At 39.4% G+C, this 144,179-nt stretch overlaps 3 protein-coding genes across 5 annotated transcripts in view; all 3 read left to right on the forward strand.

Annotated features, from left to right (window-relative positions):
• ccnf (cyclin F) overlaps window positions 1-29,111 on the forward strand; it is a 56,581-nt gene extending 27,470 nt beyond the window's left edge. The window contains exons 1-17 of one of the 2 annotated variants that reach the window (XM_067422792.1): window positions 144-319; window positions 1,472-1,626; window positions 1,708-1,814; window positions 5,074-5,141; window positions 5,257-5,453; window positions 6,454-6,507; window positions 11,552-11,656; window positions 11,745-11,822; window positions 13,643-13,791; window positions 14,700-14,864; window positions 16,011-16,134; window positions 17,435-17,615; window positions 18,335-18,422; window positions 25,420-25,519; window positions 25,608-25,741; window positions 26,494-26,666; window positions 27,580-29,111. In XM_067422792.1, coding sequence (XP_067278893.1) covers window positions 307-319; window positions 1,472-1,626; window positions 1,708-1,814; window positions 5,074-5,141; window positions 5,257-5,453; window positions 6,454-6,507; window positions 11,552-11,656; window positions 11,745-11,822; window positions 13,643-13,791; window positions 14,700-14,864; window positions 16,011-16,134; window positions 17,435-17,615; window positions 18,335-18,422; window positions 25,420-25,519; window positions 25,608-25,741; window positions 26,494-26,666; window positions 27,580-27,992 — 2,304 coding nt within the window. In that variant the 5' untranslated portion in view covers window positions 144-306 and the 3' untranslated portion in view covers window positions 27,993-29,111. Of the gene's footprint in view, window positions 1-143; window positions 320-1,471; window positions 1,627-1,707; window positions 1,815-5,073; window positions 5,142-5,256; window positions 5,454-6,453; window positions 6,508-11,551; window positions 11,657-11,744; window positions 11,823-13,642; window positions 13,792-14,699; window positions 14,865-16,010; window positions 16,135-17,434; window positions 17,616-18,334; window positions 18,423-25,419; window positions 25,520-25,607; window positions 25,742-26,493; window positions 26,667-27,579 lie in introns of those variants that run through there. The other variant, XM_067422799.1, reaches the window with a different exon arrangement.
• A 1,339-nt stretch (window positions 29,112-30,450) lies between these two features.
• Window positions 30,451-88,978, forward strand: abca3b (ATP-binding cassette, sub-family A (ABC1), member 3b). Its single transcript, XM_067422859.1, has 31 exons — window positions 30,451-30,659; window positions 32,239-32,315; window positions 40,875-41,130; window positions 48,045-48,172; window positions 51,385-51,550; window positions 54,811-55,070; window positions 55,158-55,274; window positions 56,908-57,028; window positions 61,657-61,830; window positions 61,922-62,103; window positions 68,335-68,481; window positions 68,625-68,754; window positions 69,866-70,020; window positions 71,249-71,404; window positions 71,614-71,824; window positions 73,755-73,905; window positions 75,351-75,449; window positions 77,785-77,983; window positions 79,245-79,554; window positions 79,633-79,906; window positions 80,558-80,762; window positions 81,410-81,629; window positions 81,712-81,870; window positions 83,309-83,469; window positions 83,557-83,691; window positions 84,095-84,289; window positions 84,435-84,622; window positions 86,197-86,367; window positions 86,465-86,661; window positions 86,739-86,812; window positions 86,954-88,978. The coding sequence occupies exons 2-31, from the start codon at window positions 32,262-32,264 to the stop codon at window positions 87,083-87,085; spliced, it is 5,127 nt and encodes a 1,708-aa protein (XP_067278960.1). The 5' UTR covers window positions 30,451-30,659; window positions 32,239-32,261; the 3' UTR covers window positions 87,086-88,978.
• Window positions 88,979-95,369: 6,391 nt separating this feature from the next.
• slc25a10a (solute carrier family 25 member 10a) lies at window positions 95,370-105,151 on the forward strand. Of its 2 annotated transcripts, none has more exons than XR_010898881.1 (11): window positions 95,370-95,811; window positions 96,434-96,553; window positions 96,648-96,762; window positions 100,045-100,093; window positions 100,269-100,310; window positions 100,387-100,430; window positions 100,752-100,822; window positions 100,906-100,998; window positions 101,283-101,360; window positions 103,579-104,297; window positions 104,387-104,477. XR_010898881.1 is itself a non-coding variant. In XM_067422869.1 (11 exons), exons 1-11 carry the CDS (start codon window positions 95,722-95,724, stop codon window positions 104,492-104,494), a joined length of 867 nt encoding a protein of 288 aa, XP_067278970.1. In that variant the 5' UTR covers window positions 95,370-95,721; the 3' UTR covers window positions 104,495-105,151. The 2 variants fall into 2 exon arrangements, 1 of the variants encoding a protein (XP_067278970.1); XM_067422869.1 differs by having other exon boundaries at window positions 104,241-104,297; window positions 104,387-105,151.
• Window positions 105,152-144,179: the final 39,028 nt, after the last annotated feature.

Genomic DNA, 144,179 nt, shown 5'->3' on the forward strand with positions numbered 1-144,179 from the left:
CAGCTGCCATGGTGGGCGTATCCGTCTTCTGGCCAGTGAGCTCCCAGAGTTGATGTTTAAACTGTCCGCGCAGGCGTGGCTAAGCGCTCGGGGGAGGGGCTTAATGGAAGTTGCATGGTTGGGGCTGAGGAGAGTTGTGTTTTAAAACAGTCCTACAACACTAACGTTATTAGCTAACAGGAATTCAGAAGGTTAATCAGTAAAACTGATTATATTAATATTAAGCTCTAATACGCACAGATTTAAGTATTCGGTTCACTGTTAAGCATTATCGCTGTAAACTGACTTCGCTAATCCTTCCTTGAAATGAAAGCGGGCGGTAAGTAACTAACTTAACTTACTTTAATCTCATCGAATGATTAATTTTCACATGTAAATGCGTATGTTTAAATTTCATCAATATTTATACACCTTTATCTTTCGATTATATCATAAACAGAGCTGAAGGTTTTTTTTTAATGCTCAAAAACGAGACGAAACGTTACTGATCCGTTAAGCTGCATATATGTTAACTTTCATTATTTAAATATAAATATTCTTCACATATCCATAACCGTGGTAATAAGTTTTCCTTAATACACATCAAGGTAGTATTTCCTAAACAGAGGTTAGTTATACTCTGTCCCATAACTGGTTTGTGAATAAGGAGGGAAAACTGGCTACTGGTTGTGATCATGTCAAAAATGCCGCTGCAAAGAAACAAAACTAATCGTTATTATATTAAAAGCTGTGATGTATACTTATGTTAATATATTTGTAAGCATTTAAAGGAGTTTAAACTCAAAACAGATGTAAATAATCTCTCCTGGTGACCTAATTTATATTCCGCAATGCATCATCTTAGTACACTAACATAAAAACACCAAGGTAACAGTTAATGCCATGTTTTAATGGGCTTGTACTATTGCAACGAAGTATTATTTGAAGTGTAATAAGTAAATACCATGGTATATTAATATCAAATTACCACAGTTTTACAGTTTTTATAGTAACTTACCACTCAAGTTGCTCAACCAATAAAGCGTATTGTTTTTTTTTATATATTTTAATGGTCAATTTCGACATCTATCTGACAGAGTGACCAATTTAATGCAGATATGCTTTACTAATACAGTTTAGTGCTATAAAATAACAATACTTTATGATGAATATGGATACTTGTATTGCACATCATTTACTGTAACTTAACTCAAACATTTAAGAACAGAATATTATTTGACAAAAATTTTGAAAGATTTTGGAACTAAATGTTGGTGTAGTAAATAATTATTTTAATGGTCAGACCCAGTTATTGATAATTTCAAAATGGCTAGTTATTGACTGTAGGCCAAAATAACAGTGATGAATTTCAATTTCACAAATGTTTCTTTTAAAAAGTTCTTCGCCACACACATATTGCTTTCAGTTATTTTCAAAATGCAGTGAATAAACTAATTCAGTGTTGATTAATTGTGAATTTCTTCATTTCTAGTGCTCCACTGTCGATGTGCCAAATGTTTCTCTCTGCCTGTCCGGAAGCGGGTCCGAAAGCGTGCATCTGCCGTCACGCTGCTGTCTCTTCCTGAAGAGCTGCTCCTGTATGTCCTCCAATGCCTGTCCGCTGAGGATCTCCTTGCCATCAGAGCGGTTCGTCAAGACTTACACCTTACTTATCTCTCCGTTAACAAAAAGTGGTTTTGTGATGTTGAATGTCATGTGATCCTGCAGGTTCATTCTCATCTTCGTGACATTATTGATAGTAACTCAAGTGTCTGGGCACGAGTGAGCTTCAAAGAGCGCTGGCCCGCCCCCGATACCGTGTGGCTCTTTGAGAGGTATGAAACTGAACTTTTTCACCATATTTTCAGTTGTTTGTGACTACAGATACGGATTTTAAAGGGTTTGAAGTTCTGTCATGATTTACTCACCCTCATGTTGTTCCAAACCAATAAGAATTTCTTTCATCTTCATAGCATAAATGAAGATATTTTGGTAACTTTATTTGGGGTTCAATTCTCGCTCTTAGCTAGTTTATAGCTTATTAGCGTGCACATTATTTGGGTATTGGCTTATAAAGCACTTATTAAAGGTGCGGTATTTTTGCAGTAAAATATCCAAAAACCACTAGGCTAGAGTTATATATTTTGTTTAGTATGTTATTTCCTTAACTAAGACGAGTTGACACGTACCTCTCTTACGGGTGTCAAATGACATTAGGGTAAGTAATTAATGAGAGAATTAGCATTTTTGGGTGAATTAACCCTTTAAATGGGTACTTTACTGCTTTTTTCATATTAAACTGTTATTCCCTTAACTAAGACGAGTTGAAACATACCTCTCTCGTCTCAGTGCGTGCACTTAATCTCTCTGACGCGCGGTGATGATCTGATAGCATTTAGCTTAGCACACTAAGCCCAGTTCATTCACATTCACAGAGATTAAGTCAAAGCGACCAAACACCTCCACGTTTCCCCTATTTAAATACAGTTACACGAATAGTTGAACGACCAAGTATGGTGACACAAAATTAGGGCTGCAGCTATCGATTCTTTTTGTAATCGATTAATCTACCACTTAATCGATCGATTAATCGGATAATAGTTACTTTTTCTTTATTAAAGAGCAATAAGAGACAATAAGACGGGTATCTTAAAATTAACATCTAATTTGTCTTCTTTTTAGAAAAATTAAGTTTTATTGCTGAAATTGCATACATTAATAACTGTGAAACTAAACAATTTTAATGCATACAATTGCCATATTATATTAAATAAAAATCTATTTCAAATTACTTTAAAAAGGTAAACATAGTTCAATCTAAAACTAAACCTACAACCAATAAATCTAAATAGTAGTAATATAAATAACAATAATGCCAATATAAATAATATAAATATTCTATAAATTCTATATAATATAAATATTCTAATATTCTATAAATAATATAAATAACTAAACATTGTATTTATGTTGTGCAACTTAACTTTCATGTATCAGCTTCAGCTCAGGCATGACATAAGCATTTACTGTCTTATTTACTCCTTTACTGGAGCAAAACATATTGGACAGGTTAACTTGGAATAAGAGATGTGCGGATCAGCTCTATCGTCACCGAATCAGCTGTTAGAAGCAAACCATCCACCCGCACCCGATCGTCACATATTAGCTACACTGAAGTAGGTTGCTAAACAAAACAAAAAAAATTATTTTGGCAAAATTACATTTACATAAACCAGGGTCGACAACCTATACATCACATGGAGGAATAACCGCTAGAACGTGATCAAACGCGAGATATGTTTAATTCAGATAAAGTACATCACACATGCTGATCTTTTGAGCTAATCATTCATCATTGTAACACAGCTTGCTTTAAGTTAGTAGCTATAAATATGATTAAAGTGTGATATTTAAATTACACAAATCAATGAAAGCACGCAGCTCTGAGCTCTGAAAGCACGAGCGCTGCTAATCACACACACACGCACACGCGCGCGTTACAGCTTGTTCTGATGTTTGTTGCGCCTAGTATTGAGAACATCTAATGGTGCATTTCGAAGATATTATCAAGTAGGATATATAAAGTCTCATTAAAGATTTCACACACATCACAATGACGGTGATCCATGTGCAAAGCTGCAAACTCCATCGAGTTCATGTGTTTGGAGTTGCTCGTATCTCCTCAGCTGACGCGTGAACTGCCGCAAATGAAACTTAAATGTTCAGCGTCGCATCCTGAAGCTCAACACACAGTTTTCTTCATTTAAAAACAGCGATATTAAATGATATTACCAGTGCTGATGCCCGCCCGCTCTCTCTCTCTCTCTCTCTCTATCTCTCGCATTGCGGTCTTTGATCTCGACATGAGCTGAAAACGAAAGTTAAATAACGACGCATTCATTGTGTTTTAGCGTGATATGAGAGTTCCGCGTCTTTATTAAAATCAACATATTAACGATTTCTCTCATCCACCTGCAATGTTTGGGATGTTTACGCACCTGAACCGCGGATATAACCGCAATCCGCTCATACTCCGAGTCCTTACACAAAAAATGTCTTTCTCCAATATCTGTGTGTAGTTAAATGGACTAAGCGAAGCGTCGAGGCAGATGATTTTGCCTCGAGGATTTTTTTGATTCGATTAACTCGAGTTACTCGATGAATCGTTGCAGCCCTACACAAAATAAAACGTGGCACTTTTCTAAGCGGATTAAAAAGGAGAACTATAATGTATGGCGGAGAAGCACTTCTGAGAGTACTTCGACTCGGCGCAGTAAAAAGTCCCGGCTGAAACATCCTCCCTCACGTCTCCCCCCTATTAACAGAAATGAGAGAGGGAGGGGGAGACGTGAGGAAGGATGTTTCAGCCCAGATTTTTACGCTTAGAAAAGCGTCACGTTTTATTTTATGTAATCATACTTGATCGTTCAGCTATTGGTGTAACTGTATTTAAATAGGCAAAACGTGGAGGTGTTTGGTCGCTTCTGACTTGATCTCCTGTTTGGTACCATAGTGAATAAACTGGGCTTAGTGGGCTAAGCTAAATGCTATCAGATCGTCACAGCGCGTCAGAGAGATTAAGTGCACGCACTGAGACGAGAGAGGTATGTATCAACTCATCTTAGTTAAGGAAATAACAGTTAAATATGAAAATTCTTCTTTGTGTGAGAAACAGAACAGTTTTTATATATTTTTTTTTTTACACAATATGGCGTAGAGATGTTCACGAGAGATTGTGTACACTGTACATTGACCTCACTTACCGGAAGACATGGTGTCTTAGATGTTAAAAAATATATACATTTGGGTGAACTATCCCTTTAAGGACATGTTATAGATGGATGAATTCACTCTAGAAATGATTGAATATGAATAATTTTCATGCCTAAAAAATAAATAAAAAAATCCATGACATTTCTAGGTTTTCCATAGCTCGGTTTTAATGGTAATTGTGCTTTTCAAATCACGCTATTTCCTGTTTGATGTCCATAACTCCACACTATTCATTTTCAAAATGGATTAGTGCAAGTTTTTCTTCTTGTTCTTTTAATTCATTTTCTCATTAAATTCCTTCTCATCCTCTACAATATCTAGGGCTGCGGAGAAAGGAAACTTTGAAGCTGCTGTGAAACTAGGAATTGCGTATTTGTACAATGAAGGACGTAAGTTTCTACACTCATTCACTCTTTTTGATTGATTGATTACTTTAGTTTGATTGATTGATTGATTGGTCTGACTGACTGATCAAAGCGTTAATGTTGTGTGAATGTTCATCAGCCTCGCTCAGCGAGGAAGGACGTGCCGACCTGTGCGGCCGCATGGCATCTCACTACTTCAGCCTGGCCGAGAGCCTCAGGTCTCCGCTGGCCGAGCCGTTCATCTGGCTGTTCATCCGCCCGCCGTGGTCCATGTCTGGTGGCTGCTGTAAGGCTGTGGTGTACGACCGACTCCAAGCGGAGTGTGAGACAAACCTGGTAAGTTATTCCTAGATATCCCATAATTTATTTCCTCTGCATTTCAACTCCTGGCCCAATACACAGTTTCTTTTTCATACGTTACAGTTCTTAATGCCAGTGTTAAGCGTTTCTTCTAATCAGGATCATAATCATATGTATCATATGTTGAAGAGAGAAAATAGATTTAAAGAGACCACATTCTGATTGGGAACTGAAAAAAGGTTACTGAATATTTTTATTATTTATGAATACATGTTTCTTGTAAACATGTATTTTTTATCAATATGTATTATAATAAATAAAAAATAATAATATATATATATATATATATATATATATATATATAATGCATATCATATTTATGTGATAATGCATATTATTATAATATATTTATATATAATTTTTTATAAGATAATTGCATAACACACACACTTTTATATATATATAAAATGAAATTATAAAATATTTCCAAAATAAAACTGTTCTTTTGAACTTTTTGTAAATATGAAGCATCAGATCATATTAGAATGATTTCTGAAGGATCATGTGACATATTATAAGACAAACATTTAAATATGTATATTTTTTAATTGGTACTACAATTTTCACAGTGTAATTTTGATCAAATAAATGCAGTTAGCATGAGGGACTTTCAAAAATATTTAAAAATTACACATTTAATGGTAGTATGTGTGTGTATGTATGTATGTGTATATATATATATATATATATATATATATATATATATAAATAAATAAAATGCACAATAGGTGATCAATATATATTTTTTTCTTCCATATATTTATTATTGTTTAATTTATTTAGTTGAAAAATTTAGTCTCAAAATATTGTACCTGTTGGGTTTTCTTTTCTCCACCCCCCCCCCCCCCCCCCCAATGTTGACTGGAAAATTGACCGTATTCTATGTAATTATATATATTTGTTAATTATAACGCAGATGCCATCTCGTTCTAAATGCATCCTTATGCATCCTCTTTCTTTCTTCTTGTCTTTATAGGGACGGAGAGGGACGTTACTTTACTGCTTGGCTAGAGTCCTTCAGCTGTTTGATGTGAGTTGGTTTTGTTGCTTTATGAAAGAATGGCCTTATAATCTGAGATTGATTGTGTGTGGAAACTGGAAAGATGTACAAGTCTAACAGGCTGCAAAGATGGAGTCTCATTTGTTGCATCACTGAATTGTTTATACTCAAAGACTAGTGTAAAATGGTTTACTCAGTCATTTCCAATATCCACAAGATGTTCATAGTTAGTCAAACCTAAATTTATTCAGACACGTCAACATTTTCTCACATGATTAGTTTGTTTTCCTTATATTTTAGAAAAGGGTAATAAAATATGACAAGAACTCAAGAGTTAAACTGTCATGTCAGATAACTTTGATAGAAAGGTATGTAATGGTAAAGACTAGAAGGGATATGGCGATGGACACGGGGCATTCACACGGCAATATTGCGTAATTTAAAGGATTATTTCAGCGATTTAGCATATGGCTTTGTATCAGTAGAAACCCTGGAGTATATTCGATTGATCCCGAATCCCATATAACTCTGAGATGAGAGATGTATGGATTTTATTTCCAGTGATGGGAATAATGTCATTATAGATAAACGGCGTTACTAACGGCGTTAATTTTTTCAGTAACGAGTAATCAAACGAATTACTGTTTCCCCCGTTACAATGCCGTTACCGTTTCTGAGAATAAAATGCTGCGTTACTATAATTGAGCTCACTGAAGTGGTTTACATCCGATCAGACGCGCTCTGTCAGTGGACCTGCAGCTGTGTGTGTGTATGAGACATAGCCTACATGCACGCGTGTATGCGACCAGCGATCAGGAGTCATAGCAACATCATGTCCAATGACTTCAATGGTAGCTTTCGCAAACTGGAAGTATAAGCACTTCTTTTCCCTCTTTGAGGTGAAAGGTAAGAATGTTTATGTAACATGCAACTTATGCCCAGGAAGAAAGAGTCTCTCCACGTCGGTGAACGCAAAGGATAAAGTGAGCTCCGCTACCAGATTAGACAGAGTCACGACATTAAATCATCCAAAACTAGGTTTTTCTCGTGAGAAAGTGAGTGAGCCCGCCATACAAACAAGACTTGAGAGCATTTCTTGTTAAGCTGTTTACTTTCGTGAGGAAGAAAATACTTCAAGCAGGCTACAGTATGTTTACCAGTTGTGTGACAGTTTTAGAATTTGAATGTGCACTACAAAGAGTCTATGTAAATGAGGCTAATATATTTATTAGGGGTTCAAGCCTGAAAGGCTGAAACCCTATTGTTATTGTTAATTTTCCCATGATGCATCATTCTCCATCTAAAACTGATCTGGCAGACCAAAAAGTAAGTCGTAGAGACTTGAAACTTTCAGGGCTGGTGGTACTCACACTGACTACCTACGTCACCGAGGCACGCCCCGATCGGCCTGACGGGGGCGCTACAGCGAGCAAAAGTACGAAACGGCTCATAACTCCTTAACCGTTAGGCGTGGGCTCAAGTGTCTTATACCGTTGGAATTCTTGGCTCGGGACGGACAAAACGGATGCATCTGATTGACTCGCCCTTTGGGCGCCAATTTCGAGAAATTTTGGGTTTTTTGAAAAACCTACTTTTGTAAACTTCTCCCACATCTTTTCCCTGATTGGAACCAAACCACTGTAGAAATGTTCTTTGGAGCGAGACTATTAATAATTATGAAAAAAATTCAATTTTACAATTCATGGTCGCTAAGGGGAACCAAAATGTTCAACTGATCGGGGGCCACTTTTACGAAAATGGCTATAACTTGTGGATGGAAAGAGATATTTTCGCAAAACTTGGGTTTGTCTATGAGCTCAAACTTCGGTCACTTGAAAAAAAATGCGATTATTGTCCACTTGGTGGCGCTATAACATGAAAAAAAACACAAAAACGGCTATAACCACACGACCGCTAGTCCGATTGACTTGAAAATTGGTATGCGGTTTCTTGGCCCAAGGTACCATTTATGAACTTGTCTCTGGTTTTTTGCCCGATCAGAACCAAACCAGTCTAGGACAATTCTCTGGACTCTCTAGATCAATAACTATCAAAAAAAGTTGAACTTTTGCATTTGGATGGCTATAACAGGGCCATTTAAAAAAGAGGCGTGGCAAAATACAGTCAAAAGCCTATAAATCCTAAAACTCAAAACTTCATGAAAATTGTTGGGTACATGTGGCATAACATGCTGATGAAGCATGCAATGTTTTAAAGAGATCGGACTATATGTGGCGCTATAACTGGTAAAAAGCTTTAAAAACCATGCATTTCCTATGGTAAATTGCCTATATTGGCTGTAAATGGACTTTTCCATCTATTATTTCAGTGTTTAAAATATTGCTAAATAAACTTAATGTCTTTAATGCCTCTGTGCTTAAAAGGCCTTAAAAGCTTGAACCCCACTAAATGCTGCTTGCAGCTTTAATTATTATTATTATCATTATTATTTTCTATTTTGGTATACTTTTCTTAAGGAGCATCATTCATTTTTAGATTTATTTGATGGCCAGTTCGGGTCTGTGCAATAAATATTACAGTTCTAAACAATCTATTTTGTTTTATTGTTCCACTATATTACTGATATTTACAATAATGTATTGAATTTGATTGTACAATGTTTTATAATAATAATTTATTCTATTTAGTGTCCATTTCATTAATTTAACATTTAATATTGGAGGCATCCAAGTTGTTTTACATATTTGAACAATTAAAAAAAGTTATGAACGTTTGTCTGTTCTACTAATTTCAATTGACTTGTGAAAACTGGTTAAAAAAAAAATCTAAATTATATGACTCGCGCATGGGCAGTGGGATCTCACTCACAGCGCTCAGCTCGGGCAGCTGCAGACATTTATATAAACGGAGCTGTGCGGAGCAAAGTGAGTGTTTCAACTTTTTAAATCTATTCCTATGAAAGTTAAGCTTTCAAAGGCATGAACTGAAAGCCTGTGCCAGGCTGAACACGCGTTGTGAATGCCACACCCGTGCTTGCCTCAGCTTTTTGTGATCAATGTAATCTGACTCCTGATGCGTTTGTGCTGTGACTCGTTCGGCTCATTCGGTTCTGATTATAGTTTCACCAACAGTAATTCTGGATTGCCTCCACCAAACAGTAAATATGAGCTAAGTAAATCAGATCACTGAGCACCAATGAGCGCGGTTGAACCGTGTTACTTCTGGCTGTAAATCTTTTAATGTCTGTGGTATCTGCCACTGCAACACATTTCAACACAACCAGAGTTCAGCGCTGCGCCTTCCCGTCTTCCTAGCAACGTTCTGGTAAGATCACTGCAGGTTAGGTATTGTTGGTTTATAATTTTTTTTGTTTTGTTTGTAAATATGTATGTATGAATGTTATCTGTTAAACCCACGTGAGATTTCTTTTTCCTGGTAAAATAAAGGTTATAATAATAATGTAATAGAGGGTTTTTCCTGCCTGAATTACTAAACGGCTGCCTCTGTCTGTCGACAAAACTCAGACAGGCTCAGATTCTGCCTGTCGTGATAATCAGAAATATAAGAGTGATTGCTGAAGGATCACGTTATGATATATATTACGATTTGCTGGTACGAAGTCATCTAAAGCCATTCCATAGCTAAATGTGCAGGACAAGGATATTGTATTATTATTTCCATCGTTAAATTAAAGTTGACGGAAACTCGTCTTCCCTTCGCTGCAGCTGTCAATCATCATTCAAACTGCACATTGTGTTCGGTTTCGACAGTCAGCAGGTGAAACTCACCTAGATCATATATTCCCATTATAATACTTGATCTGTAAATAAAGTGCTGTGGATTTGAGTTTATAGCTGTTTCTGAACAATGTTGTACTCACTATCGGGTGACAACAAGGACTCATTACCATCACGCACAATAACTGGAATTTGAAACTGTGAAGAAACAAATGATCAGTAAACTGTTGGACAGATATACATTAATGTAGACTAGGCTTTGAGAGCTCAACATCTCTCTCTTTTTTGACTATACATGTGTTTGCAATTTGCATTACTGTTGGGGTAGGTTTAGACGTTAATAAAACATAATCTGATAAGTAGCACAATTAATTTATTGTTGTTTTATTGTGAGATTTTTGCCTCACTTCCGGCCGTTGTCCTTTCTGTAATGGATTACAATCAGCTGTTCAGTATAAGTAGACAATTAGGCTGCTTCCGAAACCTGGAAAATGCTGCCTTTGGAGGACACATTTGAAGGCAGGAAGGCATGAAGCTGCGTCCGACTCTAATGTTTGCTTCCCTTCCTGTCTCCTGAGAGACCTTCATCTGATCGATTTTTGAAGGCAGCGTACATGTGTCCTTCACTGCCTTTGATATCCCACAATCTTGTGCTTTCCATTCAGTGACAGGCATCCAGAAGTTGCGTTTGCGGGTCAGTTTGTGTGTAAATGTACGATTTTTGCCAACATATTACACTTCTGATGTCATTTCTACTGAGAAATCACTACTGTAGTAATTAAATATGTGTTTAGTTCTCACCAAAGCTCTCTCTATTTTGCTGTAGATCATTAAACTGTTACACTGCCTCAGAAGTCTGTGCCGAAATTAGTTTTATGAGATGCCTTCATGCACAAAACGCTGCCTTACAAGTCATTGTCTGATGAGGCAGCGAGGCAACGAGTCAGCAGCCTAGGTTTTCGGACGCAGCCTATGAGAATACAAATGACCTAGCAATGCTTTGTTTTCTTCAGTCTGTGGTTGAATTAGAAATTAAAGAAAAAAACACTTCAGCCAAACAGGGTCAGGTCAAAGTGTCTGAATAATTCTGAATAATCAATTTTACTGGTATGAAGAGTTCTTGGGTAAACCATGTTACAGTTTACTTTATTTTGCTGTCCTCATTTACATAAATGAACTACAGTGTCTGCACCCACTAGTGAAAAAATATATCTGGTGTTTTCTGTGTAGGGATTCTATCATTTGTGCTTCTCAGAGTCAAAATGTCCTGGAGAAACACTTGTGTTAATGGGTTCAGCTCTGCACTGGAACTCAATTGAGGTTCTTATGGAGCAGCAGGTGTTAACTCAATTTGTGTCTCTATATGCGTTTGTCAGGATGAGGAGAAGCGTGGCCAGGCTACGTCCATGCTGGAGGAGTCGGCGCGTTGCGGGAGTCTGCAGAGCTCGTATCTGCTGTGGGAAATGAACCGTGGCACGTCGGTAAGAGCTTCCTTAGGGCTCATGATAACGGTACTCCGCTATCTGCCGATTGTTTGTTGATCGCGGGGTTTATTTTTTTTGTCTACAGACCGCTGACCCCGGCAGGTATCTGCAGTGCATGCGCACGCTCAAGGACTACGCTGCCAAAGGATGCTGGGAAGCTCAGGTGACTGGAGAAATAACATGTATAGAAAATGAACGAGATTCTATTATGCTTGTTTGCATGTTCACCTTTCTTTAGTGTGTAATGTTTTTGTTTGAGCATGAAAAAGGTCTGAGAAGTTACGAAGCACAAAGTTACTCCAGAGGGTGTTATTATCTATATCAGTGTCTGAAGTCCCTGAAACGCCTCATTTCCTTTTGGAAACGAACACATCTACGCCCCTTTGTTCCTCATTTAAATAATTCCCGCCCAAGGCATACGCAAAAATAAAGGGACGAGGCCTGGTTGAATTAGTTAGAAGTGTTAAAAAAACTGGTTATGGTAAACATGGTTATGAGAAGAGGCGTGAGATTTCCCAAAAATTCTCGAAGCACTTGACCAATCACAATACTCTGATACAGCCGACCAATCAAAGGACATTGAGTTTTTCAGAAGAACAGGGCTCAAAACAAAATCAAGGGTTAAAAAAGGGCATCATAAGGTTTCTTTAAATTTCAAATTGACTTAATTTCTGGTCTTATTGTGCATCATACAAATGTTTTATTTAAATATTTTTATCTTTTAAAAAAGAATCTAATCTAATATGTAGTTTTTATGTTGTGGGTTTATTGTTAATCTTATAAATAAAAATCGATTTTTATTTTCGGAGTGTCTTCACACTAAGTGCAAATAGCGTACCTTGTTGACAAGTGATATTCACACTAGCTCCGCCTAACAATTCCTGGCTGTGCCAAACAAGATTAAAAAAAAACCACCCATAATTCAGCACCCTCAGTGGCGCAATCAGTAAAGCGTATGTCTTATCAAACGTAAGTTTGTCACGATTAATATGGGTTTGAATCCGCCATTTGCAGAGCTTGTTCTTTTCTCATCACAAAGGAAAGGCATTTATTTTCAGTAAAAATTAAGAAAATGTTCTAAATGTGGAAATAAGGTGCCTAACCAAATGTTTAATTATAATAAAAGCATTTATTGGGTAGGGATTGGGATGGGTGTAAGGATGGGTTTTAATGTTTTAGAAGGCCTTTTAGGTGGCATCCATTTAATAATTTATATATAAATAAAAATAATTATTCACACTATCATTGCATCCTGTTAATGTACAACAATACTGATGTGCAAATAGTGTGTATCTGTCAAATAAAGTATAAATTACATGTAATTACTATTTATATTACAAAGAACTGCAACTTTATATGGTGTAAATTGAATATATAACTATTTTCACTTAGAATCTACAGCTATTTGCACTTAGTGTAAATATCATCTATCACTAAATAGGAGTGTAAATAGAATCTAGTTGCAGTTGGTGTAAACATTTTCTTAACCAGCTGTGCTTTTTATTTGTAATTTTAATGTGCGGTATTTTTCATGCAGCTCTCTTTAAGAACCAAAACAATTGGTTGAAATTACTTTATTTCTTTGACGGCGCCGCCTTCAGTTTATTTTGACCTTTCTTATCCGAAAATGGCATGTGGTGGGATGTTTGGTGAAGTCGTTACTAATCCTCCGTCTCCATTATTCTTCCATCCTCACAATGTCACTGCTGTGAGCGTGCTCATAATGGAAGTGCACACCCTGGGAAAACTGCGTCATAATTCCTGTTATCTCCTCTGGCGGTTTTCTCTGCCATTGTTGACATTGATTTGTAATAATCAGCAGCTGTGCCAGATTGAAAGCCACTCTGACGCGTGTAAATGGGCTTGGATGGGGGCTTCAAATGGAGAGTGATGCTCTTTGTTAATTTTGTGATGCAATATCAAACACACACGCACACATTCTGGGTTTCATGTTTGTCTAACTCGTCTGTTCTGCTCTCACAGCTGGCGTTTGCCAAGTCATGTGGCACTGCTAACCCTCTGGGTCTGGAGCCGCGAGTCTGCGCTGAATTTGTGGCCCAGTTCTTCCAGTCTGGACCGTCCCCCCTGCAATACCCGCAACATCTGCAGGGACAGGACATCACCACTAAGAGGTACAACATCAACGGTTTGGACAAACACCCATCTCAAAATAGTCTTATAGGTTACGGAGTCATGGAAAATCTGGAATATCAGCAAATTTTAAAGTTGTTGTTTCTTGGCTTGAAAGTCACCGTCACATACATTTTTTAAAATAAATTGTTTAAAAAGTTTTTTTTTAATTGTAGTATCATTATTATTTACCTTGGGTTGCAAACAGTTTAAGACCCTAAAAATTATATGATGTCAATAAGCATGGCAACATTTTAAGGTCATTCAGGTCTAACTTAATGAACAATACATTTGTTGCAGTATTTATTAATCTTTGTTAATGTTATTTAACTATTGATTTTTTTTTTTTAGTTAAAGTCAATTAAATATAATATTAACATACAAATTAACAAATTTGTTGAAATTAACAGTAATAAATGATTAATAAATATTTTTCATTGTTAGTTCATGTTAACTAGTGTAGTTAACTAAAACCTTTTTTTAAAGTGTGTGTGTGTGTGTAACACTTGTTTGTTATTTGTTTCAGATGTTGCTTTGGTAAATAACTTATAAATTTAACTTGAAAAGTAATGGAAATGATTAAATTATAGCTGTATAAAAATGTGCTTTCTCATTTTTTTGTCAGTTTATTAAAAATAAAATTATTACAAATGTAAAGGTCAATTAAAAATTGTAATACATATTATTATAATATATTAAAATATAAAAATAACACTTAATCAATTGTTTCATGCTTTTATATTTCCAGCAAAATCCTTGTGAAATATATTATAAATATTCAATACTTCTCTCCAAGACCTAGTGAGGGCTAAACAAATTCAGGCTGTCCTCTGAATCAACTGATTTGTTGAACAAGTCCTGTGCTCTTTGTTTTTCGTCTTCACTCTCATCACCCCTATGTTTTTTTCAGGTATATTCTGGTGGACTGGTTAGTGGAAGTGACCACCATGAAAGACTTCTCCAGCCAAGTGCTGCATGTGACCATCGGATGCGTGGACCGCTATCTGAGCCTGCGTTCAGTGGCCAAGGCCCAGCTGCAGCTCCTGGGCATCGCCTGCATGGTGATCTGCACTCGGTGAGCTACCACACACACACACACACACAAGAGCCGCTCTGCTAATCATGTGTTTCTGCTAGACTAGAGCTGCACGATTCATTGGTAAAAGATTGAGATGTTAATTCAACCAACCAACGCAATCTTATTCCGAAAACAATGATTCAGCTATGTCTATTAAACCTCTGACAAGTACTGTCATGGCGACCATTTAATTCTGCTGCCGCTGATCCAGAGAGAGCCATTGTCATGAATACATATGAAATGTATGAAACACCTACTGTGTCTTTTCAACAACAGTATCATTATTTCTTTTCACAGAATTATTCACAGAAATGATACAAGTTTATAGTTCGGAAACTGATGTCTATGGTAGTGATCAAAATAGAGTAAAACACCTTTTTGAAGAAACTTGACACTTCAAATACAGATTGTATCATTACATTTTGCATACTTTGTGCTTGTTGTTTAATAATCATTTGAAACTTAACAAACTGGCAGCTCCAGTAGTAATGAACAGATACATCTGTCATGGAAACTAGCATGTATAAACCCTAATTAAACAATGTAATAATCAATTAAAAATTAATTTATACCTGTGTGATGTTACGCTGTAGCCACATTGGACCAGTGGTCTGGAAAATGGATGGATGGATGATTCCTATGCAGGTGCCACCTTCTGGCGAGGCGTGGGAATTTTTTATTCTCTAGCCGTTGAATGTGCATAAATTGTACACTCATCATTGCGGTGCATTGTGGGATTGAATGAGTACACTAGATAACGTCCACTATGGTTTCAGACAGTTTCAGTGCCCTATTTAAGGGTATAGGGGCGATTCTGGACAGATTCGTTCAAAAACATTGATTCATCGAAAAACATTGATTCGTCCAGGAATGCAACGAGTAACGTCTTTGAGCGTCTTTTGAGTCATTAAATCATTCATTCAGATCGTTTTCTCAAAGCAAAACAAAACTAATTAAAATATATATTTTTAAATGGACTGCAGCAATTATCATTGTCATTACCTCTAGTAAATTACATGTTATTTTGTTTAATTGTCTATTCAGAATTATGGGAGAATCGTCATCTCTATTTGTGATTCTCAGTTTTTCCAGAATCATGCAGCTTTATGCTAGACTGAACTCTTTTTAAATCTTCTGACTCAGATACATCAGTAAAGAGATCCTGACCATCCGTGAGGCGGTGTGGCTCACTGACAACACCTATCAGTATGAAGACCTGGTGCGCATGATGGGGGAGGTCATCTCCGTGCTGGACGGGAAGATACGGGTCAGTTGCTGAAGGACATAAAAGCTCTCGTTTTGCTTACGCCCCAACACACAAAAACCTCATTATAGACCTCCAGCTTAGATTAATGCAACCTAACCTTTGGTGTTCAAGAGTTTGACACCAAAACTGAGTGAGCTACCCACCTAGACGCCATTTTAAGACCTCGTCTGCCAATACAAAAGGCATTGCAATGCTCTTATTACTATTATTATTTGCACATAATGGACTTCGAAGGGCAGTTTCGAAGGGCTTCATAGGCTCTGCACAATCCCAGTCTTATCTAGCAAAAATAATTCTTATGAATTTTAATTATTATTATAGTTTTTTTTTTTAGAATTTTCCTGTTAAGCTAAATTGCTCATCTTGCTGCGGATTATGTACTTGTGGCAGAAGTACCGCCCCCCGCCCGTGTTTACATGCGAAGACTAATACAAACATCCTTTAGCAAAAAAGGTAAAACAACGATGTTGGATGATTTTGAAGTTGGAATGGAGTTTTTTTGGTAAAGTGCGTTTGTATTAGTCTTCACACGTTCACTTGGGCTTTTACTTCTGCCTACGTCTAGCGTGACCTTTCAGTTGTGATAAACACAATCCGTGGCGAGCCGCAGAGCAACGCAAGATGAGCGATTTAGGTTAAAAAGTACATACATTTTAATATTTTTTTTAGATGACTGATGGTTTCGCTAGATAAGACACTATTCCTCAGCTGGGATTGTGCAGAGCCTCTGAAGCCCTTTGAAACTGCACTGATTTGGACATTCAACCTGTTGGTTACCATTATGTGGAGAAAAATCTGTTTTCTTAAAGTTTTTTCTTTTCGACTGAAGAAAGAAAGACACGAACACCTTGGATGAGATTGGGCTGAGTAAATTATCAGGAAATTTTAATTTTGACATGAACTAATCCTTTAATACCCATTACTCTCAAGCCATTATCTACACAATTGTAAATGCACTGTAAATGCATTCATGTCCATTAACAGTATGTAAATGTATCTAAATACCAATTCAGATGCAGCTTCTGAAAAAATGTAATGTTGTTTTGATGTGTTTTACTTTTAACACAATGGCTTGAATTTATCGTTTGGGGGTAATTTACCAATTTGCGATTCATTAGGTTGATTAATTGGCACATGTAATTAGTTAGATTCAAGTTTTTAATCACTTGACACCTGTACTTTAAAAATGACCATATCTTTGTGTGTATTAGTCCGTTCAAGCAGCCGTCAGGCGGCCCTTATTGCCGAGCTCTGGCTCTAATGCTCAGTAATTGATTAACATGTTAATGTTGTCTTTCAGACCACCACGGTGCTTGATTATGGGGAAGTGCTGCTTTCACTGCTCCCTGCGGAGAGGCGCAGTTCTCACCTCTTCAAATACATCTGTGAACTCTCTCTGCTCTGCTCTCCTCTCACCGTACCTGGGCCGGCCCGACTCGCCAGCGCCATCCTGCTGCTCACCAGAGCACTGCACAACTACGGTACAACACCATCCCACCAAATGTCACTAAACATTTTATTTTCCTTAAGGAAATTGTACATGTAATGTACCTGATGAATAACCAATTTAATTGAAAAAAAAGTGCAAGGTTGTGAATCAAAATGGAATCGAATGCTGATTTTTTTTTTTTACAATGCCCAGCGCTGCAGCTTTATAGGAAGCCTGTATATTTTGTATAAATGTACCGATAAGCATCCCAATAAAACAGGTGGCACAATAGAAAACCATATGATGAATCAGGGTTCATCCTAAATGGCTTGTCCAGTTTAGTGAATTTGAAACAAGCGGACCAAGACTGCTTCCGAATGAACTTCTCTCTCCGCTTCTAAATTAACTTTAGTGCAGTTTGAATGAAATCTGAACGCAACCCAAAAACAGGAAGATGAGACCCTAAAATGGACCGAATGCTCAAGCACTCCTGTTTTTTCTCACGATATTGCCCATCACAGTTTGGTATAGGCGTCAAGGGGGGGGGGTTGATGCGGCCCATGAGACCCCTGCTCTAGAGGAACTTTTGAGCTAAAAAAAATTCAGCCATTTTCCATGCCTTCCCCAGATATTTAGCTTTTTCCTCTAGAGTGACTGTTGCACCTTTTCTGTAAAAATGACTAACATTTTTGTCAGTGTAGAACTGGGCTGAACTATTCAAATACAGTTACACAAGCCTTATTCAAGTTTTCTCTGTCTGTTTCTCCACAGTTCCCGTGTGGCCCATCCAGCTGGAGGAAAACACGGGTTTCTCCAAGCAGGATCTGGTCTCCTGTGCTTTATCGCTCTACGTCAAGTGGTGAGTGTCCATGTCAATTATCCACACCCTTGTCTAAGCTAATACATTCCACCGATACCATTTTTTTCAGAACCAATCCGATATTAAAAATTCTGAGTATCGGTCGATACCGATACTAAACCGATCCGATACCAATGCGGGTTTGTTTAAAAATTCTATGTAGAATTTCTAAACCTTAGTGTGTTGAATTGAAAGTGTTGGTTGGGTATTAACGTTTTAAAATTTCCCATTTAAAGAAATCTAGTATTTGACCATGTCTAACATGTATTCAAATGTAAAACATACAAATAAGTACGTAGTTATGATCTGCAATACTTTAAGCAACTTGACTATTATTTATGAAAGTGCCATACAGGCACTTAGTGTAATGACATTACAAATGAAAATGATTATTTTTCCGGAAACAAAATGACTCTAATTTGCCTCTTTGCATTGGATTTTTCTATTTTAACATTAATTACTACACTAATTGTAATATAAATATTAGAAGAGAATTTTTAAAGTGGTCTTTAATGGAATTATTGCACAAATAGTATTTAGTACCAAAATATCTCCTCAAAATATTCAATAAATATAACAACTAAAATATAGTTTATTTAATAAAAAAAATTTAATTGAAAAATGGCGTACGGTCACATTTTACTATGATAGTAAGGTATATCTCAGGTCTAAATACAAGAGCATAACATTACAGTGTTGCATCTCCGTCACTCTCCATTTTAAAATGACACTGTAAATGCTGTGGATGTAATAATCAATGCATAATATATGCAAATACCTGTATAGTGAAGCTGTTGTATATTCCAGTGTTTCCCAACCTTTTTTCAGTCATGGCACCCTTTGAAAATTTGCAAAATGTTGTGGCAACCCCTCGCATAAGTTACGCTAGAGGTGTAACGGTACAGTTTGCTCACGGTTTGGTTTGTATCACGGTTTTAGGTTCACGTTTCAGTACAGTTCGTTATTTGCTATGTTCAGGGGAAAAATGACTACTGTCGAATGAAAATAAGAACAAATAACTTAAATACAAGCAGCAGCACAAATAAATGCTATTGAGCAAAGATAAGAATAAAATAAACAATGCTTTTCAAGTTTTTCAGGTAGGTCTAACATTAGTTTTAGGTAGAGAAATGGAATAAAGTAATCAAATGTAAAATAACTGCATATTTAACTGTTTAAATTAAAAATGAATCCTTATTAAAATTACAAAAGCTATTCAATCAAGGGCAGTGAGTGATGTCCTTATCTTTTGTTTGACATTAAACAGACAGCAGTAAGGCTACTGCCCCTTTAAGACCTAATGCAAGGATAGTCGTCGTATTTTCTGTATAAAGTTCACTTAAAGGCATATACAGAGTAGGCTACAGACTACGTCTGCTTTGATACTCACCAAGATGGACATTTTGACATACTTTTTGTGTGAGTTTGTCCGTTCAAGCACAGGATCAGGGTTTGAAAGATAACTCAATATTTGCGTGCTTTGGGACGAGTGCACAGAGACAGACCTTTATCTCAGCGGCCTGAGTTCACATTCGCGTCTTCTGGCGAATATACCCAGATGATGATGACGGAGAAATGACTGCTCATTTTCAGACATACGGCAGCATTTGCATGCATTGAACAAAGTTTACAAAGAGAGACTGTTTTACCCACGTTTTTCTTTTATTATTGCTGTTATTGTAGTGTATAACTAAGGAGCCAGCACGTCAGATGTGAAATGAACCGTGGTGCAAGTGCGTCCCGATACGTTTTACCCCTGCTCATGGCACCCCGGTGTGGAAACACTGGTCTATTCAAACTAGTGCTGCAACGACGCGTCGACTATGGAAATACGTCGACGTTCGTGAAATGCGTCGGCGCGTCGTGTCACACATTCATCTCGCGTAATGTTGGCTTCTGCTCCTGGGAATAGAGAAAGTTCTCCATTCTATCACAGAAACCTAGACCACGAATATCAAAAGTATGGGAATACTTTAAACAGAGGCCAAACAGTGTTTCCCACACATAGACTCATTTGTGGCGGACCGCCACATAATCAATAACGGCCGCCACATATTGATTCGTCATTCATTCATTGTTACGCTATTTAAAAGACGCACGCATATTCGTTTAGCTGCATTTCCTTAAGTTCTCTCTCCACCCTTTTGCGCGTCTCTTACTCACTCACACACACACGTGCGTTGCATTCGATCGTAAAACAAGTTTTATTGCATTTTGGCGCATTTAGTGTGACCGCTTTTAAAACTAGAGCAGTTGAATAACAGAGTTGCGACATGCCTTCATCCGGCGGCAGCGCGCGGTCACGGCGCTCATTATAATTCTAAAAAAACTAGCGCGGTGTCAATCAATACAGACCAGTGTTTCCCAACAAGGATCCCGAGCAATAGGTGCCGGGACGCACTTACACCGCGGGTCATCTCACATCAGATGACGCATCTATAATATGGGTTGTAACTTGAAAATAATGCTGTATGTATGTTTCTGTCGATGGATACACGTGCTGACTCCTCAGGTATACACTACAACAACAGCGATAATAAAAGAAAGACGTGTAAAACGCATGCAAGTGCTGCCGTACGTCCGAATATGAGCAGTCATTTTCACCGTCATCACCCCCGTGTAACAAGGAGACTCGAATGAGAAGATCTGTCAGTTATTTTACATTTGATTACTTTATTCCATTTTTCTACCTAAAAACTAATGTTAGACCTACCTGAAAAGCATTGTTTATTTTATTCGCATCTTTGCTCAATAGTATTTATTTGTGGTGCTGCTTCTATTTAAGTCATTTGTTCTTATTTTCTTTATTTTCATTTGACAGTAGTCCTTTTTCGCCTGAACATAGCAAATACCTGTAATATTTACAACTGTATAATAATAATAACTGTACTGAAACGTGAACCTAAAACCGTGATACAAAGCGAACTGTGAGCAGTCTGTACTGTTAAACCTCTCGCGTAACTTATGTGAGGGGGTGCCACAGAATTTTGAAAAATTTCAAAGGGTAAAAAAAAAATCGTTAGATTAGTCGACTAATCGAAAAATAATCGTTAGATTAGTCGACAGAAAAAATAATCGTTAGTTGCAGCTCTAATTCAAACGTATTGATTGACAGAGCTCTGGTTTGTTTATAACTATTGAGAGCGCCGTGACCACTCGCACTGCCGCGAGATGAATGCGTGTCGCAACTCTCTTATTCAACTGCTCTTGTTTTAACTGTTATGCCACACTAAATGTGCCAAAATGCAAAAAAAAACTTGTTTGAGACTTATGGTCGAATGCAACGCACCGAGTGCGTGTGTGTGAGTGAGTGAATCCAGCTGAACGAATATGCGTGCGTCTTTTAAATAGCGTAAAAATGAATGAATGACGAAGCAATATGTGGCGGCCAGTGTTGATTCTGTGGTGGTTCAAAACAAGATATTGACCAGGCCTGCAGTATCCCTCTCAGAAACCCTCTTGATCGCCCCCCAGTGACCGGTCCCAGTATAGCCGCCCCTCTGTGTTTTCTAATGGACGCAAACTACGGCTTATGTTTATGTCATTGAAACTACAGTTTATGTCATTGAAGGCAGTTATCATCACGATGATTTCATTTCAAGTGTTAGTTTTTCAAATAAGTTTAGTTTTACTTTAGCCTAGAAATCTAGACGCACCCTAGCGGCAGCAAATTTAATCTGCCCGCGAGTGTCGTCTAGCAACTCTCAATACCCTTCTGAGCTGTATTCTCCTAACTCTTGCCGGACCAATCACATCGTGTATACAGTCGGTGGGCGGGGCCATAATGTCGACGGCCGAGTTGCGTTTGCGTGCTTCTAATAAACACAGAAACTGGCGAGCGGCGTTCTTTCGAATCAGCTTTGACTGCGATTCTGGAAGACTTGGAGTTAAGCTTTTCTCTGAGAAAAGAACAAAGAACGGCACTGAAGTCATTCTTAAAAAGAGAAGATGTGTTCGGAGTTTAGCCGACTGGATACGGCGAATGTTTAATCTATCAACTAGCTCTGCTTCACCTTCGTTGCTCTGGTTGGTGTAGCGCTATCCTATCGCGTGCAGAGGGAGTTTGAAAGACAACCGTTTATCCCGTCCCTCGGATTGAGCTGTCAATGGTGAGTTTCCAGACCAAACGTCTTGATGTGGGTCTGGCTTGTCAGGCTAGTTTTACTTAGTTATCTGATGCTTTAAAAACGGGGGTGTGACGTCATGATTGACTGCTGATATCGACGTCTTCTCTGAGTGAAGTTGTCACTGAGGTACTAACGGACTTTTTTCAGGATTATTGGGAGCAGATTGGAGCTTTAGCTTTAATTTCTACATTTTCATAACTGTTTATTTCACACCAACATAATTAATTGTTCTGCATCTGCGAGAGTTTGGGTGGGCTTTTGATATCGCAGCTGTACTTCCTGCTCTCTACTGCGCAACTCCGGTCCCGAAATCACTACTGCGCAGACCCGGTCCCAAGGTATCAGCGGCGTACAGGCCGCCTAAAAGCTTCAACTATGGCAAGCGGAAACGGATGATGTCGAGTCATCCATATTTTTTTTACGGTCTATGATATCGACTCGTAGTGTATCTATGCAGTATTCTTAAAAGCCGTTTCTTTTAACATTTTAACATTTCAGTTACTGTGTGAAGAACAATATAATCTCTAGTCCAGTGATGTGATCTAACAGACACCCGGTAGAAAGTAACACGATTGACAGCAATAAACACCAGCAAGATAGTCATTTTATGAGAAACTAGAGTGTTATCTACAGATCAAGCATAATAACAGGAACGATAAATTATCTTGCAGTTTCACCGTGTTGACTGTCGTAATTAAACGCAACACAGTTTGAAAGCTGAATGGAAAGTGACTGAGCCGCAGCGGAGGGAAGCATGCATTGACGTGATATTGAATTTAATGACTTAAATATTAATCTGTACTCACATAAACTATGGAATGGCTTCAGAACACTTATACTATAGTGCATGGATTGTTGATGATGCTTCATAATGTTTCTGTGCCTTTTGGGGGGCACTGGGGCTTAACAATAACACAGAATATTATGCGCACACTATCTCATTTGGAACGGCCCTGTCTGACCGATACCTGATCTCGCAAATAATGGCGGAGCGGAGCCGATACAGATCCTGAGTATCGGATCGGTGCATCCCTACTGCATTCCATCGAATTGATTCGGACAAATGAAGTTTAAGGGTTCTTCTAACCCCAAGAGAAGTGGCGACCAGCTTTGATCTGCAGTTGTTTCCTAGTCAATGTTTCCATGGAGCCAGACGGTCGTTGCGTTGGCGAGTAATCTGTGCTTGTCACTTTTGCCCTTAATGAGGAGCACAATCCACTCCTCTGTGTTTAAGCAAGAAGGGCTCTTGATAGTGCCTGGTGTTGGCATGTTGCTAAGCTAAAAATATTATTCTCTACTTGGCAAACAAAGACATTATTGGGTGAAATTGTGTGTTTTGTGTAAACAAAGCTATTTCCTATCAGTACTTTTCTGTTCGTAATTGAATACATTTCTTTTGACATTTCCTATTTCCTCCCGACGTCTTCAATGAATGCTTTCATTGAGCTTGTCACAATGCGTTCTGGTTTAACCTTCTATATGAAGCACACATTAAATGAATCTGAATTTTCCTAAATAAGTCTAATCTTTCCTGCCTACAGGTTGGAATAGACTGTGATGGCTTAAAGTGCTTGCTAGATTTTTTTGAGAAAACTGAAGCTTTGCTGCTCCAGTGTCTCGTAACGTTATTCTTCAGGCGGTGACTTTTTATAGAGCTGTCATTCTCTTCAGATAGCACAGGATGAGATGGTACAGCAGTTTCTCTGAAAAACCTGGGAAAATAACCCGTTTTATATTGTGCTCGATGGGGTCCAGAGGTGGGGGTCATGTAGTTGAGGATGGAGTGATATTAAAGCTCTCTGGTCTCGTGCCGCTGTCTCTCAGTGGAAATGAATCGTGAGTGTGCGGTCGAGCGAGTTCACCTTTATCACTCCAGCACTGACCTGTTTTCAGCTGTCTTAATAAAACACTTCACATTTACTTCTATTTTAGGTTTGTTCGTCTCTCAGGGCCCTACATTTATTTATTTTTGTTTTACAAAAATTGCTTGTTACATGAAATGTAAATGTATATAAAAGTTTTTTTTTATTTATGAATATTTGTAATCATCAATGTATTAACAGCATAAGACATTCATATATTTATTGTATTAACAATACATGTATAAATAATTGTATAATTTAATTATTTTATAACATTTAATTAATTTGATCACTAATCTAGTTATTATATTTGATGATGCCATTATTAATTGCTATTGGTTGTAATATATTAATATGTTATGGTTTGTTTTTATATTAGTCATGAGTATATTCATATTTTTATATTCATTAGTATTTATTATTATTATTATTATTATTATTATTTGCTAATTATGACTTTTTTATATTAGTATTTAATACAACCACATTTCATATTATAACCAGTTATGTTTTTATCTTCATTTACCTAGTTATATTTTGTTGTGTTGTTATCAATTGCTATGAGTTGTAATATATGAATAATTTATACAATATTTAGTATAATATAGTATTTTATATTAATTATCATTATTATTGTTAATAATTATATTATTTAATGCAACAAGATTTAATTACTTTTTACTTAATTACTTAATTACTGTTTGTCTAATTTACGTGTGTGTGTGTATATATACATACGCATATATATATATATATATATATATATATATATATATATATATATATATATATATATATACATACGCATATATATATATATATATATATATATATATATACACACATACACAATGAAATCTAAGTCATATTGTTTACTTTTTAAATGTATTCTATCATGCTTAAAGCCTAATGCATACTGCTTGGATGTGTGAGATTTATATTTGCTGGTTGTCTTTGTGACATTGTGTTGTTGTGAAATCACCCACCAGTCTCTCACTCCATTCACAGTTTCGGTCAAGATGTGCCCAAAGACTACAGACACGTGTCTCTGACAGGGGTCAAGCAGAGGTTTGAGGATGATGCTTACCAGCAGATAAGCAAAGACATGGTGAGTGTCGCCCCCCTCTCCGAGTCTGCTCTCATTCAGCTCGTGATGTGACGTGAAGTATGTCATCTGAAGTATGTTTGTGTCTCAGGTGATGAGCTTTAAGGAGCTGTGTCAGGTGTTGGAGGTCCCAGAGGTGGAGCCGCAGGTGGAGGCGCCCAGTGCTAGCAGCCAGCTAACAGAGATGCACACCTTTCTGTCCTCTCCCACCAGCAACAGCAAGAGGTGTGAACCAAACATTACATCCATATAGTTATCTGCAGTATAGATATATTGCTTTAGATCAGTGTTTTAGCCCTGATAGATATTCTGCCTTGAAGTTTGATGGATTAAAAAAAAACTCCTATATAGGTAGCCTATTTAACTCTATTTCATATCTCATAATGACTATCGGTTTTAACCTTGTGAGTGCAAATATGTGTAGGAATCACAAAATTAGGACATTTACGGATAGGACGGATACTTGTCAAATGTCACCCATTTCTGTTTCTAGGGCTGCCATAAATGTAGATAATCCAATAAACTCTGTATCTATGATAAAGAAATTAGAAAAACAATTCTATACACCACATCTACATAATTCATTATTCTATATTTTATCTAATCTATTATGCTCGAATATAAATGTATAATTTTTTTTAAAATTATAATTACACAAATAAATATACAACTTGTATTATTTCCTTTTTTTATTGTTTATTTAATTGCATTCAATGATCAGTATCATTTTATATTTCTGATATTGAGAGATACGTTTTAAAATATATATTTTTTTCTAACAGTATTTTTACTGTTTGCTGGGTTTGAAAAGCGTTTAATATTCATTTTAATAATATAAAACACACACTGCTTTATGCATCTCTAATCCTGTTATGCTTCTCACTGTTCTGCATCTTTAAGGCAATGTGTTGTTAAATGCGGATGGAGAAAAGATGGTTATTCTTTAAATGCATTATTTTGATGCATCTGTTGAGCAGGAGACGGGAGGACAGCATGCAGGCTCACAGAGGCAGCTTCCTGGCCACGCCCACAGCCGAGCTGTCCAGCCAAGAGGAGATGCTGCTGGGAAACATCCTGGACTGGAGCCTGGACACTTCCTGTTCGGGCTATGAAGGCGACCGGGAGAGTGAGGGAGAGAAGGACGGAGAAAGTAAGTGTGGGGGAGATGGCTCATATATCAACTACATCATATTCTGAATCATCTTACAGGAAAAACCTTAATGCAAAACCAATTGTCAATGATGCGTGAGACATTAGTGTCACGACATCTCGTGTTCATCAACTTGAGATTCAAGGTGCATGAATTCTGAACAATCGCTTCGGTTTTAGCTCTTTTAATGTAAGTATATAATTTATATATTGTCAAAGTTAGGCACAAATTTTAGCCTCAATTTTACTTATTCCCGCAGATTTTGTGCTCACACCCAAAGTGCACAAGCATAAAGCCACCTCTCAGTACTAAATAGTTATTTTTCACTGCTTAAACAGTCAAATACACCCAATATAATATCAAAATGGCAGTCTTTTAAATATGCAAATCTTATCTAATCGTAGCCGTGAGCGTTCACTTTCTAAGTCTTCAGTGCGGCACACCCATCAAAACCCAGCGTTGAGAAAGCTTATTACTTATTCATTATGATGTTTTTGAATGTAAAAACCACACGTCATTAGTTGACCTCAGACAACATTATGCTTTTTTTTTTTTATGCGACTGCAGTTGAGAGTTCTGTTCCTCACGTAAATCAGATGATGTGAAATGACTTGAAGCACACGGGCTGTATGGGTGCCGTTTTGAAGCTTGACTGGATAAATTACTGCACACTTTTGTTGTAAATGGGGAAAAATAGGAGCTCAGACTTTCTGCCTAAAATCTCATTTTGTGCATCATGTAAATATAATAAAATGGGGAAAAAATTGTATAATAAAATGGGAGAAAAAATGAACATACATTTTCATGGCTATTCCTTTTGAATTGCATGCTGTTTGAGTTTTGTATAACCACCTCTTCAGTCCCACTCAATAAAGTGTGAAAAGATGAGTAACTGGATCTCTTTCTGCCACAGTATCGGTGATGGAGGTGCAGATGGAGCTGCCAGTGGAGCGCGGTGACGGGCAGCAGCACTGCTGCGCGCTCTCCAGCGATGACGACAGCCTTCGTGAGGAACCCGACGAGGAGGAGGCGACCTGCGGGAGCAGCAGTCGAAGCAGACCCTGGACACGCCATATATCCTCCTCTTCCTCGTCCACCTTTTGCACAGACCGCTGCAGCTCAGGCTACTCCTCCATCCAAAGCGTTCCCAGTCCGTCTGTCTCTTCATCTCTGGTCTCTCCCCAAACTCTCCCCGGAGTCCGTCTCCTGCTGCTGCCAGCGCAGAGGACCCGCCGGCAGGTGAAGAGGAAAAACACGGCCGCGCACAGCGGTGGAGAGGCGGAGCGCGACGAGGGCGCTGCCACCGTGGCCTTCCTCAGCCAGTGATTGACGGGAAGCAGCTGTAACGCATCACTTTCTGGCCACCCGCCAGGAGCACTTTCGTTCACGGGTGGTCTCTAACTCAGAGGGAGCGAGTTTGCGCCAGCTGGCGAAACGTCCATTTCTGAGATTTTATGTAAGAACAAAGGTCATGTTATTTCTTCCCATAATGCATTTCACTTCAGCTCCTGACGGCAGGAGCGCCTTCGCCCCACTGTTGCTGTTGACAAGCAACGTGATTAATGCCTCAAATGTGTTGAAATCACTGGAACTGTCTGTTTTTTTTTAAGTCTTATGTATGTTGTGTTGCATCTTTGTAAGTATTTAAAACCGGACTGTTTACAGAAAATGACTATTATAGTTTATCAAATGTGCAAATGTGTTTTTTACGAAGTTACATGCAGCCGAGTAGGAGAGCGACTCGATCCATGAAGTTTCATGCCGATTAATGCACTGTCCAAACTAAACTGGTTTGTTTACGCGGATGTTTCTTGCCACGTATCTTGATTATTTGTCTTGAACTCCAGTGTTTTTTTTAATTGTGTGTGTTCGCGCATCGCTTTGTGTTCGCCACATTTTCTGCCAAAGTTCTCACGTTAGCGACTCCCATACTGTTTCTTAAATGCTTTTCCGCTTGCGATACCACTGATGTTGTGACCTGTGAAACCTGTAAACGTACAGTACGTCTGTATAAATTCTCCACGTGTTTTAGCGGCAGATCCAATGCAGCAGCCGATGAATGTGATCGTTTGACATGCTTTTTCGTAATGACCTCGAGAGACACCGAGCACTTTTTATGACCAATGCTGGAAAGCCAACGGATGCTTCGTTACGAGTCTCAGCGTTTTATCTTTAATATGCTTGAACAATCAACCATACGTATATATATTTGTGAGTGTTCATCTGTTAGAGGTTCTGACACTAAAAGCATTAAGTTATTATTTTTGCGCAGGTCTTGTTGGTACTGTACGTCGAACATCATTAAGGATTGCGACTGTAAATAATTATTCATTGTTTATAACTGTAAATAAATAAATGTATGAAGCTGTGAAAGGCCATGTGAACTTGAAAACAGACATGTTTGTTATATTCTGAAAACCACAATAAAACAATGCAGTAGTTTCATTTGCTTGTCTACAGTTTTTTTCCATACAGATGGGAACTTGTGGTTTGCGAGCAGTCATTGCTCTATTTAACACCATTTTGTTTTGCTCTCTAAATATCACGCTTTAGCACAGACTTTAATCATTTTTTTAACGCTGTGGTTTGATACGGGTCAATTACTGGTCAAACAGTTGTTAAATTATTAAAGTTATTTAACAGCCAAAAATAATTTTACATATTTTTTTTAATGTCTCACTTTTCACCACTTGTTAATAATTATCTAAGGGATTCATCACGCTGTTAAAGTAAAGATACAAAACAACAAACTTGAGAAAAATGATAAATGCAAATTACTTTATGAGAAATTAATGCGGTATATATATATTTTTGCAATTGGTGATGAATATATATATATATATATATATATATATATATATACATATACACACACACACACACACACTTCTTTTTGGTTCTCAAATCTTTACATATAAATGGCTGTATATACTCATGCTGTCAAATCGATTAATCGTATTCACAATAAAAGTTTGTGTTTACATAATGTATGTGTGTACTGTGTATAATTATGTATATTTGAATACACACATTCATGTATATATAAATATGTGCATGTATATACTGTATTATATATTTTTAAATAATTTATCAAAATTTTATATATAAAAAAATGTATTTATAAATATGTACATGCATGTGTGTGCATTTATATAAATACATAATTATATGCACTACACACATTATGTAAACAAAAATGTATTGACAGCACTAATATATATATATATATATATATATATATATATATATACACGTGACTATTTTTTCTGTTATGTAATAAATACATGTAAAAAATAATATATAAATATAAGTCAATATATTTAATGTTTGTTTCACCTTTAAATGTTAATACTTACATAAAGAAGGGATTCATTTTTATATGTTCACACTGTTAAAGATACACATCAAACGTGACTTAATTATTACCTGATTTACACATGTTTAAAACTGATAAAATAATGTTGAAAAATGCAAAGTACTTAATGAGATATTAATGAGGCATTTTTTGTAAACTTTATATATATATATATATATATATATATATATATATATATATATATATATATATTTATATATATATATATATATATATATATATATATATATATATATATATATATATATATATATATATATATATATATATATATATATATATATATAAACAATACTGTTGGTTGTCAAATATTCTGTGTATTTACATATATTATGATATAAATGCAATTTACGGACTGTTGTCTGTCACTACGGTCACATGACCACAAGCAGCCGCCCAGCTGGCGGAGGTCACGTGACCGTATTTGTTGTGTCGCTCGGCACGGCCGCGACGTTGCAATGTCATCATCTTCATCATTATTATCGTCCTTATGAGTGATATTTACCGACTGAATTTATCCGTGACTGAGCCGAGCTGACCGCGAGAATTTATTCAATGCTTTCCGACTGAAAGAGACGACATTGGAGCCCTATGCAGGACAGATAGACGAGTGTAAGGTGAGCTGTGTGCGCGCGTGCGTGCCTGTTTTCTATTGTGTTTTGCTGTGAGAATTGGGTTGATAAGCAAGTTCTTGAAGCAATCACAGGATCTTCGCAATGATCAGACAAACGAAACCAATATGTTATGCGCAATGCACGTTTGACATTTTAAAAAGACCGCTGTAATTACCAAGAAAGAATGCAAACAAAACAAAATCAAAAGATGACAATATGTGTATAAACGCACAAGACAAACAGGCACTGAAGCTCTGTCATCTATATGATGTCACTGCCGCGTCAGTAATTTCGCTGTTGTATGTTTAATAACGAAAAGCATTTAATGATGTTACAAAGATGACAGATGCTAAATAGTTACCTGCATATCAATCAGTTACCTGACTGACACATTTAAATGCAAAGAAGTATTTTATTTAAACTCAAATCAGGTGATATTTTAATCTGCATATTGGGATGGGAAATGATATTCCCCTCGGTGTCAATATGGTGGTTAAACTGGCCTTCTTGGCATAGTTTAAAGAGCTGAACATGACATCTTGTTCCTAACTACTCATCCAGGTTACTTTAAGGGGGGTGCTATTTACCGGTACATTCTGACTTATTTGCACCATTAAAGTGTTGGATTCTCATGCTAAACATGGATAATTTAAAAAAAAAAATTTAATTGGGTGTAGAATGGAATACTTTTGTGCCAAATACACTCCTTCAGAATTCAAACAAGTTTCAGAGGGGGTTTTCCCCCAAATATGACCCTGTATGACGTCATAAGTGCAGGATTCCTTATATGGCCACTTTTTCCTGATGAGCGCGTGCACATTAACCAGAACGAAAGCAATAGCGCGACCATCAACTAGCTTCGTTCGGATTACAGGAGCCGTCAGCAGCGCTCGCATTTAGTTTTAAGACCACGGAATCAACAACGTCACTAAAGAAGTGTTTTTGGTTGTGAGGGAAAGATAACCTTGTTCACCTTCCCAAATAACTAGTTTTAAGGAAACAGTGGATGCAGTTTTTTTTTTTTTTTTTTTGTGAAACTGCATCAAATTTCTGTTTTGTTGGCAGTCGGCACTTAAGTGCATATAATGTCAATAACACAGAGTATAGTGTATCAAAAGATATCCAGGGATAATGGCATGTGTGCTTTTGACTCTTTAGCTCCGCCCACTGCAAGCATGCAAAAGCTCGGCTGTTTTGGGAAAGAATCTGTACAGCGTATCTTTTATAAATATGAAAAAACTAAAGACTCTTCAGAGATATGAACGACGCAGTACTACTCTATAGGTGCTCAAGATTTACACGAGATTGGCAGAAACTGTGTTATGTACACTTTCAGTAGTTCTTGTTTGATCACACCACATTGTGCAATCAGAGCTGAAATAGCAGTTCATTGTTTAAGCATATCTGAAACATGAATATTGTAGTCGTTCTGTTATCTCAGAATAGTTGCGTAGTTGCGAAATACTCTTGCTTACAGACTCAGAAGTGATGTGAAATTCATGCAACGGCTCTGATATGGTTTTCCTAGCAATTCTCTAAAAGTCTTGTGCAGTGAACTAATGTTCGCTTTCTCTTCGTCCAGGTTGTGAAGCTCTGAAAATCAAAATGGCTGTACTGCAACAGTTTGGCTTGCTGCTGTGGAAGAACTATATTCAGCAAGTGAGTATTTGTCTTATTATTGCAATGTACGCGCTGATATTTATTATTTTGTTTTATTGCTGGTTATAAGGTTTTATGGCAATGACATACGCTACCTTTCAAAGGTCTGGCATCAGTAGGATATATATATATATATATATATATATATATATATATATATATATATATATATATATATTGAAATGTGTGTGTATATATGTATGTATGTATGTATGTATGTATGTATGTATGTATGTGTGTATATATATATTTACAATGTTTTCAACATTGATAATAATCAGAAATATGTCTTGAGTATCAAATCATCATATCAGAATGATTTCTGAAGGATCATGTGACTGAAGACTGGAGTAATGATGCTGAAAATACAGCTTTGATCACATTTTAAAATGCATTAAAACACTAATTAAAAATTGTAATAACATTTCACAGTATTGCTGTTTTACTGTTATATTTAATCACATAAATGCAGCCTTGGTGAGCATTTTCTCCAAAAACACTAGCACATGGGCACTGGAAAAAATTGTGGGTGGGTCCTCCACTATAATTTTTCTTTACTGGAGTAGATGCTATTTATATTAAGTGTTGTCTTGTTTGTTAAACGTCTGGGGGGTATTCCAGAAAGCAGGTTGCACTATTATAACAAGGTAATGTTTAAGTTGAAATATATTTATTATATTGTCATCTCACGCATTCAATTAATTATCATCAAACAAACAATATAATCCTTATTTTTAACGAAGAGATTGAAGAAATTATTGCACAACCACCAAATAGTGCAAATAGGTGTGCACTAAGTAGGTTATGTAAGTCGCCATTAAACAAAAGGAAGAAGAGGAAGTAGAATGTTGCGCTCTTTCTTAACGTTTGTTTCCACGGCGATTCGTCGCTCTGTTGAGAATGTCTTGTGTGTTAACCGGGAGCATAATCTGAGTTGGCTGAACTTACTCTAGGATGTGTTTTTGGAACCAGCAAATTTCGAGTAAGCAAGGTTTAGGTTAATCAACCAGGAGTTCAAGGTATATTATAGGTAAGTTAACCTTGCTTTCTGGAATACATCCCTGTTTGGGGCAGAAAAAGCTGCACCAGTAAAGGCAGAGCATTTTGAAGCAAATTGGCCCGAGGTTTGAATCCGCCTTTTGCAAACTCGCTCTACTCCCTTTTCCCATTCAACATCAAATCAGAAAGACATTTATTTTCAATAAAAATAAAGAAAATATTCAAAAAATGGAAATAAAGTAGCTAACGCATTTAATAATACAATGTTAATCGGTTAGAGGTAGGTGAACAGACATGTGCTGAATTAGAGCTAGTAAAAGTGATTGGGTCAAAAATCATAGGTCTTAAAAAGTGGGTGTGTCTTGTCCCACCCACGTACAATGGTTTAGACGCTAATGAGTTAGTATATATTATTAAGGGTAATAAGGATCATTTTGGGTTATAAAGCCCACAAATTATTGGATCAGAGGTGTACTGTGTGATATAATGCTGTTCTGGATAGTCGTGATTTGCAAGTTGTTTAGCACCAGGGAACCAATCATAAACACTCTCCAAACCTGCCTCATTAAAAGCATAGTATGTAATTTACACCGCTAAAAGTCACTTATTCAAAACAAAGGCTTACCTTAATTTCTATTCCGGGAGCTCTACAGCTGGTGGAAAAGAATCCAACGCGACTCAGGCAGAAATCATATTCATGGATGTGCTAATATATTACAGATTTATTGTAGTATGAAGCAGGGTCGCTGGAGTTATTGCTAATGAGAGACAAGCGCAACACACTGCTGGAGAGCAGTGGAGCTTTTATTATGCCTCAGCTTCCACTTCTTCCACTCATGTTAAAATTGAGGTTAATGTAATTGCACAATGTAAGTGCACAAGTCATCAAAATATATAACATTAATATATAGCATTTAGATTTCTTAATCCAAAAATCTTACATATTGTGCCTCTAAATATAAGTGTTTATATAGTTTATATTGTGGCATCACTACAAACTTTCACACCATGTTATGATTAACTATTAGCATTTTTTAGAAGAGTTAAAGCAACCAGAGCGTATTGGCAGTTGAACAAGCTGTTAGTTAAATAGGTTGCATGCTCTTTGCCCGTTCTGCTCATCCAATTGATGTTAATTAATCTTGTAAATATGCAAAAAAAGAATTTAAAACTCTGACTGTTCAAATGTGCATTGTGAAATCTCTCAACCACCTAAAATGAATCCGTCAGGGTAAAGGATGACAGTAGCCGAGAAAAATAGCTTAAACGCAAATAAATGTGGTCACATGACAAGATTAGCCTATGCAGTGTCCACATTTGTGGCATTGCTCCCATTAAAGCACCGTTTCTCTGTAGTTCAAATGTGCATTAAATCTATTATGTTCATATTATTAAGTTGTTTATTCAATTATTTTATTACCATTGGTAAGAATAAGATGTTATCTCTCAAACATCATTCATTCTTATTTTTGTTTTAATCTAATTTTAAAAAATCTAAATAAATAAATAAATAAATAAATATATATATATATATATATTTAAAAATATTATTTGTAAAAATAGTAAGCAGTACATTGGTGAATTTCAGTTGCCTCGTCATCACTGCATTTTACAAACATTTGGGATGCGAAAGATCATTTGTCCATATAAGCTGCAAATGCTCTTCATACCCCAGCCATTCATGGACTTGCTGATTAGTATTGACACTATAAATTATTATAAATTCCCTTGTTTGAGGTGTATACCATAAATCTTACATATTATATAATGATAGTAATAAGTACGTAATTTAAGTACTCTGTCATTTATGTATTTGCCAAACACAGTCTTTTTCTTCAAATCTTTAGTTCAGGGTTTGCAGGTTCCACAGCAGCTTTGGTGCCTACGCTCTGTTATGTATTGTCATCACTACCGCATTCTCATTGGTTCGCTGGCATATGGGGGATTACATGAGCAGGGCAAGCTGTGAGCCGATCGCTCGCACATTAGGAAAAATGTACCGTTACTGTCAGATCTCAAACAACGGAAATCACATTGGCCCTTGTTTATCAAAAGTGCGTACACCAAATTTCCAGCGTACACCTTGCGTACACCCAAACCCACGGTGACTTTGAGATTTATCAATATGGACGTTGGCGTACGGCACGCTCAAATCCTACGCCAGCTCAGGAGGTGGTGTACGCACGTTTGAGTTAGTGGGAAAATGCGCAGAAAAACAATAACACCACAAAACGCACTGACAAGATATGCTAGGCCTATATTATAACCCACTGTTAAAAACCACAACAACATAGTAATTATAAACTTCAGTGTTTATTTTTGTGCAACGTAGACTTCAATGTTTAATTTGTGTGACTATAGGCTAAAGCATTTGAGGCATGTATTCCTCCAGTTGCGAGCCTGTGCGGCAGCTGCGCACGGACTGGGACTGAATAATTCAGACTGACAAAATAATGAAAATTACATTCTTTTTCTTTTAAATATTAATAAAATAAATAATAACGACATTCTTCTTCTAAATAACAATAAGCGTCATTAATAATAAAAATCATAATAATATAATAAAAAGAATCTTACAAATTGTCATGCAATCATTAATGTGAATGAATGGTAGGCTACTCCACATTACATCATCATCACTATCGTACACCCCAATAGCCTACATGTGCCATGATACGAAATTAAATGCTAATTGTTTTAAAACATGTGCTGTAAAATAATCCACTGTGAGGTAGGCCTAATTTATCATCCAAACAGCTTTAAACTGCTGGAATGCGCTTCTCAACCTCCACACTATTAACAGTAGGCCTACTCGTAATTTGGGTCCATATTTGTTTGTTTTTTGGGTGCCTTTAATCCCACTCTTTAAACTCCCAAATAAAACAATTTCGCTTTTTTCCACTTCTGGTAATTTTCTCGATGGGCGCGTCTCAATCATCTCACTAGTTCAGTAGTCAGGGCACTGATCAGGGAGTCAGCCCACTGACTTATGTCCTATTCAGTGCCCTGACTAGTGGACTAGTGAGATGATTGAGACGCGCCCGATCTCCACGTCAGAGAAGTTTGGCTTCTTTGCCGTCTTCCTTGTGTCCATGGCGTAAAATGAGGGTATGGGAGAGGCGGAGACTTGAATATATAGGGGTGTGTTATTCTAATGACGATCGTTTTCAGCCGCGGCATTTATCAAGGGCAGGTATTGCGTACACCTGGATTGCAGAGGTGCGCACAGCTTCATAAATCAGGCGGTGAGAGGATTGTAAGCATAATCTTACGCCAACATATACGGCCGTTTCTACCATAGACTGTAAAAAAATATGGATGTAGTGTCCGTGACGTCACCCATAGGATTCCGATAAGCCGTTCTGAAGCTTAAAGTATGGCCGAGCTGGGCGTTGCCATCTTGTGAGCGAGTCATCGCGTGTCACTCCCTCATAACAGAAAATGGGCTAAAAGGCGGGATGTGCGCGGAGCTGAGGTGACGCAATGACTATAGACGGCAGATAAATGGCTATCCACTTGTAACCACGCCCTTAATTATGCAGAACTTTAAGGCTTTATGTAACGTAAACGAATGAGTTATAAAAAAATTCACCCCCCTCACAGTTGTCATGAAGATTAGTCTAATTAGTCTAGTCAAAATTAGTCTTATAAGCCAAAACCACAATTTGTACCAGGCTGTAAACATGTTTTTTTCTGCTTTAAAGTTGAGAATTTTAACATGGGGCTCAATGAGATTCTGCTCCCTTCTGGAGCCTGTCCCTAGTGGCCAGTTGAGCAATTGCAGTTTACATTACTTCCGTATTGGCTTCAAGAGAGATCGCGGGAGGTTGCCGCTTGGTTTCTACGCAAGATTGATAAATGAGGGCCAATGTGTTTGATACAAAACATAGACTGAATCAAGAGGCAAAAAAAAGTCTTAACTTAAGTGATTTTCATACTATGTTATTTTCTCCATAGGGAAATTATTCTTATCCTCAGCCAATGTGCTGTACCGTTTCAAGGTCCATAGCAACCTACCAGAAATGACAAAAATACAGCATATTTTGCAAACGCACCTTCCATGCGTTAGGCCTGACTCAACTCAAACACAACTTAACAGTTTTAATGGGTGCTTGTGAGAATCATTAAAGGGTAAATGTAGGTTACTTTCAATAAATGGTCAAAAATATTAGTTAAATTTTAGCTGTGTTGCTATGTGTCATGAGAGTAAGCATCTGAGCAGCTACCACTCTTACATTATAACCCATCCAACGTGTAGGTCCTTTTTTAACCTGTAGTGCCACCCAGCATACCCGGGTAAAAAAAAGTCACAGCTCGCCACTGATGAAATTATGTATGAAAACAACTCGAGGGCAGATTTTTTTTAGCGATACAACAAAATAGCTTTTTTAGGGGAAATTTTAAGATTTTTAGGGGTGTGTCATTTACACACACCTTTTTATCAGTAAAATGCTAATTGAATGGAAACCAGTTGGAGACAGCTAATTTTTTTAACGCATATTCACTTTGTCGATACCAACAACATGTCAACCCAGGGTAAAAAATGACCCTAGGTTAATTATTTAAAGTGTGAAAATGGTCAGAAGAAATCAGATTCTAGAAACCAGAAATATCAGTCAAGACGTTACAGCGAGACGCTGAAGGAAATCTATTTTTGCTAGTATGCATAACTAGTTAAAAGCACAACAAAGACATGGTGTTCAGATGTTAATGATTTAACTCGGCGGTTCTTTTGCTCTATTGAATAACTCTATTGTTCCTTTCCATATTTGGCATTATAGATTAGATCTGAGAGTTTCTTAACAGTGCTGTTTACCACAGATTCATGGCTTTGATGTTTGTGTGAGTTCGTGTATGTATTTTTCACTCTCCTTTGCTCTGCACACTTGTGGAGGTTTGCTGTCTTGTGTAAGATCATGTGCAAATGAAGTCTATCAGAAATGAACTTTCTCAACAATCAATTGAGCTTGATCAATGTGGTGCATGAGGCGTCCCAATTCCCTCCTGATAGAGCGCTTTTTGCACACGAATGGGCTCCAGCTGTTGCTAGGGTACCCACGCCATCAGAGGCAGTAAACACTGGCCCCTTCATGCCTCATTATGGCAGACAGGGCTGCCTTCCTGACCTAGATCAGAGGTCTAAAGTTCTTTATCGATCTAGATCAATCTCCGGTGCTGTGTGGGCTCCTGCTTACTTTCAACAAACTCTAGATCAACAACAGGAATATGACTAATTCATTGAAAGTTAGCGCAAATGGGAAGCTTGCAGCTGATGTATAATATTTTAGTACAGTATTATTTATAATACTGTAATACTATAGTATATTTAGTAAGTATCATGACTGTAACAAAATAATATTCTTTTTTATTATTATTATTTTATGTTTAAATCAGTCTAAAGTATAGAAAGGTATTCATAATAATCAAACAAACCCATCTTTGTCCTAGTGGTTAAAGCATCTGCCGAGACACAAATTTGGTCTGCGTCATTGGCCCTTCTCGTTTTATCCTCTGTCTATACCGTCAATAAAATGACAACAAGATTTTATTTTGTTTTACAGCCATTCACACATCTGCCCTTATCTACAAAACTATTATTACATTTCTTCCATGATCCATATACATGCATATCTAACTAATTAAAGGTGAAGTGTGTGAATTTTAGCAGCATCTAGTGGTGAGGTTGTGAACTGCAATCGCCCACCGCTCACCTCTCCCTTTCGAAGCACATAGAGAAGCCACAGTGGCCAACAGGACAAAAATGTTGTCATTGGGACTGCAGAGAGTAGTTAGTGCTCTGTAGAGCAGTTTGTCCGTTTAGGGCTACTGTAGAAACATGGCGGTGCAAAATGGTGACTTCACTGTAAGGGAACCTGCGGTGTATGTAGATAGAAATAGCTCATTCTAAGGTAAAAAAAACACAATGGTTCATTATGTGAGGTCTTTATACACCACTGAAAACACAATACTACACCTCTAAGTGACCATACACTGTAAAAAGTGATCAGTTGACCTAACTTTAAAAAAAGTGAGTAAATACACAGTGTTATTGAAAAAATTTAGTTATGTGGGATTGTCAAGTTCACATAACTTAATGGTTTCAGTTACACATGGTTTGTTTACTCATTTTTTTAAAGTTAGGTCAACTGATCACTTTTTACAGTGTGGGCGGAGGTTGAACTAACTCCAAGGAAAGCCTAAAGAGATGTGCTTCCCCTTTAAAAATACATTTCCTTCTAATAGTTTAAATGTCCAACCTACACAGCCCAGCATAAATGCTCCTGATAAATATTTTGTTATTGAAGCGTCTACATTCACAAATGACTGTTAAAGCAAGCATAGGCTACAGGATTTTGCCTGGCAGGAAGAGTGCAAAGAGTACTCTCTCCTCTATAATCACAAAAGGCAGTTATCTTCATCGCAATCTCACAAACTTCTGTTATACTGAATGATGCTCTCTGCACAGTGCATCTCTTATTTACGTAATGTTCACGCTTTGTTTGTTTTTATAAGAGGATTTATTTGAGGCGAGCATGCAGAACTTAGCCTAGAAATCTGGACGCACCCTAGCGGCAGCAAATTTAATCTGCCCGCGAGTGTAGTCTAGCAACTCTCAATACCCTTCTGAGCTGTATTCGCCTAACTCTTGCCGGGCCAATCACATCGTGTATAGAGTCGGTGGGCGGGGCCATAATGACGACGGCCGAGTTGCGTTTGCGTGCTTCTAGTAAACACAGAAACTGGCGAGCGGCGTTCTTTCGAATCAGCTTTGACTACGACTCTGGAAGACTTGGAGTTAAGCTTTTCTCTGAGAAAAGAACAAAGAACGGCACTGAAGTCATTCTTAAAAAGGGAAGATGTGTTCTTAGTTTAGCCGACCGGATACAGCAAATGTTTAATCTATCAACAAGCTCTGCTTCACCTTCGTTGCTCTGGTTGGTGTAGCACTATCCTATCGCGTGCAGGGGGAGTTTGAAAGACAACCGTTTATCCCGCCCCTCGGATTGAGCCCTGTCTATGGTGAGTTTCCAGACCAAACATCTTGATGTGGGTCTGGCTTGTCAGGCTATGCAGAACTCCAATTGGATGAGAATCCACTCATCGCTCAAAACGCTAGAGTTTTTTTGTTTAATGCTAGCGTAAGCCCCTCAGATTGGCCACTGAGTTCAAGAAATCAACGGATACGTTTTTGATTGGCTACATTGCTCAACGCTGCAAAAACATGTTATAAATAGAAACCTTTGATGTTCTTTAGAGTGCGAACACATTTACTTGCCTTGCATCCAAATTTGTTTCCAATATGCTATTATTATGGGGAAAACTGATCCTAGACCTGCAGTTATGGGCAGCTCTTCACTCTAAAAGCAGCCTTACACATGCTTTGTCTATGTAACTGACTAAATATCCAGCCACCCATCTTCTGTTCTCCTCGTTGACTTCCTCTTTCTCCCTATTTACATGTACATTTACATTTATGCATTTGGCAGACGCTTTTATCCAAAACGACTTACACTGCATTCAAGGTACACATTTTACATTTTGTCAATTCTGCATCTTTAGAAGCGGCAGATCCTGGTCATGCTGGTGGAGATCGCACTGCCACTGCTCTTCTCAGCCACCCTGATCATCCTGCGGCAGAATGTGTCAGTCACTAACTACCCCAATGCAACACACTACCACAACTTCCGGTTGAGCGACCTTCCACACACACTGTGCTCCCAGCACCTGCAGCTGGCCTACGTGCCCGCTAACGCCAGCGTGGTGCGGCAAATCACAGAGGACGTCCGCCAGAGCCTGGGAGGCTGCATCAGAACCGGTAAGAACTTTTGGGCTCTCAGTGGTACAAGTGTGGAAGTGTTTTCATTAAAACTCATCAGAGCTGTGGCCAAGAGTTTATGCTCAGATACAAGTTTGTTTCATTTCTTTGGCTTGTATTATTGGCTAATCTCGTTACCAATATATGCATCAAACTTATGCAATAAATTGAAAACCTATATGGAAATTGAATTATTATTTTATTCGATTTTTTTCCGTTTTACAGCCATTCACACATCCACCTGCCCTTATCTACATTTATTACATGTACATGCCATTACAACTATTATTACATTCTACCACGATCCATAAACATGCATATCTAACCAATTAAAGGGTTAGTTCACCCAAAAATGAAATTGATGTCATTAATGACTCCCCCTAATGTCGTTCCACACCTGTAAGAGCTCCGTTCATCTTCAGAACACAGTTTAAGATATTTTATATTTAGTCCGAGAGCGTATCTAAGTGTAGGCACACTATACTGTCCATATCCAGAAAGCTAATAAAAACATCATCAGAGTAGTCCATATGTGACATCAGTTAGTTAGCCAAATCTCTTGAAAGCATCGAAAATGCATTTTGGTCCAAAAATATCTAAAACTTTGACTTTATTAAGCATTGTCTTCTATTCAGTGTTCCTCCAAAAAGATTCAAACGGTTCGTGAATCGATCATTGATTCTGAATGCCAATGTCACGTGATTTCAGCAGTTTGGATCACGCGCCAAACTGCCAAACTGCTGAAATCACGTGACATTGGCGATCCGAATCATTGATCGATAAATAAAGTCATAGTTTTTGTTATTTTTGGACCAAAATGTATTTTCGATGCTTCAAGAGACTCTAATTAACCCACTGATGTCACATATGGACTACTCTGATGATGTTTTTATTCCCTTTCTGGATATGGACAGTATAGTGTGCCTACACTTAGATATGCTCTCGGACTAAATATAAAATATCTTAAACTGTGTTCTGAAGATGACCGGGTCTTACGGGTGTGGAACGACATTAGGGGGAGTCATTAATGACATCAATTTCATTTTTGGGTGAACTAACCCTTTAACTAATTAGGGTGAACTAACGCCAATGTTTTTTAAAAATGTATTTTTTTAATTTTTTTTTTTTTTTATTGTATTAAATTTAATTAAATGTATTAAAGGAAGTGTATGTAAGATTGTGGCCAAAACTGGTACTGCAATGACTGTAGAGCGGTGTATCCCCCTCCCCCTCCCCCTCTCCCTCCCCCTCTCCCTCCCCCTGCCAACCCCTATCTGCCAACCCCTGACTCGAGGTTGGCAGATTGGCTGCAGGATCAGCAGGAACGTTTGTAGATCTGCAGCTGTGGTAACTAGAGCAGATCTGGCAACCCAAAACACTATTGACTTTGTGATTGGTAGATAGGTGGAGGGCGGAGCTTCAGGCCAAAACACAACATGTCAACATCAACATCAGTTGAGGGCTGCAACAACAACTTTTAAATGACAATATCCTGGCCGGTTATAAGTATTTGAAATGAACATCAGGGACATTTTATGATTAATTGAAATACATTTCCTACATACAGTTCCTTTAATACTGCCAAAAAATCCTTGTGAGTTCAAATAATTTTTAATGAATGTTCTCTGTCATGAAAGCTTTAAAAGTAAAAACTAATACAAAATCATGGCAATTCCCTGTTGTTATCGCCTAGAAATTGCATCTCATGAGAGCAATATCTCTAAAATATTTTTATTAATATTGCACATATCCGTAAGTCATGCATGAAAAGTCATGGAAGTTTATTGGACCAAAAGTGCGTGAGGATTCACTGCTCTTTCGTTTCTATAATTTTACAAGTTTACAGTTGAAATGCAAAGCATCTCTCGAGTTTTGTGAATGAATAGCATTGTGACCACACCAAAAGCCTTAATGGCAGGTTTTCCTGGCATAAATAGCTTCTGTCCGACCCTTGAATTCTCTTGGGGCTTGTGTTTATGAGCTGTCATAAAGTCCTGCAGCAGGTGAGTCACACAATATACCATTCTCTGGTTTGTGTCCTGATAACGTGAGTCATGGAGGAGGTCCATAATCCGATGCCTCAAGTTTGACTGTAAAATGAATAGCTTTGATCCTGTTAAAGTGCTGTCTAATATTCACCACTGACTGAACATGCTGGTTTAAAATAGTCTGCAGCAGTGCTCATGTAATGAAAGTCTTTGATTCTGACATTTGACATTTTGTGGGATAGCTGAGAAAAGGAAGTTTCAAGGCAAAACACATAATTTATCTAAAATCGCAGAGCTAAAGTAGAGGTTTATTTGTATATGAACAATGATAAACGAGTGAGTCACAGATTAATGCACCAGAGGCTCTGAATCAGAGATTCATTTGACCCTAACAGTTTGACATTTTGTCAGTTCATGAGCAACATTTGTCACACTGATTTTGTTTGCTGTTGTGTGCAACCGGGGCCTAAAGATGTCAATACTGTAGTACTAACTTGTAAACCGTCCCAAAACGGCCCAATTTTTAATGTTATTCTTTTTATCAGGACAAACTTTTAAGGATTTATTTATGGATCTAGAAAAATCATTTACAATTTACAATGAAACAGTAATGATATCAACATTTTAGATACCAGTATTCACAATTCACAAATAAATTCACAATTCTCTATTCCAATTTCAATACCATTGCTAAAAAGACTATAGCCTAATATAAATTTAAAAAGACAAGTAAACAGTCAGTAATTAAATAAGAACAAATAATCAAATTACAAGCAGAAGCATGTAAATGCACAAATGAAATAAACAGTGTTTTTGAGGTGTCTAACCGTAGTTGTCAGGTACAGACATTTATTAAAGCAAATGTAAAATAACACTATATAAATTAAACAGTGATTTAATCCTTCTTAAAGTTACAAAAGTTATTCAGTCAAGAGCAGTGGGTGTTTTTTTTATTTGTCATTTGTTGTCTGATTAACATTAAAAACACAGGCGGCAGTAGGAATATTAGGCTGCCGTCACTTTAAGAGCGAATGCACGGATCGATATACTGATGCATGCTTTCTCAAACGTTTACTTCACGGTCATTTAAGAAATAACCAACTATGTTGACTAGGATACTTTTTTTTTTTTTTTACATAATTTTGTGTGAATTTGTCCACTAAAGTGCAAGAAGATGTGAAAAAGAGCTCAGTTTAGTATGTCTGAGACATGACTTTATGCGTGCACAAAACTTTCCCCTCAACATGCGAGTAATGTAATGAGCTCCCTTTCACAATGTCTTGACTTATACTGGTAGATTATAGCCTGACAAGCCAGACCCACATCAAGACGTTTGGTCTGGAAACTCACCATAGACAGCTCAATTCGAGGGGCGGGATAAACGGTTGTCTTTCTAACTCCCTCTGCATGCAATAGGATAGCGCTACAACCAACCAGAGCAACGAAGGTGAAGCAGAGCTTGTTGATAGATTAATCTTTCGCCGTATCCGGTCGGCTAAACTACGAACACATCTTCCCTTTTTAAGAATGACTTCAGTGCCGTTCTTTGTTCTTTTCTCAGAGAAAAGCTTAACTCCAAGTCTTCCTTGGAGTTAAGGTCAAAGCTGATTCAAAAGAACGCCGCTCGCCAGTTTCTGTGTTTACTAGAAGCACGCAAACGCAACTCGGCCGTCATTATATTAAGCCCCGCCCACCGACTCTATACACGATGTGATTGGCCTGACCAGAGTTTGGATTTTACAGCTCAGAAGTGTATTGAGAGTTGCAAGACGACACTCGTGGCAAATTAGGCCCCGTCTACAGGAAGCCAGCGCTTTCCCAATCCGATCTTTTTCCCCCTCGTTTCAAGAAATATCTGCGTCCACACAAGATTACCGAAACTGACTAAAAATGATGTAGTATGTATGCCAGGCCAGTGAGTGGCGCTGTAATTCTGCCACAGAAATACACTAAAACGGAGAAGAAGAGTTGTGGCTGGCAGGGGTATAGCAGTGGACGGAGGTGAGGCAAAATCTCACACTAAAATAACAATAAATACATTTGCTACTTAGCAGATGTGTTTTATTAATGCCTACACCTACCCCAACCCAAAACATACCCTTACAATAATGCAGATACGTTAATTAAATGACGCGATATTGATGTGCGCATGCCCAGTGCCCGTAGTTGTACCTCTTTCCCCGTGCTGGACGTAGTGTGATGACATCACCGTTTCAGAAAATATACGGATTCGCCGTACACACGAAGACGGAAGATGATCGTTTTCAGATTTACAGCTTAGATTAGCTGCCGCTAGGGTGCGTCTAGATTTCTAGGCTAGGTAGATTAAGTACCGTATTTGAGATTTCTGTGTGTTTAAAGATATAAATAAATCACAAAAATAATTCTGTGCTATATGGGCAATGCCTATATTGTAACTAAAAGTGAGAAGTACTTCTAAAGCTTTTATTAAATGTTAGTTTCTACATTTGCTATTGCTAACACATTATTAAAATCAAAAGTAGTATCTGTTGAAATTATTTAGTTAACATGAGCCAAGATGAACTAGCTACAGGCAGTTCTATTTTAATAATTAATGTTGACAGATTAAAAATTCAGATGAGTTGCTTATTGTTGGGACCTTGTTGTAAAGTGTAACTATATGGCTGACTGTTGCGTTTAGATTCACATATGTTCACATTTAGCACAGATGCTTGTTGGTTGTATGTCATCTAGATTTTCTTGTTGATCCTCAGAGAGACCTGACTGCTCCTAACCTTACAGGACACAACTGTCACTTGCTCTGAGCCAGTTTAACTGGCTCAACCGGCTCCTCTCTCCTGTTTTTTTTTATGGAGGCAGACCCCGTATTTCACAATAAAAAGTCATGTGAGGACATTTGGTTACACTGTAGACGGACGTTTGACCTAGAAATGAAAACTGCCGTTATTTCTTCGCCCTCATGTCTTTCAAACTCGTATGGTGCTACGTGTTCCTCTGAAGCAATAAAGAAATAATAGTGACACATCTTCATTCAGATCTCTCCAACAGCAATTTAGAGAGATCACATCTGTCAATCTCCAGAAAGGACAATAAAAAGTGCCATTTAATAAAGGAGTGCAGGGATGATGAAGAGTTATTCACCACCGGTTCTCTCTTGGGGTTTTCCTATGGGGTTTTGTAATGTTTTTATTTTATTTATTTTTTCATATAATTTATGAGTAAAATAAGCTCTTTGGTAAACATGACATGATTATTTATGTTTACAATCTTCTACAATGTAAATTACACACACAGCACAGACGTTTTTATCCAGTTACTTATTAAAAACATACATTTTCAAAAATGAACATAACAGCTTCAAAATTCACATTTTAGATATGGGTGAGTGGTGTAATGGATGTTGTATAGCAAAATGTTCAAGTATAGTCAAGTAATGTTTACCACAGACCTTATTTTACTCATAAAAAAAAAAAAAAACCTCATCATAAAACCCCCTGTGAAAATCTCGAGGGAACCAGCAGTGAATTAGGCTTCCGGCCACTTTATATGCAAAGAATAAAATACTAACACAAGTCTTAAAAATAGGTAACACTCACACACACACTTTTGTTTTTGTGACATATGGGGACATTCCATAGGCGTAATAGTTTTTATACTGTACAAACCGTATATTCTATCCCCTTACACTGCCCCTACCCCTAAACCTACCCATCACAGGAAACATTATGCATTTTTACTTTCTAAAAAAATTCATCCTGTTTGATTTAAAAGCATTTTGAAAAGTGGGGACATGGCCATTGTCCTCATAAGTCACCCTCTCCTTGTAATACCTATGGCATACCCATGTCATTATACACATTTGTGTCCTCATATGTCTCACACACACACACACACACACACACACACACACACACACACACACACACACACACACACACACACACACACAATGGGTCTAAAAAAACATGAGAATATAATAATGTAACATGAGTAAATAATGACAGACTTTTTTTTTTTTTTTTTTGGCCAAACATTCCTTTAAAGAGCCTAGCTAACCTGTCGGTTTGTGTGTGTGCACTTAGTTGTGATTAGTTGTATATGTCATATTGTATTGTGTCAATGAATGTCCTCACAAAGATAAATGATGTGAATTTATAAAGAAAGATTTACAAAGAAAGATTGTTTGTGTATGTGTGTGTCTGCTAGTCTGTGTATGTTTGGGTGTGTCTGCGTATACATGTGCGCGTGTGTTGCATGTGTGTTTGAGTGTGTCTGTGTGTGTGCGTATTTGTGCGTCTGTGTGTATTTGAGTGTGAGTGCGAGTGTCTGTGTGTTTTCGTGTGCGTGCTTGTATGTGTCTGCGTGCGTTTTTGTGTGTGTCTGCCAGTGTGTGCATGTGTCTGTGCATGAGTGTGCGTGTGTGTGTGCGTGTGTTTGTGTGTAATTGGATTTAGGTCATAAATCCCAGTCGTGACCTGGCTGAAATCCAAGTTTTGCAGAGTGTCTCATTAGCTTTTTCCTGTTAATGTTATTTTCTCTGGAAAAACATACCTAGTGGTCATTATATCATCAACATATGTCTACAGTAAGCTGACAAATCCTAAAATCAATTATTTTAAAGGTCAAATGGTGAGCCAGTGTCCACACATCTCCTTTAAAGGTCACATGGTTTCGTTTGATTGCCTAAATGGTTAAATTTCACATGGATTAATCTATTTTTATCAGTTTTACCCTCAAAATATCTACGCACTGAATTGATTGCATATGGACAATTTGAATTAGTTTGAAGAATATATTTTCTATGCTAAAGTGGTTGGTTGTCTGGGTGTTGTCAAGGTGATTCGGGCGGTTGCTTGGGTTTCTTCCTGTCTGTTGTGAAAAGAGTCCGTAGTATGAGCTGTACTGACATATGTGGCACTAATGATGTGTGGTCTTGTTTTCCAGTCCGTGGCTTTGAAACAGAGGAGCAGTTTGAGGAGTTTGTGAAAACGGATCCTCAATCAGGCAAGATCTTGGCAGCCATTGTGTTTGAGCATCCTTTCAGCCACGACGATGAGCCTCTTCCTCTACAGGTGAGACTCAGACCTGACAGACATTAGCATTCCTCTAGCCAAGATCACACCTGCATACGGAACGCTTTGAGTCACCGTGTGGATGAATCTCGTGAAAAAATGTATTTCACATCAACATCAACTGGAAAAAAAAAATTACACATTTTATTATTAGTTTAATGCAATTCATTTCATTCTAAATTACATACAGTGGGTACGGAAAGTATTCAGTTTCCCTTCAATTTTTCACTGTTACGCCGGCTTCACACTGCACGCGTAAGCAGGGCGTAGGCAGCGCATATTTTTTTTGGCGCTCATGTTAACAGATGAGTGCCTTCACACCGGCAGCAGCGGCGCGTAGCAGGAGCAGAGCAGAAGCGTCAGTGCCGCGAACGTTTCGGCGCCGGCTCTATTTTTGACGCGCTGCTCACGATGAATTAAAGCCACAGTACATTGTTCTGATCAAAATTAACCTGGTTAACATGAAAAATAACACAGTTAACCATGAAATAATTTAGTGAAGTGTTCCGTGTGTTTCTCAGTCACCATATGACATCCGGCGCTGTGAAAAAAAAAAGTTCTACACAAAAACCGAAGTCACTGCCATAAGTTTTTGCCTGAACTACAAAAATAATTTTAAATAATGTATGCCAGTTAAGCTTAAATTAAATATGATTTAAATTATGTATATATTATAACTATATGCTGGTATAAAAACAGAAACGATAAACAAAAGCAGGTGGTGTCACAGGCAGTGTTCTTCAGAGTGCACCTCGTGGAGGTTGAGAAGCACACAGTTCTCTGATCCACACAATTTGCTTTGTAAAAACTTGCAAGTGAAGGAAAAAGCACGGGAGGAAGTTGGTGAGCGTGAGCGGCTCTTGGTGCTGATGGCAAGTCATTTTAAAGTGTTTTTGACAATCTTTCGTTGTCTCACGAAAGAACAACTAAATATGGATAGGTAACGTACACACATTAATATAGCACACATACATTATAGACATGTAGATAGACTATGATGTGCGTTATTTTGTCATTTTTAAAAAAACGTTTTTAGATAATTTGCTCATTTAGCCTACAATATATCATTAAGTTTCCTCTTAGTTATTGCAGTCATTTATGAATTATCTTTAAGAGGTTTATGATGGATAATGCATGTACATTTGATACCTATCCAATATTTCAAGACAATTTCCTGAAGTTTCTCTTTTTAGCAGTGTGCTTTTCATGGACATATAGTGCGATGGCCTTTCTTCTATCAAAAACTCACACTAAACGAAATAAAAAACATCAGAAACAAGTGAAACGATTTTTAAAAATAAAAGTAGCTTCATGATAAATCTTTGCTTTATTTCCATTTCAAATACATTAAAGAGAAATGCAAACTTATCAGTTATAGAGTACTATGTACACAACTGCGTGTGACAACTGCGCGCGACAAATGCTGCCTGTGTTAAAGCAAAAAGTGCGCGCGCTGCTACTGCTTTACACACGCGCTGCTTCGGTGCTGCCTACGCCCTGCTTACGCGCGCAGTGTGAAGCCGGCGTTATATTGCAGCCATTTGCTGAAATCATTTAAGATCATTTTTGTTTCTCCTGAATGTACACACAGCACCCCATATTGACAAAAAAAACAAACAAACACAGAATTGTTGACCTTTTTTCAGATTTATTAAGAAGAAAAACTGAAATATCACATGGTCCTAAGTATTCAGACCCTAATGAAACAATAAAAATGAACTTAAATGATTAAACTATTAAAATTAAACACAGCATAAAGTGTATTTACATTTCTATGCTTTTCAGTAATGAATTTTGGGGGAAAATAATTATAGTGAAAATAATAAAGTTATAAGGATCAAAAATAATTAGTTTTACATATACAAAACCATTTTCTTTTGATTTTGGTGTGAAATAACTCCCATTCTAAATTTCTTTACAGAGAATAGATTTTTTTTTATTTAGTTTAATATTTTTTATTTAGTAATAATAATAATAATAATAATAATAATAATAATAATTGTATTATTATTAAAATAAATACTATTTTTTTATTTTACAATTAAATGTTACTACATAAAGCTATCTTTAAACAAAAAATAAAAATTAAACAAAATAAAAAATATGTTATTAAACAAAATTTAATAACATATTTTTTATTTTGTTTAATATTTTTTATTTTGTAATAATAATAATAATAATAATAATAATAATAATAATAATAATAATAATAATAATAATAATTGTATTACTAATAAAATACATACTCAATTTTTTATTTTACAATTAAATATTACTAAAGAAATAGTTTTTTTTATTTGATTTAATAATTGTATTTATTATAATTATTATTATTATTAATAATAATAATATACAAATTATACAAATATAATATACAAATTAATATACAGTATAGTCTCAATTCAAAATGTTTTGGTAAACCAACCAACAAACAAACCAACAAACATGTTTTATATATATATATATATATATATATATATATATATATATATATATATATATATATATATATATATATATATATATATATATATATATATATAATATCAATTAATCAATCAATGAAGCATAATAATATTTGAAATCACAATCAGCATGTTTATCAAAAAAAATCACAATTAGCATCAGTGAAGTATATATCCAAAAATAGGATAGTTTTACATATGCAGAGCTATTTTTTTATTTTTATTTGGGTGTGTAATTTGCCACTTTCTTGTGAGTTCTTTTGTGAGAGTTGCATTTGCAGGTCTTTCATGAGGATAACCATTACTTAAAAAAAAGGAAATGTTCTTTTCTAAACAGAACACTTGAGGACAATATAATCTGTTTTCCACAGAAGTCACATCTAGCTGGAGGAATCAGGCCATTCGTGCTCTAGCAACAAAACCCCTCAAACCATGTTGTTTTCATGTCTCTGGCACCTTCTCATGTGCTTATGAACCACTGATTCAGCCATTTTGAGATGCGCTTCTTGAGGTTTTGGTCTCTTCTCATTAGGACATGACGTGAATCATCTCTAAAGAAGAAAGCTCTCGTTCCTCACTCACGAGCAGCGAGTCTTTCGCTGAGGGTTTAATGAGTTTAACGCAGCTCCAGTGGGGAGCACATTTCTGTGTAGAGTGTTCATAAAATGTATGTTGATATAATGCATAGAAAGCGTTATAAATACTTATTATCATATGCTAAATAACCCTTGATCTCGTGTATGGCAGGTCAGCTATCATCTGCGCTTCACGTACAGCCCCAGAAACGCTCCGGCTCGAGAGAAGTCCGAGCTCAACCCCAATAATGATCTGGACTGGCACACGCTCAGCCTGTTCCCGCTGTTTCAGCTGCCGGGGCCCAGAGAACAGCACGAGCCATACGGTGGCACGCCAGGTCAGTCAGCACAAATGTTGATCATCTTGATGTAAGGTGATGTAACAGTGAATCAGCATAAGCAACCTACAGGCTATCGATTTCCTGTTAAACTAAAAATTGCATGCAAAGTGAGTCATATCTGCTAAATGTTTATTTTTTTATGCATTAAAGGTGTCATGAACTGGCTTTTTTTCTTTTTTTATACTGTGGTCTGAGGTCAACTAATGACATCTGTGTGGTTTTTACATTTAAAAACATCATAACTAATAAGTTAAGAGGCTATTTTCTACACTGGTTTTAAAGGACAACTCCGGTGAGAAATAAACCTAGGGGTAATTAACAGATGGTTACCGAGTAGATCGTTCTCTGGGATGCGTTTTCATGAAAATCGAATGTAAAGAGTTTTATCTTTAAAAGGCTCAAAATACAAGGCTCAAAATAGCCTCACACTTACACCCTCATTATGCTACTGTGTTAGTGTGAGGCTATTTTGAGCCTTGTTAGTGGTATTAACTAGCGATTTAATTTTACTACCCTGTGTCTACCCTGTGCCCCATAGACAAGCGCTATAAGCTAATCTGTTTTTAGAGATAAAACTCTTTACATTCGATTTTCAAGAAAACGCATCCCAGAGAACGATCTAGTCTGTAACCATCTTCTCACTGGAGTTGTCCTTTAAGGCTGTCTTCTTCTGAATGCTTGGTTTTGATGGGCATGACCCACTGGAGACTTGGAAGTAAACGCCCACGGCTAGGATTGGAGAAGATTTGCATATTTAATGAGCTTCAGCTCCACTGTCATATCTATGCCCCTGTCAGTTCACATGAGGGAGAGATTATTTTGAAAGCGGCTACTGCAACTTGTCTTTATCAAACAAACACAATGATTTATTTCCCTCGATTGTATTACATGGCCCGCACCCACACGATCGGTCGATATAAGCACGAACGGCATGCACAGGATTAGTGCATGCGCACACACACACACACACGTGCGCGCCCAGATCAAGAAAGAATTTCTGCCGATGGGCGTACGTTTTGGTCTGGTACAGACCCGGGACTAGTACTATTACATATAAAAGACGTTTTACTCACATAAGTGTGTTGCACCATTCCTGTCGGATCCAATATAGGAGGCTTAGCATTGTGTCTGCAAATCCAGCACTTAAGACTTGTTTACAAACGATTCTGCAGTGAAATGAAGCGAACATGGTCTTCGCCACGTGAGCTGGAACTTCATTAAAAATAAATGAATAATCACACATTCCTAATATTATGATCCGAAGGAAGCTTATCCAGCGACTGTGTTCTTCCACAATATCTTGCTATCTTCTTCCACGTTTATTGCTGCTGTCTAGCGAGCCGATCAGCTCCATGAGTCGGTGGGCTACCGAATTGCATGTTCTCTAGAGGTGTGTTTCGTCGCGAGATGACGTAAGGATAAGGCTCATGATCGTTTTCTGGGCCTGGTGTCTTTTAAAACCTTTTTTTTTAGTTTTCAGCTCTGAAACTTACAGGATAATCTTATATTATCATGACCTTTTATATATCAAAAGCTCAAGGGAAAGTTGATTTCTCAATTCATCACCCCTTTAAAATATAGATGTTGAATTGCTAACAGCAACAAAGCGCTCTGTAATCAAGAATGGCCCAATCACTCGGTAACTTAATTTGTGATGGAATTCTTCTTTGAGCAGATTGATCACGGAGCTAACTATTGATTAGGAACTGATTTGGATTAGTTCTCCTTCCCTTTGCCCGGCGGCCTACGGCATTGCTGACAGCTTCAAAACGCCTGTTATTAATCATGAGCTCTGCGTTAGTGTCCTGTGTAATCTTTGATGACTGTCAACCTCTATTTTTGGCACAGTGCTGCAAATTACAGCTTGATCTCTGCTTCCACGACTCTTCAATCTTCAATGTCGTACTTTCATCTGCATTTAATTGCATTGAGTTGCTTTGTACTGGAATTGCAAAAGACCTCGGAGCGAGTGTTTTGATCTTCAAGGTTCATTATGGTTTGAAAAGCCATTAGGAGCAGCGAGGAGTTTTGAATGGATGTCTACACTTATATAATAACCTATAATGCGTATGCTTATAAATACTAATATCCCGAAGCCCCCTATTAAGGTGTTTTAATGTCATGATCCTGTGTTTTTGTGGAATGTACCTCCACCCGTGAAGATTGACGGGTGAAGTGAATACTTCATTATTATGAATATCTTTATTATCTCTTCATCACGGCACTTGTTAGTGGGTGGGATATATTAGGCAACAAGTGAACATTTTGTCCTCCAAGTTAATGTGTTAGAAGCAAGAAAAATGGGTAAGCGCAAGGATTTGAGCGAGTTTGACAAGGGCCAAATTGTGATGGCTAGACGACTGGGTCAGATAATTTCCGAAACTGCAGCATTTGTGAAATGTCCCGGTTTGCTGTGGTCAGTATCTATCAAAAGTTCTCAAAGGAAGGAACAGTGGTGAACTGGCGAAAGGGTCATGTGCGGCCAAGGCTCACTCGGAGTGAAGGCTGGTTCATGTGGTCCGATTAAACAGACAAGCTGCTGTAGCTCAAATTGCTAATGAAGTTAATGCTGGTTCTGATAGAAAGGTGTCAGAATAGACAGTGCGTCGAAGTTTGTTGTGTATGGGGCTGCATAGCTGTAGACCAGTCAGGTGTGTGCGTGTGTGTGTCTGAAAATGTTTAAATTATAATTTTTACAGCCATTTTTGGGTGATTGTTTGTGGCGTCTGGCGTGTGCTGTGAAATTGGATCTAATTTTACTTTTTTTCACACTGAAATAATTTTTATTGACTTTAAAATACAATGTTTTTTATTTAAATTATTTGATTAAATTACATTTTTTACTTTTAATGATAATGGATTGTCCACATTTTTCATTGTAAGTGTCTCACCGTAAACCAAATTTGTATCCTTTTTTTGTTGTTGTAGAGTGTACCCCAAAAATTGCCCTGAACACAAGTTAGGCTATTTTATAGTCTTTTCGAATCGAGTCCTGTTTTCTTGTGCTCGCATAGTGTGTGAACAAGTGTGACAAAATTCACCAAGTTTAATAGCATTCAGATTAATAAAAAATAATAATAATTGAAGACTAGGAATTGATGATTTTTGTGTTAATTCTTCAACAAAACTTTTAGAGAACTCAGAATATCCCTTTAACAGAAAGCTCCTCAGTTCATTTGATTCTGTAAAAACCTTATAAGTTTGATCCAGTGGAACATTTTAAGTACCGTATCCATCTCTTTGACATCTCTTGACAGGATATTACCGCGAGGGCTTCCTGCAGGTGCAGCACGCGGTGGACCGAGCCATCATGAAGGCCTACAACAGCACGATGGCGGCGGTCCTCTTCAAGCAAACGCAAGTGCTGCTTTCCCGTTTCCCTTTCCCAGCGTTCATCTACGACGTCTTCATCCTGGCCATCCAGAACCAGCTGCCCCTTCTGTTAGTGCTCAGCTTCACCTACACATCTCTGAATATCATCCGCGCTGTGGTCCAGGAGAAGGAGAGGAAACTAAAGGTGAAGAATTGTTTTGTGTTGAAAGAAACTGGATTATGTTGATTGTTGCAAGAACTTAACATTTGAACGGTCTTGTGTCTTTTGCAGGAGTACATGCGCATGATGGGTCTCAGTAACTGGTTGCACTGGAGCGCCTGGTTCCTCATGTTTTTTCTCTTCCTTTCCATCTCCGTCTTCTTTGTCACTGTACTCTTCTGCGTCAAGGTAAACAGAGACACACTGGTGATCTAATCTGTTCTTTAAGTAGCTACCTTGTGTTTCTAGAAATACCACTATAATGTTTATTTTTGAAGTCCTTGATGAGTGAACTTTAGGGTTGAGAACTGAGAACCAGTTCTACTTGATACACAAAAACACTGAAACCACGTCCCCCTAGTTATATTTCGTTTTGTTAACGTTTCTTGAACATTTTGCTTTTTTTTTGAATCTGATACAGATTGTATAGGTGCTAACTGAAAAGGTCTATTTTTATTTATATTTAACATGCTTAACGCAGCTTCCATTTCTGTCATCCTTTGGTTAGCGTTACGTTAAATGATGATCACACTCCTATTCATGCAAATGCTTTTAAACCTTTCAAGCACGACAAGACAAAGAATGCGCTGTCTGTGAATGTCCTGTCTGCAGCCACTAATGCTGTCTGTCATTAGTGTTAATCACAGAACAAATTTTAGCTTTAATGAGGAAAAAATCTATATTTCATTTATAATTTATGCATTGCACTGTTTGACAACTTTACAGTTTCTGTATACATCCTACCTGTTAGATGGTTAGATGACACAGGTAGAGATGAGCCCATTTATTATAATGGGTTTATGTGACGATTGTTTTAAATTCACTTTAAAGCCTAATAAATGTTGAAATTGATTAAAAAAATATATTTCATAGACACATCAGCGGCAGTTTTAGTATTAGTGATACAGGACTTCAATTACAACAAATATTTAAAATATACTATTTTTAAAGGTGCACTATGTTATTTGGCAGGAGCGCTTTACTCTTAGCAGTGTGAACAAGTGAAAGCACGGAGTAACGTCATAACATCATTTTCAACACACTTAAATGTATCTAATATGATAAACAGAGTCATAATCATAACCGGAAGAGCCGATCAGTGCAGGCGCCCGGCGAATGTGTCCCGTCCCGTCATAATAAAGGTCCCGGTGTTCGCGAGGCGGGTATTTGTGTAACAATCGCTCCAGCAGCCATGCTCAGGTCTACAACACTCGGTCCTGCTCTGCTTTAGACTACAGTAACGTTAATAACCGCATGCATGAACGTGATTTCTGCCCGAGTCCTATTTTCCACCGGCTGTGAGGTGAAGACCACTTGTCCTAAGATACTGCGCTCACACTTTGCACCATCAAACTACGCATTTGTTTTGAATAGGCGCCCTCCAGTGGACGGAAAATTGCATAGTACATTTGTTACAATGTTTATTAAGCTTTTTTAATGTTAGCTTATAAAACTGTTCTCATAACAACTGTTTATTGTAAGTTCATGTTAGCTGAGGTCCATTACATAATATTAGCAGATACTTTTGAATTTGTTTTAGTAAATGATGAGGTTACCTGATATTAATGAATGCTTTAGAAGTATTTTTCATTGTTAGTTTTTGTTGAGTAATGTAGTTAACTTATCTGTAAAAAAATAACAGAAAAGGAAAAAATGATAGATAAGAAATAGGAATAATTAATAAAATATAAAACACTAACACAACACTTTAACACAAATATAATTATGTACATGTATAATTCAAAAAAAAAAAAAAAAGTTATTAGTTATTACTTTATTTAGTCATTTGCATGTATTATATGAAATTCTTGTTTTCTATCAGGTGAGTCCTAACGGATCAGTGTTGACCTACAGTGACCCCACGCTGGTGTTTTTCTTCCTGCTGGTGTTTGCCGTTTCTACCATTAACTTCAGCTTCATGATCAGTGTGTTCTTCTCCAGGGGTGAGTTCTCCATCTACTCTTATTATCACAAAACGTAGTAGTCATCACACTGTATTGTCTCTAGGACCATGATAGTGTACATTAATAGCGCTCATCTGCACAACCACGCAGTAGTTTTTAATCGAGCAGACTTATTTTGGTGAAATAGGAAAAGGAAAGAGATCAAGAAACGGGGAGCGAAGGAATGAAGACACAAAATAGGACTTGTTCGGTATATTTTTGTCTAACAAGTTACTGATTGTTACTTTTACGCTCTTTGTGCACAAAGCTTTTGAAAATCAGCTCTCCATTGTCCGTTACCTGCTATAATTCTTTCTTTTCTCTGCAAAACAAAGCCGCAAACTGTGTTTAAAAGCAGGTAACCAGCTTGGGGAACCCTTTTTGATGCTTGAAATGCTTTTAGTGAGTAAAGGCAGAACTCGTGGTTGGACTTTATTGCATTTGATTGGTGCTTATATGCACGGCGGCTTTCAAGTGAACTTATAATAAGAGGTGTATACCTGCTATTATCCTAATGAGAAGAAATAATATAAAGTCCAATGGCCGTTGGTTTACAGACCCGCCATTTGAATCAGTTTTTATAGTGGTGTTTTGTTCGCAACTTACTCATTATGGAAACTGCACTGATTTGAGGTATTTTTACTTTCAAAGGCCATTATATGTTGCTTGATGGAGAGATTTTGCAGTAAATGGTATCCGTTAACTCATTTTTCCAGTCTGGCAGTAACACTCCTCCATCTGAAACGCACAATGTGCTCTGTCTCTCTATATCGCTCTCTCTATTTTTTTTGTCATCAGTAGTTTTGTGCACATTCATTTGCTGCACTTTGCTGCATCTTCTAGTCGAATAGTAGTAGTTAATTTAAGCCATTTGATGACTAATTGCATTTTTATATTATTAAAAAAACTTAAATGTATACGGGGTGGGGGGGAACTTAATGCTATTTTGTGCACAAATCAAGCATGCTGCAAAGCACTGGCATGCACATTTACATTTATGCATTTAGTAGGTGCTTTTATCCAAAGCGACTTTCAACTGAGGACTACAAGAACCAATCTGTCATTAAGAGGTGTAGAAAATAGAGGAAGAAGTTTTTAAGTTGCAAGTGATCGCTCCAGTGCCTCCATGTCATAAAAAACACTATAGTTTAACTGCCTAAAGGAGTGAGCATACTTTGGCTGTCACTTCCCTACTTTCACAGAGCATACTTTCACTGTACGCATGATGGAATTTTTTCATCAGGAGGGTTTGCAGACGTCCTCACACTCAGTCCGTGTGCAGACCAAAGTTTTGAGACCCACGCATACAACAGCGCATGCACAAAAAAGACCGAAGAGACAGGCCCTGTCTCAAATGGCACCTTAAACAATCGCGGTCTTCCTACGAGTCGGCGCTGCTGTGATGTAACACCGCTTTGAGTGTCAGAAAGAAAAGTGGGCATTGAGCGTGCATCTAGATTGCAAAGGAAACCTAAAATTTACAAATTGGACGCCCTACGGTCTCGCGACTTAACGGACACGGGTATGCGATAGCCATTGTAAGTTCACAAGACCGAAAGTGAATATAAACAGTGCCATTTGGGACATGGCCACAGAAGAGCCACAACAATTGTACTTTGCCATCCACGCTCATCCGTGGTTGAGTATACTTTGAAAGCTGTGCAAACACGACTGCCCGAGATGTGTCCGAATGTGGATATTGAAGCATACCCAGGCCTTTACACACTCCACACGACAACATTAACATTAGAGGTACATGTTTCGAATGATGAGCCATATAATTGAGGTCAATGGATGATAGGCGTATGTTTGGATTTCCTGCCTGACATACAGAAATTACCACAAGCACCTGGCTTTCATCTTCAAAACCCAAATGAAGATATTTGTGTTGAAGTCCGATGGCTCAGACAGGCCTTCATTGACACCAATGTCATTTCCTCTCTCAAGACCCATAAAAAGGCACTAAAGACGTGTTACAAAGCACATCTCACTACAGTGGCTCTACAATCATTTTATGAAGCGACGAGAATAGTTTTTGTGCGCAAAAAAACAAAATAACTTATATAGTGATGGGCCTATTTCAAAACAAAGCGGATCGCCAAAGTCACGTGATTTCAGGAGTTTGGCGGTTTGACACGCGATCCAAAACATTTCGGTTCAAAGTTTGATAGGGCCCTGTGACTTCCTGTGGAGAGTTTTATTTTCTTTCTGTGACTAACCGAGTAATAAAATCTTGGTTGACTAAGTCTCCTCTTGTCTAATGTTAATCGAATAATAGGGGGCAGCAGTAGTTGAAAGTAGTAGATTTACCTATTCATAAAGTTCATGTTTCATTTGCGTAATGCAAATTTAGCATGTTATGTTAAAAAATTCAGTCTTACCATTTTTGAAATAAATTGAATGTAAGAGATCATTCATCCTCCATTCATTTCACCACAAAAAGGTATTTTGCATAAAAAAATGGAAAACTTATTCAGCTTATGGTTATGTCCAAAGTTGGCTCCAATGAATCGATCGACTTGATCATCTGCATTTTCAGAATCCGAGTCTGGCTTGAACTGAAATCGATGACAGTATTAACTTGTGCGCTTACAATTACTTAACACTCTAGTGCTCCTCTTTTGCTTAAAGCCTTGGGAGCTGAAGCTCATGATTATGATGAGGGGCGTTACTTTTCCGAAATATGCTTGAGGTGTTTGGCCACTCACAGCGCACTGGGTCAGCTGGCCAATCAGAGCACTAAGCTTTTAGGAAAGAGAGGTTTTGTAGAAATCAGTGTATTTCAGAAAAACTGGGCATAGAGGAGCTGCAAATATGTACAGTATGTGAAAAAAGTTAACCTATTCTATCACAGCCAATACTCAAAATAATCAACTTTTAAAATGGCATCATTTTTTGCAAATGCTAAATGTGTTTAATTATCAGGGCAATTATAATAATATTAAAATAATGCAGAAACTCCTAATAATCTGTATATGATGTATTTTTATTTTAAAGGTTAATTAAACTTGAGCATTTTATTGGGATCTTGTTTAATTATAGCACTCTTTATGCAGCCACTATTTGAGAAGTTTTATTGTTTGTGGTTTTATACAGCTGAAACATGTGATGTAGAACAAGATTGGCTGTTTTTTCTTACAGCACAGAAACCACATGTCTCAAATTTAATCTATGCGGTTCAACAACCTCCTTTTTTCAAAAACGCATAGAGACTTGTCCTCCTTCGGGTTTAGAGAGGCTGAAAATGGATCTTAATCAACACTGCCTGTCCGGCCCATTCAAACCCCAAATGATATATTGTTGAGTCTGAAGAGGCTCTCCGCATCTATGCGTCCCTTTGAGATGGGAATGTAAAAATAGCCCAATGTGTAATTTTCTTCCATTTGTTGAACAGCAGTGCTACTCTTCACCTCTCTCTCTATTTCACTCTTTTGTGGCTGGTTGCGGGTTGGAGGGAAGGATGTTCAAGGCTGTGTTTGTGAGTGCAGGGGTTTGAAGTCATTCACATTACATGTCCATCCTTCAGTTGCACATGCTGAAACTCATGTTGGTGGGTATATGTGAGGGAGAATGTGACAAAAAATGTCACTGATTCAGATTCACGCAAATCTTTTTAAAGGGATAGTTCACCCAAAAATGAAAATGATGTCATTAGTGACTCACCCTAATGTCGTTCCACACCCGTAAGACCATCTTCAGAACACAGTTTAAGATATTTTATATTTAGTCTGAGAGCGTATCTAAGTGTATGCACACTATACTGTCCATGTCCAGAAAGGGAATAAAAACATCAAAGTAGTCCATATGTGACATCAGTGGGTTAATTAAAATAGTTTGAAGCGTCGAAAATACATTTTAGTCCAAAAATAACAAAAACTACGACTTTATTCAGCATTGTCTTCTCTTCCGGGTTTGTTTTCAAATCTCAAATAAAGAGTCAAATGGTTATGAATCAGCTTATTGATTCATGATTTGGATTGCATGTCAAACTGCTGAAATCACGTGACATTGGCGATCCGAATCCTGAATCAATACAAAATTATTATTATTTTATTTATTTATTTTATTTTATTTTTTTAAATAAAAGCTGTTCTTTCTAATGTTCTATGCATCAAAGAATCCTGAAAATTATTTTATCACGGTATCCACAAAAAGACAGGAAAGATAAGATAATTGTTTTGGTACATTTTCAATTGACTTTTTAAAATGTTTATAGGCTTATATACATTTCTCTACAGTATGTAAAATAATGAAATGCTATTTCAATTATTTTAAAAAATAAATTAAACTAAAAAAAAAAAAATTACAGTATTTATAAGTAACGATAGTATTTGTTGTGTTGCCTTAATTCAAGGTGATTTTAAAATATTTTATAGTACTTTTATTTAGAGACATTGCAAAAATCTGGAAATACCCCCCCAAAATTTGCATCATGCACTTTACGGTATGAGAATTTGTAAGGGGAAATGTCCTCAATTGTTAGAAAACATTGCAAAACATTTCACAGATCTTAAAAAAAACATCTTTAAGTAAAATATAATTTCTTTCTTTTTGAGTGCATATGACTTGAACATGTTCCAGTGATAATTTTACGCAAAGCCTAATTTCAGTGTTATTCTCTCTGGTAGCGAATGTGGCCGCAGCAGCTGGCGGCTTCCTCTACTTTCTGAGCTACCTGCCGTACGTCTTCCTGTGGCCTCACTATGACCTGCTATCGCACGCCCAGAAAGTCTCCGCCTGCCTCATCTCCAATGTGGCCATGGCAATGGGAGCCCAGCTGATCGGCATGTTTGAGGGCAAAGGTAAGGGGTCGAACTAAACCTGACACTACTGTCGCTTTAATCGTCCTGCCATGCTTCTTAAGCTGACAGGCATGTATTACGTTGTCTTCAGGGACAGGCATCCAGTGGCATAACCTGTTTGATCCGGTAACGGTGGACGATGACTTCTCCCTGGCCCAGGTGCTCGGACTGCTGCTGCTGGACGCTGTGCTGTACGGTCTGGTCGCCTGGTACGTGGAAGCAGTGTTTCCAGGAGAATATGGAGTCCCTCTTCCGTGGTACTTCTTCATTCTGGTATGTATTTCTGCATGCCTCATTCATAAAACATGAGCAGAATGAATTTAAGTTTAAATTGTTCGTAAAGCCATTCTGATGTAAATTGTGGGATTCACGAACATGTTTGTAAATTGAAAATGATAGTTGTTGTGAAAAAAAAATGTGCTCCTGCTCTCTACCACTTGTGGGTAAAATATTTGAACATTCTGTTATAATTTAGACAAACTGATGATATTATACCATAATAATAATGCACGAGTTGATGTTCCCTGTCTTTATTTTTCTGTTCAACTTTGGGTAAAACACAGCGCTCGTCACGGTGAAGGAAGGGTGGGAAAAATGCTACACTGACAAATCATCCTACTTGTACAATGACTGAAAAACAATGTTAATAGTTATAGGGATAGGATAGTTCACCCAAAATTAAATATTTTATATTCCTATAATAATTATATAATATTTAACATTTATATTTAAAAATATAATAATTACTCATCCTCATGTTGTTCATCATCTTGGTTTATCTTCGGAACACAAATGAAGATATTTTTGATATCTGAGAGCTCTCTGATCCCCCATAGACAGCTATTTAATTACATTTTCAAGGCCCAGAAAGGTAGGGAAAACATTGTTAAAAATAGTCCAAATGACTGCAGTGGTTCAACCTTAATTTTATGAAGTGACAAGAACACTTTTTGTGCTCAAAAAACAACAACTTTATTCAACAATTTTGTTTTAGCCTGTGCCAATCGCATTTTACATTGTAAATACAGTGCAGTGTAGGAGACTGACACAGGCTACAATAAAGTTGTTGAATAAAGTCATTATTTTTGTTTTTTGTGCACAAAAAGTATTCTTGACGTTTCATAAAAAATAGGATTTGGACAACATAAGGGTGAGTAATTAATGACAGAATTTTGATTTTTCTGTAAACTATCCCTTTAATATCGCTGGTTACTGCATTTATATGTAGTATATGGACATTCTGTATCATAGCAACCAAAGTATCTCTGGAAAAGTGCTGCTCTTAGTTGGCTTTTAACCACCACCAGCTGGACGTTTTTAGAAGAGCACCAGGTGTTCTACCTGACTAAAATGCTTTGGTGGACACACAATAATTGAATATATTTATTGCTAGGCATATGTCCAATTAGTCTCTTTAGCATGTATGCAATATACTGGAGACAAATGTGAGAAGTTAATCCAGAAGATTCCACAGCGTTCCTGGACATGTCATTTGAGTTGTTGTCACTCATGGGTGGGTATTATGCTAATTATGAATGAGCGTGCACATGCGCCCTGTTTACGAATGTTTGGAATTCATTACTATACACATTAACTATGAATCCATGTCATCCGTGAATCCAGAGAAGAGTTTCCATACAGGTCCATTTTATGCACAAATTACTCTGAATTTGTTCTCATATTTTTTTTAAAATGTTTAATGAATGAGGCCCATTGTCTGTAGCCATATTTTTGGTCACTATAAGACCAGAGGCCACAGTCACAAAAATCCTCTTATGAAAATTCTAAGAAGTTTATAAGAATGTTCAAGTGAAATTCTTGAAATGTTCTTAAAGGGATATTTTACCCAAAAATGAAAATTCTATCATTTACTCACCCTCATGTTGTTTTAAACCCATAAGACTTTGGTTTATTTTAAAAACACAAAGAAAGGGAAAGGTCCATGAGCCGGGACTTGAACCCGGGTCCCCCGAAGCACAAGAGCCCTAAATGTCGGTGCTGCCCACGAGGATATCGGCACCAAGAACATTTTTTTAAAGGCCTGCTGAAGTGCCTTGAAACGCGTCGCATCATTCAATGTGTTGATTTGATTTCCCCTGAGCAGCCAATAGCGTTTCGTTAATACACAGTGTCAGTTTGAGCCTTTTTTTTTGTTGGTAAAGCCAATTTCCTCTAACCTTTTATCAGCATAATCTCCAAGCATCATACATACCTCTCTCGTCTCAGTGCATGCAATTAATCACTCTGACGCGCGGTGACATTTTGAAAGCGCTTAGCACACTAAGCCCAGTTCATTCACTATGAAACGTGGCGCTTTTCTAAGTGGGTTTAAAAGGAGAACTACAGTATAATGTATGGCGGAATAGCACTTCTGAGAATACTTCAACTCGGTGCAGTAAAAAGTTCCGGCTGAAACACCCTCCCTCACATCTCCCTACTGCGCCGAGTCGAAGTACTCTCAGAAGTGCTTTTCCGCCAGACATTATAGTTCTCCTTTTTAATCCGCTTAGAAAAGTGCCACGTTTTATTTTGTGTCACCATACTTGATCGTTCAACTATTCTTGTAACTGTATTTAAATAGGGGAAACGTGGAGGTGTTTGGTCGCTTCTAACTTGATCTCGGTTTGGTACCATAGTGAATGAACTGGGCTTAGTGGGCTAAGCTAAATGCTATCAGATCGTCACCGCACGTCAGAGCGATTAAGTGCACGCACTGAAACAAGAGAGGTATGTATCAACTCGTCTTAGTTAAGGGAATAACAGTTTAATATGAAAAAGCAGTGAAGTAACTCTTTAACGGAAGTGAGAGACTGTAAGTTTTGAATGCTTATATCTCCTAAATGCGAAGTTTGTCATTGTTTTGGAGCACACCAGCTTATTCATAACTTTAAGGCTGACACTGTCATACTAAAAGCTAAAAAACTTCAATTTTGATTTCAGTGGGCCTTTAAGTGTGCAGTCAAAAGTCTAGCTATGCTCAGTGTTTTTGACCATTACAGTTTTCCGTTTGAGTGCATTGGTTATTTCCTCAATCGTCAAACATCCTTGTGCTCATCACATGGTTTAGCAGTCTTACGAAACTTTCGTCAAAACAGCTTATTTCGGCCTTGTGAACCTGTTGCAGAGGTTAGCGGTTCACCCATGGGAAGTCTTTAAACTGAGAGAGAGTGAAACCAGCATGTGCGTAACTGAAGCGCCTTCCTAATGGCCCCTTGAAAGACAGGAAACCTTACTTATGTCATCAAGATGGCCAGGAAGTGCATGCACAACCTTATCTCCTGACATACAGGATTTACTGCTGGGTGTGAAGAGGGAGGGTATGAAGAACAGCGACTCAGTTAGCGCAGAGCTATTGTATATGTAGGGCACCCGCTGCGTCAGGGCTTATGTCTGCAGACTGGTTTATCAACGGGCCGGTAATAAATACCCCAGCGAAAGGGATCTGAAACAATGGCCTCCTGGGTCACACCTTTGACTCAGTGGGGTCTGGATGTCTAGCACGTTATGCTTTAGTGTAATACAGTTGCTGTCGGAAACCAGTGTAACCACTGCATCACACATAGATGACCTGTTTTTTGAGCTATCCTATAAATGTTTTCACAGATGTATGATTTTACAAGTATTTCTTAAACGTTATTAGTTACTTAATGTTTTTAGTTGTTTTCTAACGCAAACGTCTCTATTTCAATTGATCATGCTAGGGAATTGAGTTTTGCCACTTTTGAACTCCCACACAGACGTGAAGAATATCACCTTAAATTTTGCACCTTGTAAAACATATATGCTTATCAACCTGCTGATGATAAACATCTTAAAGGGGTGATAAATTGAGAAATTAGCTTTCCCTTGAGCCTTGGATATATAAAAGGTCATGGTAATATAAGAATATCCTGTAAGTTTCAGAGCTGAAAGCTTCCTTGTTAGTCAAAGAAAAGCTTTTATAGACACCAGGCCCAGAAAACGAGGCTCTTAAATCAATGACGTATTAGGAGGGTGAAACACCGCCTCTGCAGAGAGATGTGTGTGCTGCTTCTGTAGCTCCGCCCACTGATTCGTGGAGCTAAACTGATAAACACGCCAAAGATAGCAAGATAATCGTTTGTAAACAAGACACAGGTCGACCCTGGATTTGCAGACATTTTGAGATTAAAACACAATGCTGTGCCTTCTATAATGGATACGACAGGAATGGTGCAACACACTTATGTGAGTGAAACATGTTTTATTTGATAGTATTGGATTGCTACAGATCGTACTGATTATGTGTAGGTGTTTTTAATAGAACCTACCTTAGCGCGCTGTCACAGGCTGGGGAATCCCTTATTTGTTGGTTCATTGCGATTCGAGATCAGACTCCCAGGGCTCGCAAAGCCCAACATCCCAGGGCTGTGTTTTTCAGACGGGCTACCAAAACGGAAGCCCGTCGGCAGGCCGGTGAATCTCAAATAGTGAAATAACATTAAATTAATTTCTTTATCTCCGTTGTGTTTGAAGAGCTTGTGTGCGTGTGTGTGTGGTCCACGTTTGTATCCACCGATCGGATGGGCCAAGTTATAATAAAGAAAAAAATAAATCACAGGTGGATGAGAGATAGATCACTGTGTTTGTTTGATAAATATCCTGTCAGAGAATTATTCCGGCCACTTTCAAAACAATCCCTCCCTTACGTGAACTGACAGGGGAGCACATGCTCATTAAATATGCAAATCTTATCATGTCCCCCAACAAATAAAGTCATAACATAATGATACTATTGTAAATCATTTGCTCATGATTAATTAAAGCAGACAACTGGAAGTTGAAATGCATGGCTTTGACCCATTGTGGTAATTAACACATGAATTTACATTATTAGTTAATATAATATGTTATTACAGAATTAATACATTATGACGCATTTAAATAATGACAATTTAATGATTACTTAATCTATTAATCATGTAGAATCTTCATTAGTTGCTGATGCAGTAATAGTTAATAAATGGGTTAGTTCGCCATTAGTAATACATGATTATCTGTGCATTAGTTAAGCATGAATTAATGCATATTAGTGCAGTTTAGTTTTTAACCAATATTTATTTTATTCTGCATATATAAAGATGCATATATAAGAAAGTATATTTAAAAATATTAAAATAAATACAATTATGAATCCATTGGCATTTTTGCTAATTTTTCTAGTCATGATGTTTGTATATTTTATTAGGTTTAAATTGTAAAAAAAAAAAAAAAAAAATCTTAATGAATCACAAGCAAATGGAAAAGCCATTGGCCCTATCATACACCCAGTGCTATGTGACGCAAGTGTTATTTGTTTTTTTCGCTAGTTTCAGCCCGATGCAGTTTTCATAGCACCACGTTGTTTAAATATCAAATGCACTGCACCCATCTGATTCCCCCATGAGTGTGCTGGTCTGACACCGAGGTGTGTTGGTGCGTTGCTTTTTTGAGGCAACTGAAAGTGTGACACTGACCAACAAAAACCTGGTCTAAAGTCAAAAGAAAAGGATTCCTCTCTGCAGAAGCATTCAGTTTTTCCGCTCACAAATTCCGCCATGTAAATAGCGAATCCACCATGGTGCAAGCGCAACTGGCTTTTAAAGGGAGATGAGACTCTGATTGGTTTATTGCACATTGTGCACAAAACACATCCATGACTTATTAAGAGATCTAGGTTCAACCCTTTTGGAGCATGCGCCTGGTGTGCTGACCGTTTTTTTTCTGTCGTTAAACTAGCGAAAGTGGATTCGAACTAAGTGCCCTTGTGCCGTGGGTTTCAGACCATGTGTTCAGATCATTAAAATAGGGCCCATGGGATTTCATTATATTGTTTATAGTTTAGAGGTGTTTTGGGAACATTTCAACCATATAAAGACTAGTTTGGTCTGGCTAGGAGAACTAGCCACTAGCTGATTTAAACTTTTTTGGTTAAACTGGTTTAAAAGTGTTTTTCAGCAGGGCAGCTTTACAATTTGCAATAAAATGGGTGAAAAAAGTCACATTTACCATTGTTCAATGAATTTTCATGGTTGGAGCCAGTCCTTTCAGTATGAATCAAGGTAATCAGGTATTTTACTTTGAGAGATTTTGGGCAAGTGAATTTGCCATATCGACCGTCAGAAAGCTTCTTGTTTGAAAATGACTCCTGTGTGAGCTGTGCTTCATACATTGCTACACTATTAATAGACAGTGGACATTTTTGCCCACCAAATTTAGCCAAAACGTGACAAATACGACCGCACCTTTGGACATATGATAATGTTGACATTGGCACTTGTTTATGAGAGAAAGCTTTGTGAATAAACTTTTAGAGGCCTCTTATCAGGGCTCAACAGTGTGAACATTTCACTTGCAATGCATTCGATGTGTGTGACGTATTTAGGAGCATGTGTGTGAATAACAAAAAGTCCCAGCGGGTCCTTAAATAAAAAATAAAACGCTTTCATTAAATTTAAGGAGGAAAAAAATGGTTGTCTAATATTTCACCTCCTGATCTGCCCTCAGCCCTCATACTGGTGCAGCAGCCCTCGTGTGGCTTTTCTGAAGGAGAAGGAGGATGACGAGGAAGCCGAGAAGGCGACGAAGGGAGAATTTATTGAAGAGGAGCCAGCTGGACTGGTCTCGGGGGTCAAGATCAAACATTTAGCTAAGGTATCCGTGTTTTGCATTAATATTATTAAATTCATAGGGGACAGATGGTAGACTTTGTGTGTGTGCAAGGTCAGTGTGACAGAGACATGGATTTCCTCTAGAAACTGTTGGAGAAGATAAACATGTGGATCATTCTGTCACAGGTGTTCAAAGTGGGCAATAAGACCAAGGAGGCGGTGAGGGATTTAACGCTCAACATGTTCGAAAGCCAGATCACTGTCCTGCTCGGTCACAACGGAGCAGGCAAGACAACCACACTATCAATGCTGACAGGTGAGCGCTTTAATGTACTGTAGTGAAGTTTTTAAGCAGTGTGATTACTGTCCCTGTCAGGGAAGGTGATTTCTTTTTAGTACATGAGTTCATTTGAGGGGTTAATTTAAATGAACTGGTTCAATAAATGATTAATTTGAATCATGTCTGTATTGTGTTCTTGGAACATGCTAATTAAAGGAACATCCTTGGAACGCCCAGTTAAATTAATAGTTTTAACTAAATCATTCATACAACGATACTAATTTAAATGATTTTGTCCTGTTAAATTGAAAAATGTTCAAACTACTAACAAAAAGTAGCTAACTAGTTTGACTATTTAACTTTTTTAAATTATGATTAGCTTGTAGCGAGATTGCAAATATCTTTGCAACACTTTAAACAGATTATAAGATCTATTTTTCTAAAAAAATTATTCTAAAAACAATCGCTGCTTTAAAAATATCACAGTGTAACTATTTTTTGCTAGCAGCTTGTATATCTACAAGTTAGTCTAGCTTTTAATTTACCTTTAAACTATGATTAGTTTAAAAATAGCTTCACAACACTATATCTGATTATAAGTTATATTTTTAAAATTATATTGTCCCCTCAAATACCTTCATATTTTGATACTTTGTTTGCAGCTTGTTTAGCTACAAGCTAGTTAAGCTTTTAATTTACATTAAATGTATGCTTAGCTTGTAGATAGCAAGAAAATAATTTCACAACACTGTATATAATCTTATTATAAGTTGTTTATTTTTTATAACATATTGCCTCCTTTAATACCTTCAAAGTTTTTCACAGTAACTTATAGCTACAAGCTGGTGTATATTTTTGTATTTTTTATACCTTAAAATTAGCTGGTAGCTTGACAATCTTTTATATGTATGGCATTTAAGCAAATGTTCTTATTCAGAGCGACTTACAGAAGTCTTTACATCCACATATGCAGCTAATAAAACCCTCTGGTCACACACAGTAATGCTTGCTTAGACAAGCTAAGTGTTATCGCTAATGGCTAGCAGCTTGATTCGGCTTCTACCTGCAATAAACAGTGATAATGGGGGTCAGTCAGGGTTTATCGCTTCTTTACACCATTTGAATTCTGTTTGTTCTTCATTCCCAGGCCTTTTCCCGCCCAGCAGTGGCCGTGCTTACATTAATGGTTATGACATATGTCAGGATATGGCTCTGATCCGCCGCAGCCTGGGTCTTTGTCCGCAGCACGACGTGCTCTTCGACAACCTTACCGTCCGAGAACACCTGCTCTTCTACACACAGGTAGACACAGATCACTCAAGGATGTCTACAAATTACCTAACTCCATGTATATTATACATTTTTATGCCCTTTAAAAAAATAAAAAAATAATTAACTTCCCCTATTGTCAATAATTGTATCACTTAAAACTCATCTTTGACCACAAAAATTACATATAAAGAAAAAAATCACCTGTAATAATAATGCTTTGTAAAAATGTAAAGTAATTCTACTCCCTTGCTTAATTTAGTATACATCGACCATGAATATGCAAATGAGGCTTGCCTCCACTCAATCACATGAGCTCAGAATACCTGATAGACTTGCTCAACTTTACTGTAGTAAAAGCTACTGGAAATACTGGTTTAATTCAGCCATATATGTTTGAACCAGACACCGATTCAGAAGAAGTGGAAGAGTGAATTATACTGGCTCGGTTTCAATGTATCAGCATGGTAATGCTTTTTATGTGTCACTTTTTACAACTACAGACACATAACGTTAATTGATATGATTAGCCTTTCGCTTGACTGCGTTATCAAACAGATAATAATGTGTTGCTAATGTTACACAAACCATGTTTCCATTCGCCATCTTAGTCTGCCTTAAAAAAATTAGTATCCTGCATATCTTTCATTTTAACATCGTAATATGCATCATATACTCAATTCACCCACTGTAGTGCCAAATGTACCTGATTTTTCATATCACCATAAAAATAGAAAAAGGATAACCTGGCTTCTCTTGAGACTCCCTTGCTTCACAGCAATAGTTAATGATATGCTAAAGCCTGTCTGCACATTGACATGATTGGTTACAAGTTAGTTTGTGATGTAATATATACACATAGACCGTATATATATATATTACATTTATTGCAAAATATACATATATACACAAATATTATGGTTTGTTAAGAGCAGTGCTTCATGGTAGTGGGCGTAGTTCTTTTAGTGATTTTTGCTAAATGGATTTCTTTACAGAATCATGGGTAATGTAGTTTTCAACAGGAATTCCACTATTAAACATGATTATTTAAAAAAATATGATGATGGTTGATGGCTTATAACCATTAATTAACCTCATAACTTAGTCTTATAGTAGGTCAGTTTTTAATGGTTTATAAGTTATTGTTAAAAATCAATTTCCCTTCAGAGTAAATGAATGGTATTTTTACCTCTGGAACCGACTGTTCAACATCTATTCAACATTGAGGTGGATCTTTACATAGCTTGTTTCTTCTCTTCAGCTGAAGGGTTACCCTCGTGAAAAGATCCCCGATGAGGTCGACCGCATCCTTCGGATCCTTAATTTGGAGGATAAGTGTAATGCACGATCAAAGACACTCTCTGGTGGGATGAAGAGGAAGCTTTCCATCGGCATTGCTTTAATTGGAGACTCAAAGGTCAGACAATGGAAACTTTGTTAAAGCCACTGGAGCTGTATTCACAGTCAATTTGATGTTTAGCAGATTCTTTTTGTGTTGGATTTATTTATTTGTGTTCATATTTTAAATTAATTTTCATGTTTATCCAGGTTGTTTTAATGCTAGTTAGATGTTTTCCATTAATGTTAGCTACGCAAATGCTAACAAAACCCATTGTTTCCCTGTAGGTGGTGATGCTGGATGAGCCCACCTCAGGGATGGACCCCTCAGCCCGACGGGCCACCTGGGACCTTCTGCAAGGCGAGAAACATGGCCGCACCATCCTGCTAACCACACACTTCATGGACGAAGCTGACCTGCTGGGAGATCGTATCGCCATCATGGCTAGTGGAGAGCTCCAGTGCTGCGGCTCGCCACTCTTCCTCAAGAACAAATATGGTGAGACACTGGCAAGATCATGAGAAGAACAAAAAGAAGAAAAATTATAAACAGACATTTGCAAAGTTCAATATGGTGCCTATAGTAAAGTTGTGTTTTCAATATTGCAGTCACATGAACCAACTTGCTCCAGTAAGGACTTTGCTTCTACCTATAGTCTAAGTCTCAGGACGTTTTCAGACCTGTAGATCGTTTGCTTTGTTCTGAAACAGGGAGTTAATTTGTTACAATGTTGCATTTTCATCTTGGTTTGGTTCACTTTCACAAGGCAACGTTTAGAAGTGTACCAAAATGTGTTAATGCAAGTCACATGTGAGTAAAGCTGTACCCTTATTGGACAGGGTTTCCTGTGCATCATCCATCAAGATATATTGACAAGCTCTCTCTGCAAGCTTATTATGGCTTTATCTGTAGCGTTCATGACACTTAAACACTGTCATTCCCGCTCTGACTGAGAAATGATATACTGGAATTTAAAATTAAATATATATTTAAGTTTAAAACGGGACATTGGGTCGGATTGCTTTTTCACCTCAACCAAACTGCTCCAGAGTTTGTTTCCACCTCGTTCAGGCGATCTCAAAGAGATTGTTTTGATTTGGGTTTGAGCTTGATTGCCGTGTTCATGCACTATATTGCCAGAAGTATTAGGACACCCCTCCAAATCATTGAATTCAGGTGTTCCAATCAGTTCCATGGCCACATGTGTATACAATCAAGAACCAAGGCATGCAGGCACTTCTACAAACATTTGTGAAAGAATGGGTCGCTCTCAGGAGCTCAGTGAATTCAAGCGTGGTACCGTGATATGTGATCACATGTGCAATAAGTCCATTCATGAAATTTCCACACTACTAAATATTCCACTGTCAACTGTTAGTGATATAATAAAAAAAGGTGAAGCAATTGGGAACAACAACAACTCAGCCACAAAGCGGTAGGCCACGTAAAATCACAGAGCGGGGTCAGAACATGCTGAGGTGCAAAGTGAGCAGAAGACCTCCAAACTTCATGTGGCCTTCCGATTAGCTCAAGAACAGTGCGTATAGAGCTTCATGGAATGGGTTTCCATGACCAGGCAGCTGCATCCAAGCCTTATATCACCAGGTGCAATGCAAAGCATTGGATACAGTGGTGTAAAGCACACCGCCACTGGACTCCAGAGCAGTGGAGACATGTACTCTGGAGTGACCAATCATGCATCTCTATCTTGGTTTGGCAGTAACCAGGAGAACAGTACTAGCGTGACTGCATTGGGCCAAGTTTGGTGGGGGGGAGGGTTATGGTGTATTTTGTGTTTTTTCAGGGGTTGGGCTTGGCCCCTTAGTTCCAGTGAAAGGAACTCTTAATGCTTCAGCATACCAGTACATGTTGGACAATTTCATGCTCCCAAATTTGTGGGAACAGTTTGGGGATGGCCCCTTCCTGTTCCAATATGACCATAGCAACATGGCCAGTGCACAAAGCAAGGTACATAAAGACACAGATGAGTGAGTTTGGTGTGGAGGAACTTGACTGGCCTTTGGGATGAATTAGAGCGGAGACTGTGAGCCAGGCCTCACAAATGCGCTTCTGGAAGAGTAGTCAAAAATTCCCATAAACACACTCCTAAACCTTGTGGAAAGCCTTTCCAGTTGCTGTTATAACTGCATAGGGTGGGCCAACTCTAAATTAAACCATACAGTTTAAGAATGGGATGTCCTTAAAGTTCCAAAACTTTTGGCAATATACTGTTTATGCCTAAACTAATGGAAAAAAAGCAACAGGTTCAGAAACAAACACTCCAAATGAGCCAGGTGTGAAACTGCCAAAAAAAATTAATAATAGTATTGTATTGTTTTTTGTTTTGCTTTTTTGACATAAAATATAAAAACTATTGTATAAAAACATTGTATTATATTTCTATAATTTTATCTTGTACCCCTCTCAGGTGCTGGTTACCACATGGTTATCGTAAAAGACGCATTTTGTAACGTGTCTGAGATAACCCGTCTAGTCCACATGTATGTGCCTGATGCCACTCTAGAAAGCAGTGCAGGCGCTGAACTCTCGTACATACTGCCCAAAGAGAGCACCAGCCGGTAAGACAACACTCACAACCAGCACATATTACTGCATGCATAGTGTACTGTGCACTATTTTTAAAGTAGCGTGTGAAAATGAATGCTGTTTGCAATGCATTTCAAACACTAGTTTGCTACATTGTCATTACATCATGACCTCATTATTTTGCATGGGTAATGCAGCAAGTGGCATGCCATTTATTATTTTAGACATCATATTTTTTTTTTTGCTTAGTTTTTGCATTTTCTGATTTGTGTCTCTGTATATGGCATATTTAATGTGGCATGCTCTGGTTGTGTACTACACATTTTGGCCAAAGTATTAGGTCATCAATGCAAATAGAAGTTTACATACCTTGAACTTTCTACTACAAAAATAGCATGCACAGTATGTTAGTATGCTGCTGTTTGAAATTCTGCTGAAACCCTTCTAACATCTGATTTGAAGAGGTTATTTAACAGGAATACAACAATTAAGGTCCTCATCATCATTGCCTTTTAATCAATAACCTTGATTGCACAAACTCAGGTGGTACTTGTAAGAGGCAATGAATGATGAAAAAAGTATTTGGATGTATAGTCTTCAGTTCTGATTCTTGTGAGCTGCCGTAGCAACAGACGGACTAAATTTACCCATTGATTGTTGTTTCGAGACCTTCACTAAAAAAAAAAAAAAATGGGTCTTCTCTGTTCATCAGACACGTGCCCATCTCCTCAGCGACCCTCGAATATAAAAAAACATCCTAAAAACACTTCGTAAAAGAAACTGTTCACCCCCAAAGGAAAATTATATAATTTTCAATTATCTTCAATTATCCTCAATGTTCCTGAATGTAATTTTTTTTTCATGTAACCAGGGTTATTATCATAAAGTAAAACTAAACCATTAAGTGAAATAAAATGATACATTGCATCTGGTTGCCAAGGAAACATTTCTAATTTGCTTTTAGTTTTTTTTTAAATAACTAAAACTTAATAACAACTATAGAGATATTTGAAATAAATAAATAAATAATGACATAAACACAAATATACTAAAACTTTAACGAAAACTAAAATGAGAACTTTTAAAAATAATATCCAATTCAAAATATTACAAAAAACTATAATAGCATCACAATTGTACTAAAATTATGCTATAATAAATACTACTAAAATAAAATAATGCAGAATTTGGATGATGACCAGCAGTTTCCAAAAAGCTCCGAAAAGGATAGTGTGTTAAAACGATAATTGAGCTCGCAAAAATAACTTCATCAATTTCATTATCTGTTTTTGTGGTGCATCCTAAAAGTTTCGAGTGACATAATGCATTACAACTGATAAAAAATTCAATAAAAAAATGAATGGATCTGTATGGATTTCACTGAAGTTTCCGCGCTCCGTAGTTTCAGCACTTGTTGATTTTCCCGTCCATTAAGTTTTGAGTTTGCACTGCGCTCAGATCTGGTGTTTCTCTGCAGGTTTGAGCTGCTGTTTGCTGAGCTGGAGATGAATCGGGACGAGCTAGGCATCGCCAGCTATGGGGCGTCTGTTACCACCATGGAGGAGGTTTTTCTCAGGTATTTGACCACAAGACCCACACACACACACACACACACACAGATAGTACAGATCATGATTTTTGTACGCTTGAATGCTGATTGCTTTATAGCTGACTGAAAAGTCTCCTGTTGATAAAATCTCTGCAGAAAAAGCTCCTATTTTATTCAGGCATGTTTTTTAAATCATTGTTGCATTTATAGTGTGTACAAAATGGTGAACCCCGTCTTTTTCATTTCACATTCTTAATATATAAAATATAATATTCTATAAACCTGTTTTTCCATGCTGAATTATAGGGTACACATATGTATAGTATTTTTCCCCCAGTTGCTGCTTCGCAGTAATTTTAGGGTTATTTTTATTAATAGTTTGAATTATTTTATATATTTTCTGTTGTATATTTAATTTTTAGTTTAATTTCATTGTGATTTTTGTTCTTTTTTAGTTTTTGGTTCATTTTAAAGGGGGGGGTGAAACACTCAGTTTCAGTCAATCTCATGTCAATCTGTAGTACCTATAGAGTAGTATTGCATCCTTCATATCTCCGAAAAGTCTTTAGTTTTATTATATTTATAAAAGAAATATAGGCTGTACCGAGTCTTTCCGGAAAAAAACGAGCGGCTGGAGGCTTATCGTGTGGGCGGAGCTAAAGAATGACGATCGCGAACAAAGCGGTGACGTCCTCAAGCGTGGAGAAACCCATCGCTATCTCAGCTAATAGATATATGATCCAGAATCAAATCTGAGGCTGAAATAAATTGAACAGGATAAACGGCAACAGCAGGACGTCCGTCTCTGTGGTATGGACTGTATTTAGTGGCCTGTCAACATTTGTGTGTGTTTACTCGCAGTTTATGAGGACATGATTCGGTTTATGGACTATTGTATGCGACTAAACCTTAGCAGTAGCGAGCAAAACGGTTTTGCACGTCAGACTAGTGTAACGTTATACATAGCAATGGAGTCTGTTAGCGCATTTGAATGACGAAGCACGTGATCGTGTCGTTTACTGATGTTTACTCACGCGACGATAGCCAACAGCAGAGACATTTGAAGCAGTTTTACTCACCGGCTGCTTCCAAAGCAGGACCGAACCTTTATCGCTGGGACCGCTCCGTCAAAAACACACTTCTTTGGTATGATTTGGTGAAGTCCTGACATCAGTGACCGTGGAAATCCGCGATGTTGTGAAGCTTCCCGTCATTTCTGCGTTCAAATCGGTTCAAATGCAGCGCTGCCTTCCCGAATGCTGTGCTGAAGCGTTGAAGTCGCTTGATGTCACCCATAGGAATGAAGTGGAGCGCGGCTCGAGTGTTAATGGGCGTGCATTTCCTCTCTCTCGCTCTAGTCACGCGCGCGCACCCTACCGGGAGTAGAGCCCGTACGGCCCATACAAGGACCTTCCGCTCTATCGATGTCAAGCGGACCCATACTCGAAAAAAACTCTCCGAAACTTGTGAGACACCGGAAGGAGTATTTTTGACACAGAAATACTCCATCAAACGTCCAACATTAGTTTTTGAAACTTTGTCTATGTTTAGGATGGGAATCCAAGTCTTTAACAGTGTAAAAAGATCAGTATGCATGAAACAGCATTTCACCCCCCCCCCCCCCCAATATTTATATAGCTTTAATTTTTTTTATGCAGTCTGTCATTTATTTCCGCTTATTTATTGACATTATTTGCCAAGTCCATTTCAAATTGTTCATCTAATATTTATATTTTATTTCAGCTGAACAAAAAAGAACATTATTTTTAATTAATGGTAACAACACTGTAGATGTAAATGTGAAACGGATGTGGAAGAAAATTGATTGTTTAAATAACCATTTTGTAAACAGCATGTTCCCTGATTTTAACACTGAGCTTCCACTCTGAATTCATGCCACAGACATCTGAATGCTTTTAACATGAGAGAGGATCTCTGTGAGCATGTTAGCAACTTAAAATAAAATCGCTGAAGTGGATATGTGGACTGATTCATTTCAAAGAATTGATTTGCAGGACTTTTTAACCTCACAGGGAACTGAGAACTGGGGTTTTACAGAACTAAATTGCAGGCCTGCAGAAATCTCTGGTGTCATTTTTTTTTTTACACAAATGCTCCACATTTGTTCATCCTGAAAACATTTTTCATAAAAGCAGAAGCCATTAGCTGTAGGACAGGGTTTGGAGTGACAGGTTGCGGTGACATCAGTGCTTTCTCCTCTTCAGCATCATTTCTCTGAACCCTTCTATGTTTTTTAAAACCATTTTTGTGTAGGCGCATACAATGGCCGGCCTACTGTAATAGCCAATTTCATGCAAATCCTCATGTTTTTTTTTCATCTTTGACGTGCTTAAACTCTCAGGGTCGGGAAGCTCGTGGACTCCAGTCTTGATATTCAGGCCATCCAGCTTCCGGCTCTACAGTACCAGCATGAACGGCGGTCACATGACTGGACCATGGACGACTCCAGCAGCATCAGCGGCATGACTGACGTGACGGATTTCACTGACAGCGGCACTATGATCTCAGAGGACTGCTCGAATATCAAACTGAACACCGGGGTCAGTGTTTTTAGCGCTTCGAAAACTAACTGTGCTTTTATAAATGAGGTGATATTACTTTTTGTAAGCAGACATTAATACTGTTAACTAACACTGAATGAGAAACCCAAGTCAGAATATTATAGACACATGGATTTTGGCCAATACCTTGCAACGACCCTTGAACATCCTAGCCATCACATAGCAACAGCCATGCAATCATCTGTCAGTGACTTTTGTATCACTCACACCATCATAAGTCCAACTCTACACCTAAATAAAGGCATACCTACACCCCATCTAGATCCCGCTGTGCATTTTCCAGCTTTTTTGCTCACAAATATCGAAATACGACTTGATGATAAAGAAAAAAAAGAAGTGTTTCATTTGTCAGCTCAAGTTCAAGGAGGTGCTTCAGAAAATGTAGTTAATCTCAGGCGGTTTTATTTTTGTTTTTATTTTATACAGTTTGGGACGTTTTATTATACTTTTACATTACTATTACATTAGTTTATTACCCTGATTTATTTTTTTAGCATCAACATCAAATAAAATAGTTTAATTATTTCAAACGGTGTAAAAAAAAAAAGCTAGCCTGGGTACTTGGTTGTATATTTAGTCTAAAGATATTTTTCAGTGGTGATTAGCTGTTTTGTGTTTTTTGATAGTCTTAAATTTCCCATAAATGACCCAATACATTTATGTGTAATCATTTATCATGCAATAGCTTTGATATCGTTTGATCCAAACAATGTTACTTCCTCTGGGTGTATGACTTTTGTGGTGTATTTTTTGTTTAAATGTTTAAGCAGAATTTAAATTTTACTTCAGTCACATGATTCCTCCAGAAATCAATCGAATATGATGATTTGATGCTCAAGAAACATTTTTGATTATTATCAATGTTGAATACAGTTGTGCTGCTTCATATTTTCATAAAATTAATACTTTTTTAGGATTCTTTGATGAATAGAAAGTTCAAAAGCAAAAGAACAGAAATCTCTACATATAAAAAGATATGGATGGATGGATGGATGGATGGATGGATGGATGGATGGATGGGTGGGTGGATGGATGGATGGATAGATGGATAGATAGATAGATAGATAGATAGATAGATAGATAGATAGATAGATAGATAGATAGATAGATAGATAGATAGATAGATAGATAGATAGATAGATAGATAGATAGATAGACAGTCTAGTGATTCTCTCTTTTAAGTATTTTTGCCTTTAATGTTTTAAATGTTTTATTGTTTTCTGCATGATTTTATCCTCAGGCCAGACTCTATATGCAGCAGTTTTACGCCATGTTCCTGAAGAGAGCACTCTACAGCTGGCGCAACTGGAAAGTGATTGTGGCTCAGTTTCTGGTGCCGCTCATTTTCACCGTGGTGGCTCTGGTGGTGGCCCGCACCATGCCTGGCAGCCATAACTCACCCCAGCTCCGTCTGGCACTAAAGCAATACGGCCCTACCCATGTACCCGTGGCCTTGGAGGCTAACGCTGGGCCGTTGGCTGCAGCTCTGGCTGAGATCTATGCCACGCAGCTGCCTTCCCAGAAAGCCATTCCTGCCACTAATATTACAGGTAACGCTGGTCCTAATATGCTAGCTAGTGTGATGCTTGGTAGCTGCCTTGACAACATCCTAACGTTTGTCTGTTCAGATTTTTCAGAGTACGTACTATATAATGCCAAGAGGGAGGGCGGAGCTTTCAACGAGCACTGTGTGGTGGGCGTGGCTTTCAGAGGCAGATCCAGGAGGTACGCTGAGGTCACCGGCTACTTCAACAACCAGGGCTATCACACCTCTGCTACAGCGCTCATGCTGGTTGACAACGCTCTCTACAAGCTGCTAGCAGGACCCAATGCCTCCATCCACACTGGAAATTACCCCATGCCCCGCAACATGTCTGAGACAGCACAGAGCCAGCTTTCTGAGTACGTATCAACTTTTGGAATATGCCCTAAATATTTCATACAACTTTCCATCTTCCTAGCATTATTCCCGCTCATTTGCAAGGTCCGCCACACACACACAATTTGATTTGGCACAGGTTGTATGTCGGATGCCCTTTCGAACACAACCTAGCACTGAGAGTGCTGGTACACATTCACACTCACACACACTCCTACGACAATTTGGCATATCCAATCCACCTAACCTGCATGTCTTTGGACTGTGGGGAAACTGGGGCCACAGGGAGAACATGCAAACTCCAGTGCCACCCTCTGGGCCAAGGCATTATGCAAGGCAATTTAAATAATCAACTGGAAATGTACCACATCCTTTTATTTTTAGCAAAAAAAGTGTTGCAAAACAGAGAGTTGCTATTTAAATTAAAACATGGATGAAAATTTTATATAATATTCCATGTTATGTTTTAATAAATTTTAGTATGTGTAGTAGACAAATATGTAGGTGAAACGTGTATAACATGCAAACATTATATTTAAATATTAGTCTTTTTGCAGTTTAATATTCTCAGACACTAGTCCACATCGCAATTTAAACACACCCAGAACCCTAAATTAACTTGGGACATTTAGCTGTTTAGTTGTTTCATCGATCTCCCATTTTTGTCTCTACAGGGGTCAGACAGGTTTCGCCATCGCCATAAACCTCATGTACGGCATGGCGTCATTAGCCAGCACCTTTGCCCTGCTTCTCGTCTCTGAGCGATCGGTGAAGTCTAAGCATTTGCAGCAGGTCAGCGGGGTCTACCTCTCCAACTTCTGGTTCTCCGCCCTGCTGTGGGACCTCATCAACTTCCTGTTGCCCTGCCTGCTCATGCTGGTCAGTATGAATGCACTGTCTATGACAGTAGTTCTTAATATGGGGGCCTCATCACAGTTGCTAGGGGATGTAAGATAGCATACATTTTAGCTGTTGAAGGGCATTTAAAAACACACTTTTATTTTAATTAATTTCCTCATTTTTATTTCAAGACCTGGAAAAGCATTAAAAGCAAAAGTAATGGACATTTTTGATGAAAAATATATAAATTTTATTGGGTAGAAATTTCTAAGAAATTACCATTTGTGAGTAAATATCAAAATTGTTTTATGTCAACTTTAAAAAAAATATTTATAATTATTTTATTTAATAATTGTAAGTAAATATTGTTTTTAATATTTTTTATTATATGTACATGTTAAATTTAATCTATTTAGCCACTCTGAGTCTTTATAGACAAAGACCATCTTGAGTGGGCCTTCATATGTTTTACAAGGGAATCAGAAACGTAGAGAACCACCGGTATTGGATTAGCCTTTGAGGGACAAAATTATAGTCTGTGGAATAATGTTTAATACATGTTAAACTTTGCCGTTAACAAAACTGAGCATTGTCCTGTTCTGGGATTGAATTAGAACAATTTCTCAATTATGTCTATGTTTAACTAAGCTTAACATTCTTGACTTTTTTTTCTTCTTTTTTCTCAGGTGGTCTTCCGAGTGTTTTCAGTAAAAGCGTTCGTGGCTGAAAACCACCTGGTGTATGTTCTACTGTTGCTGCTTCTGTATGGCTGGGCGGTGATTCCCCTCATGTACCTACTCAGCTTCCTGTTCTCCACCGCAGCCACAGCCTACACGCGTCTCACCATCTTCAACATCCTCAGCGGCACCGCCACCTTCCTCGCGGTCACCATCATGACCATACCTGGTGAGAAACGCATGTCCACACTTGTTCGCACAGAATGCTTTTCAGAACTTGTATTCACACACCTCATATTCTTGTGGTCTAGAGCTCAATTTGCTACACCTCTCCTATATACTGGATAAAGTCTTCCTGATATTCCCTAATTACTGCCTGGGCATGTCCTTCAGCGAGTTCTACCAGAACTATGAGATCATCAACTTCTGCACCTCCAACATCATTGCTGAGTACATCTGCAAGTACTACAGTGAGTGATCGATTCTTTTTCTGACGTTGCTCTAGGTTATGGTGATATATGATGAATAGATGGTTTGATATTATTATGGTTGCATATAATATATGGATGGTTAGATATGATGGATTATGCTTACATATAATAAATAGATGATGGTTAGATATGATGGATGGTTGGATATAATTAATGGATGGAAGAACTATTATATATGATGGAGGGTTAGATATGATGGATGGATGTTGGATATGATGGATTTATTGATGGTTAGACATGAAGGATGGATGGTTCGATATGATGGATGGATGAATGTATGGTTAGATATTTTTGATTGATGGATGGACAGGTAAAAATGATTGATGGATGGATATATAGATGGATTATTAGATATGATATATGAATGTTAGATATGATGGATTCATTGATGGTTAGACATGAAGGATGATTGTTGGATATGATGGATATGATGGATGGATGGTTAGATATGTTTGATTGATGGATGGACTGGTAAAACGATGGATGGATGAATGGATGGATGGATAGTTAGATATGATGGATGGATGGATGGATGGATGTTAGATATGATGGATTGATTGATTGGTGGTTAAACATGAAGGAAGGATGGTTGGAAATGATGGATGGATATGATGTATGGTTGGATATGATGGATGGATGGATGGATGGATGGATGGATGGATATGATGAATGGATGAACGGAGATGAGGTATGGTTTGATATGATGGATGGATGAACGGAGATGAGGTATGGTTTGATATGATGGATGGATATGATAGATGGATGGATGTATGGTTAGATATGTTTGATTTGATTTGTTGGAATATTGTCCTTTTTAACACTGTGAAGCAGCTTTGAAACAATCGTCATTGTAAAAGCGCTATATAAATAAAGCTGACTTGACTTGATAATTGTGGGTGAACAGTTAAATATGATAGATGGATGGATGGATGGATAGATGGATGGTTAGATATGATTGATGGATGGTTGTTAGATATGAAGGATGGATGGATTGATAATAGATGAATGGTTATATATGAAAACTTGTAAACATGTGATATTTCCCTGTCATTTAGTTGTGTTGGATTTGATGTGGGCTTATCTTAGGAATTAGAAATGTGCATTCACATGGCTAGTGTAAATATAAAGCTGAGAACACTGCATTTTCTGTTCGGCCTGTTTTCTCTCACATGTTAGCCTGTGTTTATCCATGCTAATTAAATCATCTGCCATATTTGTTGTGAGCTACAAGATCAGAAAATCTTGATTTACTTGAATTAATTGGAAAACCTTTTGACTCTTACCAAAAACAAGATATTAACCAGCACCACCAGAGTTATCATGTCATAGCAGTGCTAGCATGAGCGATTAGCATTATCTGGTGCACTTAATGGGGGACTGTGTCACTCACATAGTCATTTTTGCTGGTCTTCTGCAGACATCACGTATCAGGTGAACTATTTTTCCATGGACGAGCCCGGAGTGGGCCGCTTCCTGGTGGCCATGTCCCTGCAGGGTGTCGTCTTCATCGCCCTGGTCTTTTTCATCGAGCTCCGGTGCATCCGCTCACTACTCAACCTCTTCAGGAGACGCAAGAAGGTGGGAGAGGAGGGAAAGATGGGACGTGCCGCCATATTGTTGGTTTGATTGCTATCAGTCACAATCACACGTGTGTGTTTTTGTCAGGCTCTGCTGTTGGCAGAAGAAGCTCTTCAACCTGAGGACAGAGATGTTGCAGAGGAGAGGAAGAAAATTTTGGAGTGCCAGCCAGTGGTCGAGTCCATGGTGGGCAGCCCGCTCATTCTACAGGAGCTCAGCAAGGTATACTGTCACTTTGTATTATTGGGCTCACAATTTCCACTGGTCTATATTTTCCCGTCATTCTCATAAAGATTCCATCAGTGAGGATGTATTTTTGCAATGCTTTAATCTATCAACGAGTACAAAAACAGTTTTTTTAGTAGCTGCCGCCACCTATTGGCCAGAGTGTATAAAACACAAAAACACTGAAAATCCGTTACTCTCAAAAGCACTTGGGAATAATTTGACCTAAAGTCTCGCATCTTGATTAACTAAGATTAACAATTTTTATGGTGCTTTCTATGGCTTTCCGACAAATGTGTCTTTAGCTGTTGGCGTAGCTTGTAGCTTTATCTATTATTTAGTTTACAGATTTTGTCCCTTTTTCCTCTTTTTCCTATGATCTGTGGTTGTGTTTCACTAGGTATATTCAGGTGGGCAGACGCTTTTAGCAGTGGACCGCTTGTCCCTGGCCGTTGGGAAGGGTGAGTGCTTTGGCTTGCTGGGATTTAATGGAGCAGGGAAGACTACGACATTCAAAATGCTGACGGGAGATGAAAGCATAACTTCAGGTGATGCCTTCATTGACGGCTACAGCATCCTCCGAGATGTGAAAAAGGTTGAGCATTTTGTTATCTTCATATAAAACATACAGTTCCTGAACACTGGAGATTTACATCGATTTACATTGGAATTTTTTTGTTCATTTGTTGGCCTATACGAATGGTATATTCAACACATTGTTAAATATGACTCCGCTTCAGGTGCAACAGAGAATTGGCTACTGTCCCCAGTTTGACGCGGTGCTGGATCACATGACCGGTCGGGAAACTCTAAGCATGTATGCCAGATTGAGGGGCATCCCAGAGAAGTATATCACCGCCTGTGTAGAAAACGTCCTGCGCTCGCTGCTGATCGAACCTCACGCTGACAAACTCGTCCGCAGTTACAGGTATGAGCATGAAACCTGAGAGAAAGAGGATGGATGGTTAGATTGATTGATGGGTAGTTAGATATGATAAATGGGTTACATTAGCTGCATTCACACTCATTGACATTTTGGAGGGAAACGTCTAAATATAAATGGAACCAGTAGAAAAAAAAAGCCTAATATGAAAGATGAATGAGAGAGTGCTTTTTGTCTGCAGCAAAAGGGCAAACGCCGCTCTATCTGGGCTCACAAAACCCTTCAGGTTCAGAGAAAGCATGGTGAATACCACCGTATGTACACTGACATGTATCATAAATTATAGGACAATTGCTGACTGCTAAAATGAGCTTCAGCTTCATCTTGACTCGGCACTGAAGAGCAATGGATAGCGTGTGCTCCACTTACTTCACTCCTATTTGGTGACACTCCTGAAATCTCCCACTCTCCATTGAAATGAATGGGATTGTGACGCTTTTCCACTTGTAGTGTGAATACAGCTGTAAATATTGTAGATGGATCGATGATTGGATTTGATGGTTAGATGCTGGTTAGAAATGATGGATGATAGATATTATGGATGGTTAGATATGATTAATGATGGTTATATATGATGAATGTAAGGTCAGATAAAATGATATTTATCTTTGAGGGATCAATGGTTATATATGATGGATGGATGGATGGTTAGGTGTGATGAATGGTTGTTAGATGTGATTGAATGGATGATGGATGGATTGATGGATGGATGAATGGTTAGATGTGATGAATGGTTGTTAGATGTGATTGAATGGATGATGGTTAGGTGTTGTGTGTTATGGATGTATTGATGGATGAATGGTTAGATGTGATGAATGTATGGTTGGATAAAAGAAAAGATGGTTAGATGGGATGGATGGTTGGATAAGTGTGAGGGATAGATGGTTACGTGATAAATTGATGTTTGATGGGATGGATGGATGGTTAAGTGTGAGGGATAGATGGTTACGTGATAGATTGATGTTTGATGGGATGGATTGATGGTTAGGTGAGATGGATTGATTGTAAGATGGGATGAATGTTTGGTTGGATAGTATGTTTAGATTTGATGGATGGATGATCGGATGTGTTATAAGAGTGGATGAAATGAGGGGGTGGTTTGGTTTGGTGTTTAGATTTGACGAACGAATGGTTAGTTGTGATGAATGGATATGATCTAGATATAATGAACAGATTATAGATAAATGATAAATAGGCAATATATGATAAATGGTAAGATTTAAAATATAGATGCTGGTTAGATATGATTGGTGGTTAGATGGATGTGTGGATATGATGGAAAGATGGGTTTGACGGATGATGGTTAGATGTGATTGGATGATGGTTATATGTAATAGATTGGAGGTTAGATGGATGTGTGGATATGATGGATAGATGTGATTGACGGATGATGGTTAGATGTGATTGGATGATGGTTATATGTAATAGATTGGAGGTTAGATGGATGTGTGGATATGATGGATAGAAGGTGGAAATTGAGTGACTTGAGATTGAAGTGTAGAGAAAAATCAATTGTTTGTGAAATGTATTCTAAATTGTCTATTGGCTCCTCTGCACAGTGGTGGCAATAAGAGGAAATTGAGTGCAGGCATGGCTCTGATCGGTGGGCCCCCCGTGATCTTTCTGGACGAGCCTTCCACTGGCATGGATCCCGTAGCCAGACGACTGCTTTGGGACGCAATTACACGAACCAGAGAGTCTGGGAAAGCCATCATTATAACCTCACACAGGTAAGTCAAACTTCGCCTGACTAATGCAGATATGACCTGGAAATGAAAAGAAGCATGTTGCAGCAGAACAAACCCCCGTCTGATTTTCGCTCTGCAGTATGGAGGAGTGTGAGGCGCTGTGCACTCGACTGGCTGTCATGGTGAACGGCCAGTTCAAGTGTCTGGGCAGCCCACAGCATCTGAAGAGCAAGTTTGGGAGCGGTTACACGCTGCTGGCGAAAGTCCGTGTGGAGACCGAGTTAGAGGAGATGGACCTTCAGCTCTTCAAAGACTTCATTGAAAACACCTTTCCAGGTATTTAAATGACACGCTTTGTGTTTCCACTGCACACTTGGACAGTTTTGTAACCTTTCACCTGATGGCTTTCATAGGAAGTTCACTGAAGGATGAACACCAGGGGATGGTCCACTATCACCTGACTGACAAAACACTTACCTGGGCACAGGTATGTCACAATGCTTAACAAGACACGCCAAAATGTGCAGGTCCCCACAATGGCGTGCTCTGTACAAACTGTCCAGTTTGATCTCAGTTGCATATAATGAACGTCCGATTGACACATTTTTAAAATGTCTTTTTGTCTCAGGTGTTCGGGGTCCTGGAAACAGCCAAAGAGAAGTACAGCATCGAGGACTACTGCGTCAGCCAGATCTCACTGGAACAGGTGTTTCTCGGCTTCGCCCAGTTCCAGCACTGCGCTGAGGCCTGCAGGAAATGACACGCTGACACGCCGAGGGGGGGCGTCGCGGCGCTCCTTGAGTTGATCTTCACCTGCTGAGTAGGAGGTACATCCTGGGCCGACTGACACTCCGTCAGACAATGGACATTGCTCGGGTGTCTCTCTTCACTTACACATTTCTGACATGATCATACGTGCATAACACACACTTCCAGACTCACACGCACGGAGGCAGGACCACTAACGCGAGATCTCGGCCAGTAGAGTAACCGGTGTTTATTTAAAGTCTGTCCGTGCGTTTGCGAGCAGTTTGAGTTTCAATCGGAAGTTCGTCACACTCTGAAACACTCTTTGAATTTGAATCGGATGGGTCTCCGCACCACGCGACTGAAAGGAAGTGGTGTTTGTACATCATCTGTAAGCGTGAAAAACAAGATGTCTCATGTGTGCACTTGTGTACGATTACTGCGTTATTTATAAATGACTTTTTTTGTTCCTTTGTTTCTCTTCACCTGTTTTCTACTGTGGTCTTAAGGCTGAAGGTACGTGCACTTTGCCCTTTTTCTGAATTAAAAAAAAGGGCGGGAATATTGAAAACTGTGGTCCAAAACATATAAGTCAAAACAAACAAACGCTGCTTCTTTGGGTTTGCAATAGTATAGAATCTGACATTTACAGGGCAAGTAAGTGAATATAAAATGTAAAATTTTATAGAATAGCTTTAGGGAATTTATAGAATTTATACAATAGCTTTATTCCCCTTATCAAGGCATTTATAGTCAGTTATTTGTGATACATCCATTCAATTTCCAAAAGGAAATCATTCTAGTAATAGACAGTGTGTTATGTCGAAATATAGAAGTCACTTTTTAAAATATTTTTCGCTGCTAAAAGTAATTCCACATTACTTATTTTTTCAGTCAAAACATGCACGTGTTTTGAAAGAGACCACACATGTTTTAATGCTTTTTCTCGCCACATTTCCAGGTATGATTTTTACCAGATTGGTTTAAATAGTGCAACATGGGCTATGTGTAATTCTGCAGATGAGCACTAGAGGACGTACAGTGCACTTTTTTTTTTATATCTGCATCAAACTGAATGTCTTTAGATACACTAATGTTGGCTTGTATGATGAGTCATAGTGCAAAAACCACAACATTTATGGACCTTTGTTTGTTACTGTGGTTTTGGATTCATCCTGCAGTGTTCTGTTGCACTACTGTTGAAGACCAACTCATTCGCTGTCAGAAAGATCATAAAAGAGGGTTTAATGTAAGATTCGTTTCATGCAATCATGCGTAACGTCATTCTTATGTACATTTTTTTTGCATTGAATGTTTTTATTTATCTAAGAGAAATTTGTTCTTGTATTTCCTGCTGCTAAGTTAATTTCTCCAATGCATTGCACATTATGCTCTTGAAGTACGTCAGTGAGTCTTTGTTCAGCGTGATTCTACATCATTACGATGATTTTAAAGTAAAGCAGACCGAACTGACATCGGTTTAACCTGCGTCGGTCCATGTTTCCGTCCAGATGCATGTTAACCGAATGTACTTCATTCATATCGAAGGAAGAAATCACGGGCTCATTCGTCACCTTAACCTCGTACACACTGACATGCTACTGATAAAATAGGGCTTAAAGGTGACTGGCCACAGATACTTTTCTTTTCTGTTTTTTTTTTCTATGGCTGTCGTGTATGAACTGCTTGTTTGAAACTGAAATATTGCATTTTGAGAAACGAGAAAGCAAACTTGAGAATGTTAATGATGACAATGTTGATTAAAAATGGTAGAAATGTATACCATAATGCAAAAAAGGGAATTTACATAATTGTAATCTTGTGTACTGTAGGCTATAACTAAATTAACCTTGTGAGAAGTATTGTCATTTTTCCTTTTTTATTAAATCTGCCTTATGCAAAGGAATTGTGTTCAACATGTGTTTTCTTTTTATATAGACTGGGTTTGCTAATCAACTAAACTAGGGATGCACGATATTATCGGCACGACATCGGAATCGGCCGATAAACGCTTAAAATATAAAAATCGGCATCGGTCGATATGAAAACATTATGCCGATATGCCTTGCCGATATGATAACGTGTTGATATGCGCCTGCAATAACTCACGTGTGCAAGGAGTGCTACAGATGAGACCATGCCAGCACTGCAGTCATTCTTCAAGTGAAAACAAGAAAATACATTGCATGTACAGTGATTTATATTGACTGTTTTTAAATGCTGCCTTGAATTTCTGAATGCACGTACAGAAGGACGTGACCGTCAGCAGCAGATTTGCCACGTTTTCACAACAAAACGAACCCAAAACAAGCCCAATCGCGTCTCCCCACTCTCTAGCGCGTGCGGCAGCCTCCACAGCAGCAGAAGCTCCTCCAGGTCCTAGTGCCCTCCAACTAGACCGCTATATATTTATACATGTAGTGGGTGCGCTGTTGTTACACTAATACAATGAAAAGTAGAATACACAAATAAATTGAAGTTACTTCTTGTTCAGAATAAACAAATCAGTAATGATGTCATAAATCACAAGCATGACACTTGTAAATTAAATACTTTTATATACAGTGTATTAATCTGTAATAAAATTTTATGAAATGGATGATGAAAAATAATCCAAGGAGCTCTACAATAATTGTAGAATTAAAAGACAGCATCAATGGATGTCATGCCACCCCCACTCATGTGCACAAACGTTAAATCCAAAAATACAATATTAAGGTTACAGCTGCATCTGGGGTGAAAAATGACTGACTTTATTATTGTTATTTTCAGAGCTTTTAATATACTCTTATCATAAAAAGAACTTTATTAAAATGTATTTATCTTCAACAAGAATCCTTTTATTAAGGAGACCTCAGAAATCTGAAACCAGAATGAAAAAAAATTGTTTTTGCTCAAAATGGTGTTGTTTCCAAACAAAGGGAAAAAATAAACATATATCGGCATCGGTATCGGCCAAAATGAGCTGAAAAATATCGGCATATCGGATATCGGCAAAAATCCAATATCGTGCATCCCTAAACTAAACCTGCTATAGTTTGCTTTCCTGCTCTAAATCCAAAATGTGAAAAGGGTTCATTATGTAACAGATTAACCAGCTTTCACCAGTTAAAGGTTTAGTTCACCCAAAAATGAAAATGATGTCATTAATTACTCACCCTCATGCCGTTCGACACCCGTAAGACCTCCGTTCATCTTCAGAACGCAACTGAAGATATTTGTGTTGAAATCCAATGGATCAGAAAGGTCTCCATTGACCACAATGTAATTTCCTCTCTCAAGACCCATAAAGGCACTAAAGACGTCATCAAAAAGCCCATCTCACTACAGTGGCTCTACAATCATTTTATTAAGTGACAAGAATCATTTTTTGTGCTGAAAACCCCCCTGAAATAACAACTTGTATAATAATGGCCGATTTCAAAACACACCTTCTAGAAGTCTGAGAATCAGTGTATCGATTCATGATTCGGATTTGTCAAACTGCTGAAATCACGTGACATTAGTGATCTGAACCACTGATTCGATAAACTGATTCATAACGTTTGAAGTTTTGCAATCGGCCATTACTATGTGAGTTGTTATTTCGTTTTTGTTTTTTTTTCACACAAAAACTATTCTTGTCGCTTCATAAAATGATTGCAGAGCCAGTGTAATGAGATGGACTTTGTAACGACGATAGAGGGCAGCCTTGTTGTTCAAGCACTTGTAAACCAATAAGAGGATTTTTAAATCAAACGAACCAGCAGCCAGTGAAATGATGCTAAAATTGGCATGATATGGTCACTTTTGCGAAGACCTTTAACAGTCTCACTGTTGCATTTTGAACTACCTGGAGACGTGCTAGAGCAGTAGAGTTTATACCATAAAAATGCATGGATCACCTATTCAAAGGCTTTTTTGGTCAGCAGACGAAGATGGAAAGTTAACCAAATTAACTTGCTTGACAAGTTTCAAGTCACTGCCTAGCAGAACAGACAGTGACTGTTTGCACAATTTTGTTTTATTTTTTGCAGATATCCACTTTATAATGTCATCTAGGCATGCCAACAGGAGCTCATTATTATTATTTATAAATAATAAAACATGTTTTTTACAGCAAATTCACAAACATACTATACTATCTAGTGTCGTTACACCTTCAACAATTCAGCAGTATTCAAGGCAGGTATAGAAAAGTATCCATGGATGAGCACTACATAATCTAATACTACTCGGCAGTGGCTCAGTGGTTCATGTAGATTGTCTACAAACCGAAAGGTTGGTGGTTCGATCCCTGGTTCCACCTGACCAAGTGTTGAGGTGTCTTTGAGCAAGACACCTAACCCCAGCTGCTCCCGACGAGCTGGATAGTGAAGTTCAAACTGGATAGCAATAAGGTTGCCACTTCACCTCTGTGTATACACTCAACTAAAGGATTATTAGGAACACCTGTTCAGTTTCTCATTAATGCAATTATCTAATCAACCAATCACATGGCAGTTGCTTCAATGCATTTAGAGGTGTGGTCCTGCTCAAGACAATCTCCTGAACTCCAAACTAGAATATCAGAATGGGAAAGACTAAGTTGATTTAAGCAATTTTGAGCGTGACATGGTTGTTGGTGCCAGACGGGCCAGTCTGAGTATTTCACAATCTGCTCAATTACTGGGATTTTCACGCACAACCATTTCTAGGGTTTACAAAGAATGGTGTGAAAAGAGTGTGAAAACATCCAGTATGTGGCAGTCCTGTGGGCGAAAATGCCTTGTTGATGCTAGAGGTCAGAAGAGAACGGGCCGACTGATTCAAGCTGATAGAAGAGCAACTTTGACTGAAATAACCACTCGTTACCACCGAGGTATACAGCAAAGCCACAACACCCACAACATTGAGGCAGATGGGGTACAACAGAAGAAGACCCCACCGGGTACCACTCACCTCCACTACAAATAGGAAAAAGAGGCTACAATTTGCACGAGCTCACCAAAATTGGACAGTTGAAGACTGGAAAAATGTTGCCTGGTCTGATGAGTCTCGTTGTCTGTTGAGACATTCAGATGGTAGAGTCAGAATTTGGCATAAACAGAATGATAACATGGATCCATCATGCCTTTTTACCACTGTGCAGACTGGTGGTGGTGGTGGTGTAATGGTGTGGGGGACGTTTTTTTGGCACACTTTAGGCCCCTTAGTGCCAATTGGGCATCGTTTAAATGCCACGGCCTACCTGATCATTGTTTCTGACCATGTCCATCCCTTTATGACCACCATGTACCCATTCTCTGATGGCTACTTCCAGCAGGATAATGCACCATGTCACAAAGCTTGAATCATTTCAAATTGGTTTCTTGAACATGACATTGAGTTCACTGTACTAAAATGTCCCCCACAGTCACCAGATCTCAACCCAATAGAGCATCTTTGGGATGTGGTGGAACGGGAGCTTCATGCCCTGGATGAGCATCCCACAAATCTCCATCAACTGCAAGATGCTATCCTATCAATATGGGCCAACATTTCTAAAGAATGCTTTCAGCAACTTGTTGAATTAATGCCATGTAGAATTAAGGCAGTTCTGAAGGTGAAAGAGAGTCAAACACAGTATTAGTATGGTGTTCCTAATAATCCTTTAGGTGAGTGTATGCTCTGTGTTGTGGCTAATTTAGTTTTTTTTTATTTGACAAATATAAAAATATCTATTTTTATTCCTTTTCCCGTTGATCATATTTACAAAAAAGTCTTAATTTATTTACATACGTTTATAAAATACTTTAAATACCACCAACACTGCAAAAATGTATAGAATAAAAACATGAATTAAGTGAGTGAATTTTTTTTAAATACATTATTATGTTACAAAATTACATTTTATAGTCTTCCTGACAAGGATTTTTCATGCTAACATGCAAACAAATTTAATTCCTATTTACTATTTTTGGTTTGTACTGGTGTCCACTACGGCATCTTATGCAATTTAGATGAATGTAACGTTTTATTTTTTTTATTTTAGCAAATGTCATTCGGGGTCAAAAGCGTTAATATGCATTACACCAACATTTCTGTTCTCATGCCCCAATGGTCACACCTGGTTTCGGGGGAGAGGAGCCATGATCATTAGAAATCTTGAAGAGGCACCAACCACAACAGGAGAACAGAATTCTCATAAGTTTTCAGGAAGAATTTCAATGTGTGAGCTCATTATAAACATGCATAATACATTTGATTGTGAATCTGCCACTTTAACAATGCCTTTGCTTTTGGGACTGTTCGCTTAAAAATGTATTTTATCATGGAGTGTATATGGGTTTCCAAATGTAAAATGTAAAATGTAATGTAAAATATTCATGAAAAGTCATTTGTGACACGACTAGTTGCTGTGAACGGACACTGACACACAAACTGACATTAAGTCCTAAAGGATGAATGTGTTTAACTGAGTAAGTAATCATTTTTTGCTTATGTTGTTGCTACCGTGAGTCAGATGGGTTTGTGTCGATCAGGAATCCTCTTTTCCCATGGAGAGAACTGGAAAGAGATGCGGCGCTGCGCTCTCTGCAACCTGCGGGACTTCGGGATGGGAACAGTGCTGAAGAACAGTGCTGGGGAAAGTTACTTTGAAAAGTAATACATTTCAATATTGCATAACTCCTCTAAAAAGTAACTGAGTTACTTAGTTAATTTTTAAGAAAAGTAATGCATTACATTACTTCTGCGTTACTTTTTCTCACCTTTGTTTTTTATAACAAAAAAGTTCTATAAGCCTCAGGCCGAGGTAAAAATGCAAATACACACATGTACAGTAGAGGGTGCAGCTCAAACACTAAGCGCTTTAAATGCCCAGAAAAGCGCTATATAAATGCAACTAATTATTATTATTATTAAACAAACCTTTCAGCTGCCGTTCTGGATAACGGAAGAATAGGACGTAGGAGAAAAAAGCTTAAAATACTTACTTCACCAATAAAACACAAAAACAAAAATCTATAGTCATTTTTGCTTTTGGTTCAACTGAATCATCAAAAGTTAGCAGCAAAACATTGGTTAATAAAGGTAGATTAAATGCATAAAAATATATGTTTTATATAATATTTTATTATTGGAGGTTTGCAGAGTATTCTGTATTTTCTAAACACATAGGTTTATGTGTAGTCTCTTTTCCCTTTTCCGTAGCTGCTGAGTACAATGTTTTCAGATCATATTTACTTTTAAGTTTTGGCTTGATTTTGCCATATGTATATGCTTGTGTCTGTTTTGCACTCTTGGATGTTTTAGAGCTTGACCCCCTCTGTGTGCTTTTGTCTCCATTGTGGCTGATTTGTGGATTGTATTTTTTCATATTTTCCATTCATTTCATAGACCTTATTTTTTTTTTTTTTTACAGGAATAAAAAATGAGGGATAGAATTATAGTGGAATAAAATTGTCCCCCTCAATTGTCCCCCTGCATTTTGTGTTTGCTACATTGCTACTAATGAAAAAAGATCAATAAAAATGTATGCTGTTTTCACACAAAATTTTAGTCAGTCATTTTCATCGGAATGGTACAAAACTTGGTAAAGGTTTTGGCACTTGCTGTCAGGGATATTGGGATCAGTTTCACTTTCATGGACAAATTTAGTTTATTCTTATGCTTTGGTTTTTTTTTTGTTTTTTTTTTTTGTTTTTTTTCCAGTTTCCCGTTTCTTGTTTGTCATCATGGACACTAATATCAGAATACTACGCAAAACTCCAATAATTGTTAAATTACACTTTATTGGCAAATGTCTTGCAGCTCAACCTTAATGATTCTGTTAAACCATAAGCAAAAATGCCTCTAGAATTTTTTCTTTTTTAATAGTTGAAGTTTTAAACTTTTTTCTCCTGCATCATAGTTGAAAGGTTTGTTTGAGATGTGCCCTCTACTGTACAGAGATGAATTTGCATTTCCTTCAGCCTGAGGATTGTGAAAGGAGGACCTTTTCATTAGTGGATCAAGCATATCTGTTTGCTAAACTGGTTAATGTCACTCAACAGAGGTTACTAAACAATTATTTTTTTATCAACAATATATATTTGTCTCTATCTGGCAAAACATTGTTTTAGAGTAAAATTTACAAGTTTTCGTAACATTAATGTATTAGGCTAATTAACTATGAGTGTTAATTAATCTTTGCCAATAATTATTTACCCTTAATAATTATTCGGTTATTTAGGCCTAATTCAAAAATCACCAGAACAAAGACATTTTGAACAATAAAATTGCAAACAGAATAATTTCTGAATACCTTGCCATGCGAGTAATGCCAAGTGCGTGTCCCCTTAAGCTGTGTCACAAATACTCTGACAGATACTCGATCTTGTAATGTCGCCTGTGCGATTCAGCGTGACGCTCTGATATAATGCGCGACGCACTACTGTAATCCACGCGCGTGCCCGCTATATCAGTGAACGCTGTTTTGTCCTCAACAAATAAGCGCCTTACTGCGCATTTGTAATGCTGCTACATATAGCGGGTGAAGTAATGCTTGGCAGCTGACTTTTAACAGTACGGATCATGAGCTGCACTGTAACGTTAGACGATTATCACTGGGACTTTATCACAGATCCGACCGGCTAATGTCGCGTGCGGGTCGCATTATTCCACTTCATTCCTTCACCGTGTCGTCACGGAATAAACCCAGATTCGGTCATGGCAGAGACGCGTATCTCGCGCTGGTACTTCGGAGGGATCGCCTCGTGTGCGGCCGCCTGTTGCACTCACCCACTGGACTTGATCAAGGTATTGCAGTACGAGCGAGGGAGTTTACATGAGCTGTTCTAAAGCCTGTGGAATGCAATCTTTTACGCTACTAGTCTTTGATCTATAACAACTTTTAGTGTGTGTATAGTAGGCTTTAGTAGTATCTCTACCTTTTTGGCTCCAAATTTAATTTTTTTATAATTTCAATAAAATATTTTAGAGCTTGGAATAAAACTGTAGACCTCAAGGAGTATTAGTATACATGTTTTTTTTTTTTTATAAATAATTGACATGATTATCTAGTCTAGAAATAACACTTTTAAAATTAGACTATAGGCACATATCCAGGTTTTTCAAGACAGATGTTGAGGGGTACATTAATAGCCTTTGGTTTTTCTTTATAATTGACATGTTTATTTTAATATATTTTAAGTCATCTAATTTTATTTTTTTAATTGTTTAAATATTTAAAATGTTCCGGGCAACAAAACAGCCTTATGTGACCTTAAAATATTTGTCCTTTATTTTTTATTTACATTTGGATTGAGCATTCAATAAACAGCACAGCTCACATCCCTTATAGTAGTGTCTAGTATAATGCGTTATGATATAGTCTATAGTGCGTTTTGCTTTAGTTCTTAGTTCTCTCCTCCACTTGCAGGTTCATCTGCAAACCCAGCAGGAGGTGAAGATGAGGATGACCGGCATGGCCATGCAAGTGGTGCGCAGTGATGGGCTGTTAGCGCTCTACAATGGGCTCAGTGCCTCCCTCTGCAGGCAGGTTAGTGCTTCTGAAGAGGATTCAGATTTTTCTATGCTTTTGAGCTCAATTTACAGATAATCTTGATAGTGTGGTGCCATGTTCACTGTTCTAGATGACTTACTCAATGACCCGCTTTGCCATTTATGAAACTGTGAGGGACGAGATCTCCAGTCGAAACCAGGGGCCCATGCCCTTCTACCAGAAGATCTTACTGGCTGCTTTTGGAGGTAAAAACATCACAGCAAACTCTTTCTGCTGTATTCCAATAACAGTCTTAATTTGCCTGTGAAGCAATGAACTGAAGATGGATGGGTTCACTTGGATCAGGCTCAATCAGATCATTTGAAGTGTTTACATAAAGGCGGTTCAATTGAGCAAATGTGTTAAAACTTTATATCCATGAAACACAAAATGAGGAAGCAGAATATCTGAATATAATATCCAAAAACCACTAAAACAATGTTATATTTTTATGACTTGTGCGCTTACATTATCCCAAATGTTTCCAAGAATGTTTAAATCCAGAGAAATAAGCCATTTTAACCAGGACACGGACCGTTTCTGTGCGTCACGTGTACTATATTATAACAACTTTCAACACACTCAAATGTATCTAATATAATAAAACAGCTCTGTTACCCCACATACACATGAACGGTAGAAGTGGAAGTGGCCGTCTGTGGTGTAATAAAAGCTCGGTAACACTTTATTTTACAGTGTCCGTGTTACATGTATAGTAGTGTTGTCACGATACCAAAATTATGACTTTGATACGATACCAGACTAAAATATCGATATATTTATACTAAATCGATACCACAGTAAAAAAAAAAAAAAAAAGATAAGATGCTTAATATGACAACAGAACTTGTTATTATTCATTGTGTTATTTTTTACTAAAAATTCATGTGGCCAGCATGTTCCTTAGGGTTGGGCATCGTTTTGATTTGAACAATTATTGATCAATTACTATTAAAATTATCTCACAAATTTTTGCTATCTCAATGTATTTTTTACAATGGGGTAATTGTGTTGCAATAGCTTACACACAGCACAAGAAAGCTTGATTTCGGATGGTAAATTGAATTTAAAAAGACGAGTAAACAGTAATTAAATAAGAACAAATAAACAGATTACGGTACAAACAATAGCACAAATAAATGCAATAGAATAGAAGATACAAATTAAACAGACTGCTTTATTTTTTCAGTTAAGTCTAACATTCAGAAAAGAAACTGAATAAAAAAAATGCATAGTAATTACATTTAAAACAACATTGGATAATGTTCTTTGTAAAAAAAAAATCAATAGCGTACAGATGAAACTATTAAAGTTACACAAGTTGGTCAGTCAAGAGCAGTTGATCGTTTGTCTTTTTGTAGTTTGAATAACAAATGACTGCGGTCCCTTTAAGACTAACAGACGCATGTATCCTGAACACTGTTCCTGTTACTCGTTCTTCCTGAACTGTTTGCGACTGTGTTTACGTTAATACTCTTCCAGATGTGCACTGATAATTCTTTGAGTGTATTTGACCAATAATAAGCTGGAAAAAGAAGCAAATGTTTGCACTTGTATCATGTCAGAGGCGGCTTTATTACGGTAGGCTATGTGTGTGTGCGCTTCAGACGTGAGCACGAAATCTGCGGGGATTAGTAGAATTAATTTATGCGCAATCCCGCGCAAAATTCAGACCGATCACTCACTAACACTAACACACTGTCATGAGGAAAAAGTCCAGCAGAACGCACGTTGGCCGTACTCAGAGGTTAACCGTGCTGAGTGAGAATATGCCGGTGTGTGTCAACTCGCTTTCGGTCGGAGAGGAGAGCGCAGCTGGTATCGATACTGTAAAAACTGAGAATCGTATCGTTTCAGATATTCCAGTATCGAAATAGATATTTTTCACAACACTATATTATAGCAATAACAGTAAATTATTCATAATTAAAGGGGGGGGGGGGGGGGGGGGGGGTGAAACACTCAGTTTCAGTCAATCTCATGTCAATCTGTAGTACCTATAGAGTAGTATTGCATCCTTCATATCTCCGAAAAGTCTTTAGTTTTATTACATTTATAAAAGAAATATAGGCTGTACCGAGTCTTTCCGGAAAAAACGAGCAGCTGGAGGCGTATCGTGTGGGCGGAGCGAAAGAATGACGAATGCGCAAAACGGTGACGTCCTCAAGCGTGGAGAAACTCATGGCTATCTCAGCTAATACAGATAATAATCCAGAATCATTCAGAGGCTGAAATAAATTGAACAGGAGAAACAGCAACAGCAGGACGTCCGTCTCTGTGGTATGGACTGTATTTAGTGGCCTGTCAACATTTGTGTGTCTTTACTCGCAGTTTATGAGGACATGATTCGGTTTATGGACTATTGTATGCGACTAAACCTTAGCAGTCGCAAGCAAAACGGTTTTGCACGTCAGACTAGTGTAACGTTATACATAGAACAGCAATGGAGTAACCGTTAGCGCATTTGAATGATGAAGCACGTGATCGTATCGTTTTCTGATGTTTACTCACGCGACGATAGCCAACAGCACAGACATTTGAAGCAGTTTTACTCACCGGCTGCTTCCAAAGCAGGCCCGAACCTTTATCGCTGGGACCACTCCGTCAAAAACACACTTCTTTGGTATGATTTGGTGAAGTCCTGTGACAGCAGTGACCGTGGAAATCCGCGATGTTGTGAAGCTTCCCGTCATTTCTGCGTTCAAATCGGTTCAAATGCAGCGCTGCCTTCCCGGAATGCTGTGCTGAAGCGTTGAAGTCGCTCGACGTCACCCATAGGAATAAAGTGGAGCGCGGCGCGGATTATAACGACATAAGTGTTCACGGACGACTGGATCTGCAGCTGAGAGAGTGTTTATGGGCGTGCATTTCCTCTCTCTCGCTCTAGTGACGCGTGCGCGCACCCTACCGGAAGAAGAGCCCGTACGGCCCATACAAGGACCTTCCGCTCTATTAACGTCAAGCCGACCCATACTCGAAAAAAACTCTCCGAAACTTGTGAGAAACCGGAAGGAGTATTTTTGACACAGAAATACTCCATCAAACGTCCAACATTAGTTTTTGAAACTTTGTCTATGTTTAGGATGGGAATCCAAGTCTTTAACAGTGTAAAAAGCTCAGTATGCATGAAACAGCATTTCACCCCCCCCCCCCCATCACAACCAAACCCTAATCCTACAATAACCCTATAGTAGTAAATGAATATCACTCAGTACTAATTTGCTCAGTAAATGAAGGTGTAACCAAAAGCTCCACTGCTCTCGAGCCGTGTGTTGCACTTTTCTCTCATTAGCATGCTAATTAATCTATATCACTACAATAAATCTGTAATATATTAGCACATCTATAAATATAATTTCTGTCCAAGTCCTGTTGGATTCTTTTACAGGTGAAGACAACTCCCTCAAAACCATCAAGCTACGTCTTTGTTTTGTATAAGCGACCTCTAGTGGTGAAAAATTACTTAGTGTGCCCTTCCTAATCTATAGGTCTTACTGGAGGGTTTATTGGTACGCCAGCGGACATGGTTAATGTCAGGTGAGTGATGTTGATTTACACAAATGGGGCTTTTAAATCAGAACAGTTGTGTGTGTTTTTGTGGTGGAGTAACTAACTGTAGGTTGTCTATTTTGTTCCTTTTTTTGTAAATAATAATAAAAAAAAAAATGCTGTGAGGTTGAATGATTTTCTTTTACCTTGGGTTTTATAACAGAATGCAGAATGATGTGAAGTTGCCCCCTGAGCTTCGAAGAAAGTGAGTCTCAAAGATTATAAACCATACGCCAAAACAGAATAATGATCTGTCGTGACAACATATGGTGTTTTTGCAGCTATGCACACGCTCTTGACGGATTGTTACGCGTCTGGAATGAAGGTGAGAATCAGCAAATCCTTTCAGAAAAATAAGACTCATTTTGGCTAAGGACTAGAAGAAATCTGACGAATGAACTGTTGGGAAATATAATCACAAAATATAGTATAGAATGAATTGCTGCAATGTTTTGGTGCCGAGGAAGTGTGCATGCCAAAGTCTGCACTTTAAAACCTTCCCACAGCAATTCGGAAATGTGTAATGACAGAATGTGGGACTGTGCTACTTACTCATCCATCAGGAAAGAGAGAACAGACAAGGGTCGGGGTCATTTTAATTATTCATAGAGCTCTGTCTTTAAGATCCTTGCCTCCTTTTTCACAGAGGGAATAAGGAAACTGTTCTCTGGAGCCTCAATGGCAGCTAGTAGAGGGGCCATGGTCACTGTGGGGCAGGTAATGAAAACCAGCCTGTCATTTCAGCCATAAAATGACCAGGGGAGTCTCAATTCTTCACTAGTCTTCTGTGGTTCTTCTAGCTCTCGTGTTATGACCAGGCCAAGCAGCTGGTTTTGGGAACTGGTCTGATGACTGATAACATTTTCACTCACTTTTTTGCCAGCCTCATTGCGGTGAGTTCCCCTCCTTATATACAAAAAATAACCTTTTCGTCTTTAAAGGCTACATTTATCATTTTATTTCATTCTGTGGTCCACTTGTAATGTTGGTCAAGTAGTAATGTGGTAGTTTGATTTCATTTATATAAGCATTTTCAACCCCCTTTCTCACACCCATGGAATTATACAGGCTGCTTTTGCTACTGTGACTTTAAAAAATAAAAAAAGAGTGTTGTTTATTCCACTTAGCAGCTCATCTTAGTTCATGTAGTAACGTTTTAATGTTGTCTTCTTCACAGGGAGGCTGTGCTACTATTCTCTGTCAGCCCATGGATGTGGTGAAAACCAGGCTGATGAATTCAAAAGGGGAATACAGGGTAAGACTCTCTTCCTTCCAATTCCTCCACTGGGTGCGTTTACATGCACGTTCTTAAGGCGATTATGTGTAATAAGCCGCCAATGAACATGATCATGTAAACGCGGTAACCTGTTTTCTTTTATCGGAGTAAGGTCATAAACGGCTTAAGCATAAACGGGTCGGGACAGGTCATTTTTTGCCTCTTACCTGATTTTGCGCAGTATGTAAACGCGTTAATCTGCTTTCTGTCGGCTTATTGAAGTGCGCATGTGTGATAGGTGACAAAAATGCAAACTTAAAGCAGATTTAAATGCATCCAGACAGCGAGCTAGCGTTTTGCATGAAATAAGGACATACATCACAAACGCAGACTCTTTTAAGAGCCAGAAAATTGTAAAGATGTGTTCTCATCTCATGCAGCAAAAGTAGAAGAGGTTCAGTCAAAACGCTTCATCTGTAACTGCATGAGGGATGATATGAGTCGTGAATCTCCCGCTGACACAGTGCACACTTTAACATCACAACTAGGCCTGCATGATATTGGAAAAAAATTACATTGCGATATTTTTTCCCCCAACAATATATATTGCGATATTGAGAGCCATCAATCCAGGCTAAAATCAATAATTACCATTCCGTGATATAAATAATTTCACTAATAAGCAAGCTTCATTACAAGTGACAAAAAGAAATATTGGAAAATATGTGTAAACATGAAACTAAACCTCCACTAGGGGGCAGCAGGTGACCGTCTTAATGAGTGAGTCACTGAGTCGTTCATTCAAACGATTCATTCAAACGCTGAATCGTTCACACTTGTTGCTATGAGAGAGACGTGTTACGGGTCTGCTGTGAACTATTTTCACTGCTGAAATAGAACAAAAACACTAAATATTGCATCTAAAATGTAAGTGACTAAGTGAATGTTAATTTGTTGTTTATGGAACTGTCATAGGAAATCAGTGTCATTTTCAGTCGTGATGGTATTCAGGAAAACGCTCTAGTGTTGTGATTTCTCCTCGAGAGGCTGCACGAGCGTGAACAGTGCGACCTTATTACCATCAGTTCATTATATATTATCCACAATCGATCGCCACTTACACTAAATAAATGCACAAACATTCATGCATTTTGGTAATTCGCTAGTTATTTTTTTGTTTTAATCAGGTGCTCTTGTCTTGTCCGTCGGTCAAGTAAAATTCTCTTTCACTTGTCCCTTCAAAACACCCACATGTCCTGGACAAGCGTTAATGTCGAGCCCTGCTTTGTATTCGTCGTAAAGATCTTTGTGGTGCCGTTTTAAGTGATCAGACAAATTTTGGTGGTGTTTTCTTGTTTTGTGGCCACAAGAGACTCATGCAAAGTAGCTCTTTTTGTTCAACATCCTCCTTTATGTAGCAAAAATAGTCCCAAAAAGATGATTTCTGGTAAGAACCTTTTTTTCCCCACTTCGAATGTTTGGCCGTGAGCGGTAAGCAGCGGTACAGCGAACCAATCACTGTGCAGGCACGAGGAACGGGCATGTCACTCTAGCAACAAACGCGTGTTTACTGTGTGCTTCTTCCTTAATACACCATGGGCTACTACCATAGACCCTAAAAAAATACTACTACCGTTCACATCGCATGTTCCGACGATGTGACAGGTGAAAATTGAGTCACTTATTGTATAATATAGAATATAGTATTATGATATTATGAGAGAGATCTACTAAGTGAGGGTATTACCAGTATCTGATATAGCATTCTTCAGCTCGACGACCGTAATATTATATCCATAGCGGTGTTTCAACCGCAGGAACTTTCCACAGGATCTAGGGACTTTGGGGTGGTATTCGGTGTGTTTTGACTGCAGGGACCAGGGTCTAAATTAAATTCTGAGTAAAAATCCCCTTCTTAGAAAGTCCCTGCTCATGAGGTAGTACTTTTTCAAGAAAAGTCAAGAACTTTCTGGGGTGGGACTTGGGTGGTGAACATGCTGATTGGTTAAGTTCACATAGCATTTTTATTGGTTGACTCAATGCAGCATTTTATTTCAACCACCATTTTGAATAGTGTGTGCAGTGTTGTTTGCTAATCGAATCAACAATGGAGTCTCAAAAATATGACCGGTGGACTGATGACGAGGTTCAGCCTTTATTAAGCTTTTATGTGGAGACCAAAATCCGGCGGGAACTGGAAAGTTGCGTGCAGTCCTATGTCATCTGACTAATTTGCCTAATCTTCGCGGTACTGTAGGCCCCGATGGAAACGCAGACAGCAGCAGGTCAGGTAAAACTATATTCCGTGACACAATAACAGTAGTATTTGTAACAAATAAATAAAAAATATGGTCAATATTTGCTTGACACTCCCCGCAAGTACTGATACAAACAGTGAAATGGTCTGAGTGTTGTATAAATGTGTGTGTATACATATATGATATAAACTAATTTTAATGTAATATGTGATTTATATATATAAACTTCAAAAGTGATAGTAAACACACTGATTATGTTACAAAAGGTTTCTATAAATAAATCCTGTTCTTCTGAACTTTCTATTCAGCAAATAATCCTGAAAGAGATCTTAAATGGTTTCCACAAACCAAAGTAGCACATCTATTTTCAGCATTAATAATAATCATAAATGTTTCTTGAGCATCAAATCATCACATTAGAATGATTCTGCAGGATCATGTGACACTGAAGACTGTAATTATGCTGACAATTTGCTGGAATAAACTACATTTAAACAAATATTACAGTAGAAAACAGTGATTTAAATTGTAAAAATATTAACCAAATTCTCACAATATTTCACAAAAATGTAAAAAAATAAAAAATAAATTCTTACAGACCCCCAGATTTTTGATTGTCGGTTTATATTGTTCAGCTGTGACACTATAGTTTCTATGGTAGGGGGTGATTCATTGTCTGACCGACACTGGAAAACTTGGACCTAAAGCTTTCTACAAGGTGAGAACCATGTTTCATGCCTTTAAATGGTGTTATACATTCTGAGAGTGTGTTACTCTAGTTGTAACCATGTGTTTTTGTCTCCTCAGGGTCTTGTCCCAGCTGGAATCCGTCTGATTCCTCACACTGTACTAACTTTCATCTTTCTTGAACAGCTCCGATGGTACTTTGGCATTAGAGTTGTCACCTCTACATGATCCCTTAGCCAAAGGCTCCTGGTATTAACATAATTTTCAGGTGATCCGATTACCAGTAGACAGCACTAAAACCAGGTGTACATTGAATAATGTTCAATGCATTCTGTGATCGCATCACTGCAACCACATATGTTGGACAATACTGCATGTGAACTCTAGTGTAAACCAATCTTTCATTGTGCTAAAACAATGGTCTCAAACTACTTTTCTGTCATTTGTGGCTTTAAAAGAAAATAGCTGTATCAAAATACTTGGAAAGGGCCGTGTACATGCACAAGCACTTTTTTGTGGTTAATCAGATTCAGCATGGTGAACACTTGTGACTGAATCAACCAAGATGGATGTCACTACAGAGCAAAAATGCCTGTGACCACTACGGCACCTCAGGAGACAATACAGAAAGCATTACGCTCTCCACAATGGTCAGTAGATCCAGGCAAGTACTGGCCAAGGAATTTGATTCAGGAGGAGAAAAGGCACAAAGTGCTGTTGACAACAATTTTATGTTTCTTTAGCTGTGTGTCCTTTTGTGCTAATACATTTTTGCAGTGCCATTAATACTGACATTCAAGTTGCCTGCATGTGATAATGTATTTCCATATCATGTTATATTCTCGATTTATCATGTAGAATGCTTGACCATGTCTTTTTGTGATTAAAAAATACTACCTTTGAAGTTTTCTTTTATTTTATCTAAAATTATCTCAAACAGGAAATGACAGAACCAATGATTTTTTTTTAATGTTTTACCTTTTGTGTGTTCAAATTTTTATTTTTTGAGGCCCATCATAAACAATAAAAACAATGAAGTAATATGCAATGAATAATGCAATACATGTAATGTCCGACAGGTGGCAGTCCTGCTTTATCACTGAAAATCAATGGCGTGAGCGTTAACTCGCAGTCATAGTGTCTGCATATAATAAGTTTCTTTCGGATATGATGACATAATTACAGCAATCAGCATTTTGTCTGTGCTTATAGTCATGACACAAGTATGAGTAGCCTATGTTTTTTCAAAGATGTTAATGGAAGTGAGTAATTTGATGGGTCAAAGAGTCAAACTGTTTTCTAGAGAGAAATCCCCCCCTGAAAAAAACAACTTAATGGGATATAAATCTGTATCGGTTTCTGAATTAGAACAGGACTCTGGTCTACTATTAGTACTGCAACTGGGAAACAAGTTCACATTTTAACAGTTGCTTCTATTGTCCTGACGTCAGATTTTTAATGCATTTTTGTTGAAATGCCTGGAATAAGATATGTGGTAAACACAAGCTCAAGATATTTGGGGCATAGCTAAAATACATCAGTAATCCCCTTGTGATTTTTTTAAAAGCTTTTACTTGTTTTGAAAAAAGTGGTATAAGAGGTTTTTGGGGACGTTAAACATGCAGCCGAGGTAAACACACCTTCTCGCTAGATAAGATCAGACAAAACCACTGACAGGTGAAGTGAATGAAACTGATTATTTCTTCAAAATGGCACCTGTTGGTGGGATATATTAGGCAGCAAGTGAACATTTTAGAAGCATTGTTAGAAGCAGGAAAAAAGATGCACGCATTAGAATTTGAGAGTTTGACAAGGGCCAAATTGTGTTGACCAGACGACTGGGTCAGAGCATCTCCTAAACTGCAGCTCTTGTGGGGTGTTCCCGGTCTGCAGTGGTCAGTTTCTATCAAAAGTGGTCCAAGGAAGGAACAGAGGTGAACCAGCGACAGGGTCATGGGCGGCCAAGGCTCATTGATGAACGTGGAGTGAAGGCTGGCCCGTGTGGTCGATCAAACAGACGAGCTACTGTAGCTCAGATTGATCAAGAAGTTAATGCTGGTTCTGATAGAAAGGTGTCAGAATACACAGTGCATCGCATTTGTTGCATAGCCGCAGACCAGTCAGGGTGTCCATGCTGACTCCTGTCCACCACTGAAAGTGACAACAGTGGGCACATGAGCATCAGAACTGGACCACGGAGCAGTGGAAGGAGGTGGTATTGTGGATGGCCAGGTGCGTTGTTTACCTGGGGAACACATGGCACCAGGATGCACTATGGAATGAAGGCAAGCCAGTGGAGGCAGTGTGATGCTTTGGGCAATGTTCTGCTTGGAAACCTTGGGTCCTGCCATGGGGACGTTTGACACTTTTGACATGTACCCTTTCATGGAAATGGTATTCCCTGGTGGCTGTGGCCTCTTTCAACAGGATAATGTGCCCTGCCACAAAGTAAAATGGTTCAGGAATGGTTTGAGGAGCACAACAACAAGTTGGAGGTGTTGAAATCTTAATCCAATCGAGCATCTGTGCAAAGTGCTGAACAAACAAGTCTGATCCATGGAGGCCCCACCTCACAACTTACAGGACGTAAAGGATCTGCTGCTAACATCTTGGTTCCAGACACCACAGCACACCTTCAGAGGTCTAGTGGAGTCCATGCCTTGATGGGTCAGGGCTGTATTTGGCAGCAAAAGAGGGACCAACACAATATTAGGACGGTCATAATGTTATGCTTGGAGAATAGGATATAAATTACCTCAAGTCTAATGGACAAGCTGTGAGCTACAAAAGTCCATTTCAGTTTCATGGGTCTTGGAAACGTTTAATCAAGGCTCGTAATGTATTCATTTATTTAACATAAAATTCTAAGTGGTACAGTTGTTGGTAATGTACCTCCTTTGAGGTTTGGTAAGCTGTTTGACGAGGCCATCAGTGCGCCACACATTATTATCTCACTGAAAATGTAAGGGCCATAAAAAGACATTACTGGACCTCACTGCAAACTGCAGTCAACATGTGCTTATTTGGTGACATGATCCCAAGAGCCTTGTCGATGTGTTTTGTTTGCATTTTCCATTCCCAGATTCTTGTTAAAATGTGGGAATTATATAATTTCCCTTAGAATGACATATGTGGGATCTCACTGTATTGTTTTCACATTCGAGGCAATTGTGTGGAACACTGAGATGTAGCTACATCGAGACGTGCTCTGCTGTGAGAGAACGACAGGCTAATCTCTATTCCAATCTGTTTGGCTTTCTGCCATACATTTCTCCCTGTTTAGAAATCTCACATAACCAGTAAATATAACCCATATACATTTTTTTTTACTTACATTGAAATACTTTAAATATATTTATTTGTTTACTCACACATTGTTATCAAATTATCTATTAATATTTAGTGGACCATTAAAGAAGTTTAATGGATGATCTGCTCGCCACATTCTGTAAATAGACGGTTAGTTACACCATTCTTGCACAGAGAGCGTGCTGGGGACTATAGTTCCTAGCAACGTTTCATTTTCCGTCCGTCTTAGTCAGTGTTGGGGAAAGTTATTTTGAAAAGTAATGTATTACAATATTGCATTACTCCCTTAAAAACTAATTGCGTTACTTAGTTACTTTTTAAGAAAAGTAATGTGTTACATTACATTTGCATTACTTTTTTCACCTGGGCTGGGCTTGTTATATATATTTATATAACAAAAACGTTTTGTGTATGAGCAAATGTAAAGATCATTTCACACCAAAAGTTAAATAATAAGCCTCAGGTAACACTTCACCAATAAAAATGAAAAAAAAAAAAAAAGTAATTTTTGCGTATGGTTTAACTGAATCATTAAAGTTAATCAGCAAGTACATTGGTCAAAAAAGTGAGATTGAATGCATACAAATATTTGATTTATTTCACATTTAATGATTGTAGGTTTGAATTTCACAGATTGTATTAATTTTGAGGAATACTGCATTTTTTTTTTTTTTTTGTGCAAATGAGATTAGTAAATGGATGCTCACATTTAGCCTAGAATTACAATAACCATTATGTTTACACACAACAGCTCCATACTTACGATTTTGGGATATTACAATGTTGGGACGAGAGCTGTCAGTCAATAAATGGGAAAACAAAGTAACTTGGGTTACTTATTTGAAAAAGTAACTCAGATATTTTGTTGTAAATTTGAAAAGTAATGCATTACTTTACAAGTTACTTGAAAAAGTAATCTGATTATGTAACTCAGGTTACTTGTTATGAGTTACCCCCAACCACTGGTCTAAGTACTTCTACACTATATATGTAACTATACACATCATAACATGTAAATAGGAAAATGTTGGTGTTATTTTGTCACTTATTGAGCAGTATAGGCTAGATGGAGCCATTTACCTTCAGTCTTTGTGATAAGCTAGGCTAGCGGTGGGTGCGTCAGACAGCATTATGGCACACACGAAGATGAGATGAGAACCAAGACATGAGATTATCTAACTCTGGGGGATACGGTGTAATCGGCTGCATAAGATACGCTTAATAAGCTAAAGTCACAAAAAGTTGCGTGTCCTTTAATGAGAGAAGCAATGAGCAGTTCATGAAAGAATCAATCTTTTGACTTTGAAGTTAGGAGGGTCAAAACAACAAAAACGCAAGTAAATTATATGACAACTTTTCTTTTCCTTGTGTGTCAACTTGGCTGCTCCAGTCATTGTTGGAAATTTCTGATTTGATCCTTGTTGGGAAATTCAGTCACCACAAAGATAGCACAACCTGCCACACACATACAAGACAAACAAACATCCAGCTAGAACTGCTCATTTTCTTTATCATGCTATTTATAATTATGAAGAAACAACATTATTAACTCCCATATTTAGAAATCTCTGTAATTCTCAAGACTTCCTTCAGTAAACAGCATTTATCTTATCTGTCTGTCTCTCCTGTCTGGAGCTTTTAAGCATAAATTCTCGCAAAACTACAAAAACAGACCTTGCCCCAGTCATCCAGTCTGATGGCTCTGGTCACTGCAGCACATGTCGTGTTTTACATGCGGGTGTCTCTGCTATCTGTTTACGCTGCATCAGTCAGAGAGCTACAACATGTCAATTCATCCACTTCTCCCTAAAGACATGAAAGCGAGTTGATGATGAACTTAGAGTAAAATTGTATAGTTACTTCCACAATAACTTTCTTTTATAAAACACATCATCACTGAGACATACAAAATATTATAATGGGAGGTGGGCGAGTTGGTTTAACAAACATATGCTGTCGAGTCATGCGGTTCAAGTCTGGTTCGTGTCTTTTGTTCTCATTTTGTTATTTTTTGTCATTTGTCTTTTGTCTCATTTCAAGCAAATCAAAAAGTCAGGTAACTCTAGACCACCACCTTTGATGTAAAGAGCTTTTATAAAGTGGAACATGATTACTTTTCAAGAGATCAAAGTTGACCTCCTTAATAAATACGCAGGACCAGATGGGTTCAGTACAGAATATTATAAAAAATGAGTTTCTTGCCTTTATGTTTCTCTGTATGATTAATCACTCAGTCTCACATTTAAGAACAAGCCACCCATCAAAATCACAAGGAGGGCAGACATGTTACTTAAAACAAATCAGCATATCAGCTTAAAGATCATCTTAAATTTGGCATATACACTCCCCCTCGATTTTTCCATTCCAGTTCTCATTATTGTTAAAACTATTTTCAAATTTAGAGTCTATTGTTTCAGTCATATGGAATAGTAAAACTGTAAGAATATCCAAAAAAGCATCTATGCAAGTCAAAAGCATTTAGTCTTCCCATATTCAGATGTTGCTATTGGTTTGCTAATTTAAAGTTCCTTTCTTGCTGTAGAAAACTCCAGAGAACAATGGGAGATACTGGAATGAGTTTGGTTAGAAATAATCTCATACAGGAAGACATCTCTAGAAGCTTTGTTGAATAGTACAGTAAATAATTACTCAATCTTTTATAATGAGAAAATTGTGATAAATAATGGAAGCAGATTAAAGTTGCACTATGTTATATATATATATATAACATAGTGCATATGTTTTATGTTTATATATATATGTTTTATTCTGCAGAAACTCTTTACTCTTACTGCAGTGTCACAGCAGTCACTAAGCGAACACACAGAGTAACCGGAGAAGCGGAAATGGCGCCAGCAACTGTGGCATAATAAAAGTCCCGCTGCTCGCAAGGCATGTGTTGCGTTCATCTTATTTACAATCGCTCCAGCAGCCTTGCTCGGCTCCACAACACTCGGGCCTGCTCTGCTTCATACTACAGTAACGTTAATAATCGCATCCATGAACATGATTTCTGAGTCCTATCCTGATTGTTTTCCACAGGCTGTGAGGTGAAGACATGTCCCAATATTCTGCTGGGAATGGGAAAATTAACTTGCTGTAGAATTGTCTAGTGATTCATGGGAAAGGTAATAAAAAGGGAAAATCTTAATAAAATTCACGAATGCTCTATTAACGCTAACATTGTGATTAATTTCAAAGGTATCTATAGGCTTCATTATTTAAGGGGGGGGGGGGGGTGAAATGCTGTTTCATGCATACTGAGCGTTTTAAACTGTTTAAGACTTGAATTCCCATCCTAAACATTGACAAAGTTTCAAAAACTAATGTTGGACGTTTGATGGAGTATTTCTGTGTCAAAAATACTCCTTCCGGTTTCTCACAAGTTTCGGAGAGTTTTTTTCGAGTATGGGTCGGCTTGACGTTAATAAGAGCGGAAGGTCCTTGTATGGGCCGTACGGGCTCTTCTCCCGGTAGGGTGCGCGCACGCGTGACTAGAGAGAGAGAGGAAATGCACGGCCGTAAACAGTCTCTCAGCTGCAGATCCACTCGTCCGTGAACACTTATGTCGGTTATAGTCCGCGGCACGCTCCACTTTATTCCTATGGGTGACGTCGAGCGACTTCAACGCTTCAGCACAGCATTCCGGGAAGGCAGCGCTGCATTTGAACCGATTTGAACGCAGAAATGCTTCAGTCGCATCGCAAAATGGATCTCCACACTCCAAGAAGTGTGTTTTTGACGGAGCGGTCCCAGCGATAAAGGTTCGGTCCTGCTTTGGAAGCAGCCGGTGAGTAAAACTGCTTCAAATGTCTCATTTCTCTCAAATGTCTGCTGTTGGCTATCGTCGCGTGAGTAAACATCAGTAAACGACACGATCGCGTGCTTCGTCATTCAAATGCGATAACGGACTTAATTGCTGTTCTATGCATAACAATAGCGTTACACTAGTCTGACGTGCAAAACCGTTTTGCTTGCTACTAAGGTTTGGTCGCATACAATAGTCCATAAACCGAATCATGTCCTCATACACTGAGAGTAAAGACAAATGTTGACAGGCCACTAAATACAGTACATACCACAGAGACAGACGTCCTGATGTTGCTGTTTCTATTTCAGCCTCCGAATTAAATTCTGGATCATATCTGTATTAGCTGAGATCGATAGCCATGGGTTTCTCCACGCTTGAGGACGTCACCGTTTTGCGCATTCGTCATTCTTTCGCTCCGCCCACACGATACGCCTCCAGGCACTCGGTTTTTTCCGGAAAGACTCGATACAGCCTATATTTCATTTACAAATATAATAAAACTAAAGACTTTTCGGAGATATGAAGGATGCAATACTACTCTATAGGTACTCAAGATTGACATGAGATTGACTGAAACTGAGTGTTTCATCCCCCCTTTAAAGACCAAACTTACCCAAATGTATCCTCTACATGTAAAAAATATAAAATCTCAGAAGGTACTCATGCTTTCTGGTCATCATTAAATTTGGCCATTCTGCTGGTGTACATTCAAATTTCTCTCTGAAGCATATTTTGTCAGGGTTCTGCCCTGTCTGTTTTGTCTTTGTTTCAGACTGATCTCATGCAATGGCGTGTGTGACACGCCAATTCGTATGCCATTTTGGCGTGCTATAAAGACGCATAATCGCTTTTTAGCGTGTTTATCAACGCCGTTTCTTTCTACCCCCCTACCCCTAAACCTACCCATCACACACACACACAGCCCCTAAACCTACCCATCACAAGAAACATTCTGCATTTTTACATTTTCAAAAAAACATAATTTAGTATGTTTATAAATCCATTTACCTTGTGGACACACATATTCAGACACATTTTGAACGTGTAACTCAAACTCTTCCCTAAACCTACCCATTCGAGTATTATAAAAAACAGGATATAACAGGCAGATAGGACTGCAGGCACAATTTATTAAAAAAGTACAAATACTCCAAGTGTTCCGAGGCCAAACGATTGATTTGTGTGAAGAAAATCCCCAAAAGCGATCAGTAACGTCGAGTCCATCCGCCAAAGATTAATACATTTCAAATATTGCCGCCGGAAGAAACGTCAGATCAGCTTTGGCTGTCGTTTGTCTCGTGACCACTTGCGTCATTACGTCAGCTTTGATTGTAAAATGCCATTGGCTCTCGTGTGTCTCGTGACCGATCGCATCAGTCTCATCATTGTCGTGTCTCGTGTATCATTTGAATCAGAAATATTAACGAGTGCGTGTGTGTGTTCTGTTCACGAAGGGGCGCGATCATCATTTCAACGACTAAAACATTAATATCAACTCTGTTCTTCACATGGAGATATCGTCTGACTTCAGAAGACTTGGAATGCAACATGAGCTAATACTTTTATACTATTTTTGGTCCGTTTTTGCAATAAATACATGTGACTGTACATTTATTTGCCTGTTACGTGTTTTATATTGTTGAGTGGATAGGTTTAGGGTAGGAGTGGAGATACAGACATACACGTAGAATCACACGGCGTAGACATACACGCGGAGATGATGGTTTGTTTAGGCGTAGCCATACACGCGGAATCACATGGCGTACACATACACGCGGATAGCTCAAAATGTGTATAGATAACACGCCACTTGCCTTTAGAAAGTGGCGCGTATGTTTACGCAAAGTCATGATGTCATGTTGCTTTGTTTAATGTTTCTATGTTTGTGGTGTGTCTTAGTACTTGGATCTGTCTCTCTTTGTGTTTGTCATGTGTTCCTCTTGTCCTGCCTCCTTGTTTGCTGTTACCACACCCCCTTGTTTAGTCTGGTCTAGTCCTCGTTTCACTATTGTGCTCACCTGTTCCTCATGTGCTCTGGTTCCTTTATATTGTGCTACCTTCCCTCATGTCTTTGCCGGTTTGTTGCATTTGTGTGTGTTTGTTTGTCCGTGCAAGTTTCAAGCTTAGTGTCAAGTCAGTTCTAGATTTAGTGTCTCCTGTATTTCTAGCTTTGGTGTTATTTTCAGTTTTTCTTTGTTCTTGAATTTTTGAGTCTAGTGAAGTTTCTGACTTTACTTTGCTCGTTTTCTCCAGGATTTATTTTTGGTAGTCCTCCCTAGCCTTATTGTTTAGTTTTCTTGGTTTTGATAGCTTACATTTTATTTTTCAGTTCAGTCTTTTTATAGAGATTGGTTTTGTTTTATTTTTCCTCGTTTTCTAGCTCCAGTTATTATTTAAGTTTTTGTTTCATTTAGGCATAGTTCTTAGTTTGTCTGTCATATCTTGTTGTCTCGTCTAGAGTCTTGTCGTGTGTGTGTGTCCTGTGTTGTTTTCTGTCCAAAGTTTTCCCTGGCCGCTGTCTCCACTGCCTGTCAGCCTAGACGGGAGCTGATTCTGTGAGAACATCAAGCCTCAGGTTCCTGCCTGGATTGTCCCACCATCGCCCTGCCTGGTGTTGCCTCCCAAGCCGTTGTCAAGTTCATTGGTGACCTGGACTGGTCTCAGTGGTCATCCTTCCCTGCCCGTCATCATGGTGTCTTTCCCCTGCCCTGGTGTTGGACTGTCACTCATCCACTACCCCAGTGTCTTGTTGATCTGTCTTGTTAATAAACCGTCATTATTGTTCCCTCTACATCTGGGTCCTCCATTCCTGACATATTTAGGCAAAATGGTCATTTTTGAGGAGTATAGGAAGTAAATATGTCACAAGCTGTTTCTTTATGCATGATCTTAGCAAAGAAGGCAATTTTACAGAAATGGAAATCTGAGTATGTGCCCACATTTAAAACCTGGCTTAAAGACCATCTGGGTTCTCAGTGTCTCAGACTCTTGTGTCTGACTGTGTTCCAGGGGAACTCTGGCAACACTTCATAGCTCTGCTGAAAGATGACTCTACAGCAGACATGCAAAACTGTTTGAGTCCCAGTAGCCAATAGAGACCTGGATGTGGCTGGATTTCTGTTTTGCCCCTGTCTGTCACTGACCCATTTCTGCTTGCCAAATGACCCTTATACCCATCTGGTAAAGCTGCCAGAGGTAACATGAAATGGCTGCTTGCTTTTGGGTTGCAGCCAGTGACCTGCAATAGGCTTGTTTAATCTAAATGACAGCATACAAAAGTCTGTGGCCATTTTGACAATCTGGCATTTACGTGCTATTAAAACCTAAAAATAAAGAATACATTTTAGAATTGTGATACATTTTAACAAAGAAATTTTTTAATTGGAAATATTTATGATTTTGTATTCCACAAAATCAAGATGGTATTCAGTGCATCTGGAAAGTATTTAAAGTGCTTTACTTTTTACAAATTTTGTAATTAATCCAAAATGAATTCTAAATTTTAACCACACTTATTTTTGCACTGCGGAACGTTTTTCAATGAATGAGTTTCGACGGACCGATTATACTGGAACACCAACTCGCGTTCATGAATGGTTCACGAGACGAGTCATGACAACAACACATGAACGAAGAAGCTGATGAGACTGCTTTGCTTGGCCCCGTGGATGGGAAATTTTGTTTTAAAAAAACGAAAGGATGGAAGCGTCGACAAGAGCATGGTTGTGTGCAAGCTTTACAATAAGGAATTTGTGTATCACCGCAGCACATCGAGCCTCAAATATCACAAATATGCTTTTGCTACACTTAATGGCAAACATTGATAAATATGTTAATAATTTATCCCTAATAAATATATATATTAAATACAAGTATTCAAAGCCTTTGCTTAATACTAGGTTGAAGCACCTTTGGCACCAATTACAGCCTCAAGTCTTTTTGAGTATGATGCAACAAGCTTGGCACACTTTTGGGCAGTTTTTTTTTCCATTATTTTTTGCAGGACCTGTCAAGCTCCATTGGGTTGGACAGGGAGCGTTGGTGCACAGACATTTTCAGATTTCTCCAGAGAAGTTCAAGGTTCAAGTATGGGCTCTGGCTGTGACACTCAAGGACATTCACAGAGTTGTCCCGTAGCCACTCCTTTGTTATCTTGGCTGTGTGCTTAGGGTCATTGGTCTGTTGGAAGGTGAACCTTCTTCACAGTCTGAGTTTTTTTCTTCACAGCAAATTTTCATCAAGGACGTCTCTGTACATTGCTGCATTCATCTTTCCCTCAACCCTGACTGTAGCTGATAAACATCCCCAGAGCACAATGCTGCCACCACCGTGCTTCACTGTAGGGATGGTATTGGCCAGGTCTTGAGCAGTGCCTGGTTTGCCCCAGACATGACACTTGCCATTCATGCCAAGAGTTTGGTAAATGGAAATGGTAAATGGACTGTATTTATATAGCGCTTTTATCCAAATCGCTTTACATTTTGCCTCGCATTCACCCATTCATACACCGACAGCGATGTCAGCCATGTAAAGCGCCATCCAGCTCGTCGGGTTTGTAGACAACCTCTATGAACCACTGAGCCACTGCCGCCCATTTTGACGCCCAGTGAACCACTGAGCCATCTTGCCGCCCAGTTTAATCTTTGATTCATCAGACCAGAGTATTTTGTTTCTCCTGGTCTGAGAGTCCTTCAGGTGCCTTTTGGTAAACTCCAGGTGGGCTGTCATGTGCCATCTGGCCACTCTACCATACAGGCCTGATTTGTGGAGTGCTGCAGTTGGTTATTCTTTGGAAGTTTCTCTTCTCTCTACAGAGAAACACTGGAGCTCTTTCAGAGTGACCATCGGGTTCTTGTTCATCTCCCTGACTAAGGCCCTTCTTCCCCGATTGCTCAGTTTGGCCGGGCGGCCAGCTCTGGGAAAAGTCCTGGTGGTCCTAAACTTCTTCCATTTGCGGATGAGGCCACTGCGGTGATTGGGACCTTCGATGACTTTTTTCTGTACCCTTACCCAGATCTGATTACAAAGCTCTCAATGCTTCGGTTTGCATATAGTGACCCTCATTATGCTACCGTGTTAGTTGAGGCCATTTTGATCATTGTTAGTGGTATTAACTAGCAATTTAATTTTACTTATTCTAGGCCCCATTACTAGCGTTACAAGCTAATCTGTTTTTTAAATTCAATTTTCATGAAAACGCATCCCAGAGAACGATTTCGGTAACCATGTGTTAATTACCTCTAAGTTTGTTTTTCACCGAAGTTCTCCTTTAAGAGAGAACTGATGATGATAATGAGCTGATGATAAACTGAGCATGCATGCAGCGGAGGGAGCGACATTTTGTTTAGTAATCGTAGGTTTTTGCAGTCAAAGTGGTTAATTTAGGAGTTTTTTGGTGTCTCTGTGGGGTTCTGTTCGGTATAGCAGCTTGAGAGGTCTATATTAAATGTCCATTTTACAAAAAATCTAAAATGACAACAATCTCGTTGTTGTAGCTATGTACCACATTGTAATCAATTTTGTAAAGGTTCTTTAGTAACGTTTTTTTTTCATGGGTCCTTAGGGGTGTACAAATGTATTATATAAAATAATTATATGGACTTTTATTTGTTTTTTTTGGGGGGGGGGGTCTCCAATGATCCTTGAAACTTGTAGAAAATACAGTTGTGTGAGAATCACCCTTCAATCTGATTGTTTACTTTGGTTATAGCAAATTATGACAAAATGAATTTGTTTAATAAGATAAATGGCAACTGCTTAATTCCGCAAAATATAATCTATTGACACAGCCCTAATATCAACATAAATTAATACATAATTTTAATATAAATAATTATTTTCTTCATTATTTTATTATTGCTGTCAATCAATTAAAATATTTAACTAGATTAATATATTTTTCTGTGATTAATCATGAAAAAGAGGTGAAGTACCCCTTTAATATTGGGGGCATCCAAGTTATTTGACATTTGAACATTTAAAAAAAGTGTAACAGTAGTTAGCTACTTTCTGATAATTAGTTACTTTTATATTGATGTAAGTTACTAATTCAGTTACTATATGTGAGAAGTAACTATAACTAATTACTTTTTTAAAGTAACATGACCAACACTGATTATATCACAAAATTCAAATGATATAATGCTGTTTTGACAATCCTTAATGTGACATGACTGATCACAGTATAGGCGCCAGTTCAAACTGGCACATGCGAGTGAACACGATCATATCTTCCTAAAGAATAAACATGAATTAATATCTCTAAGGTATGTTGAGGATACATTACAACATACTGAAAGGTATAATATGTTGCGTAATCGCTTAATCTGTTTCTCAACCGCGGAAAAATAAAACAGCTTGAGAACAATGTGTAGCATCACATTTACCTCAGGCAGTCAGTGTCCACAGCTGGCTAGTTAAGAGAAATTATCACTAGAGAAATGAACTCTTTTTCTTAATACATACACTGTAGCCTATTCATTTTATTCTATACCTGATGTCTTATTTATTTAATTTATGTTTAAATAAATCTGTCAGGATTTGAAATCCACTGTGTAATGACTAAGCCTATATTTCAACAATGAATTGGAGAAAATAAATGTATAATAAGATTTAGATTTTAAGGCAAACACTGCCTTTTTATGTGACGCTAATATTGATTATTATATCTAAAAAATAAATAACAGACAATTCTTTTAGTAAACCACTGTTGAATAAAAATAAATAAAAAGCAATTGTGTAAAACAATTTTGTAAAACTTTCTAAAATGTCCTAAAATCGTATTGAACAGTGACTTCAAAAACACGGGATGTACCGAACCGTCAGATTTGTTTACCGTTACACCACTGAAGTAGGCATTGGTTTTCTTCTGCAGAGCCAGACTTTAACCTATAGAGATCGCTAATGTGTCGTCATCATGACGTATTCTCAGTGGTGAACGCAAAGCATTTTGGGAATCCGCGGCACAAACGGCCACCAGACTTCTTATATAAATGGAGGGAAGAACGCAGTGTTCAAGATGCTGTCTACCTGCTGTTATAATCTGCAATAGTCATTCTCACAATAGAAGTGGCATAAAGCTTAAGAACGGGATATCCTTTTATTATTTTCCAGCATGGAAATATAATAATATAACTAATCCATGTTTCAGAGGTGACAAAAAGGCGACGAATGGCATGGATAGCAGCAAGGAGGCCCAAGATTACCTTCGTAATAAAGTAATACAACCAATAAAACAATTGATTTTCTTTTTTCATCTAAGTGTAACTTAAAAATAAACAGATTAGAGCGTTTGAGGACAAGAAAAGAAAACCAATGCAATATGATGAATGTCCAAAAGATGGCATTGACCGTACATTAAATGGGGTTGGATACATTTTATTGATATAGATCTCATGTTTAATTAGTGCATCTAAATACAATATCCTATCACAATATAGCATTAGTACACAGATTTTTCACGTGAATAAAGGCATAGAGTCGCAAACTTTGCTTATAATCCCTAATGGCCTTTGTTAAATTTGTCAGAAGTTCTCGTTTTGTAATCTGCCCTTATATTTTTTCTTCTTCATCAAAACTGATTATCATCCGAGCAGGGACAGTTTTTGTATATTTTGTTTCCTGATTTCACCAGAAAAATGAGAAAATCTCCGTAACGGCATTAAGCGATAGATTAAAGTGCTCATCTGTGTGCTCATCTCTTATTTAGCAAACGAAGGAAATAATGCTCTTCTAGTTAACAAGAGATGTTTTGTTTGTATTAGTAGCTGCATTTTGTATAATTAAATTCATTTTTTTTCTCTCTAATTTTTTATTTTTTTCATGCCAGAACACTATAGCCTGCTATGCCAGGCCATGTAAACTGGCCAAACATACCCATAATTCTTTACGTTCTGATGACATTGCCGCCCAGTTGGTCGCATGTCTTAGTGATCTCTATAAGCACTTGGTAACAAAAACCTTACCTGAATCCTACCTCAATATCAGCAAAGTCTAGCCTAGTCACACTGTAACATTTCTGTTGTTTTCACAGTAATATTACTGTATTCTCATAAATTCCCTAATGTAGAATCTGAGTAGGCTACAGTATGTTAGTGTAGATTTAGTTTTGATAAATTACTGTTTTTTAACATTTTCGTACTGTGCTAAGGACAGTATGTTACTTTAGATTTTAAATGCATTCTGGGAAAATAATAACCTACTTTAAATCTGAATACAGTAATAAGTGACTGTGAAAAACAACCAGATACTTCATACAACTATCTTCATGATGAGTCTGTCACAGAGCAAAAACGTTCAGTTTTTTCCCTTTGTTTTATTCTGTTGTTATTTGCAAGAAGTAAAGCTACATTTAGGTCATACATTTCTGTAAGAAAAACTAAGCGAGCTTAATGAAAGTATGCCAGTTATTAAAATGATAACATTTCTGTCTCTTTTCTTATCATTTGACTATGCTATTGCCAGAGCTATGTAATTACAATATGACCTTTTAAGATATTCAGTGCACGAACTCTTGACCTGCCAACGTCCAGACAATTTTCTCAGGTGTATTATTCTGATTAATTCCACGCTAATTTGATTCTGTTAGTAATGGAAGTGTGAGAAAGAGATAAACAGATCATTAGATCTCAATTAGAATGACAAGTGACCCACAAAATTTCATACAGATAACTTGTACCACTCAGGAGTAGGGCTGGGCGATATGACGAAATATATCGTCTGGACGATAGAAAATGTCTATCGTTTTATATAAGGCTCTATTGCTTACGCCACGATAAGGTGTTTACGGCAGAATTTTACGTCAAGATGCACCTCACGCCACGGCATGCCCATGTATGCTGCAATACATAAACAAACATGGAGAAAGACGGTAGTAGACGCGGTTCAGACCAGGGTAATTCTCAGAGTAATTATGCCAGAGTGGTGGCATAAGCGCTCAAAACAAACTTCAGACACAGACGCTGCAACAGGCTTTTACGCGTGGCACACCTTATAGCCATATATTGAAATATTTTAATGGTAGGTGTAGGGATGGCGAAAACGTCTCGGGTTACTATTGTAACCCTTGTTCCCTGAGAGGGAACGAGACACTGCGTCGTCGAGTGACGACACTCTGGGAACGCCCCCAGCGTGACGGCTCTGAAGTATGAATGAAATCAGCCACCAATCCGATTGGTGCAACGTCGTGACGTAACCGGCGACGGCGTACACGGAAGCTATAAGAAGGCGCCGCCCCAAACAACAGACAGCCTTTGCGATGAAGCGAGCGCTCTACGTGTAGGTGTGGCGACGAGACGCAGTGTCTCGTTCCCTCTCAGGGAACAAGGGTTACAATAGTAACCCGAGACGTTCCCTATATCGAGGGAACTCAACACTGCGTCGTCGAGTGACGACACTCTGGGAACGTCAATACCCACTATGCCACACCGAGACACGCCCATCCTGGTGTGAAGCTGGAGCCCAGGCACACTCAGGACGCAAGCACTCTAGCACCCGGCGTAGCCGGGAGGTCCAGCTTATAAAATCTTATAAAGGTGTGTGGATTAGCCCAACCCGCCGCCTCACAAATCTCAATAAGTGAGGCTCCCGAAAGGAGGGCCACCGAGGAGGCCAAGCCCCTCGTAGAGTGAGCCCTCACGGCCATGGGTGAAGGCATATTGCGCACCCGATAAGCCGTGGCTATCGCCTGCACGATCCAGTTACTAATAGTCTGTCTCGCCGCAGGCAACCCTTTCTTAGGGGGGCCAAAGCACACTAGAAGCTGGTCCGATTTCCTCCATTGAGCCGACCTGTCTAGATAGATCCTCAATGCCCTAACCGGGCAGAGCAGGTGCAGCCTAGCTTCCTCTGCCATCGCGTGAGGCGGAGGATGAAAAGCCTGAAGAAATACTGACCCCATCCCTGAAGATGGGACCTTGGGCACGTAGCCCGGTCTGGGATGCAAGATAGCTTTCACCCCGCCCGGGGCAAACTCCAAGCAAGTAGGCGTGACCGCCAATGCCTGGAGGTCCCCCACTCTCCTCAGAGAAGTGATGGCGAGGAGAAATGCTACCTTCAGGGTCAGATTTCTCGCCTCAGCCGACTCCAATTGTTCGAAGGGGGCCTCAGCCAACCCTTCCAGAACCACTGCCAGGTCCCAAGCCGGGACTCTGGGATGAGCCGCAGGCCTCAATCTCCTAGCCCCACGGAGAAAACGCACAACCAAGTGGTGTCTACCCAAAGGGCCCCCTTCCAAAGGCGAGTGGAAAGCCCCTATGGCTGCCACATACACCTTCAGAGTGGATGGGGTCAAACCAGCGGAGAAACGGTCTTGGAGGAACTCCAGTACTGAAGCGACTGCGCAGTCAACTGGGTCCACCCCCCTTTCTCTACACCAGCTAGTGAAGACATTCCACTTTAGGCTATACAGTTTCCTCGTAGAGGGAGCCCTAGAGCTGAGAATGGTCTCAACGACCTCTTGTGGCAGACCCTCCTCTAGGTACTGTGCCCCCTCAGAGGCCAGACCCAGAGGTTCCACAACTCTGGCCTGGGGTGGAAAATCACACCCCCTGCCTGAGACAGCAAGTCCCTCCTCAGAGGGACCTGCCACAGGGTTCCGTCTAGAAGTGCCACAATGTCGGAGAACCAAGCTCGGGACGGCCACCGGGGTGCCACTAATAGAAGGCTGACGCCCTCCCGGCGGACTCGCTCTAGAACTCCCGGGAGCAGAACGATCGGGGGAAATGCGTACAGACGCTGCCTCGGCCACGTCTGTGTCATGGCATCCAGCCCCAACGGGGCCGGAGGCCTGAGGCTGAACCACAGTGGGCAGTGGGTCGTTTCTACGGAAGCAAACAGATCCACTTCCACTGGGCCGAACCTCTTGCACATGGCCTCCACCACCTCTGGGTGGAGCCGCCACTCCCCGGGCCTCAGCCCCTGCCTCGACAGGACATCTGCTCCCTGGTTCTGGTCCCCTGGGACATACATCGCTCTGAGAGACGACAGTTTCCCCTGGGACCACAGGAGGATCTGAAGCGCCAACCTGCATAGTGGGCGTGACCTCAGACCCCCCCTGGTGATTGAGATACGATACCACCGACGTATTGTCGGATCGTATCAGGACATGGTGGCCGTGAAGGTCTGGGAGAAAGCTCTTCAAAGCTTTGTAAACCGCCAACATTTCCAAGCAATTTATGTGCCAGGAGGAATGTTGGGGTCCCCACGAACCCCTCATGAACCGGCCTTCCATGACCGCGCCCCAGCCCGTGAGGGAGGCGTCTGTTGAAAGGATCTTCCTGCAACATAACGCTCCTAACACAGGCCCTTGGGACAGGAACCTCGGATCCTTCCATATAACGAGGGAACGAAGGCATCTGCGCGTTACCCTGATCATACGGAAAGGTTTTCCCCTCGAGGAAAACCCCTTGGTTCCTAGCCACCACTGGAGGGGCCTCATGTATAGCAGACCCAACGGAATTACGTTGGATGCTGCTGCCATGAGTCCCAGCAGTCTCTGAAACTGCTTCACAGTGCGGCTGTGGCCTAGCTTCACCCCTGAGACCTCCGCCAGTATAGAACACACCCGTGCGGGAGACATGCTCGCCCGTATCGAGGTTGAGTCCCATACCACCCCGAGGAACGTGGTCCTCTGCCAGAAGCCTTCTTCGCCTGAAGGACTTCCCTCAAGTCGCCCTTCGGCTTAGAAGACTTCTGGCGAGAACGTCGCCTCCTTTGCCAGGCTCCCTCGGGAGGGGCGCGGGAAGCGACGCTCTCCTTTTGCGCCTGTCTGTGGGCGCTGGTGGAGGGCCGGGACTGGCCACCAGAGACCTCCCTGCTGGCTACAGGAGGCCCCTGGCGGCGAGGGAGATACTGCCGGAAAGCCGCCGACTGTTTCCTCACCTCCTGGAATCTCTCGACAACGCTATTGACTGCGTCGCCGAAGAGACCCACAGGAGCTATCGGGGAATCCAGAAGGAAGGATTTCTCCTTCTCCTTCATCCCCGACAGGTTTAACCACAGGTGCCTCTCCACGCACACCATGCCAGCCATAGAGCGGCCGATAGCACGGGCCGTCTCTTTGGTGACGCGGAGAGACAAGTCGGTAGCTTTCCGCAGCTCTGTAATATCGTCCGGAGACGGACCCTCTCCCTCATCTAGCTCTTTGAGGAGCTCAGCTTGGTATGCCTGCAGTACCGCCATGGTGTGCAGGCAACTACCAGCTCTACCGGCCGCTCGATACGCCCTGCCCACCAGGGACGACGTGTCCCTGCATGGCTTGGTGGGCAGGACAGGGGCTTTCAGGGACGCTGCTGCCTCAGGAGACAGATAGCTCGCTAACGCCTCCTCGACGCGAGGCAGCGTCCCATAACCAGCCTCAGCCGCGCCCACGACACACCCGAAGTCGAGAACTGGGGGTGTCGATAGGCGCGACGAGTATGGTTTTCCCCATGATTTGCACAACTCGTTATGCAAATCCGGGAAAAACGGCAAGCCCCTGCGTGGCGGCTGAGCACGCTTTTTGAAGAAGCGTCCATCCAACCTGCTCACAGGCTGGACTTCCACCTCTTCCTGTGGCCAGTCGATACTGAGTTTGGCCACAGCACGTGTCAGCACGTCCACCAGCTCTTCTTGAGCGGGAGAGTGAAGAGGTGAATTCACCTGCACTCCGCCCGCCTCCAGGCTGAACTGATCTGATCCCTCGGAATCAGACAGCATCAGCACTGGGTTATCAACCTCGTGGGAAGAAGCCGCAGCGCGGGCTTCCTCACGAGGCGGAAGAGCGTCTGAATCATCGGACGAGGATTGGGAAGATGCCTCAGCATGCCCGCCTCCCGTCGCGAGATCCAGTTGTGAGCCCCAGGATCTACGCCGCCGCGCTGCCTCAACAGACGCGGGACCAGACCCACGGGGCTCGCGAGCCTGACCGCCTTCGGTGAAAACGGCCAGCCGTGAGCGCAGCACCCGGAGCGGCAGCCTCTCACACTCGCTGCAGGCGGCACCCTCAAGCGCCGCCTGAGCGTGCTGCGCTCCGAGACACTGCACACACAGCTGGTGTGTGTCCGAGCCCGGGATGAAGCGCGGGCACGGATGAACACACCTTCTAAATTGCTCGCTTGCCATGCTTATTCGAAAAAGGGACTGATATTCAGACAGACAACAGTAAATAGACAAACAATATTCACACAGAGCGCCTCGCTGAAGAGCAAAGACTGTCTGTTGTTTGGGGCGGCGCCTTCTTATAGCTTCCGTGTACGCCGTCGCCGGTTACGTCACGACGTTGCACCAATCGGATTGGTGGCTGATTTCATTCATACTTCAGAGCCGTCACGCTGGGGGCGTTCCCAGAGTGTCGTCACTCGACGACGCAGTGTTGAGTTCCCTCGATATAGGGAACTAAACATTTTCTTGACCCACCACCGAGCCTCATTAGCCGGTTGAAACCGGTTAACCGATTAGTTTAAAATATGCTGCGCTATTTGAAATAACAGCCGCGAGCCGCGCTCCTGCTTTCTCTCTCTCACACACACACACACACACACACACACACACACAGATTCCTAGCGCTGCCGCCTCCCTTCCACTCACGTCACTTTTTTTAAATCCCCCACAGCGCAAAAGTCCCGCAAACGCGCCGCCGAGGAGCTTGTTTGTAATCTGAGGACAATGGCTCCTTAGTTTCTAAATGGTTTGGGTACAAGGTGATCGCGTTGAAAATAAAGGCATTTGGCCAGCGTAAGAAGCTCATTTGAAACATTGCCGCGGCTCATTTAAGAAAATGACAGCTCCGAAGAGACGCCGCTTTAGTTCGAGGTAGTGCTAACAATAATAAAGGAAGACGATCAACACCTTATGTGTTACCACTGAAATGTAGATTAAATATAATTCCAAAAGTAAGCCGATTTTAAGCGAAATGCACGCTTCATACTGTCGTCTGCCCTGACTCTGACTGAGTGTTTTAGCCTGTTTACTTTTTGCAAACATTGTGGCGCGCAAACCCAAATGCTGTGACCTTGCGTCAAATGATTTTATTGGTTTATTAAGTACAAACAGGCGAGTTATGAAAAATTGAGTGCGAGGGATATGTTCACTTCACACAAAAAGATTTTGGAATGCGATGGCTAATTGTAGCGTTTAGCCCACTGTCTATAATAGCCTAATTTAGAGATCACTTTTTTTTTTTTTTTTACCGACAACTTTGATCGGTTAGCGTTGATACGGTCAACCATCGGTCAAACGGTCATCGGTTAACATCCCTAGGCAGGTGTTAACTTTCCTAACAGTCTTGCTTGAAAAAAAAGGGTTCTAAATAAAATAAAAATGTAGTCCATACTACCTTTATTTGTTTTGTATATCATTTCAAACTGCATTTCCACATTGCAATTTTGTATAGACTATTCATAAACTGAATTAACAGAAAATGTGCTATATCGTTATGTATATCGTTATCGGGATATCAAATGAGCTATATCGGGATATGAAATTTTGGCCATTTCGCCCAGCCCTACTCAGGAGGCTTCAAAAAGGACCTGGCAAACCAATAAAGGCACATATATTATGCCCCTTTTTACAAGATAAGTCTCAGATGTTCCCAGAGTGTGTATGTGAAGTTTTAGCTCAAAATACCACATAGATCATTTGTATAGCATTTTAAAATTGCCACTTTTGTAGGGTGAGCAGAAACGTGCAGTTTTAGTGTATGTCCCATTAAATGCAAAAGAACTGCTGCGCTGGCCTAAGAACTGCGCTGGAGCTTCAAGAGCTCTTTCTTTGGTGTCAGCAGTCAGGACCACAGACTAAAAAAATAAAGACAGTGTCTGTGACGTCACCCATAGGATTCTGAAGAGCAGTTTTGAAGCATAAAGTAGGGTCGATCTAGCCTGACAAGCCAGACCCACATCAAGATGTTTGGTCTGGAAACTCACCATAGACAGGGCTTAATCCGAGGGGCGGGATAAACGGTTGTCTTTCAAACTCCCTCTGCACGCGATAGGATAGCGCTACACCAACCAGAGCAACAAAGGTGAAGCAGAGCTTGTTGATAGATTAAACATTCACCGTATCTGGTCGGCAAAACTCCGAACACATCTTCCCTTTTTAAGAATGACTTGAGTTAAGCTTTTCTCTGAGAAAAGAACGGCACTGAAGTCTTCCAGAATCGCAGTCAAAGCTGATTCGAAAGACCGCCGCCGTTCGCCAGTTTCTGTGTTTACTAGAAGCATGTAAACTCGGCTGTTGTCATTATGGCCCCGCCCACCGACTTTACCATGTAAAAGAGAATTTTACATAAGTGCTCTTTAAACTCTATGAATAATCCAGCAAAGCAAGCAGATGAGTCAGTGGCCCTCCATACCACATATGACCCCCAGAGATCTAGACGAGCTATAAAATGATAAATATTTTTATACTGCAGCAGATGCAGGGCTTTGGAGGGCAAAAGGCCAGAAATTGAGAAAATCCAGATTCAGCTAAATAATCTTTGGAGTCAAGCCGCCTGTTAATCGGAGTCACAAATATTTACATGACACCCCCAAGGAGAATGCAGGAAGACTGGGAAAACTGTACAGGCCCAGACGTACAACACTTTGTCAAGAATGCTTGTTTGATATGCGTTTCACACAGACGTGTCCAGTATATAATGTAACACTAATGAACTGTGACTGAAATTTTTTTGTTATAATGAATACTTAAAAGAGGTAAACAATAAGGTTTTTGCTAAAGTGTAAAAGGGTTCATTTTGTATGATTTGGTGGCAGGTTGTTTAATGTAAGTAGCTTGAAAAATGTTTAATAAGTTGAAAAATCACACACACAAAGTGAGCATCCCTGTGTTCTACTCACTCTGGAGGGCTAGAGTCCTTGACTTTGGAAGGAATAGGGCACTTGCATGTGATAATGAAGCCGTTTGGAATGCACTTGGTGAAGGGAACACAGAATTTTCTCATTATCTTCACCTGGAATGTAACCAATAAAATGCACCACGGCATCCATCACCACATTAGCTGTTCTTATTAAAAGGATTTTGTTAATATTGCTGTTAATATAATTATTGCAAATAATGATGAAACATATTTCATAAGATGCGTGTAGTACACTATATTGCCAAAAGTTTTGGGGTGCCTCTCTTTACATGCACATGAACTTTAATGACATAATCAGTAGGGTTTAATATGGAGTTGGCCCCCCCTTTGCAGTTATAACAGCTTCAACTGTTCTGGGAAGGCTTTCCACAAGGTTTAGGAGTGTGTTTGTGGGAATTTTTGACTATTCTTCTAGAAGTGCATTTGTGAGGTCAGGCACTGATGTTGGACGAGAAGGCCTCTCTCGCAGTCTCCGCTCTTATTTATCTCAAAGGTGTTCTATCGGGTTAAGGTCAGTACTCTTTGCAGGCCAGTCAAGTTCCTTCGATACCAAACTCGCTCATCCATGTCTTTATGGACCTTGTGTGTGCAGTCATGTTTGAACAGGAAGGGGCCATCCCCAAACTGTTCCCACAAAGTTGTGAGCATGAAATTGTCCAAAATTTCTTAGTGTGCTAAAGCATTAAGAGTTCCTTTCACTGGAACAAAAGGGCCAAGCCCAACCCCTGGAAAAAAAACACCACACCATAATTCCCCTTCTACCAAACTTTACACTTGGCACAATGCAGTCAGGCAGTTTTACTGGCAACTGCTAAACCCAGACTCATCTATCAGATTGACAAACAGAGAAGCGTGACTGGTCACTCCAGAGTACATGTCTCCACTGCTCTATAGTCCAGTAGCACTGCATCTGATGCTTTTCATTGCACTTGGTGATGTAAGGCTTGGGTGCAGATGCTCAGTCATGGAAACCCATTCCATGAAGCTCTCTACACACTCTTCATAAGCTAAGTTATGAGCATGCACTGACCCCACTCTGTGATTTTACGTGGCCTACCGCTTCATGTCTGAGTTGCTGTTCTTCCCAATTGCTTCCATTTTGTTATAATACCACTAACAGTTGACTGTGGAATATTAAGTAGTGAGAAAATTTCATGAATGTACTTATTGCACATGTGATCACATATCACGGTACCACGCTTGAATTCACTGAGCTCCTGAGAGCGACCCATTCTTTCACAAATGTTTGCAGAAGTGTCTGCATGCCTAGGTGCTTGATTTTATACACCTGTGGCAATGTAAGTGATTAGAACACCTGAATTCAATGAATATTGCTTTGGGCAATATAGTGTATATCAAACTGTCACACCATCTACCTCTTAAATTAATAGTGAGAATTCTCCACCCTGTCTTAGATAACCATAAATGATAAGATTACTTTCTTGAAGTGACTATTAGATGTATCTTTTACTAACAGACTCGTGGAATGGCCCTTTGTGAAGGGATGCAGGTGCTCACTTTCATTTGCAATGCTTCTTCAAATAGAGCCCTTCAAAAAGTGCCCTTCAAGGGCATAAAAGCAGCATTTGGAGTTCACCCTTAGAATAATACACCAACCAGTCACATGCACAATACAAACAGGAAAGTGAATTACAGAATAAAATTTTTTGGGTGAACCATCCCTTTAAGAAAGTAAATAGAGTTAATTTCGATTTCTTTAAATAAATCAAAATCTGTGACTGGTGTCTTTTGAAACAAAGTTCCTCTGGGTCTCTCTCGTCAATACACCTCCTGCTTTATACATTCATAGGGATATCACAGAGCTCTGCTGTCTTTTTTAACTTGTCCAGGCTCTACTGTATACTTCAATCTGTTGTACAATTTTAGGTTATGCCTAATTTGGTAAATGCATGGCGTTATTTTTGTTTTGCTGTCCATCCATTTCTCATCTCCCAAATGATTCATTCTAATGTGCTTCTAGTTTTAGAGTTAATGCTTTCATTTCTGTTCTCCTCCAGTTTTAGAGATAAAGCAATCAAACATTAATATTCGGTCACTTAGACAGATGAATTGTTATTTTTATCCGCACTCTTTATTTTAAAGTGGATTTGTTATTGCTTATACTGTCGCATGGATATTGAATTTTGGACCACTTAAGTTTAGATGACATTTATGCAAGTCTTTTTTTTTTTTTCAAGCCAGGGTCATCTTAGCAAGCCATTTTTAGCCTTGCATTATTTTTGTAATTACTAATTGAAGTGAGTGCTTAAGTAACGACTTTGCACTGTGAATGTGTAGTGCTCATATTTTCAGTTTCATTTTAATTGAGAATAAAAAGGCAACAGATGCCTAGAAATTGTATTTTTTATTGGTCTTTGCCTCCAGTGCCACTGTCTAGAAATATTCTCATGAAGCAGGTGGCCAGATTTATGCAAGTGTGTGTGGGTGAAAGTGAGAATGCTCTTGAGAAATGTATTTCCCTGTCTTCTGGCTCAGCATCCCCTGGGCCGAGGCAGGACCGTTTTTCTCAAAGCAATGAAAAATATCTAATGCAACTGGGGGACGGTCTTATTACATGCCACGAAAGCCACTGGGGAACAGCCAGTCGGCCCTTTAGGTGGAGGTTACTAACAAGCCTTATTAAACCACTGTGGTTACGGAACCTTGACAGAGATTCTTTTCCCACAGGATGAACACAATACACATGCCGTTCCTTATAAAGTGTCTTTTTGGCTTCAAACATAAAGACATCCATTTCATGCTGAACTAACAGGCCAGTCTCTCCCACCATGACAAGACCAGTCCAGACTCAACAATCACAAGCATCCACATAAGCTATGTAAGGAATAATTGCCTACGGGCCATCGAATTCAATAATTCAACAGCCCGGAGTAAATTTTTCTGCTTTGTACTACTGTTACCACACCTCAAAACGAACGTATGTATTTCAAGACATCAGGTTTTTGTCCTTAAAACACTCGTGTGTATGTGTATCTAAACCCAAGCCTCCATTGCTAATTCCAAAATGTCATTTTAGAGCTAGTAATGTAGGATTGAGCCACTGATGGCAGACTAATGCAGTTATTAATGCAGCGAGAGAGAGCGAGAGAGAGAGCGAGAGAGCGAGAGAGCGAGAGAGAGAGAGAGAGAGAGAGAGAGAGAGAGATTGTGTATGTGCATCTCTTTCAACAGTGTTCGGCAGCAGCGTCTACAAATAAACAGTGCCTTTATCACCTCACTAGTGAGATTTTAAGTTGCTAAACTATATTAAAAATAAAAATCATCAGAGCAGCGCTGACAACAGGTTTCTGTGCGAGTGTGTGTCCATGCTGTACGTGTGTGAAGCAGAGAGCAGGAGAGTAAAAATAATTTGTTGTTTTTATCCTATTGTTTACTATATTCATTTGCATCAGTGTCATTGTGTTTGTGTCAGTTTTTTTGGGGGGGCTGCACATATTTATTGGATGGAAATCCTTGCCCAATGAGTTATTTTTTGGAGTGTAACACTAATATTGTGAAATACTGTTGCAATTTAATGTGAATATATTTTAATATGTAATTTATTCTTGTGATCAAAGCTGATTTTTCAGCATCATTATTACACTCCTCGGTGCCACATGATCCTTCATACTTTTGCAGATACCGTGAATAATTTATTTCAGGATTCTTTGATGAATATAACATTTAAAAGAACTGCATTTATCTGAAATAGAAATCATTTGTACTAATATAAATGCATTTAAATGCCACTTTAACGCCTTTAATTACTGTCACTGGTCAATTTAACTCACACACACCTCTGCCCCTAAACCTACCCATCACAGGAAACATTCTGCATTTTTACTTTCTCAAAAAAAAAACTCCTTCTGTATGATTTATAAGATGTTTTCCTCGTGGGGACCAAAAAATCTCATTTTGTCCCCATAACGTAGGGATTATACCAGCCCACACACACACAGGGTATATGCAGGAATCCTGAAGTTAATATCAATACCTTTTTAAGACTTTTTAAAGACCTTCTCAAAATACTTTAAGACCTTATCGCACTTCAAGTTCTAATCGGCAACAAACCTTTAATAAACAGTTGTAGTCGAATGTAGACTTAAAATCTCTATCGTAGGCCAATTTTGTATTGTTTATATTGCATATCTGTTTCGCAATATATGGAGGGCGACACATAACTGCGCATTTCGCAAAATACATGACATCACCCCTAGACAGCGCTCGCCAGGGATGGAAATTACCTTTTTTCAAAGTCTACCTGTGGCAAAGGGGGCGGGGTTCTGCGAGGTCTGCAGCGGGAGAGAGAGCTCAGAGCGGAGCGGCAGGTAAGTAGGTCAAGCACAGATGACGAACACCTGTTTCTGATTGCAGTAATTGGCAGGGAGAGAGCGCATTTAAGCCGTGGCCGGGAGAGAGCTGGGAGAGAGAGTTGGACTGGGACTTCGCGACTGTTCGCAACTGAGAAAGTGAACCTGAGCTGTTAAAAGAGAATACTTAAAGGAACGATCGAGATCGATGGAATAGAGAGTCACGCCACGGAGTGTTTGTTTTGTTTGAATTCAAAGAGACTGAATAAAAGCAAGTCCCAGTCAAAGCCGACCCCTGTCTTCTTCCTTCCATACACAACAAACTTTACTACACTGGTGCCGAAACCCGGGAAGGAAGAAGAGAGCCGCCACCATGCAAACTCCGCGGAGGACGCCACTTGCGGACATTGCCCAATCGCTCGCGGGTCTTCACCAAGAACACCACCAGGACCTGCTGGCCGTGAGGGAGGAACAACAGAAAAGGTTCGAAGCTCTCCTCACGGCCCAGCATGAAGACCGCGAGCTGTTCCGGAGCTGGATGGACCGTGAGGTTCGGCCATTCCCCAGAGACAGACCATCGACTCGGCCGCCCCAATGACTTTAGCCAAGATGGGTCCGGAGGATGACCCTGAGGCATTCCTGGACCTCTTTGTGCGGGCGGCCGGGTATTGGGAATGGCCCAAAACGGACTGGCCAATGCGGCTGCTGCCTCTACTGTCCGGAGAGGCACAAGTAGCCGCCCACCAACTGCCAGTCCCGAATCTCCTGGTATACGACAACCTGAAGCGCGCGATCCTCCAGAGGGTTGGCCGGACTCCGGAACAACACCGGCAACGGTTCCGGACGCTAACCCTGGACGAGTTCGGTCGGCCCTTCGTCTTCGCGCACCAGCTCCGGGACTCCTGCCGCAAGTGGTTGATGGCGGCTGGGAGTGACGTCGAGGACATCATCGATCGTGTGGCACTGGAGCAGTTTGTGGCAAGGCTGCCGAGGAGGACTGCACAATGGGTCCAGTGCCACCGCTAGACCAGGCCATCCAGCTGGCGGAGGACGAAATGGTGGCATGCCGAGGGGTCGGCGAAACCCTACCATCAGCTTCTCTCTCTCTCTCTCTCTCTCTCTCTCTCTCTCTCTCTCTCTCTCTCTCTCTCTCTCTCTCTCTCTCTCTCTCTCTCTCTCTCTCTTCTTTTTCCCCCTCCTCTCTCTCTAAACCTGTCCCTCTACCCAGGTCCCACAGTACGCTGACGCCCCGGCCGGCTCCACGGTGGAGATCGGGAGCTCCAGCCGATCCAGCCGCCGGCTACCAGCCGTCAGCGAGAGGAGGGGGAGGAGCTCAGGATCCCGGTCTGCCGGCTGCCCGGCACCCTCTCTCTCCACGCCAATTCATGACCCCACTGCCAGCCACTAGGGCCGCGGGGAAACCTGGGCCGGCGTGCTGGCGTTGCGGGGATGGAGGTGGGGACACTGGTCCGGATCCCCGACGCACCACACGCCGCCCCCGATCAGGCTGGCCTGTACCAAATACCCGTGAGTATCAAGGGGGGTACTTATCAAGCTTTGGTGGATTCAGGTTGTAACCAGACCTCCATACACCAAAGCCTGATTCAATCCGGGGCATGGGATAAGCGCCGCATGGTTATGGTGAGGTGTGTGCACGGGGAGGTGAGAGAAAACCCTTTAGTCCCGATGGATTTTCTATTCAGGGGTCAAAAACATAGAGTTGAGGTGGCCGTTAACCAGCACCTCCGGCATCCACTGATTTTGGGGACAAATTGGCCAGGTTTTAATAAATTATTGGGATGTTTGTGTGTGGATGCCTCTTGGGGGAAAAAAGAGAAAGGGAAGGTGGCGGTCGCGCAGGCGGGGGAGGTGGAACCGAGACCACTGGGCACTGATCTGGGGGAACCGAGCGCTCCGGAAACGGCAGTGTTTTCGGAACGCGATGACTTTCCCCTGGAACAGTCCCAGGATGAAACGCTCAAAAATGCGTTCAATCAGGTCTGTGCCATCGACGGCCATCCCCTCCGTCCTGAACAACCGCTCACCTTTCCTTATTTTACTCTGATAAAGGACAGGTTGTATCGGGTGACCCAAGATGCCCAGACAAAACAGACTACAACCCAGTTGTTAATTCCTAAAAGCCGTCGGGAAATGCTTTTCCAGGCGGCTCATCACAATCTGATGGCCGGGCATTTAGGGCAAACAGCGACACTAAACCGCCTCATGGCCCGATTCTTTTGGCCGGGCATTCACGATGGTGTGCGTCTTGTCGTGAATGTCAGTTGGTAAACCCACCAGCCCAACCAAAAGCACCATTGTGCCCCCTCCCGTTGATGCAGGTCGCCTTCGAAAGAATTGGTATGGACCTCATCGGGCCATTAGAGTGGTCAGCCCGTGGACATCGCTTTGCATTAGTCCTAGTGGATTACGCAACACGATATCCCGAGGCAGTGTCACTGCGTAACATTTCAGCGAAAAGTGTTGCGAGTGCACTGTTCTCCCTAATCTCCCGGGTGGGAATCCCAAAAGAGATTCTCACCGATCAAGGCACGGCGTTCATGTCACGGACAATCCGCGAACTTTACGAATTATTGGGCATTAAATCTATTCGGACCAGCGTCTATCACCCACAAACAGACGGGCTGGTAGAAAGATTTAATCGCACGTTGAAAACAATGATTCGTAAGTTTGTTCACGAAGACGCCAAAAATTGGGACAAATGGCTAGAACCTCTCTTGTTCGCTGTCCGCGAGGTCCCCCAAGCCTCCACGGGGTTTTCCCCCTTCGAGCTTCTCTATGGCCGCCAACCCCGAGGGGTTTTGGATGTCATTAGGGGAGCTTGGGAGGACGGACCATCCGCTAGTAAAAACGAAATTCTGTTTGTGTTAGACCTGAGTCCCGGGGGGAGATCACCTCTCACCCTCCCAGCTCATAGACCTCAAACAATTACAGGCGGATTTCGCCGACGTGTTCTCGCCCCTACCGGGTCGGACAGACCTCATCCAACATCACGTTGAGACCGAGCCGGGCGTGGTTGTACGCAGCCGACCATATAGATTGCCTGAACACAAGAAAAAAGTGGTTCAGGCAGAATTAGAGGCAATGTTAGAGATGGGGGTTATAGAAGAATCCAACAGTGACTGGGCGAGCCCGATCGTTTTGGTTCCAAAACCTGACGGCTCGGTCCGTTTCTGCGTGGATTACAGAAAAGTCAACGCGGTGTCGAAATTTGATGCATATCCCATGCCACGGATTGACGAATTGCTTGATCGGCTAGGTACTGCTCGTTTTTATTCGACACTGGACTTGACAAAGGGTTACTGGCAGATCCCCTTGTCTCCAGTAACCAAAGAAAAAAACGCTTTTACCAAGCCGTTTGGATTACACCAATTCGTTACGCTTCCTTTCGGGCTGTTCGGGGCACCCGCGACTTTTCAGTGTCTGATGGACCGAATTCTTCGGCCGCATGCTGCATATGCCGCTGCCTATCTGGATGATATCATCATTTATAGTGGTTTCTGGCAGTGTCATATGCAGGATTTGCGAGCAGTCCTCAGGTCGCTGAGAAGGGCGGGGCTCACGGCCAACCCGAAGAAGTGTGCAATTGGGCGGGTGGAAGTAAGATATCTGGGCTTCCACTTGGGTCATGGGCAGGTGCGTCCCCAAATTAATAAGACTGCAGCGGTTGCGGCCTGCCCAAGACCCAAGACCAAAAAGGAGGTTAGACAGTTCCTGGGGCTGGCGGGATATTATAGGAGGTTTGTACCTAATTATTCGGACCTCGCCAGCCCGCTGACTGATCTAACTAAAAAGGAAGAACCAGATACAGTTCGGTGGATGGAGCAGTGCCAGCAGGCTTTCACTCAGTTAAAGGCGGCTCTGTGTGGTGGGCCGCTCCTAAAAGCTCCTAACTTTTCTCTCCCTTTTTCTCTGCAGACTGACGCCTCGGACAGGGGGCTGGGCGCGGTCCTGTCCCAGGAGGTGGAGGGGGAGGAACGGCCGGTGCTGTACATCAGTCGAAAGCTCTCTAAGAGAGAGACGATGTACAGCACCATAGAGAAGGAGTGTTTGGCCATCAGGTGGGCCGTCCTCACCCTTCGCTATTACCTCCTGGGACGGGAGTTCACCCTCTGTTCGGATCACGCCCCCTTGCAGTGGCTCCACCGCATGAAGGATACCAATGCGCGGATCACCCGTTGGTATCTAGCTTTACAGCCTTTTAAGTTCAAGGTGATCCACAGGCCGGGTGTTCAGATGGCTGTGGCTGACTTCCTCTCCCGTAGGCGGGGAGGGGGGGGAGGCTGCAGGCCGGATGGCTCCCCGGCCTGAGTCGGGCGGTGGGGGTATGTGGCAAAGGGGGCGTGGTTCTGTGAGGTCTGCAGCGGGAGAGAGAGCTCAGAGCGGAGCGGCAGGTAAGTAGGTCAAGCACAGATGACGAACACCTGTTTCTGATTGCAGTAATTGGCAGGGAGAGAGCGCATTTAAGCCGTGGCCGGGAGAGAGCTGGGAGAGAGAGTTGGACTGGGACTTCGCGACTGTTCGCAACTGAGAAAGTGAACCTGAGCTGTTAAAAGAGGATACTTAAAGGAGCGATCGAGATTGAACGAATAGAGAGTCACGCCACGGAGTGTTTGTTTTGTTTGAATTCAAAGAGACTGAATAAAAGCAAGTCCCAGTCAAAGCCGACCCCTGTCTTCTTCCTTCCATACACAACGAACTTTACTACACTACCACTCAATGTTTTTACCAGCCACTTTTTTGTTTTTAACTGACAATGTGTAACTGCATGTGAAAATTAATACTACAAGCTCTACAATACTTAAGCAGTTTATTTAATCTCAAGTCTCAATGAAATACTGACATTTTCACGATGATTTGTGGTCTTTTATGGCTTCCAGTTTTATGGTTTTTAGTCCCAACAATGAAACTATTCGTTCTGGCATCTTTGAAGCGTGTTGACAACATACTGAGCAGAACATTGTCAGTAGGGATGCACCAAAATCAACATTCTTGGCCGAAACCAAAAAAGAAGAAACCAAAGCCGAAAACCGAAAAATAAAATTCAAACTAAAATGTCTACCTCACACGTGTACATAAAATAATAATGCACAGGCCTACGGTACAGAAATTGAATAAAGTATTCAAATGTAAAATAACTGCATATTTAACTGTTTAAATGAAAGAGTAATCCTTATTAAACTTACAAAAGCTATTCAATTAAGAGCATTGTTTAATGTCAAACTGAATATAAGGACATCACTCAGCAGCAGTAAAGGCTACTGCGCCTTTAAGACCTGAGGCAGGGATATGCTCGTCTTTCTCGACTGTGCATACTATACAGTTCACTTAAGGCATATTCAGACTATGTCTGCTAGGATACTCATCAAGATGGACATGTTGACATACTTCTTGTGTGAGTTTGTCCGTTTAAGCGCAAGACTTGAAAGAGAACTCAATATTTGCGCGCTGTGAGACGAGCGCACGCTCTCAGATGATGCACAGCGTCAGATCTTCTCACAGTGCGTGCGCGTCTCACAGCGCGTCTTCACGCAAGTGATGATGGAGAAAACGACTGGTCATATGCGCACATATGGCAGCACTCGCATGCATTGAACAAAGTTTACAAAGAGGTGAAAAAGCTCGGTAGGTGAAGCGAGTTTACCCGCCACAACTCAAAAATCAGCCGCATTTGGCTGGTGGCAGTGCTAATGTCCATCCCTGGCGCGCACGCTCAGACTGAGCACCCCGTTGTTTTTTTAATACTTATGGGGATGAAAATAAATATATTCATAAATACTTTTTGGAGTCAAACTCTTTTGACAAAGCTTGAACAAAATACTTTCAAAATGTAAGACTTTATAAAGCCGTGATAAGACTTTTTAATACTTTATAAGGGTCTTAATTTTCCCAAAATTGATTAATCACCTTTTAATACTTTTAAAGACCCCGTGGATACCCTGACACGCATTACTTGTTGTCCAGTGTAAAATCATGAAGCAAAACAATTAAGAACCACTTTTGTGGTGGCCTTAAACCAGCAAAGCTCTAACTGGTCAAATTCAGCTAATAGCCATTAATTTTTTCAATTTTGCTACCTTCAAGATGATGTCCTTACGGCTGTTACAGATGTGGCAGGGCCATCTGTCGCTCTGTTCTCTCTCCACAGCGCTCAGCTCCAGAGCTCTGAGGTACGTGCCTGCGGACTGACCTCTGTCTATTACTACATTCAACGACTGTGTGATGTTTGTATTCAGACAAATTAGGAGGTTGTTTCTTTCATATATTTGGTTTCCTCTTTGTGGCTAGGGGCCAATTGTTGGTGCCATTAGGGAGGGGGAAATGAATTTGCCTTAAGGAGAATATCACATTCAAATGTATGAATAAGGTTGGTGGATCATAATAACTGTGGGGACTGGGCCATCTCCAATAAAGTCTGTTGTGCCGAAAGGGTCCTACTGGTTGCATCTGATTAGGTGGGGGGACAGAAAAGCTCTGACGTCTAAGCCCTGTCATTACTTTCACAATATGTTCCCTCGCGTTAGACGGAAGGCTGTTGTTACGCTGAAATTGTTTTCCATGTACTCTGGCCTCCACAAATATAGCCAATCATGGCTGCAGTTAGTATTAGTCATTGCCAAATGGCAGCATGGGGACCGCTTACCTCCTCATTACTATAAGAACAGGTCAGCAGGTCACTTCCCTCTCCGAAACAGGGACATGCACATAATCACTTCCTATTTCGATTATGCATTAAATTCACCAGCTCCACTTCGGAAAAGCTACAAGAAGTCAATCAGCACTAGCTAACACGATGAGAGGTGTGTGTCCTGGTTTGGTTTTAAAAGGTTCTGCAAAACAACGCTGGAGAAAATGGAGTTTCAATCAAAGCATTTTAATGGTTAGTATACTGTTATGAGGATTGGGACTTCAGATCATTGAGTGGACAGGGCTACCCAGCACCTCAGAAATAGCAACGTCAGGATTTGACTAGTTAGCTTCGACAGTTAGTCTCTGCTAATAGATGTTGTAATTACACCATTATGGAGGTAAATACATCCTACTTCATTGACGGCCATTCAAAAGTAGCCATGGCAAATCTATCATTGTCGCTCTAAAGTCCAGGTACCCCCAGGAAGCTGTGAACAAATGGGCTCATTATTACAATAATTCTGACATGATCAAATATGGAACAAAAAACGTGGCATGGCGTGGCAAATGGAGAACACTCCCCAACAGTGACAATACTAGACAAAGACACATGGCAAACATGAGGGCTTAAATATGATAAAACAAGGACACCTGTGTACAACAATACAATAAACCAATAATAAGAACATAACACATGCGACAGGATCACATGACAAGACCAGGAACATGACAAAGAACATGAATACAAAGACATGACAGACTGATCTCATGAAATGGAGTATATATGACATGCATATTCGTATGCCATTTTGGCGTGCTATCAAGACGCCTAACCCTTTTTTAGCGTGTTTATCAACGATTTTTCATTCTATCCCCCTACACTGCACCTACACATCACAGGAAATATTCTGCATTTTTACTTTCTCAAAAAAAAAACTCATCCTGTATGATTTAAGCCTTTTGAAAAGTGGGAACCGCTGGCTGGTCCCCACAATGTAGGCGAGCTCAGGTTTTATTCTTATGGGGACATTATGGGGTCCCCACAATGTAATATAAACAAGGGCACACACACACACACACACACACACACACACACACACACACACACACACACACACACACACACACACACACACACACACACACACACACACACACACACAAAAACACACACACACACACACTGCCCCTGCCCCTAAACTTACCCATCACAAGAAACATTCTGCATTTTTACATTTTCAAAAAAACAATTTAGTACGTTTATAAATCCATTTACATTGTGGACACACACACATAATGGTTCGTTTCGGTGTTGACATTCATGCGGAATCACACGGCGTACACATACACGCGGATAGCTCAAAATGCGTACGGATAACACGCCGCTTGGCTTTAGAAAGTGGCGTGTATGTTTACGCAAAGTCATGATGTCATGTTGGACATGAACACAAAAACACAAAACCGTGACAGCACTTTTAAGAGGGGACTGATATTCTTAAAATGCATTTCCAAAGACTATTTTGGCTCAACAAATATTTCAATAATGTTAATGGCAAGAAAAAAGAAAAGAAAAAACTACTTGCATTTCAAAGCATGCACCATAAGCGCATTCAAGAGCTATAATTTAATATATTCTGAAGTTTCCATCTATCAGGCAGTCATTTCTCTAATGGAGAAGCTCTAGGTCAGTGTGTGCTGAAACACAATAGGGATCATGATACTTCAGAGCATTTTAAGTTGGATAGAAGTTGACACTGCTGAAGAAAATCCATTGGATTACTTTTCCTGTCACATGGCAGTGCAGATACTCCAGTCAACCAATTCCAATTTTTTTCGTAAAAAACAAAATGTTCTTCCTCGCTCAAAGTAAGAACAGCTGCTCTGATGTGGAACAGCGGTGTGGGTTTCCACTCAGCTGAACTTCATCATTCACTTTATCATGGAAGGACAGAAAGCAGCGCACCCACATATACTATATCACCACTGATATTCAGACACTGCAGTCAAAGGCTTTTATGACAGGAAACTACTCATCTCATGTTTCTAGAGCTTGCCGGATATATCCTCAATATCTGCGTTTCTTCTTCAACATAGATTCTGACTTTATTGTAACTTAGAATTGTGAATGATGCAGTCTTCAAGTCTCACCACAATCACTGTATGTTGTAACTGTGAATTTATATTTATTTTATTGATAAAATACAGAAGTTTGCTTGAGCTAAAATATGGGCTTAGACATTCTCTGTAGCTGAAGAATAATAAAATACATTCAGTTACACCTCATCGTTTGACTCGTGCAATAGTTTCCTGTTTTGTCATCTAGTGAAAAAGAAACATAACATGGACCAAAATGACTGGAATGCACATCACGTCGTAATTGCGACTTCAGCCCAGGAGGATTAGTCATAAATCAGGAGAATCAGAATCCGGTGTGGTTTGTCTTCACATTTTGTGTATCCTTAAACACCTCTTCCAAACTATACAACATTACGCAACTGGCATTAACATAGCTATCCTTATGTAATATGCTTGTTACTAAAATATTTTTCTTAAATTAATCCTCCCTGTGTCCTCACCTTTCTCTGGTGCTGGGTAATTGCTTAGGTTTCCATACAGTCTTGTATCTCATGGGCTGCGTTTTAATTATAATGCAGGATGATTATGGGCATTATGAACATCATACTAACTGTGACCTATAGCATAATGAAATGAAACAAGCTAAAGGAGCGAGCGAGAGGTAGAACTTCAGGGAACAAGGCAATAAGATTCAAGATTTGCGTTGCTGATGTAACCATGGTAAAATTATTAAAAGTCTATATACATACAGTTATCCGAAGGGACTAGAAATATATTGTTTAGAGTTTATGCTTTAGAACTTAAGTATAATATTTTCTTGTTCACAATGTCCTCAAGATACCTTTTGGAGGAAAATAATCAAATTTATAACAGCAGACAAAATGGCTGAGAGCAGAAAGTACTGTATGTGCTGTTGCCTGTGGCTAAATTGACTTCTGAGAAAGCAAAATGTATTTGTGTATTTAGATGGCGAATAAGTTCAGTCAGCAGAAGGCCAAAAAAAAAAAATACTTAGAAGTTTCATAATACTGAGAATTTATTGCGATTAAAGGGTTAGTTCACCCAAAAATGAGAATTTTGTCAATAATTATTTACGCTAATGTCAACAAAAAAATCTTGATTTGTGTTCTGAAGATGAACGGAGGTCTTACAGGTGTCAAATTATGTTAAGTGATTAATGATATAAGTTTAATTTTTGGGTGAACTAACCCTTTAAGAAGGAGCAGTTAATCTTGGAATGCATTGCATGGTTTTCAATAATTACTCAAATAATGACAAACATAGTTCGTATTTATCTAAATACTAGGGTTATGTAAAAGGGATTTAATTTCAATCATTGCTTTACTGCATGTTTAAAATATTGCTCATTCTTTTTATTTTTTTGGTGTTCATTATCACAATTATTGCTGGATTCATCAAGATCCTGCTGAGTAACTGGGGGGTATGTAGGCTATTTAATTCTCTCTCAGTCTCCGGATTTATTTGTTAGTCTGTATAAATTAGCTGCATGCTGTACACACACAAACAAACCGAGTTTTCAGTCTGTTCATCTGCAATTTAAATTGGTGGTACATCGCCATCCATTAGATGGACATCTTGGTATTGAATTGTTTTTTATTCTTGCTGTTTGTCAGTACTATCATACATGCCGTTTTAAGTGGTCATGATTGGGCTTTTTTACACTATTGTCTCAAATGGCCTTTATACTATTGAGGTCAACTAATGACGTTCGTGTGTTTTTTACATTCAAAAACATCATAATGAATAAGTAATAGTCTATTATCACCACCTGTTGTAGTCTATTGTTTTAAGGCTCTCTCCTGAACGCTGGATTCTGATGGGCACACCGCACTGGAGACTTTGAAGTAAACGCCCACAGTTAGGATTGGAGAAGATTTGCATATTTAATGAGCGAGAGAGGGACTGTTTTGTGTTTGGCAACTGGAATAATACTCTGACAAGGCTCTCGTAAAAATTTAATCAAACAAACACATTGATTTCTCTCATCCACCCACGATTGATTGGAATATAATTTTTTTATTACTTGGCCTGTCCGATCAGTGGATATAAGTGCAAACCGCACACACACACACACACACACACACACACACACACACACACACACACACACACACACACACACACACACACACACACACACACACACACACACACACACACACCCTTCAAATATCAAGTCAAGAGAGTGAACAATATAGATCAAGAAATGTATGTTATTTCACTATTTGAGATTCACCGGCCTGCCGACGGGCTTTCGTTTTGGTAGCCCGTCTGGAAAACACATAGCCCCGGGACATTGCGCTTTGCAGTCGTGGGTGGATGAGAGAAATCAATGTGTTTGTTTCATAAAAAAAATTGAGAGCCTTGTCAGAGTATTATTCCAGTTGCCAAACACAAAACAATAGCGCTAGTAGTGCGCCGTTAGCTACTCTTTTTTCTATCTGTGTCAGGATACACTAGCCTAGAAATGTAGACGCACCCTAGCGGCAGCAATTTTAATCTGCCTGCAAGTTTCGTCTAGGAACTCTCAATACCCTTCTGAGCTGTATTCCTCACAATCTGGACGGGCCAATCACATCGTGTATAGAGTCAGCGGGCGGGGCCATAATGACAACGGCCGAGTTGCGTTTGTGTGCTTCTGTTGTCTAGTAAACATACAAAAACTCGAGAACGGCGGCGGTCTTTCGAATCAGCTTTGACTGCGGTTCTGGAAGACTTGGAGTTAAGCTTTTCTCTGAGAAAAGAACAAAGAACGGCACTGAAGTCATTCTTAAAAAGGGAAGATGTGTTCGGAGTTTAGCCGACCAGATACGGTGAATGTTTAATCTGTTTCACCTTCGTTGGTGTAGCGCTATCCTATCGTGTGCAGAGGGAGTTTGAAAGACAACCGTTTATCCCGCCCCTCGGATTGAGCCCTGTCTATGGTGAGTTTCCAGACCAAACATCTTGATGTGGGTCTGGCTTGTCAGGCTAAGGATACACAGTAATGGACCAGAATACTAGGTTCGTTACAGAGGGCAAGAAATATGGTAAATCTCATCAATACAGAAACCAGACAGACCAGGAAAATGACTTTAGCCAAATGATTTTCTTTACATTCCAGACTCTCAAAAAAACCCTGACCTGTTTATACAAACAGTGCCATGAACATCATAAGCAACTAATACGACATTTAAAGGGGGGGTGAAATGCTGTTTCATGCATACTGAGCGTTTTACACTGTTAAAGACTTGGATTCCCATCCTAAACATAGACAAAGTTTCAAAAACGTCTCGGGTTATGAATATAACCCATGTTCCCTGAGAGGGAACGAGACACTGCGTCATCGTAGATGACACATCGGGGAACGCCCTCGGCGTGACGCTGCTGAGTTCATATCAAAAAAGTCCAATCTTGATTGGTGTTGCGTAATGACGTAACGAGTGACGGCATACCCGGAGGTATAAAGGGACGCCGGCACAAGCAAACGCAGCTTACTGCTATGAAGCGGGCCGCTCTGTAGATAGGCGGGGCTGCGAGACGCAGTGTCTCGTTCCCTCTCAGGGAACATGGGTTATATTCATAACCCGAGACGTTCCCTTTATCGAGGGAACTCGCACTGCGTCATCGTAGATGACACATCGGGGAACGAGTACCCACTAGTCCTCGCCTATCCTGCACCCCATGACATGAACCGGAGTGCATAATCAGGGGGCGAGCACCCTAGCGCCTGGCGTCACCGGGAGGTGCAGACTATAATACCTCACGAAGGTATGCGGTGTGGCCCACCCAGCCGCCTCGCAAATCTCTTGCAGAGAAGCTCCGGAAAGGAGGGCTACCGAGGAGGCCATGCCCCTGGTAGAATGAGCCCTCACGGCTATAGGTGAAGGCAAGTTGCGCACCTGATAGGCCGTTGCTATT

This window comes from Pseudorasbora parva, chromosome 2 (genome assembly GCF_024679245.1).
Source record: "Pseudorasbora parva isolate DD20220531a chromosome 2, ASM2467924v1, whole genome shotgun sequence".
In the NCBI taxonomy this organism is placed as follows: domain Eukaryota; kingdom Metazoa; phylum Chordata; class Actinopteri; order Cypriniformes; family Gobionidae; genus Pseudorasbora; species Pseudorasbora parva.

Bases quoted from the DNA above. Each gene is read 5' to 3' on its own strand.
- abca3b (XM_067422859.1), top strand. From the start codon at position 32,262: ATGGCTGTACTGCAACAGTTTGGCTTGCTGCTGTGGAAGAACTATATT. The intron at 55,071-55,157 runs GTGAAGAATTGT...TGTCTTTTGCAG, and splicing joins AGAAGGAGAGGAAACTAAAG to GAGTACATGCGCATGATGGG. The intron at 61,831-61,921 runs GTAAGGGGTCGA...CGTTGTCTTCAG, and splicing joins CGGCATGTTTGAGGGCAAAG to GGACAGGCATCCAGTGGCAT.
- slc25a10a (XM_067422869.1), top strand. From the start codon at position 95,722: ATGGCAGAGACGCGTATCTCGCGCTGGTACTTCGGAGGGATCGCCTCG. The intron at 95,812-96,433 runs GTATTGCAGTAC...CTCCACTTGCAG, and splicing joins ACCCACTGGACTTGATCAAG to GTTCATCTGCAAACCCAGCA. The intron at 100,311-100,386 runs GTGAGTCTCAAA...GTGTTTTTGCAG, and splicing joins CCCCCTGAGCTTCGAAGAAA to CTATGCACACGCTCTTGACG.